Genomic DNA, 144,179 nt, shown 5'->3' with positions numbered 1-144,179 from the left:
CAGAAGCTCTTGCAAAGGCGTCTAGTAATTTCATTGCCTCTTCGATGGATGTTTCCGTCTCTAGGGTTAATGTGATGTCGTCAGCATATGCCAATATTTTTGCTTGGCTCTCCCCGTGAATGTTTGTTCCCTTGATTTCTTTGTTGGAGTTGATCGCTCTGATGACTGGTTCTAGTGCAAGGACGAAGAGGGCCATAGAGAGGGGTCTCCTTGTCTCACTGAGCATTTCATTTTAAAAGATGCGGATAGCTTCCTGTTCACGATTACTTGACTTTCTGCATTCTCCTAGAAAGTTTGCAGCCAGTTCCTAAATTTTGGGCCAAATCCCATTTCCTCTATAACTTTGAATATATATATGAGTAATTGTGTCTGCTATGTTTCTGCCCTTAAATGCACAAGTCTGTGCGGGAGATATTAATTTCTGTAGGTACTTCTGTATTCTATTGGATAGGATTTTTGAGATGATCTTGTAATCGGTGTTTAAAAGAGTTATCCCTCTCCATTACTTTATGTCTTTTAATTTCTCTGTGTCTGAAGTTTTCGGGATAAGTGTGATGTACCCTGTGCTGAATCTGTCTGGTTTTATTTGTGTTTGGTATATTTCTTGCGTCATTCTCATAAATAAATGCTCGAATTTTTGGAAGTAGTGCTTGTAAAATTCGTTTGTAAGACCGTCTTCTCCTGGGGATTTCTTGTCTGGTAAATGCCTTATTGTTTGCCTGAATTCTGCTGCTGTTATCGGGATGTCAATTTCTTCCGCCTCTTGCTGGGTTATCTTAGGTATGAAGGGGAGGAATTTGTTTCTGTCCCGTTCCTCGCTTTATTTTTCCGAAAACAGTGTTCGTGAGTAGCATGCAGTATTTCCGCATCTTCTTGAATAATTTTCCCATCGTAGTGTAAACATTCTATTCTCTTTCTTTCATAATTCTGTTTTTTGAAAATCCAAGCTGTGGATATTTTGCCCTCATCATTTTCTATGGTTCTTAACCGGGAGCGGAGCCATGCTCCTTCTATTTCCTAAAGTTGTTGCGCTTTAATATTTTCTCTAATTAGGTTACTACCGAGGATCACCTACATATCATTCCTTAAAAAAATATAAATGTAATAAGTCGTCATACTAAACATTTAATCAATAAGAAATCCGTTTTTTTTTTTTTGTTTTTCTTTAGAGTAGAATAGTATTGAATAACACTTAATTATGTTAGTTTATCGCGGTATTCTGTACACCCCTTCAGGCTAGATGTAGGAGACTTTTTTTTTGATGATTGGATTTATCTGTTTTTTGATAATGATTATGTTGTTCCCTGTTTAGACTCCACAATCTTTTCTATAACGGAATGACCAACAGAAGTCATCTTCTAAGCTACATCTTCTCTGAGTTACTCAAATAAATGATTACTAATATTGGATTACCTTCATAGTCGACCTACTGGGGGTTAAATATTCACCCAGCTTTGGGTAAGTGCCACGGAAAACTTTGGACAAATTCAAGTTGTTCCTCTTGAGCCAGACTCTGCAGATTACACGACGTCAATGTCCTCATTGCTAACATGCCATAGTCCCGAAATAATTTTTTTCAGCTGCCTCTGCACCCTCTCCTAAGTATCTCCATACCCTCTTAAGTCCCAGTGGCCAGATTTCAGCACAGTAGTGCATATGTGCCTTGATCAGGGCCTTACACAATAGAACCGCTACCATTTTATCTCTGTTGATTAATGTTCGTCTTTCTCTTGCAGTAAATCTTCTGAACTGTCGTTATTATCTTTGCATCATATTCCTTAAATTTCAAATTTCGATCTGCCATAACCTCAAGATCCTGTGCTTCCTCCGGTATACTTCCACATATAGAGTATGCAGTATCCTATCTGCAAATCTCAAAAATAGTGATAAATATAAATTTAATCAACTAACTAAGCTTATTTGTGCACTAGGTAAAGATGTAAAAAATTACTGAATATTACAAATTTCCAGTTGTATGGTGTCTCTGTATGTCACATGCCACTTTGAGTTGTACTGTTGCGTATTGTATAACCCATACTTTACTGTATATGTTGTTCCTGTTACCTTCTCATAGCTTTAAATATAATTTAATTATAAATATCAATATCACCCAATTGGCTTATCCACTTTGACCCTCTTTTTTCATATTCGGATAGACTTATAAATACAATCCCATAATAATAATTTTGATATTTACAATAATCGTGAGTAGCCTCCTGTTGAGTATCACTAATCTAAAGAAATATAAATTAAAGTTATTATTATTATTTATTAATGCCCGTGTTGTGGTGTGCTTCCATGTGTATAACGCTTGATTTCCAGGAAAAAAAAATTATAGCTATGATTCTAGTCGCCGACTAGATCGAATATACTAACTCTGGCCGATTCTCAAATCATCTACCAACTTTAGCTTAGTCTAGAATTAGTGGAAGCTCGGTATAAGAACGTAGGGATTTTACCTCGGAAACTCGTGTTTTTAATTCCATAACTCAGAACAATCGACCGTAGAACTCACGCTATTTCAGACAGTTATAATACTTTAGGAATTAGGAATACGAAATGGCGGCAGTGTTTGCCATACTTTTTTCGCCCGCATTGATAGTCATAAAAGACCTGCTGCCTATCAATTTCTAAGTCAGTTAGGACTGAGCTTAACCTAAACTAACCAAATTCAAAATTATACCGGAATAAGAGTTTATTGAGTGCTGGTAAAACTTTCTAAAGTGAAAGAAAAACCATAAAAACTGCTGAAGATAAAATAAATAGAAACCAAAAAAAAAAACGGACGACAGGTTATATGATATGTATATAACAACAACAAAAAAAAAAAAAAGAAAGAAAGAAAAGAAAGAAAGAAAGAAAGAAAGAAGCACAAAGAAAAGCGTAAAGAACTGAAAATAAAAGACTCAATAATAGATAAAATATGCAACTTGCTGTGCTAATTGGTCGAGTGGTTATTGTAACCACTCTTCTAAAGAACGGGCCCCGGGCTGGTTGGAATCTCGCTTAGCGCTTGGATGTTTGTTGCTTTTTTTATCGTCTTTAGTGGGAGATGAATTTCATCGTCTAGTGTGAGACCACGGCCCCGCTTGAAAAAGTTGCATGTTTGGTCTTTAGAGCAGGTTTGCTTGACTCTGTACCGGATACCTCGCTCCAGAGCACTGTTGAGATAATGAGAAATAAATTACATGAGCACACTTTTTTGCACAAATAGAATATGAACACTCCAGGCAGACTACAATATTAGTAATCAGGACTACTTCTCCGGTTTATGTTCTTTTAGTATCAACTGGTTAGAAGATTATGAATGTATTATGTATATAAATTGAATAAATTGCAAAGCTGGTGTGCCTATTTTTCATTTGTATGAGAACAGCTAATTAATTTGAAACTGAAAAACCATTATAATTCCTGTCCTAGACGGGATTTGACATCATTACAACCGAAGGACAAATGTTGAACAATGAATCAATATACATTGTACGGTCTCCCCATTTCTTTTCTTGCATTATCAAAGTACAGTAGAATCTCTTAACCGGCAACAACGGGACTTCGCCGATTTCGGATAATTGGATATACTGTATATTTCGAGAACTTACCTGTTCATGTTTTGTGATGCCATCTATAGAAATTGCAGCATGCGAAGTTCGTTGGCGTGTTTTTCGATCTGCCGGCCATAAGTAAATAAATAACATCAAAAATCGTGGGGATTTTTTAAAATTTAAAACACATACACATAATTTTATATTTCACAAAATCAAATTTAAACAGCATTTAAAAATTACAGTACGTATTATCACGTGAAAGTTGTTCTGAAGTTCTTAGTGTGACGACATAACTTCGAATGTCTGCCTGTTCGACAAATCTTACAAGATTGTCGCCGGAGCTTTAAAAATTCACTGCGTGTACAATGAAGATTCATAACATCATGTGCTGACATAGATGAACATTCATCTATGAGTCGTCCTCATCTTCATCCTCCTCCTCCTCATCATCATCATGCAAGCCCGTTGCATATTTTTCTTATCTCATAGGCTTAAATTTCGGGGTTTCGAAAGTGCCGTTGTTTTGGTATTGCCGGTTAATTGGGTGCCGGTTACGAGAGATTTTACTATAAATATTTAGAATGATCCAATGCGTTTGTATTGCGTCCATTTATAATAAGGCTTATCATGTTTGTTTTTTGTCAACCAATATTTGTCAACCAAGAAGACAATTTCAATTCGGGTTTTATTATCATTAATGTTTGATATACAATAATGTGCACACCCACCTACCCACACTCACGCACGATGATAATTATTTTTAAAGGATTACACAGTTAACAATTACTAGATCTATTTAACGACTAATGTTGCATTTCCATCCTTCAAAGATATGCCATTAAACTAACTTATTATTAAGGGCAGTTGGTGTTTAACAGGATTAAAAACCCGAGTTGAAATTGTCTTCTTGGTTGACAAATATTCTTGCCTTTTCAATGAAGGGAATCGAATCAAGTTTCCAACTAAGGATGGGGGAGGACCGTTCTTCGAACTGCAACATGGAGATTTTTCTTTGTTTTTATGAGAGAGCATCTTCCGTATCTTTTCGGAGAAATCTTTCTCCAAATGTGAAAGTACAAAATTTCAGCCAATAATGTTGACTAGGCGATAACAACAATCTGCGATTCCTGTTTCCCAGTTGCTTTTTTATGCTTCTCCGACTATCATTTTGGTGAAAACCTAAGGGGAGAAAAGAAATTCCGATTATTCAACCGGATTCCTTGGATGGGATTACCCTTACTGAAAGAACCAGTACAAAGCAGTGAATGCACAGCTTCCTTCTCTTCCTAACAAGCAAATGTTCCACGCACTGGTGTCCCCATCACATATCCTTGGGATCCAGTTGCTCTACCTTATTCCCCCCCCCCAGGCATTTTATTACGCTCATTCTGTCACTACACCGTTGATGAGCTTCTTGTGTGATGAGTGCCAAATTTCAACTTTGCTTTACTTCGAAGATTAGAATCCTAGAACCAGGCTAAGAAAATCCTTACCCTGGATCTAGGGCGCTTTTTTTTAATTTTATTTTTTAATTCATACTTATAACGGTAGGTTACAGTATCAGCATACATTTTGTTCCTTTAGATACGACTTAGAATTATGTCTAAAATCAAAATGCTGTATAATTATAATTGTACAGCTCAATTTATATCACTGGACATAAAAAAAAAAAAAAAATGAAAGCACTTGGCATTCTCTGTTACATGCTAAAAAATGTAATTATAAAATAGAAAAGGCAAAATGTTATATTATTTATGTTTAACTATAAAATGGTAACTGAAAGGTCTGATTATAATAATTATTAAAAATAATACGCTGATTCCACATTACTTAGTAATAGTAATTATAATTTTACTGAACAACTTGTAACAAAATATATTTGCGCGTAAATTTTTTGCTGATACATGACCATTCTTTTAAAGATAATAACTGTTAAAAATAAAATAAAAAAAACAGAATTATCAAATATTATTATTTTATATCTAGTAGTTAAACAAAGTTTGTCATTTAACATACAAACATTTTTAAGGTAATCTTGAGTTAACGGAAGAAAAGACTTTTGGTATGAGTTGCCTTCGTATTGCACTACCTAAAATATTAAAAAATATTTACAATATTTGGCGCTCTTTTATTAATTTGTTATTATATCTGTGCTTTCTTAAAGAGGGCATATGGTCCCTGTATTTTGTAATAAAAATGTCTCATGTGTTGCTAAAGTATCCACATGTAACACAAAACATATTTTATTCTGCTGGTAATATTGGGTATTGTTATTTAAATAAATTATAGATATATATACAGTGGTACCTTGAGATACGAGTGCCTCAACATACGAGTTTTTTGAGATACGAGCCGTCACTAGGTCGATTTTTTGCCTTGAGTTACGAGCCAGAATTTGAGATACGAGACTGCTTCGGTGACGTCACAACCACCACTCTGCTCAGATTCCAAGTCTTGCGCGTCGTTCAGTTCACTCATTCGCTCATTCTGTCGTGTTGAGTTTTAATTTTTTTTTTTTTTTTTTTTTTGTATGTACAGTTATTTAGCTAATTTTTTTCGTATAACCATAAGTCCAAAGAAGGTGAGTGTAAAGAACAGTCGTGAGAAAAGGATAAAGGTGATATCCATGGAATTAAAGCGTGAGATGATAGACAAACAGGAGCAAGGCGTAAGAGTAATGGACTTGGCAACGCAGTACGATCGCACTACTTCTACGATATGTACTATTCTGAAGCAGAAGGACTCGATAAAGGCTATAACTCCAGCTAAGGGCGTTAAAATTATTTCAAAGCTACACAACTCTGTCCATGAAAAGATGGAGAACCTGCTGATTTTTTGGTTGACAGGGAAGCAGCTCGCAGGAGACACTGTGACAGAGACTATAATTTGCGAGAAGGCACGAGCCATTTACGCAGATTTGCTGCAGCAGACCCCGGATACTTTAGAACAGGAGGCTTCACAAGAGCAGGTCAAAGCCAGTCGTGGGTGATTCGAAAATTTCCGAAAAAGGACCGGCATTCACTCCGTTGTCAGGCATGGTGAGGCAGCGAGCTTTGATTCTAAGGCAGCTGGGGAATCTGTACAAACCTTTGCTGAATTGATCGAAGCCAAAGGATACATCCCCCAACAAGTTTTCAACTGTGACGAGACAGGGCTCTTCTGGAAGAAGATGCCAAGCAAAACTTACATAACGGCAGAAGAAAAGAAGATGCCAGGTCACAAGCCCATGAAGGATAAGCTGACCCTCGCACTGTGTGCAAATGCGAGTGTCGACTGCAAGATCAAGCCGCTGCTTATACCACTCAGAAAACCCCAGAGCCTTCAAGACACATAAAGTTTTTAAAGAAAAACAGCAGGTTATGTGGAGGGCAAACCCAAAGGCGTGGGTCACCAGGCAGTTTTTTGTGCAGTGGGTCAACTTGGTCTTTGGTCCTGCCGTTAAGGAATACCTCGAGGTCAATGACTTATCCCTGCAAGCCCTTCTCGTGTCCTTGACAATGCTCCTGCCCACCCACCAAACCTTGAGGACGACATCCTCAAGAATTAAACTGGAAAGAATTAAACTCGTATTTCAAGGTACCACTGTATACTGAAATGCCGTAATAAAGCTTCTTCAATCCCTATCATAATAATAATAATAATAATAATAATAATAATAATAATAATAATAATAATAATAATAATAATAATAATAATAGAGCTATTTATATAGTTCACCCACCGTTTGTAGGTCTCTGCTTCGCGTCTTTCCAAGAATAGTCGATTCATGCTGAAGGGGAGAAAGAAATGAAGGACGTCCGAATTGGTCGCCAACACGCGAAATCACGTGCTTTATAGGTAAAATTTTTCGACTGTTATACAAGCAACATAGTTAACTACAATAATCATAAAAGAGAAGTTAATTTTCCGACCGGTAATAATAAACAACTCATCCCACAATACGGACTGATTACCCTATTATTGGAATGGATTCTCCTTTTTCTGAGATGCGCAGAAGTGTCAAAGGATCTCTAATCGGTGGGCGAACTATACCAGAGCGAAAAATACTGTGGTAATTTACTATTTCTAGTGAAGTAAATTTCCAACTCGCTTCTTTTTTGAAGCCAATCCTCCCTTAACCCACCACAAGGTGGTGGGTTAAGGGTGGTGGGTTTATTTATCATCTTATTATTTTCAGTTAATTATTATTTATAATTAGTCATCATCATCATCATCATGCCTATATAGGATTTAGGCCTAAAGTGGCCTGTTCCGGCTTTAGAAGTCATCGTTGAATCTCTTAAGAGGACGTCCTGGTTTTCCTTTTCCTAATGGTTTGTACTTTAAGGCTTCTTTTGGTAATCTTTCTGTTTTCATTCTTTCAATGTGTTCCATCCATTTATGTTTATATTTTTTAATTTTTTCTATTACCGATTCCTTGTTTAATTCTTTCATAATTTCTTCATTTCTTTTATGATCGAATAGAGCATGCTTTTGCAATTTTTTTTCACAAACTTCGTTTCAGCTGTTATTAATCTTTGTCTGTGGAAGACAAAGATTAATAAAAGCTGAATCCACAGATGACCTCCAGCGGACCCTAGATAGGTTGGTAGCTGTTTGTGCAGACGCCGGAATGAAGATCAGTGTGGCCAAAACTGAAACATTTGTGATCTCAAGACAACCATCCCAGTGCACTCTACATGTAAGCGGAGTCCCAATGAGGCAGGTGGAGAAGTTTAAATACCTTGGATCCATTTTCACGAATGATGGAAAATGCGACGTAGAGCTAGATACTCGAATTGGCTTAGCAAGCTCAATATTGCGGGAGCTTGGCCGTTCGGTAGTATTGAAGCAGGAGTTCAGCCAGAAGGAAAAGCTGGCTGTCTTCAATACAGTCTATGTCCCCATCCTCACCTATGGTCATGAGAGTTGGGTAATGACCGAAAGAATGCGGACACGAATCCAAGCGGCTGAAATGAGGTTCCTTCGAGGGGTTGCGGGGCTGACAAGACTCTACAGAGTCAGAAGCTCTGCAATTCGGGAACCCTCAATACTCACCCGCTGCTTCTCCGTGTTGAGAGATCACAGTTACGTTGGTACGGGCACCTGGTCAGAATACCACAAGAGAGGCTCCCTCAGCAGGCGCTCTTTGCCAAGCCAGTGGGTGGGAGGCCACGTGGAAGGCCAAGGACTCGCTGAATAGATTATATCCAAAACCTTGGGTGGACACGTTTGGGAATCCCACCAGAACACCTGAGCTTAGTGGCAGAGGATCGCGACTATTGGAAGTTCCTCTTGCAGCTGTTGCCTCCACAACCCAATTAGGAAAGGTGGGCCTTGAAAATGTATGTATGCATTAATCTTTGTCTTTTTATAATTAGTTTAAAGTTCATTTTTTTATCGATCATCTTCATAGTTCATTGGCAAGTTATAGATATGAATCGGGAAAAAGTCTAGAGAAATATGGATATAATAACAACTCATGGCGGAAAGTCTATTAAATGAACGTAAACAAGATAGCTTTATTCTGTGGCAAACGGTCTGATTGTGTATAAGTTTCGTCATCGCAAAGAACTTTGCTTGCACAAGGCCTACATTACTTTATGGTTTTTCCTTTATATCAGTTTCCATTTGTGGAGCTGTAAAAATGGGTGATGTTCGTTGTCTCAACTAACACAGATGCCATTTTTGATTTATTTCGTTTAGAAGTCTTTAGCTTTCTTCAGTCTACAGAATATGATCTTGCCTGTATATCCAAATATTGATCGCAAACATGTTTTGCCAAAGCTAATGCTATATTAATTGCAAGTTGAGTAGCAATGCTTGTTATCTGAGAATCACTTAAGTATGAACTGAGCGATGATTTTTTTTTTTTTGCATCGACAAATTTCAGTCGTTTGGTTTTCCAGATATAGTTAGGCTTTTATGAAACTGAAGAGTTCCGTGCTCTTTTGTTCACTGTGTCGGTTCTAAATGAATCGATACTCCGTACAGGTTTCCGAAACTTTCAGTACCGAGTATCGGTTTTGAAATTTTAGTAACACCGCCTTATCCCGCTTATACAAAGGCAATTTGAAAAAAGTTCTTTTATTCAAACGGGTATTTATTAATTAATATTTGCGTCAGTCGTAATATTGCCTGAAATATATCGAGTTATCCAGAGATACTCTTTCCCAAGAGGACAAATCTTAGCCAACTATTCTCGACTTAGGTGATTTGGCAGTATAAACATGTTAAATGGAATGACTATCATAATTTTTATTCTTTCTTTCTTTCTTAACTGTTTTCGATATCGTTTTCTTTATTCTAATCTCAATGGGAATAGTTGTGTTCTGAATGTGTTATCGAAGTTGACCTCGCTGGCATGACTACCTTTATCACTTCCATTTCTAATTCTTGACTTTTATCCAAGCTTTAGTATCCAGGAATGCACACTTCAGAAAAAAAAACAAACGAATTGGACAGGAACTAAAATAAAATCCGAGGTTTCTCATTTGTCTTTACTGAGCATATAGTAGTTCTTGATAGATCAACGGCAAATAATTGTTCTTTGGAAAAGACAAACAGAAATAATAAATAAATAAAAACCGGCTCGTGCGTAGCCTAGCGTTTGATCCCATAGCAAATATCAAATTTCTTCTAACAGCGTGTTTTAATAGAGTGTTTTCTCCATAATGATATTATGTTCCGGTAATTCGCCATTATGGAGAATTACTGGAACTGTCTTTCTCGTCTCCCCTCCCCCTCTTGGCTTAATAGAAGGCATATTATTATCCACCTGGTCCATAACTCTTGTAATATGTTGCGATTAAGTTCGGTGCGGTGTATTATCTGAAGGGCACCTTGAGGAATCGTCTGCATTGCTTCATATTCGCATGTGGATAGTGTCTTTAACAACTCTATCAACATCCACTGTGAATAATAATATGGGACGTGGTAGTAGAACAGGAAACTAAGGGGGAAAAAAGTGGAAAGAAAGTTGGTGTCATGCTAAAGTGTCCAAACACACAGGACAATACTCACCTTCACTAGAGTACCCGTTTTTACAAATAGTCATACCTGCAACAGTAGAATGCTTTGCTGATTAATGACAGGAAGGAAATCTAAATTACATACCACACTGCAGTTTGAAGTGAACAGATGTTTTATCTTTAACTTTCCGTAGTTAGGGAACATCGGCTGTTACTTGGAATATATTTTGGGGAATCGCATATGTAATTTATGACTATAGAATAAGTGCAAGTATAGACTGCAACTACTGAAAGGGATTTTGTATATTTTCTTAGGTTCATGTAGTTTTTATTTGACTTTACAGAGTTTGAATTTTAGCTTTATTTACAGTGCGTACTGATGAGAAGTTCTCCACAACTCGTCTTTGAACAACATGCTCATTTTTAGTATGACGCCATCCAATTATCTTCTAATTCAAAGATCATTTAGATATTTTTTATCGTATCGAACATATATAAAAAATGTTTACTGGGTCATTTATCATAAAGTGCTCGTTAAGAGACTAATCCATACATTACACGCTTTATTATGCAGCATAAAACCGTTACTAATTTTTTGTAAGGTTCATTAAAAGGACGTTTTTGCAACAGCTGGGTTTATGCCATTAGTTCACAGCTCGGTTTTGAAGATCGGTCTATCATAGTATATGATAGATCATATTGATCTATCATATACTATGATAGATCAATTTAAAAACTTTATGCGTCTTATTCATTTTTGACTTGAAATACATTTCATTCCCGATATTTCCCTCAGATATTTACTGTTCTATTGAGCTTCAGGCTCTATAAGTTGTTTCATCTGTACAATTTCAAAAGTGGCATGTTCGCTCGTCGTCTGGTATTTTGCAGTTACGAGGAGAATTGACAGACGGATGTAAACAATTTCTTTTCTCGTTAAAATGGCTTGTAGATATTTTATTTGTGATCCATTAATGGAATTTGTTAAAGGATCTGCACAAGATGGTTATTCGTGCAAAAATGAAAACTTGGGTGTTTGCCTTATAAGTTTAGACAAGCATCGAGTTAAATTATGGATTTAATATGACATTTGCATAAGCCAAGCTCTCCTCTGTTCAATCTTATGAATTTTCATTTCACTTCTTGGACAAACACAATTTTTTTTTTTAAACTCGTGAGATAGTAGACATTTATATTTCCAATCTAATAAATGTAGATATTTTAAACTTTTACATAAAATCCAACTTCAGTGTCCTCTATCGTCCAGCGCTGTATTTTTAACGACTTTGATAGGTGGTTTAGTTCGTTAATATATGCGCTAAAAAGAAATTTAAAATTACGTCTATACAACAATGATATTATGATGTATCCAATTTAGCCTCTCAAAGCAGCGTTTTATTTTTAATTTAAACAAACTACTAGTTAAACACTATCAGTTTAGTTTTTCAATGTTAAACATATGTTGATAAATACACAGTTGTGTATATAAATTGTGTTGATAAATACACAGTTGACAAATAAACATATGTTGATGAGCTACACAAGCCTCTTCAAGGCCTGTGTAGCTCAATGAACGGCGTGGCGCTTGCGTCCTCTGCGCTTGGTCGCTTGAAGTCAGTTCAAGTCTAGTCGCTGACTGGAGGAACTTTTTCTAAGCCTTTCTTCGACTGATTCCCGAGTTAGTCGATCTCTGGCATGGGCAAGCAGGTTTTTTATCCCGTAAACTCAAGAAAATCGACCGGAGTACCCACATTATTTCAGACAGTAACATATCTTGTTAGGGTTAGGTACCAAGAGATGGCAGCACTTGTTTGCCAGCCTCTTCATCGGTGGCTGCTATAATTAGTGATAGACATGGGCCAGCTATTTCTGATTGGCTACCGATGGAGATTGAACTGCCCACTCAGTCTCCAAAAGCTAGATAAGGAATAAAGGCCTCGTCTTTATTCCTTTATCCCTTTATTCCCTATAAGGGAATAAAAGGCGTTAGCTGATTTTTTTTTTTTTGATTTTTGAAAATCACTCTATATTACTATGCACTCAGCTATTGTTGATGGCAAAGAATGGAGACTGACTGTCCATCAATTTCCAAAAGCTTATTAAAACTAAAATAGCTCCATCAACTCCCTTTAAGAAAGAGTGTTAGACATTTATTTATTAATAATTAATTTAATTAAAAGGCCTGTAGAGCTTAGTGGAGGTGGCGTAAGCCGCTGAAAGAAAGACTTTCACTTTGATCCTAGTCGCCGAACAAAGAAACTTTTTATAGCCTTTCTTCGACCAGTTTCCGAGTTAGTCGATCTCTGGCATGGGCAAGCAGGTTTTTTTTTTTTATCTAGGAGACTCAGGTTTTTCATCCAGTAAACTCAAGAAAATCGATCATAGAACCCATACTATTTCAGACAGTAACTTATTGTGCTAGGGTTAGGAATCAAGAGATAGCGACACTTAACAGCCATCTCTTCATTGGATTCCGTTCATAATTAGTGATAGTCTTAGGACCAGCTATCTCTGACTGGCTACCGATAGAGATTGAACTTCTATATATATATATATATATATATAATTGTACACGAAGTGTCACAAAATTTGTAATTAACAACGCATGTGTGGACAAATGGTTAAGGAGAAAGGAATTTGTTGACGTTGTTCTTGAACAACTGGAGGTTATAATCCTTGTGGAAAATGATGTGAAAAAGGCTATTTCAAAGAACAGAAGCAGATGAAATGAAAGGGGATGTATGATGCTCACAGATGCTCATATTTTTGCATATTGGAAGGGAAATGAAGGAATGATAGTAGACAGTTCTGTGTGAACAGAAAAGGCAAGGCAGAAATGATCTACAAGGTGACCGCACTGAATAATCTGTGAGAGAAGGTTGATCTTTCCAATAAGCTGACATATTCTGAATAACATCAAAAATTTTATTGAGGTTTTTGATGGACAACCCCAAATGCGAGAACAGTATTCTAAGGTGGGCAAAATCTGGATTTATAAAGTGTAAAGGTGAGCGGTATTTTGAAAAGAAGAAGAAGATATGTTTCTGGAAGATGAGGAAGCCATGAATGTAATGCGTTTTGTATTAAGAAAGGCTAGAGGTGTAAGTCAGCACAGAAAGAGAAATCTAATCGTGATCATGAATAGAGATCTGGATATTATCCAAGGTAAACGGAAATGAAGTAAGATCCTTTTAAAGAGAAATAAGAAAAATCTACTTCGCATAATCTGATCCGCTTTCTGAACCATTCTTCTCTTTGAGTTCAACGACAATCACGAAACTGCTTATTTCTATTCTCCTCAAAGTGTAATCGACATTCTCTTTTCTTTTCAATTTATTATTTTTTTAAATTTTGGAATGAAGTCAGGAAAAACTTCCGTCCAATTCTTCATGTTTTTTCATGCACTGCTGACTTTTTTCTTGAAATATTTATCACTATTAAAAAAACTACTTCAAGTTGTCTCCTAAGTTTTTGGTAAGTCAATTCTGTGCAGTTCGATATTTATTCCTTCAATGAGAACGCTGCGTACTTGCCTACTTACCAGATCACCCTAATCGATGCAGAAGATTCTCTTTAATTGTAGATACATCCTTATAACCAGATCTAATACACTCCGATCTCATGTTCACGCCATTACATGCTGTCTAAGATTGTCATCTTCCGTAACAATGCAATGTATTTCTTTCTGCTCCTGTGCTATTTCTTCTTCCCAATCTTGATGTTCCCATAATTAAATCACAAAGTGATTACTTTCCCATCATGATAAAACAAATTACATATCCATTGTGACCACAGGTACTTCTCTTCATGGCGACCGTGTTCTCAAATGGCAAAGAGGTGTCCAGCAGGATAATGCAATATGCAACATCACTGGTATCATTTGAGTGATTCGCTGAACATGACAGCGACATCCAAGTGTTATTATATAGTTGACGAATTTGAATCCTATACAACAATGGTTGGCAACCTTTTTCATATGAAGGGCGCAATGCTGCGCCACCATGACTCGCGGGCGCTGTGTTGCCGACGCCTCCTGATTTAAATAATTAAACTTAAAATTACAATTGGCATGAATGGTTTTGAAATGCTTTTCTATATTCCTTTTTTTAGAAATAGCCACACCATTATTGCATAATAAATAAATACATTTGTCATTATGATTGATAAAGCAAGGCGCTCGCATCTGATCTGACAGATACATGCTAATTGTTAGCATGAATATTATTTTTGTATTCATTTTTTATGGTATTTTATATTCATTCATATGTGACAAAAATATGTTGTAAAAGCGAGGTAAATAAAATGTTAAAATTTGAAATCTAATTTTTCTTAAACAACTAATCATAGAATTTCTAAGCCTGAAATTAGAGAAAAAATGCCTATGTCATGAGCCCTCCATAATTTTCAAATTTTATATTGCGCTCTTCATATTAAAAAAAAAAAAAGTAGATATTAAAAAAGAGTTGCTGAGAGGGGACATCCCTGTCGGACCCCTTGGTTTATCTCTCTTGTATATGATAGCTCATGATTTAATCTTATTTGTATTTGATTATATTTTTATTATATTTGGTTAAAAAAAAAATATATATATATATATATATATAAACATAGATGGATGGAACACGTTCAATGAATGAAAACGGAAAGATTACCAAAACAAGCCTTAAAGTACAAGCCATTAGGAAAAAGAAAACCAGGACGTCCTCTTAAACGATGACTTCTAAGGCCGGAACAGGCCATACTAGGCCTAAATCCTTGATACGTATGATGATGATGATATTAAAAAGGTTGCTGACCTCTGCAAGATGTGTTTTACATTTATGGAAAATACTAAGGAAAGAGGTCTGGAGCTTGCTCCACCTTTACTACGTGTTGCCCATAAGGATTATTATGCTTGCATCCGGCGAAACTTTTAGTTTCTATATATTCGGCACGAAACTCTTGTAGTTTCTATATTCGGCTATGAAATAATGTTGGATTCAATATTCTCTTAATTTGTACCATGTATTATATTTGCAGTGTTTTTTCTTTATGTTTTCTTGAATTTTAGCACATATTAGTAATGAATGTATCTTTCAGATATACTGCGATCTACGCTGCAAAATTATCGCTGCGAGCTCCAAAGCAGTTTATAATAATTTCTCTGAGGGCGCACTACAAATTCACTGCGGGCGCTGCGTTGCCAACGTCTGCTATAGAACATATCCGTGACAGTCTTCTTGCCGAAACGAAATACTAGGTATTTGTTCACATTAAATTTTAAACCCTACTTTTGCGTTCATTCTTCCAGTAATTTAAAATCATCCTGTAAAAAAACATAGGAAGATATAAGGAAAGAGGCCTTTTGTTATGAATGGAACTCAGGTTTCTTCTTTTGAAGGTAGGGTGGAAATGTTAAATGAGTATTCAATTAGTAATTCATGTAGGGGTTCAAAGTAGTGTTGAATAACAATAGGAAGGAGGACAAAATACTGAAAACTGAAGGAGAAATGTTTAGAAAATTAAGCGATCTTGATATTAATAAAACTGTGGGATCGGATGGGATATCACCAGGTGTACTACTGGAATGTGCAAAGGACTTCTTGTTCAGCAGGAATATGGCAACAGGAACAGTCTTAGAAGAATGGAAAAATAATGGCAATGCATAAGTGTTCAACTGTGGGCCAGTATGTATATTATGTGAAGTGATGAAGGCATTAATAGAGGCTAGTTAGAGACAGAATACAAACTAGAATTGATGAGAATGGAAATATTTCGAGAGAGAGAGACAGCAACACGGGCTTGTTAAGGGGAGGCATTATTTTAGTAATTTAGTTGCATTTTATAATATTGTGATTAGTGTATCACACAGAGAAAGATGCTTATAGTGATTTATTTGGATTTTGCTAGAATACCACACGATAAACTAGTGTTGAAATTAAGCAGGATAGGAACAAATAGTAAGTTGGCAGCTTAATTACAGGGATGGTTGATTGAGGGAAGCCAATAAGTGTGTATGGAGTTGCAGCACCTGAAAAAGGACAGCGAGGTGAAAAGTAGGTACTACAGAGTTCTTTTAGGATTCCTGGGGTTTAATTTATATATAAGGGATATAACTTCATACTTTGAACTTAAGGTTTGAGAGGAGCTATTCAGTTGTTTGCTGATGATGCTAAATTAGGAAGAACAAGAAAGTCAGGAAGTTCTGATGTGCTGCTGCAAGAGGATTTGAATAAGTTTGATGCTTTAGGCTGAAGAATGGAGTGTGACTTCATTATTGGTAAGTGTAAATTCATGCAGTTTGGCCATAGAAGATGGAATGAGGTTTATCACATTGGAGGAACTTTGCTTTGGGATGTAGAGGAGGCAAGGGATCTGGGTAGATAGGAAACTAAAGTTCAGGGAACACATTGAGAAAGTTATAAGGGTTATTTAGAAAATTACTGCTATTATGTGAAGTATTCTGGAAAGTACAGATGAGGTGATAATTCTCCTGCATTCGATACTAATCAGGCCTTATTTAGATTTCTGAGCACAGATCTGGTCACCTGGCAAACAAAAAAGAGGAGAGAGAGATCTCAGGATTCTATAATGTTAAGAATGAGAACAGATTAAGGGCATATGACCCGCAAAGATTGGTAGATAGGGAGGGAAAGATGTGATATGATTGAGACATAAGATGATAATAGGAGTATATTAAATAGATACAGGGGAATCATTGCATAGTGTAATGGGAGCATGAGTAGTTATAACCAGAAGCTATACAAAAGCTGTGTGAATAAGTGTAAAGCAGATATTTTGCATAGCGAATGAGTAGAATGTGTTGCCTGAGCATGTGAGTGCTCTAATGCAGATTGGTTGACTTCCTGCTATGAATCTTCGGACTTCATGGAGACTTGGTAGTAATACTAAGTTGCCTTTTGAAATGCTACTACTTCTAATGCAAGCTCTATCTGAAGAACCGATAATTTGCCTTTCATCAAAGCTTTTAAGGGTCTCTTCATGCAAATAAGAATGACTGAAGAAAAGATATCAAGTCATTTCATTAGTAATATTATTTTTCTGCACTGCCAATCTTACGTTATTTGTATTTATATCTGTACACATTATGCGGAACATAACTATTTCAGAGTGCTCTATTTCCCTAGATATCGGGGTACGAGAATGAGTGTACATATTTCTTTGCAAACTTAATATATTAATTGCTTTTATTTTAATATATTTTTGTTGACTTCACATTAATTGCATTAGTATCCCATAATACAAAGCAAACTTCCTTTCAGGTGTATATACCGGGGAGTTAGTGACCCTTCCCATAATGCATGTGCAGATGTGATGATGGTAGCTAGGCAACAGCAGCAGACAAAATAGTTGGGTTACTGAATGACCACTTTGCAAGGGTCCATTCAAAGTGAGGACAATGCTGGGACAGATGTGAGAATAGGGGTTGATGAAGTACTTAGAATGTTGCAGAATCTGAATACAAATAAGAACAAGGGATCAAGATGGAATATCAGTTCATGCATTACAATAATATGCAAAGAACTGGAACTTAAGTTTCTTCTGCAGGTGTGTTCCAAAGGAGTGGAAAGAGGAGAAAATATTTCCATTGTATAAAGGAGAATCCAAGAGTGAAATAGCATAGTACAGACCAATCAGAATCTTGGGAGTGATTGTAAAAGTATTGACAAATTTAGTCAAATTCAGAATTCAGGAATGGATGGATAAGAATATGATACTCTATGGTGGTAGCATGGCATTATGAAAGGTAGGTTATGCCTTAGTAACATAGTAACTTTTATTTATTAAACAGCTGAGTCAGACATGGATTCGGTGTGCAAAATGGAGAGGGAAATGAAACTGATGATATGGATGTGAGGGTGGCTGACAGACAGAAACTGAGTAGTGGTATATGGAGAGGCAAAATCAGATGACTAGCAATGTGCTGCAAGGCTCTGTGCTTGAACTACTACTGTTTAATTTTACATAATTGACACAGGAAATGATTTGAAAGAAATGTTCAGTTGTTTGCTGCTGGTGATGATGATGGAAAATTTTGAACTGAAGATAATGTAGAGGGCTTGCAGGATGATTTAAATAGGCTGATGAAATGGGTAATAGATAATGGATGTAAGTTTAATGTGGAAAAATGTTAAGTTATGCATTTTGGTATGAAATGATTGCAAGCTGTGTATTTATAAAGATGGAACTGTACTCCAGGAAACTGATGAAGCTAGGGATTTAGTCAAGTGACTTAGGCCACAGGACAACTTGGTTATTGAAGAACACACTGACAAGAAGAGATAAGTTATCATTCTTCTTTATAAGGACATGATATGACCATATCTGGATTATTATGCTCAGGTCTCATCATCTGAGTTTCTTGGAGATGTGGAAGTAGTGGAGAGGATCCAGAGGAAAATTATCAAGATGACGAGTGGTGTATGGAAGGCCCCTAATGGCAACAGATTTAGGGTTGATAGGTGGAATCATATCAACCAACTTTTCATCTCCCTTATTTCTGATACTTCTAGCATTTGTAAATAAACACAGCAGTTTATTTTTTTTTTGTCTATAACCAGTCCTACCCAAGCTATGTGTTGGTTGCGATTTCCCCACCACAACCATCCTTGACTTTTATCATCGCTTACCACATATATATATATATATATCCACTCAGTCTCAACTTCTCCACCCACATCCCAATATATTTCCTTTTTATGCTGATCATCCCCATACATATTCACTACTACTATTTCCAACATCCACTCTCCCTGTCCACCCCCAGTTCCTCTTGCATTCCCATTCTCTCTCTCTCTCGATCTCTCACACTACTGTTTCCACTGCCAAGCACTTCTGTCTCTTCAATACCACTCTCCTGATTCCTGATCTTTCACTTCATCTCTTCTGATCTTTTGCCTTGCATCACATGCTGCACTTCAACCTAGCAACACTCTCTTCAGTACACTCACTCCAAAGCCATTCAAATGCAAAATCCATCACATCTGTATAATTCCATTCTTCCTTCATGAGATCAATTAATTCGCTTGAGTTAAGAAGTCCTTACGAATGCTCTTGTACTAAGATAGGAACCAACTGAAGTCTTTCCAATTAAAAGATGTCACTGACTGTGCTACAGAGATGCTTGCCATGTATACAGACTATTGCTATAAGAAAACTGACTAAAAGTCTTAAAAATCTAAAAAAATCCAAAATGGAATGAATTAATGGATGCTTTCATTAAACATAAAGTTTATTTTAGTGGAATTACTTTACATATGATCATCTCTGAATATACACATCGAAACAAAGTCATACACAGACACACAAATTTATTAAGTAAATGTTTCAACATAATGGACTAAGAAATAAGTAAATAAACAGCTGACTAATATCATTTTTTATCCTTTAGAATCATTTTCTCTTAAGCACATTAGTATAATGCACTGCATTTTCATACTGGAAGAAATAGTAGAGCGAGTGATAGAAGTACAGTTAACTACTGCAATTCCTAAGTACTGCCCAACCACAGATCCAAGACCCTAGTCTGGCAACTTGCCAAAAAGAGTCAATTCATGTTGAATGGGAAAAATAAATAAGCTGATGTATGAATTGATCACCATCGCACAAAATCACGTAAAATTTTCCAATTGTTATACAAGCAAAATAGTTACCACTTTAAAAACTACAATGTTCATAAAATAAAAGTTAATTTTCCTGACACGTAATAATAAACAACTCATCCCATAAGACGGATTGATTACCCTATTATTGGAATGGATTCTCCTTCTTCTGACATGCGCAGAAGTGTCTTGTATCTGTGGGCATTCAGTACCACAGGAATAGTTTGTTATAGTGGATAGCTATACTAAAATAAAAGCATCCTGAGGGGCTTTGGTCAGAATTTTCCAGTAATTTGTTATACTGAGTTTATTACAGCAGTATCTGCTATAGTGAAATTTTAGTGTGAGTATATGCATACACACTGCTTGGAAAGAAGTCAACAGACACCACAGTATGAAGAACAATCATTACACTAATCTTAATAAGATGCAGGACCTCCTTTTGCTGAGATGATTGCCACAATCCTACAAGACATAGTCAATGCCCACAAGCATACAACAGCGATCAATGGGAATTTTGGACTTCTCTTCCTGTAGGTATGTAATGAGGTTCTGGTCTGTTGTGAGGCAAATGTCCCTTGACCACAGCCAAAGCTTCAGTTCATCCCACATGTGCTCAATAGGGTTGAGATCAGAGCTCTGTGGAGGCCAGTCAACTGTGGTGATGTTCATGTCCACAAATTGCGCAGTTACAACAGCAACCTTATAACATAGTGCATTGTCTTACCGAAAGAGACAATGGTCAGTTCTGTAGAAATGCCACAAAGTAGGAAGCATTGCACTGTTCAGACAGTTCTCAGAGTTCTGTTTGTGTACATCACAAACAGAGGTCAGAGGCCAAACTAGGAAAAACAGGACTATACCATCAACACTGCCACTTGAATTTCATAATTCGGTTTACACACTCTAATAACATAGCTCGCCAAGCTTTCTTGCACCACTATACCACTCCTGAAGATGATGCTACTACATGTTGGTTTGCATGATAATGCAGGACTTAAATATTGCAGTCCTACCATGGAATTCCATGTTGTGAGCCTCAGTGCTGAATGTTTTTTGTGCAGATTTGTGTTCCAGTCAATGCCCAGAACTCGCATTCAATGTCAGTTTTTACATATTATCCTTCGTAGTACCCTATGGTCACATTCGGCGAGTGTGATGGGTCGTCCAATGCAGGTAGCACTTGCAGTTCACTTCATACACTTCCATCTCAGTATGGTATCATTGATTATTGACCTGGAATGGTCCAATTTGCCAAACAGTAGGCCTGAAACATGGCATCCTATTGCAATGTCTCTTTCAAATTCTGTCAGTTCCCTTCTCACAGCCAATTTGTCAACAATTTGCCAAAGAGATAGGCCTGAAACACAGCATCCTATCACAATGCCTCTTTCAAACTCTGTCAGTTCTCTTCTCACAGCCATTTCACCAGGATAGAATTGTACTGATTGGAGGAATATGTTGAGAGCATCATATTCCTCCAATTTATACTGGCTACAAACACAATTTGTTACATGACACAATGCACCTTGCTCATGGGAGTGTTCATTTTCCAAGGAGTATGTGTGTGTGGATGTACTGATTGGAGGAATATGTTGAGAGCATCATATTCCTCCAATTTATACTGGCTACAAACACAATTTGTTACATGACACAATGCACCTTGCTCATGGGAGTGTTCATTTTCCAAGGAGTATGTGTGTGTGGATATATGTATATATATTTTTTGAATAAAAGATGTTTACTCATTCATCTTAGCATAATATAAGGTCAAAAGTTTAACATATAGATATCAAACAGAATTTTAATAAAATATTTCGAAAAACACACCTATAACTATTCATATATGTTCTGTTAAGTAGTAGTAGTCTCTCCAAAACAATATGTACCAATGTGTCTTAAGTGTAAACAAGATTTGAATTTTGATGCAAAATGCACCAACATTCCCATTTATGCAAACAAGGAGATTTTTTCTGTTAGTTATTTTATGTTTTCCAACATGATTTTTTTTTCTTTTCAAATAAAGAACAATTTGTGCACCAGGTACCTATATAAATGGCATTTATTTTCATAGTAATAGGCTGACTGAAGAAAGACCTTTCTAGGTTTGATTCCAGTCACTAACTAGGAACTTTTTCCTAGCCTTTCTTCATCCAGTTCCCAAGTTAGTCAATCTTTGACATAGGCAAGCAGTTTTCCCTTCCAAAAATTTGGGTTTTAAATTCCACATTTCAGAGTCAACCATAGAATTCACACTTCTTCAACCTTTTGGTTCTGTCCACTGCTGGATGAAGGTCTCCCCCATGATTTTCCAGATCACTCAGTTTTCTGCCTCTCCCATCCATCTCACTCCTGCAATTTGTTCCAGTTCATCCCTCCACTTTCTTCTTGGTCTTCCTCTTTGTCTTGCTCCATCCCTTGGTCTGCACTCTGTTGTTTTTCTAGTCCATCTCCCATCACTGCATCTGACAATATGGCCAGCTCATCTCCATTTAGCCTGTTTAATGTATTTTACAATATCCATGACACCTGTTTGAGATCTTATCCAGGTATTTGTCTTCCTATCTCTTAATGTTATTTTTAGCATACTTCTCTTCATACGATGTTGTGTTGTTCTCAGCTTTTGTTTAGGGCTATTGTTCAAGTCCATGTTTCTCCTACATATGTTAGGACGGGCAATATGCACTCGTCGAAAGCTTTCCTTTTTAGACTTATAGGGATGTCACTTCTGAACATGTCTCTCATTTTCCCATAAGCTACTTCATATACATATGAAGTAACTTGTTCTATTTCATGATTTTCAACTTTGACGGTTCTATGGTTTATATATTTATTCATCATTATTTTTGTTTTTTCTCTCTATTATTTTTAATCCAATTACTTTGGAGGCTTCATTTAGCTGATTTAGCCTTTCTTCCAGATCTTCAAGATTATCTGCTATTAGGACAATATCATCTGCAAATTTCAGATGATGCAGCCTTTCTCCATTTATGTTTATTCCTTTTGTTTCTCAATGAAGACTTCTAAAGACTTCCTCTAGTGCAGCTGTAAATAATTTGGGAGATATGGTGTCTATATCTCCCAAATTAGTCGCTGTTTTTATACAATTTAATTACAGAAGTTGCATTATTGTAAATATGTTTTAGTGTTTCAATATATGGTTTTTCAGTTCCCTGGGCTTCAAGTGCTTTTAGTGTTGCAGATGTTTTAACTGAATCAAATGTTTTAAACTCCACATTTCAAAGTCAACCATAGAATTCATACTATGTCTGGCAATATGTGATGCATATTTGCAACTCCCACATTATGGGTAGTGCATAAGGATTTAATAAATCTCACCAAGGTTGGTTACAAATGAGTAACAATGTTTAAATGTGCCATCTATTGTGCATACTACACAACCAACCTTTAGCTTTCATGGGTATGTTTTTTTTTTGAATGATTAATCAATAACTTTTGGAAATTTTCTATTTGTTTCTAATAATTCAAGTTTTTAAAATATGCTTAGTTTTGTAACTCAAAACTGACATATGCTTCTAACTAGAGTGTCCAGCAAAATCTTGCAGCAATACACACAATACAAATTTCTTAAGTTTATTTACACAACAGTCTTCCAACTTATTAAAACAGAACAGGTTTTTTAAATAGTTCCAGAACAAATTAGATTTTTCAAAGAAATTCTAAATTAAATACTCTGAAACGAAGTAACTAACGAATTTTCTATAACCATAATATACAAATAAGGTGTGGAGCTATCATTATCTGACTATCAACTTGCAATATATATTTTACTCCACATGTCATATAAGAGTATTCTCTCAATGAATACCTTCACAAAAGTGGTAAACATACATTTACCAAATGTGAGATATTTGCAAATTAGAAACGTTTGTTTTCATTTGAAATAATATTTCACTTATGAAAAATCTCTGGCCATGATTTCAGAGTGTTGTTTCTTAAGAAGTGAAAAAATTTCACATTCAGTTAATACCTTCTGTATTAACTGAAGATCACTTTTAATACATATTTTAAAGCACTGTTTTCATTCTTTCTTTTTTCCAATAAGTTTTCTATATGTTAAATATTCTACATCATGTAGATTAATGATGATAAGCATGGTATTAACAAAATAATTTTTTATTTTCAGAACCTGTTATATTTATTTGCTCTTAGAAATCACTTCTATATAATACTTGTTTAAAACTGAGGAAACAAAAAATGCAGATTTTTATTATTACTTAAATTCAACAGAGTCATAACTAGCAATAAATTCATTTAATTTCATTGCACGTGAAATGCTGAGATTCTTAACAGATGTTATAAGGAGAAGCAGGCTCTTCTTTCAGCAGAAGTCCACAGCTGTCATTTCGCTTCAGTAAAACAAACTAATAGCCCAAACTGCAGGCAATTGGAATGATATGAAACTTACCTGCATAGTTCGTGCTAAGAATCTCATCTTAGTATCTCATACAGTAATAAAAATTCTGTAGAAAAATTACCAAATATGCCACATGTAATTCTTCAATATATGCAAAGCATATATTGAAGAATACATCAAATAGTGACAACTGTATAAAAGCAAATGAATATCCCAGGATATTTACTACTGAGATCTGGCCTATGAAAGAGTCATTAGATGTTAACAGTTTTGCATTTATCTGAATAATGGGAATGTAATCGGAGAAATTCAAAGAATTAATATAACTAATTTTATTTATTACCTATAAGGGTTATTCAAAGAAGAAGTGAATGACTCATATCTAGGTTAGTGACTGAGTGATGACTGTGTTCTCATCACTCAGTCAGAGAAATAGCCACATACTTGGTCATTAACTAGATATTGACAAGTTCTTTTGCAGTAATAACAGCATTAATGCATGAGGTCAATTCCATTCAGAACTTAATTGCAAAGCATAATACAAAAATATAACAGGTATGGCTAAAAGTACTTGAAACATGCTTCTTACAATATGATGTCTCCCTGGGTGATTTTTACATTTTCACCCTCTAGAAAGTCATGAAAGGAAGACGGCATAATTCTGATGAGGTATGACACAGACTTCCCCATTTAAAAGCAAAAATGTGTTAACAACTTCATGTTGAGACCTTCTCAAACAGGTATAGGAAATCTGTATACAGATGAATAAGATGTTTTATACTTTATTTCCACTTTTCACTTGAATAACCCTCATATTAATAAGCTTCAAAGCTGTTAATTCCAATCATTACACCTCTAGTGTGTTTTACTTTTTTTTCTCCCTTTTTAGCTGTTGTTGTATCTACTTTATAAAATTTACATCAAAGTATGAAAATTCTTTAATACAAAAATAAAACTAAGGCACAAAATTATAAATTTCAGATATTTTCACAGGCAGCTAGACAATTTTGCACCATAACTGATATGCAATCTTATAATATCTAAACTAATGTTCTTATTTATTTACCATCCTTGGTTGTCAAATGTAGTATGATTGTGCACAATAAATTAACTTGTAATTCTGAAAGTAGAAATAAGGATGGACATAACATGTGACTTTCAAACTTATAAGCTCTTCATAATAACATTAGACACATTTGAATAACTTAAGATAGTTGGTTTAATCCTGCACCTGAAAATGTTAACATGTTCATTTGGTTGGGATATATGATATAGTCTGTCTCAGAATTAAAACAGACATTGATATAAAAAATAAATCATAAAAACATCTTACAGATGACTAATATCTGCATTATGAACATGCTAATCCCTAAAAAAGGATGGTACAATGCAAAATAGTTTCTATTTTCAAGTAGGACTGCAGCACTGTTTCAGTTCTTTAGAGCTAAATATACATAATATACATATCTCTATACTTATATCACAAGGAAGGCATTATTTGGACAGCCATAATCTTTTATCATTCTTTCAAGTAATATATTACACTTTACTACAGTAAAACTTTCAATCAAAATTCATGTGTCCCTATGAAACAATATATTGTGTAGAGATCTGCAAAACCTTCCAAATTAAAGGAGAACCTAATTCTGGCAATGCAACTGATATGGATACACTTACAGTACTATTTCATAATCTTGTTAATATATTATTTTATTTTACACATCAAATAATGCTTTATACAGTATTATATACAGAAAAATATACCACAACAATGGTAAATAGAGCATTTTCAAAAAACAAAAACAAGAAATTCAGATTTCACAGTTGGATGTTAGATATGACATTAGAATATCTACAGTTTTGATGGAAATATTTAATGAGATTAAAATTTAAGAAATATTAAATACAAGAGGGGTACCTTTTGAATACAAAGTTTCTCAAAACTGAAAAATACAAACGATGCTCCCTCCCACCTTGAAGGACTGATAACAAAATGTACAAAGTATGCTTGGGAAACAAAATGTTGTATATGTTATAAAAACTGATGAAATAAAATTAACACACCATTGAAACTCGAGAAATATCTATTACTTTTACTTGGAAGAAAGCAAGAACCCTGAAATCACTTGTACACAGTTGGAAAAAATAAAGTTCGGTTCACAGTTCCTAAAAGATATTTATAAGAGTTTATAACCCATTTTCTTTGCTCCCACTTTTTACATCAACAACAATACCATTTTTCTGTTTAAGCTTTCTACTCAGGCTTTCAGTCCATTTAGGCTTCTGTTTTCCATCTATTATGCTGTCTTCAATGCTAGCAGCACTTTCACTTTGTTCTGCATCTTCATCTTCAGGAATTGTAGACACTTTACGAATACCATTAATGACAGGAGAATCTGTGATTATGGTATCCTCTTGGGTATACACTTCTGTCCAGAGAGGACAATTATCACTTACTGTTCCTCCCCATTGCCATCCCTTTGGAATAGCTATGTGACTCAGACCTGCCTTCACTACGCCACATTCCCCTATGGAAAAATAATGTTTAATATTCAATTCATATTTTAAATATTTAGTGGCAAGTATTGATAAACTAATTATATATTTATTGCACTTGGTTTTTTTTTTTAATAGGTGTATATATGTGTGAATATGAAGTGAAAACTAAGCAACAAAATTTTTGAATTCAAAACTAAGATATAACATAATATCTTAATTTTCAATTCAAAATAATAATAAAATAATAGTATAAAGTAAATATACAGAAAAAAATTGAACTTCATTCTTAAAGAAATTCTCTAGTATCATTTTTATTATGACATAACCACAAATAAAAACTTAATCACAACTAAGATCCAATTCTGTCTTCCTTTTTAAGCAATAGATCCCATGATCTATTGCTTATATGATCTTTGTTCAAATACTTTTTTTTAATAAAGAGCTAATTTTAATAATGAAAAGATATAGTCCTGTGTTTCTAGTCTATCTTGCAATGTTTGTGTGTGCACATGCTCTTTGCCTGGGGTTTTCTCCCCTTTCTCAAAATATGAACACTAGCATCTCCATATGAGACTGATTAATCCATCTTTAGTTGAAAAGCCCTAAAATATTTCTAGTTTCCTATGAACCCAGATATTTCCAACCAGTTCCATATATATATCATTTCTGAATTGAAAATTCTACATCATCTGATGCAATCATCAGATCAACACTCCACTCCCAGGTTCCATTATTACATACTTTTAGGTAATTATTATTATTATAAGACCTCCAAGGAGGCAGACACTTGAGGGAGGCACATACTACATGCATCAGCTGTTGTATTTGTTCTGTCATATTAGTGTGAATTCATTCACACTACTTGCACCACACCATCCAACGGCAATCCATTCCAATCACATACCACTCTGAGAAAAAAATCTAGATCTCACCCCTTTCTTGATAGCATTCATTCTCAGCTTCCAAGAATGCTCTCTCGTCCTTTCCCTGCCCTCCATAAAATGAAAAATTTCATGAGATGAAATCCTGTATGACCCGTTTATCCCTCATTCTCCTGTTAGCTAGTGTCTGCAGTCTAAAAATTATCAATCTGTCTTCATAATCAGTGTTCCACAATCCTGAAATCATTTTTAATACTCTCCTTTGCACACACTCTCTCTCTCTCTTTTCACAGTATCAGAATCAACACAGAAACCAGGAGACCAGACCTGCACACAATAATCCAAGGGAGGTCCTGGACTAGGCCTTGTAAAGAGGCAAAATGACATCCTTATCTTTACATGTCAAAGTTTGTTTCAGCATTGAAATTATCCTCCGAGTTGTATTTGCAATCTTTGCTATATGGCCCTTGAACTTCAACTTGCTATCTACTAAAACTCCAAGATCCTTAGCCTGATCAATTTCTTCTAGCATAATCCCACTAATATAATATGGCATTGGATTCAGTGTCGAGGTTTTTGTCATTGTTGAGGAATTTTGTGTTCAAGGCTATCTGGTGAATAGATGTGCTGTTAGAAAGCTCCTGAAAGATGTGATTTTTGTTGATTTATTAAGTGTTTTCTTAGATTTAATTGCGTATTTTTAGTATATTATTGTATTTTTTTAATATAAAATTGTACTATAGCATTGTATAACATAATTGATGACATATTATTAGTTTTTACTACTCTTAAGAATGGTGCAGAAAACTTGTCACAACAAGGCAATATCTAAAGTTCAAGTTGTTACTACTGAGGAGAGCATTCATCCAGATGAACAAAAGTACTACTACAATGATGATGATAATTTATTTTAGGGTAAGCTGACATTAGAAATATCTCAATTAAAAGAAGTTATTAAAAAATCGTCCAGAGAATTAGAAAAACATCTGACTAAACTTAGACAGGATAAGAAAAAGGATCAGAACAAGAACAGGCAGGAAAGTACTAAACTTAGTAATCATAACATTAATAACAAGGTAAGTCAGTTAAAATCTAAGAAAAAAGAGGTGATATAGTATGGTAACTCAATCTTAAAATTTGCACTTGCTGAGGGAGTCACCACTTCTAGTTTCCTGTGGGTGAAAATTAAAAATATGACAAACATAATTGAAAACCAAAAAATAAAAGAGATGGTAGTTCTGGTAGGTGCTAATAATTTATGTAGTGACAAATATAGTATGAGAGAAGATATGAAAGGTTTGTTGGAAGAAGCTAGAAAGAAATGTGAGAGAGTAAAAATTGTAGGATTACTATCCAGATATGACAATACTGAGTTAAGAAGGAGGGCGATGATAGCAAATGATTTCACGTGCAGGCTGTGTAGAAGAAATGGATGCGAGTTTTTAGATGGAGCGTGTTTAATGGCAGAAAAGACTTGTATAAGAGGGATGGCTTGCACTTGAATTCATTTGGCATCAGGAGCCTGGAGAAATTACTTCTTGATATGAGACCTAATGCAGAGAGTCAGAGAAACTTGATCATCAAGGGAGGAATAGGAAAAATGTGTGTGAAAATTCAACTAGGGTATGCAAACATGATAAAGATATGAATGTCATCGAACATGGTTATGTATGTGGTGAAGAGGTGGAAAAATATGCTTTGGGTTCGGACCATTTAAGAATGTCTGGGGAGGGAAAACAGAAAGTTCTAGAACAAGACCAAATAGACTGCATATCTAATTATAAGAATAGCTAAGTGGTAATTTATTATGTCCATGCACAAATGTTAGGAGCATCAGAAACAAAGGGATTGAGTTTGTTGCTTTATTAAATACAATATGGCCTAAGATTGTTGGCATTAGTGAAACCTGGCTATCAGAATCAGATATGGTAAGAGTGACTGTATTGGGTATACTATTTTTAGGAATGATGAGTTGTATTTGCAAGGAGAGGAAGAGGAGTACTATTAATGACATCAGATGACTTAAGTCCAGTTAGGGTAGAGACAATAGCATAGCCAAGTGAAAAAACTTCCATAAACTTATCTCTAATCCAGAGAATTTTAATAATAGGGTGTGACACCATTTGGCAACTCGTATAGGTAAACATGACTTCTCCATTACTTCCACCTTAGTATCACCATCTCTGGGTCTGGCTCCCACTGATGAGACCTCAATAAAGGTTGAAACCAGTCTGGATAGTGGCCCTTTCCTTAATGCATAGCATTATACATGTCCACAAGGAGATGTGCTTTGCATTATGGGAGATACTAAGGCAAGTGATGAGAACTTATACCACCTCTACCACGAGTTGTCCCAGTCCTGAAAGTACTTCAGGCGCAAACTTTGTTTGCTAACACTTGGATAAAGGATAAAACCCAATATATAATTAGTAAAAAGGTAGAAACACAAGAAAGCAATGATGGTAGCAATGTCCCATGTAGCGGTGAGTTTGAGTATATCTGCTATGAAGTGGAGGATAACAGAATGAAATATATGGTGGGGTGTTGCTACAGACCTGGCAGCTCAGTTGCAGGGGATGAATAAATGCGTTGTCAATTTAGCCTTACGAGTACCAAACGAGTGATCATTATGGGTGACTTTAATTTTCCAAACATTGATTGGGTAGAAGAGAAATCTCGTAATAAGAAAGAAGAGGAATTAACTGAATTGTTGCGAGCAGCATGTGAAAGAAGGAACTCAAGGTCAAAGAGTGCTGGATTTGCTCATAGCGTCAGAAGGGGGTCTCTGTTAAGAATATGGCTATTTTACCACCAATTGGTGACAATGATCTTGCTGTGCTTTCTTGGGAAGTATCTAATTGTATTGATGTTCCAATTAAAACAGGTTACATGCTGAACTACAAAGCAGGAAATTACAATCAACTTAGAAGAATACTATCTCTGGTCCCATGTTATCAATTACTGAATGGGAAAAATGTCAGCAATGCATGGAAATCTTTGAAAAAATCTTAAACGAGGCAGTATCTGAATGTATCCCTATTGTTCAAAGAATAAATAGGTTGGGAGTGAAATGGATGTGCAACCTTATTAAGCAAGAGATCCACAAGAAGATGATGATGTGGAAAGAATATCATGAGAATAAGAGTGGGAGGAGTTATGAAATATATAAAGCTCAAGAAAAGTAATTGTAGTGCACAAAGTGCACTACAATTTTGTGCATAATATTGTGCACAAAGCTAAATCAGAGTATGAAAAGAAATTGGCCATGCAAGCTAAAGACAATCCAAAAGAATTTTATCATTATGCTGCAAGCAAAAGAAAGAATGAATGTGAAAGAATAACTTTATTGAATGCAGATGGTACTTGAGTGTTGGAAGCTAATGAGATTGTTCAGTTAATGAGTGCTCACTTTGCTAAGATACAACCATGTATATGTAACATGGTGCACAATGCTACTGTTACACTGGATGAAGAGTTAGAGGTTCGTGAAAATGAGGTTGAAGAGCTGTTGCATAACCTGAATAAAAATTTGTCTATGGGGATAGATGGAATATCAGCTAAAAGGATGTTCAGCTGAAATTGCTAGGCAATTTCACATGTTTGTATAACTTGAGTCTCAGCTCAGGAATAATACCACAGGAATGGAAGGAATGTATGATAGTTCCATTGTACAAGGGTGGTGCAAAAACTGATATGTCTAATTACCAACCTATCAGTATCTCTGGTGTGGTAGTGAAGATTTTAGAGAAGTTGGTAAGAACTCACATATAGAAATTGGTAGACAAACATGCTACACTCTGCAAGGAGCAGCATGGGTTTAATAAAGGAAGGTCATGTTTTAGCAATTTGCTCATATTTTATGACAATGTTGCAGCTGAGTTGGATAAAGGGAATGGATACACTATGATAACGTTGGATTTTTTTAAGACGTTTGATAGGATAGGATAACCACACGAAAGGCTGTTGCATAAACTGGTGAATATGGGATTGGAACATAAACTCTCGACTTGGATCAGGAGGATGGTTGATAGACATATCAAAAAGTGGAATCTGCCAGATTTAAGGTGACCAGTGGTGTACCTCAGGGTTCAGTCCTTGAGCCATTGTTCAATCTATAAATTAATGACATCAGGCAGGGTGTAATGGAAAAAATACCATACATTTGCAGCATTTCCATGTTCTGATGAGTGTGGAAAGTTCGTGTCGCATCAGGATAGGAATAAAGGAACGACTAGAAAAAATACTGTACATTTGCAGCATTTCCGTGTCACATCAGATGTGCAATTGTTTGCCGATGATGCATAGATAAACAGGGCAATCAGGGATGCTACTGATATTCAGCACTTACAAAATGATTTGAATAGGCTGGAAATTTGGGGCAAATGAAAATGGCTATCAGTTTAATGTAAGTGTAAAATTAAACTGACAGCAATTTTCATTTGCCCCAAATTTCCAGCCTATTCAAATCATTTTGTAAGTGCTAAATATCAGTAGCATCCCTGATTGCCCTGTTTATCTATGCATCATCAGCAAACAATTGCACATCTGATGTGACACGGGAATGCTGCAAATGTACAGTATTTTTTCCAGTCGTTCCTTTATTCCTATCCTGATGCGACACGAACTTTCCACACTCATCAGAACATGGAAATGCTGCAAATGTATGGTATTTTTCCCATTACACCCTGCCTGATGTCATTAATTTATAGATTGAACAATGGCTCAAGGACTAAACCCTGAGGTACACCACTGGTCACCTTAAATCTGGCAGATTCCACTTTTTGATATGTCTATCAACCATCCTCCTGATCCAAGTCAAGAGTTTATGTTCCAATCCCATATTCACCAGTTTATGCAACAACCTTTCAAGTGGTGTCCTATCCTATCAAACGTCTTAGAAAAATCCAACGTTATCATAGTGTATCCATTCCCTTTATCCAACTCAGCTGCAACATTGTCATAAAATATGAGCAAATTGCTAAAACATGACTGTCCTTTATTAAACCCATGCTGCTCCTTGCAGAGTGTAGCATGTTCGTCTACCAATTTCTGTATGTGAGTTCTTACCAACTTCTCTAAAATCTTCATTACCACACCAGAGATACTGATAGGTTGGTAATTAGACATATCAGTTTTTTTGACTTGGGCATGATTAGAGTTCCAGCAGCATATTATATTATGGGATTATGCTACAAGAAACCGAGGAGGCAAGGGATCTTGGTATAATGGTGGATATGAACTTGAAGTTCAAAGGTCACTTAGCAAAAGTTACAAATACAATTCAGAGGATAATTGTGATGTTGAAGCAAACCTTTACATGTAAGGATAGGGAAGTCATTTTGCCTCTTTATAAGGCTTTGATAAGACCACACCTGAATTATTGTGTGCAGATTTGGCCTTCCGGGTTCCAAGGGGATAAAGAAGCTGTGGAAAGGGTACAAAGAAGAGTTACACAGATTATATTTGGATTATGGGATTTAAATTATGAGGACAGATTGCAAATATGTGGATTGCAGACTCTGGTTAACAGGAGAAAGAGGGTTGATATCATAGAGGTCTATTTTTGAATGGGTGTTATAGAATATCATCTGATGAAATTTTTCGTTATATGGAAGGTGGGAAGAGAACACAGGGGCATCCATGGAATAAGTTTGTTCACAGTCAATAAAGTGGTAAGAGCTTGGTTTTTTCTCCCAGAGAGAGCAGTGAGTGAGTGAGTGGAATAATTTGCTTTTAGGAGTAGTAAGTGTATCTAGTGTGAATGAATTTAAGAGAAGGTATGACAGCGGGTTTGGGTGATTTATAGCCTCCCTTGATGAGTCCTCGACTCCCTGGAGGTCTCAGATGATAATAATAATAATAATTTCTACTCCGACAATTCTAGTCTATTCAAATCATTCTGCAAGCACTTATATCAACCGCATTCCTCATTACCCTGCCTCTCTTTGCATCATCAGCAAATAGTTGTATGTCATCTGTCAAATCCTTCCCAATGTTATTAATACAGGCTGAATAACATAATATATATTAATACAGACTGAATAACCAGTCTCTCAGTAGCTGCATAAATTTCATTTCTTCTCATCCACTATATCCTTTCTGCTTTTCAATCTATGTGTCCATATTTGAAATCCCACATAACATTTTACTTTCTCCTGTGTTCATTTAGTTAATTTGCCGATGCATACTACCTGACTCTTTGCTTTGCATCTCATGGCTTACAGCAGAAAGACACTGTTAGTGTTTATGCAAGAGGACGGAAGTTGTTATGTGATTATTTTTAGTGCTGAAAATCAAGTTCTTTTTTTGAAAGTGTTTAGCAATAATTCTATATAGTAAAGGTTCTATTTTTATTTTATTGTATGCTGTATCGTGTATGATGGCACCAATGTGCAAAACAATAATGGGTGATGTTAAGGTGTGATTTCGTTCATTGCAGCATATGCAAAATGTGTGCACTTTAGAACGAGAGATGTATGGAATGAGAACAAAACTGGAGAATGTGTAAGTGTCACAAGCTGTATACTATAACTGATGGAACCAAATTACAGGAAACTGATGAAGCCAGGCACCTGGAGGTGGTTGTGGATAAGGAGTTGAAGTTTAGAGGACATATTGTGAAGGTAACCAAAAATGGTACATCAAATTAAGTGGTCGTTGAAGAACATGCTAACAAGCAGAGATAGAGAAGTTATTATTCCACTATATAAAGCTTTAATAAGCCCACGTCTGGAGTACTCTAATTAGATCTGGACATGGGGATTCTGTGTGTGATGAGGAAGTGTGGAGGCGGATTCAGAGACAAGTGACAAATATCTGTGGAATAACTATGGATTGCTCCCTATGAGAATAGACTGATGGTCTGTAGGCTTCAAAAATTAGCTGATAGATGAAAAGAGGTATGATAGAAGCATTTAAGGTATTAAAGGGCTTTTATAGGATTAACACTGAAGGGCTTCATACATGTACTATGTACTACATACTATGTATATCGCAGGGAGAAAATGAGAGGTCACCCATGGAAGAAGAGAACTGTAATAGCATGGTTAGCAAGGGTGCTAAGACATGCTTTTTTGGTTGGAGAGTGGTAAATGGGTGGAACGGATTGCCAAATGTGGTTGTGAGTGCTTTGTCAGTGAATGACTAAGGAGAAGTATGAGTACAGGATGGCCCATAACTCATGAAGGGGTTTAAACATTTAATAACTTGTTTATTATTTTTATCCCTTTTTTTTGTTATAATGATATACAGAACGTGCAAATTTTTAGCATTAATTTTGAGTTTTCATATTTTAAACTCTTTCATGATATGGGCCATGCTGTATTGTGTGAATAATGGATCTTCTGTGATGAGTCTTCTAAGTGCATGGAGATACCTGTCTAATAGTAATATATTTTTAATCCGTCAACCTTTCTCATAGTAGATGGCTTCAAATGTATTGATTTCTACTGAACCTCTACTGCTGTTGACCAATTTTGCTATCATTAGCAATATTCCCCCCCCCCCTTCTCTTGAATCCTGCCCTTAACTATATCCTCAACCAAGTGTCACTAATGTAATAATTTTTTGCCAAGATGAACTAACCAATGCCCAAAATTCCTCCTCTTGATGCTTCTGCATTATTGTACAACGATATAAATATCCCTTTTGGCCAACAGGCAGACTTGCATCTTTTAATGATTGCCCATTCATATTTGAGACCTGAAAAACCATGTTCAGCAATCGATCTTCCTCACACTCTACTGAAGAATGACTGCATACATGCTCACTTGCACCCCCCCCCCCCAACAGCACTAGTTTTTCTTTCCCCAATCCAAGTGCAAGTCATCAATTATGTATATGTTCTCTCTCTCATGAAATGGGGGAAGGAGTGGGAAAGAGAAGATATAGCTGATGTCTTCAACACAGCCATGAACTGACTCATATTTATCAGTCACTCAAGCTCATCTTTGCCCTATGAAACACTCTGCATGAGCATGCTATTTCTTTCATCACTGCCACCTCACAATTCTCCTCTCCACTATCTTCTTCAAACTCATTCTCTAACAATTACATTTTTGCATCCTTTGCCACTATCATTTGCAACCACACTGCTAACTCATTTTTGACACAACTCAGATGTTTGGTACTTTTACAGAACAATTTTTGAACAATTTTGGGACACACTCTCTCTCTCTCTCTCTCTCTCTCTCATTCATTCATCCATCCATCCATCCATCATTCTTCCTTTCAACCAGAAATTTCTCACCCTCACTAATAAATATATCGCGCACGCGCACGCACGCACGCACACACCCACAATTATATTAATCTTTGAATGTCAGAACAAACAGTGGAATCTGGATAAACACAAAACATGTAAAAATAAAACTTATAGACCTATATAATTTTTAATCTTATAAACACAATAATCAGATTAAAAATTACAATAGCAAAAGTGAAATGGTAATAAGAAAAAAATGAAATTTTAATCTCCACAGAAAAACCAAAGTTTCAGGCAAACATAGAAAGAATCACTAACAATTCTATCAAGTGAAAAGAAGATAACGGTTTTTATAAGGATTGTTAAAAAATCTGGATATTTGTCATCATTTTTACATAATGAAATGAAGCCTGATTTATTACCTATCATTGCAGGAGCACCATCAGTAGTAATAGACACAAGTTTAAAAAGCGGAAGTTTGTGTTGTTTCACAAATTCATCAAATGCTGAAAAAATGTCTTCTCCCCTAGTCCTTCCCAATAATGGTATAATTTTCAAAAGTTTTTCTTTACTTGAATAATCTTGAAATACCATGCGAATAAATACCATTAACTGAGCAATATCACCTGGCCTGGAAACTTTTCTCTGGCAATTGCAACTCTTCCTTTCGGCAATTTAAAACCTTGTCTGCGGCCTAGAAGTAGTCTCTCTCAAGCAACATGGATCCGGGCAATCTCTCTGACGGTGACTCTGGACCGGGTGGCCTCCTCTCTGACAGCAATTCTGGAACCGGGACCCCTTCTGCTTGCTTCAGTCCCTTTTTATTAGGCATCCTCTGAGACCTCGCATGAAGTTTGGCAACCCCCAAAGAATCGGTATGAGTCTTTCATCTTAAGTTCCAAGTTCGGCATACCATTTGTTCTCCTCCGCTTTCTTTTGATTGTAAGTTGCCGGCCATCGGAAAGTTGTTTGAACTCTTTCTGACTGACTTCGGAGATGTTTACACTTAGAGCCTGCAAGCCTTTCTCATACATACAAGTTTCAATAACAATCTTTCTAATGCCGCTATGTACAGCTTCGGCGACAAAAACATTGCCTTTGTTTTTAAACACTCTAACATATTCTTATTAAAGCAGTACATACAGTTAGCTTCAAAAGAGTTATTTACAAAAACATCTAATACAAACTATACTGAGACAAACAAAGTTTATTTTTTTACAATATTCACATGGGACTTAACCTAAGTAAAAAATTGATGTAATGTGCTTTGGAATATTTAAGCTACAACCAAGTTTTTACACTTTGCTTATAATCGCATTCACTTCACTCGCTGTTTGACTTAGACTGATCCAAATTAATTCATTTACCCGGACTTATAAGAAAATTACCGATTTGACAATTTTAACAAAAAATAAATAAACAATAGCAATACACTTAAAGTGAATTAAAAATAATACAAAATAATGATAAATAAAATATTATGTTTTCAGTTTTAATTAAATTTGTAAGTAAGGAGGAATACACAAGAGATCGACCAAAAATCGCTCTGCGTTCGACCGGTCAATGGGTTGAACACCCTGACATAGTCAATGAGACTTTTCTTATTCCTTGTCTCTTCTCTCCATGTGAATTTGTGCACATTTTTATGTTGGAACATGGTGTTAGTAATAACTAGCCCATGTCCTGAGCAGAAATCCAACAGGTATTTGCCATGATTATTAGCTTTGCTCTTTTCTCCAAATTTTCCCAAAATATCTTTGTATGTCTGACAATCATTTCCTACTCTGCTACCCCAACAATGACCAACTTTTCCTTTTTCATTGTGTCAGTTGCTTTCTCTAAAGCCTCAAAAAATTCCTCCACTTCTACCTTAGTAAAACCTTCTGTGGGACCATAGGCACAAATAAGTCTCATTGTCCAGTTCCCCATTCTGATATTTACCAACATCACTCTACTTGAGACTGCCATTCAAGAAGATTAGCCTCGTATTTAGTGTTGAATACTATGGCTACTCCTTCTTTTCCTTGAATGTTATTGCCTAAATATAACATTTTGTATTTATTGATCAGAAAGATCTCACTAGTTTGTCTTTTTTGTTTCAGTCACCCCTATTATGTCGATCTGGTACTCATCTAATTCCTCAGCTAGCTCCATTTCTTTGCCATTCAGGCTTCTTATGTTGATAGTACTGATCTTTAACTCTGGTGATGTTGAGTTGGGGTGCGTTTTCAGATTTGTTCCAGTAGCTGACTTTTCGCTGTTTTCTCTGGTTCCCTGGCGAAAATAATGGGGGCCTTGTTTAACCGGGCGACGCCCCAGCTGTCATGAAATTCTGTCATGTTGTACCATCATTTTGTATTTTGGTTTAAGCCAATAAGAATACAATTTGGTCAGCTAAATCCCAAATTTCCAGCCCATCCTCATTTGTTCTGGGTTGATACCTAACAGGGTGCACCACAAGAAGGTGAGGATTGGACATTAGGTCAGAAGCCCTAGTCAGTTCTCCACATTCCTTTAAAGGCTATGTGGAGATCCCCTCTCAGTTATACAGCTTTGACCCTTAAGCACCTCTAAAAGGTTAAACCAAGAATAAAATTCCTTGGCATCTTTAATTAATAGATATCAAAAGAGGAGTTAGACAATAGTGTATAATATTGTATAATATCCCCTATACTTTTCAATATATACAGTGAAATGATAACAAAAGAATATGAAGAAATTGAAATGAGAATAAAAATAAATAGCAATAGAATTAACATTAGATTTGCTCATGATTTGGTGTTCATAGCAAAATCAAAAACAGAGTTACAAAACATGTCTGAAATACTAATCAAAAAGAGTCAGAATTATAGCTTAGTATTAAATACAGCTAAAACCAAGCATATGGTAATAAGCAAAAAACAGGCAACAAAACACAAATTTAAGAGTATCAACGGGATTTTCAAAATGTAAAGGCTTATAATTACTTAGGAATCATGACTACAGAAAGTGGAACACAGTTACGGAAATAAAATCAAGAATAGCTAAGGCAAAAGAAGCATTTTAGAATAATAAATTACTAATAACCTTTGGAATAAATTAACAGATTATGGACATATACAAAATCCATAATCAGAAAATTGCAGGTCTTTGAGATATAGTGCTATATGAGAACAATGAAGATTTCTTAGGAGGAGGGAAAAAAAAAAATTAATGAAGAGGTACTGAAGTTAATGTGAACCAAAGGAGCACTCATGGAAGACCTTAAAGTGCAAGCTGGCAGGACACATTAAGAGGATCAGCAAATTACAGAAGCTACTTAAGAAGTAGAAGAAGAAGAAACAAAGTTCCATATTCTAGAGCAATATTTTTATATTATTTAATCCTTGGTCCACCCACATTTCAAATATTAATGTTCACAACCTTTTGTAAATAGGGTTCAAATAATAATAAAAAAACACAGCAAGTCAAATAAGGTGAACCATGCTTTGCAAATCCTTCACACTGTTAAAAATAAAATTCACCTCACTACACAAAAAATAGATTGAGTCAGAAGCTATTCATTCAATCAGCCACAGTACTCATGAATACATTTAATCTGCAAAAATATTGTTGCTAAAAGCTGTCAAAAATCTAGGAGAGACTAACTGCTCCAGCATAGCATTCAACCAACCCAACAAACAAGACGGCACAGAGTGGAGTTAGGACACTAATTTTCTCAACTACCTTATTTCAACACTTAGAAGTCATAATCGTATAAAATGGAGAGATAGTAACTATGAATGATTATAATCATTTGTTTTCAATAATGACATTCCTCTGAACCCTGAAGATGTTTATGTAACCTCATGAAATATTGGATATAATTAAAAATAATTTATCATGATCCTATCAGTATTGTCTTTCATTAAATCAACAATTCAGCAAAACTTATTTTGAAATTAATAATAAGATTTTGCAGGTAAATTTCTGGTCATCTCATCGCCTCATATGCAAGAACAATACTCTAAGGTAGGTAAAATGTGAGATTTTATATAGCTAAAAGTCATACAAACAAGAAGTAATGTCCAATTGTGGAAAAAAAAAGTTTTCTTGGAGGCAGAGGCAGCTATGCATGTGGGGTGTGCTTATGAAATGTTAGAAGCATAAGTCAGCCCAGGAAGAGACTGGAATTACATGGAGTATTATTTCAGTATTATCAAATACTGAAATAATAGTGAAAAGATGGGAAGAAGTGAAGTGTGATCCTTCTCATGTGAAATAAGAAAGTGTTGATTATGGCAGCTTGAGATATTTCCAGCCATTTGACTTTTATTGAGGTATCACTGATGAGACCTCAATAAAGGTCAAAACTAGTCTGGGTATCCCTTTCCATAATACATGGCAATATATATGTCGAAAAGGAAGTGTGCTGTGAATTATGGGATACTAGGACAATTTGATTTGAGGTCGTCTGCCTCTATATTAAGTAGCCTCACACAGGGATAAAAGTAAGAATTTCTTGTTAAGTATAATTTACTTTGTAACCAAGAAAAAAAAAATTCTAGAACTGCTTTTTGATGGCAGTATGTTTTGAATGTATTTCTTTATAGGGTCAGGAGAAATCTGCATAAATTTGGGAGCTCACGACAGAGGTCTTTTCTGAGTAAAATCATTTCACATGTGTCTGATACTACATTTACAGAGTATGGCAATTAATTTAAAAAAATGACTACGAACTTTTCGAGGATAAAAAATAAGAATATACAGACTATTCAAGAATTTATTTATTTTTAAATGTGAATCCATCCATGGAAGATTGTATAGCCTATTTAATACTGTGGGAGGGTTATAATGGGTTCTCAAAAATACCACCTTTACCTTAACACACAATATAAGTCATTTGTGTATGACATATAGCTTGTATTAGTTCATTAGGACCATCCTGTCCATGCGGTTAGCCTAGTGGCTTTGCGCTTCGCAACCATATGCCTGGGGAAGGAGTGTCCTGGGTTCGATTCCTGTCACCGACGTGAGGAGCTTAAGGATCTTCCTCAGCCATAACCAAGTTAGTCGGTCTTGGGCGTGGAGAGCAGGGTTTTCCCCACAGTTTATCTGGGGGTTTTTCATCCCGCAAGTAGGCAAACCGGCCCTGTGAACACACATGGATCTACAGCCATAAATACTTAACCCCCCATGAGGGGGCTCAACTCGCCAATAGGGATGGCGGAGAAAAGGGAGGAATCTCCATATGAATAAAAAAAAAAAAAATTAGGACCATCCTGTATAATGGAAACAATATCCAAAATGCAACTGAGCAATTCATGTCAAGCTAATGCTTTTGTCTGGAGACTTGGGTGACCAATTTTGTGGACTACCATAACTAATCTACCAGCTAGGAATTATAATAGCTATGTTTTCTCACTGCAAAGGAGCAATGTGGAAGAACACAATCATGTTGGAAATACATAGAAGTGTTGCGCAATCAAAAGGTATATCACCCAACATACTTTTTACTGCACAATTCATCATGTAGATCATAAAGAAATATTACCTTGATAGCCTTCAAAAATAAATGTGAAAGGAAATTATTGTGAAGGATACTATACCATACACAAACAGTGAAGAAATGTGAAAAATACCTTTCAGTAACACGGGGAGTCATTTCTGACTATATATGTGAACTGCAAACTTACCACTGTTGCTGGTTAAATGAGCTTTGTTACAAAACAAGACATAGCATGATGCTACTGGACATGAACCCTCCAAATCTGGTTAAACATGCTATATATGGTATGGATAGAAACCTTCACAGAATAGTAGTCATACTTTCATTTGTGGAACACTATGATATGTCAAAATCCTTAACATACTCAAATAAGAACACTGCTGTATTAATGTTATCTCAATCAGCCTTATCCGATTCAATTTGCTCAGATAAATTAGAGGAAATGTTCCGACTCCTTCATAATTTCTGGAAAGCTTTGCTGAAAAACCACATTGACTTGAATTTCTAAAATTAAATAATTTAAAGAATATTCCTGGTGTTTAGTGACAGTCTCTAATAAAATCATAATGATACACTATAATGACATCAGAAAACATGGAGAACATACCGAATTTGGCATAAAACACATGCATGCAGTGAAACAACAACATATGCAATGGGAAAAAAAAAAGCAACTTTTAGCTTGTTTCAAGATTATGTATGAGCAATGCATGCAGTACAAGAACATGCTGTGTTCTGTATTTGCAATGAAGAAGAAGACAATTTTTGAGACCCTACTGTAAATATGAATAAACAGTTTACAGGTGTGGCTGTTTATTCTTATTTTTACCTCTGAAGACAGTCACATTTAATAGTTCATGTGAAGCTTCTTTTTTATTTATTATTTTTTTAAATTAAAAATAAAGACCTCTGCTATAAGTCCTCAAAATATAAAATTTTTTTTCTGATTCATTCTGTATATTATACACTGAAATAATTTGTTTGACAGTACTTCTTTTGCTATTATTTATTCACTCTCTCTCTCCTATGACAACTTCCAATCTGTCAGTAGAGTCTATAACTATAAGATTACTTCTTCTACTCTCTTCCATGGTCTATGTGGATGATGATGAGCCCGAATGAACTCTTTCCACTTCTGTCTGTCCCTGGACAGTCTGAACAATTCTGTCCAATTTGGTGTCTCTTGTGATTTGGTTTTCAGGTCCTCTTTTATTCTGTCTATTCCATCTAATTCTGGGCTGCCCTTTGAATCTTTTACTTTCCATCGTTGTATTCAGGGCTTTAGTTGATAATCTTTCTGTTCCCATTCTGGTCACATGGCCAAACCATCGTAGTCTTCTTTTTTGAATTTTGTCTATTATTGTTATTTCTTGTTTTAGTCGTTTCCTTATGTCTTCGTTTCTTAGTCTATCCAGCAGAGATACTTCTTTGCTGGATTAATTAATAATTTTTTCTCTTCAGCCTTTTTGAGATTCCAGCATTCACTTCCATAGAGGAGTATTGGGAGGACCATTGTCTCATAGATTCTTACTTTTGTTACTTGCTTGATGTCTCTTGACTTCCATATTTTATTAAGTCGTCCAAAATCCCTGTCTTACTCCACTCTCTGTGTGGAACCAGTTGATTAAGGTATCCTCCACTCGTACTGCACTTTCAGATTTCTTGTATAGATTCTTTATTATCCTTGATTACTAATGGTATCTTATCTTGATTACATAAAATTACTAACGGTATCATAATTGCCGGCCTGGTTGGCTGAGACAATCACATACGTCCATGCCCACAGCAGGTTCAAATCCCACTGTGGGCATGGACATCTGTGATTGTCTGTGAAAATACTAGTGGTGGTGGCAGGTGGTAGCTGGCATTGGTGTAATTGCGGTTAGTTGTAGTTGGTGGAGACAGAGAGATGTAGGGTAGGTGTTCTCCCTCAATGAGTCTTTGGACTACCTGGAGGTGTCACGTAATAATCATAATTTAAAAATAACTGATGCATGTTATGAAAAGTTAAAAAACAATGATTACCTTCAGTGGCATGAAGCACTGCCTCGCATGGTTGGCTGAGTAGTTAGAATACTTGCTCTCCAAACCAATAGGCTGAGCTTGAATCCTATCACAAACCTCAACGTTTTGTAATTGTTGTTAAATTTTTATTGAAAAAGTTTCAAATTTGGTCTCCAGAGCTGGGTTTCTGGATTATCTAACTTTTAGCACTCACAGTACTAATGTACTATAAGCCAACAACCTTTTGTGGGTGGAATAAAAAATATTCACATAAATAGTTTTTATCCCACCCAAATAAAAACTAGGCTGGGCTGGTTGGATAGCATACATGCTCTTTAATCAATAGGCTGTGGGTTCGAATCCCACAGTGAGCATGATGTTTGAGAATATCTATAGGGATTGATATATATTTCACTATCTGGTGTGAAACCACCACCACCTTGCTTATTTAACAGTCTGAAAAGGCACAACAGCCATGTTTGGTCACTACAGCAAGGCTCCTAGTTTGTCCCCCCCCCCATCCTTCCCACATGCAGTGAGTGATACCCTCAATGACATGCTCATACTGTAGGAGGCCCAGACCCTCCCCATTCTAGGGTACAGCAGTAAAATGGTTCCACAGGCTGGCTGCTGGTTAGGCATAATGAATTTTGAGGCTTCCTGATCAGCTAGCATCAAATCCTGTAGCTATTTATTTTGCCAGTTCATGATTTGATGAGATCAAGCACAGTGAGTTGCAGGGGAGGGAAACTGTTGAGGCCACATATGGACAGGTGATTGGGTTCCTTCTGTGTGGATGGTATGTTTGCAAGTGTCACCTGCAAACTACGTGATGACTACATATCCCACTTCCTTTTTTATTTCTTTCTCACTACGTATAATGGATCACAGCTCAAAGATATATTACTTTACTGCAAATCCCAAAAATTCTCCCACAAAAATCAAAAAGCCATAAAAAACAACACAAATGAAACTAAAAACCCCACCAACGTTAATTATTAATTATAAGAATTACTGAGGCATAACTAGGTAATTCTGATTAGGAAGCATATAAAGGAATTCATGCTGTAAATGATGAATTCGATGATAACTTCTAATAGCTCTATTAATGTGGTTACCATGTCTCCAGCTGGTGAGAGATCATGCAGTTCTGACTTGTGGATGTGGATAAGCATGTGGAAGTTTAGTTAAAAAAAGATACACATCGAACTAAAAAAAAGTAATTTTTTTAGTTCGATATTTTTGTTTATTATAATAAACTAAAACAGCAAGCATATATTTCTGGCATGAGAAATCACAAGGCAAAAGTGTCAGTCAGCACACAAGAAGAAACCAGGGAGTGTCTGAAGGAAGCTATACCAGACATTCCCAGAGTTAGAAAGATATAGTGTAGGGAAGGTAAGTGGATGAGAAAAATTATGAAGCAAGAAAAGTATAAAAAATTAGTATAAAAAACAGTCAAGAGGTAGAAATCATAAGTTAGGAGACTAATAAGCCATGATAAGAAAGACAATATCAGATAATTAAAAAAATTAGCTAAATACATCAAAGGATCCTAGAGTTCCTTTGAGAGAAATAGAAAGTGATGGATACAACAGTAATGGTGAAATTATTGACCTTACCAGGTATACTCAGTGAAAATGGTGCTCTGGATGTTTTGCAAAACTAGAAAAGAACTACATGGAGTATCAGCACAGATGCTAAAACAATGTGCAAGATAATTAGCACACTTAATATAATTATTTAACTTTTACTCCACACACACACACACGCCCACACAAATTCCAAATGACTAGAAGGAGGGTAAGACCTTTCTATTATACAAGAGTAGTGTTTAGGAGGGTGGGAGCTTTATAGACCAAAAGGTTTATAAAAAAGATAATATTCTCTACCTTGCTTGGGATAGGGACATATGGTTTAGAGAACTGGAACAAGAACACATCATAATATTAAACAATCTCTACACTTCTCATTAATGATCTGTGTTATGTTTCTCTCCTTGTTTACAAACATGTTCAGCGGGTATTATTTCTAGTAGAAAAGAAACTCACTCCAAGAATGGAGCGAGTTTCAAACCAGCCAAGAATATGAATAGCTTTGCTATTCACATTCTTGGCTGGTTTGAGTAAATTTATTCAGGCATGCCTTCCTGTGCTTTAGCCATTTGCATGTCAACTAGATAAATTTGTTGTAACCGAGTTAAAGTGAATTGGTCAAGGTCACAATGTTAGGTAAGTGTGTAGGCTTTTATGGAAATAAGTGTAAAATAGATCTCTTTCCATACTCAGTAACTGTTTCATGTCATAAGGACAGAAAAAGAGAATAGTATTTTAATCCAATAATACAAAGTAAAATATATTTCATTTTCTATTATTATATCTTATCTTATCTTCCTTTTCCTCTTTTACCTTGCGGTGTCGAGGGTTTATTAATCATCGGACCTCAAACCGTTCACAGGATAAGGTGGTCAAGCCCTATGCCCCGGTGCATCCTATGTCTGTAGTGTTGAGTTCTCAAGGCTGGTTTGCCTGCTTTGTGGGATGAAAAATCTCAGGATAAACTGGGGAAAAAATCCTACTGTCCATGCCTAAGGCCGGCTAACTTGGCTATAGCTGAGGAAGATCCTTCAGCTCCTCACATCATCGACGCGAATCGAACCTAGGACATTCCTTCCCCAGGCATATGGTTGCGAAGCGCACAGCCCCTAGACTAACTGTGCAGACTATTATTATGTGATACAATATTTATTTATGCTTAAATAAAAATACAATAATACAAAGATTATTTATTCTTTCAAACCATTACACAATAGTATTAATTATAATGAATTTAGTATACAATCAAGGAACTAACCTGTAAAAACTTTTTGAATATTTTTACTTCCCCACATATGGCAATCTTCTTGCTGACTAACCATATTAGTGACAGTGCCAGCAGGAATTAAGTGGCTGTAGCCTTGAATAGTTAGCATTTCAAACACTGCAGAAAGCCAGGATAAAGATTAGATGAATAACATCTATATTTTATTGTAAAAGTTTGACAAATTTTATGTACAATATACATACAACACAAAATTAAAGTCATGAGGATTGAGCTGACGACATAGAACATTAATGTATCAAATCAGAAGCATGTAGGATTTTCAACTACTACAGCCTGAAAGCAAATTATGCATATTATAATGTTGAACAATTTTACCCAGAAAATATTATCATCATACTGTGTGGTGCTAATGCTACAAATGAACAAGTTGAGGATTATGAGATATTATAATAGATCATTAAACACTTTCAAACCACAAGATCATCTTCTTCAGCTTCATTCCCACTCAAACAGGGTCACTGAACATATCAACCATCTCCATTCAGTGCTAAGGCCATTCTCTACTCCAGTCTGAGGTCTTGGAGGTCCTCTCTCAAGCTGTCCAGCCATTATTTAGGCCTCTCCTTACTTGTTTTGCTGATAGCCTCATCTCCAGCACTTTCCTTGAGTTCTGAATCCAGGTATCCATCATATTGGACACATGATCCTGGGTATGTGAACCTAAACACTTGTGGCATGTTTATGGCCTTGTAATGTTATGCTCTCTGCTCCTTCACTACAAGACATGTACTTTGTCTTATTTTATTAATCCTCAAGCCACTATTTTCCAAAGCTTTCCTATGCTGTTCAAGTCTTCCTCCTTCTTCCTGCTCAGACTTTGTGCAAATCATCACATCATTGTCCTGGGTTCAGTTCTTACCATCTTCTCTGTCAACACATCCTAGAGCATGAAAAATAAAGAGCTCAAAGACCTTTGATTCCCACTTGGAGGTCCCCTCTCAAGCTGTCCAGTCATTGTTTAGGCCTCTCTTTACTTGTTTTGCCTGGTGGTGGTGGCTTCATCCCAGCACTTTTCTTCATACATAGCTGTTGTCTTTAATGATGCATTGTGTAAGCAAGAGTTATAAGAGCAGGAATACACTGATTTTTCTTGAAAAGATGAAGATGTAGTTGTTTGGAGTATAATTTGCGAGAAGTATTCTCCAAACAAAATAAGAAGTACTCTGTGAGTGGGCATCTGCTACTCATGTTTCAATAAGCTAAGTGGAAAGGAGAGGAATGATAGATGGCAGTTTAGTGAAGCACTACTTGTAGAAGAAACAAAGCTGAAATTAACAGTCTGTGAGACGGTAGGTGAAATGAGTGGAAGAGGATCACAGATCAGCTGGACCACCCTCTTCTACACACCATCAAGAAATGTTAAGTCCTTGATGCATTACCCAAACATGAGAATAATATTCTAAGGTAAGGTTGGGCAGATTTGTATAGAGTGAGTAAATGGGTGGGTGGAAAAGTGGCATTTGGAGCAGAAAAAGATATAGTTTTTTAGAAGGTGAGGAAGCAAATAATGTGATGCATTTGTGTCAGGAAAAACTAGAGAAAGGTTGTTAGAGTCCAAGAGCAGAGATCTTGTCTGGCAATTTGTGTATTAAAGAATAAGGGAAGATGAACTGAAATCCTTCTTTTGCATGATAAAAAGAAAGGACTGTATTTTGGTAGTGCTGAAGGTGACTAGATTATTCCATCAAGGAATAGCATAAAGGTGGGCCTATGGTTCAAATAAAACAGTATTGATTGTGGAAGATCTTGAAACCCGGGATGTTTAAGCATTGCGACATTAGTAAAATGAATAGATAGAATAGAATGTACTATCATCAGCAAAACTATGACATGGTTATTAGTGCAAGGTCATTCATGGATTTTATTTGTAAGAGAAAGAGGGCAGATTATAGAACAGAGCAAAATGGCATTATTTTCTTGGGTATTTTGATGGAGTCAAAGACTCATCATGAGAGGCCCATACTAACAATTATTCACACAATACCTTTCATAATTTCCTTAAATTTATTCACTGATGAAACACTCTCAACCAGCTAGCAATCCATTCCACTCATTCACCACCCTCCAATCTGGTCCTATCAAATTTGTTAACAACATTCTTAACACAATTTCCCAGATATGTTTTGCAGTCAATATGCTGTAAAGGAGAAGTATCATTTACTTGCTTAATCAATCAGGTGTTAATGGAATGCCTTGGAAGGCCACATAATAGATATACATTTTCTCATCATTGATTTTCTCATCACAACTGGTGACTTCATCTAAGAACTTGTTCAGCCTATTAATAACTGGACTTTAAGTAGGATTTTAGGTAAGTGGATAATATGTGGAGTATTCCCTGAGCATTAAGGTAAGCCACCTCCTGTAATATGTTTTCTTATCCTTAAGAACTATTGTTTTACCCTTTATTTGCTAATTACCATATTACAATTTCTTTTTTTTAGAGTGCTTAAAGCTTTAAACTTTGAATAGCTTTATTTGCTTTATTAGCTTTATTTGCTAATTACCATATTACAATTTCTTTTTTTTTTTTAGAGTGCTTAAAGCTTTAAACTTTGAATAGGTGAGATTAGGGGTGCCATCTTACAGACAATCTGAGCTGCTTCAAACTGAACTTTATTAGTTTTATCCAGAATATTAAACAGGTCTCTATCAAATGAAACTGATATTTTATTGAGAGTGACCATAATTAACCTTTAGCTAAAACATACAACTCTTCCTGATCATGAGGGCCAGCCAGAAACATTTACAAATTTGGTGATGTTAACATCATCAAATTCCTGCCATGTACCCTCAAGGGGTGTACAGGATATGACAGTACTACATGAAAAAATTACATCATTACTAACTTCCTATCTACAATTTTCCTCCAAATCAGTCTGTTACTTGTCAAGACTCCAACATTATCAGATCTTATATTTCTATTGTCTAAGGCACTTTGTACCGTATCAATCCAGCTATATCTTAGTCTTCCTCTGGGTCGTTTTGCTGCCAACCTGGCAGAGAACACTTGTTTTGCAAATCTTTCTTCACCCATTCTGTTTAAGTGACCATACCACCTGAGATTAGCTCTGCTAATGGATTCCTGGATGTTGGCAATGTCAAGTTCTTTCCTAATATCCTCGTTTTTAATTAACTAATGTAGATAATGATGCTGTCCTGAATCACTGGACTAGCCACCCTCATTCTCCTAGATTCCACTCCACCAACTACTTCCTGCTGTCTGCCATTCCCCCCCCCCCCACCACCACCACCATATCCACATCATCAGCTTCATATCCATTCCCATTTGCCTTATCCTGAACAACTGTTGCTTTATCTTTATTGGCTAATTACCATATTACCATTCCTGGAGCAATTTACCATGTTTGAGAAATCTGATTCTGTTTATACTTTGCCATTTAAACCAACTATATCTCACAGTGAATTATATTCTTGTTTAATTCTTTATTCAAGTGTAAGCAAACAAAGTATCTTCACAACTAGGCTAACTGTATATATATTGTTGGCTTCACATCAACTGTCTTAACTTTATTTGCTTACACTTTGATAAAGGATTAAACATGAATAGTAAGTATAATTTACTTTGTAACAAAAAAAAACTTTCTATATATATATATATATATATATATATATATATATATATATATATGTGTGTGTGTGTGTGTGTGTGTGTCTCACACATATAGTATCACATATAGTATTACTTTTTACAGGATCTTCATAAAACTGATAGTTAAGTTAGTTAATTTTTTTAAAAAAAATTAACCACTGATATTTTTAAGTGTTTATGTATGAGCTATTGTAGAAGTTTTGTCCTTGTAAGTATTTTATTGTGTGCATGTGCTTGTTTGTTTCAGTTTTCTTCCATACTGTTTAAAAAGGTACAGCAATGTATACTGATAGGCATAAAAAAATAACGAAAGGAGAGCATGTGCAAAGTGATACTTGAATCCACAGATGGGAAAATGTGATGAGAGTAGCAAGAATGGATGCTTACCTGATAGTGAAGAAAGATAATGTGAAAGAACAGCAAGTGAGCCTACTAAAAAGTTACAAAAAAAGTAGGTAACCGATGTAAACAGATATGAGTTTAGCAAACTTGGAGCAGAGCGAATGTGGTATAATGGCAGTGAATGCCATAGTAAAGAGGTAGTAAGACAGAAAGAAGTGAAAGATAGAATTGTAATCAAATGATGGTAGAATGGTAAAGAAACTATATGAAAGATATGAACATGAAGATGTTATAAAAGGATCAGTGAGGATGAGAAACAGATTGAGGTAATGCAGAGCATACTTCCAACAAACAGTCTGTTCTCTAAATATCCTCTTTAAAGAACAGACTGGTTGTTAGAAGTATAAGATAAAAGGTACCAGTCGTAGAGGAGTCAAAGAAATGATGGCAATGGAATATACAGTAGTGAACGAATTAATTTGAACAAGCCAAATTTTTGTCAAGTTCTTGGTTTAGTTTTTGTTTCAGTTCACAATAATTGCAGTTTATTATTTTTGGTTTTGGTTCTAGTTCACTATTCTGGTTGAGTGCTGTGTGTTTTAACTGTCTCTACAATGTTTATTTATAGTGTTGTACCTTTTTAATAGTGTAAAAAAAATTGACAGTTGTAGTGTTTTATTCATTTTATGTATGTATAAAATGGATACATCTCCAAGAAAGCATTCAAAAATATGTATTTTCTCAGTACACATCCATGCCTCAAAGACAAATTGCCAATGAGTATGGTTTTCGTTTGGTACTGGTAATGTGATTTTAAAGAGGTTTATTGAGATATGTACCTTTTTTCTCCTGACAGAAAGGGCAAAAAAGGAAACTACACTTACTCAAGATCATTTATTAGTTAGGAAAAGCAAAATGAAACCAAGATTGTCTGCTGTAGACTAAAATAGACTTGGCAGATAGTAGGATTAATGTTTCTACATGACAGTCTGTCGAAGATTGTTCGAAGCAGGGAGGACTGCCCACAGATAAAAAAGAAACAATTGTTCACAAAGGCTATGAAGAAAAAAAGGCTCTAGTGGACAAAAGTACAAATATTGGACTGTTGAGAAGTGGAAGAAGGTCATATTCTCAGACCAGAGCTATTTCTTTGTCCAAGGAGAGTGTGTACTCTTATGCTCACAAATCAGGAGCTGAGACTTCTCCTGCCCATCTTCAACAAGCTCCTAAACACTCATCTAAAAAGATGTTCTGAGGTTGTTTTACACATGACAGTCCAGGATCACTTGGAGCAATATATAAAAATATTGGAGAAAAGAGTCCCACAGAACCAGAAAGACAAAGAATTCATCTCTTCCAAAAGGATCTCATGCCATGCCACACTTCAAAAAAAGTGAAAGAGTTCCTCAAAACAATCACAACATCCAATTGCTTCAGTGGCCAGATAACTCTCCTGACATTAACCCAATAAAAATGCGTGGGCTATAGTGAAAAAGAGACTTGGAAAATTAAATTGTGATACAAAGGATAACTTAATACAATTCATTATAAAAGTATGGTTTCGAGATGCAGAAATAAGAAAAACGTGTTCTACAGTGGTAGAGTCCATGCCCAAGCGAATTAATAAACTTGTTAGGAATAGAGGAGCACATATAAATTATTATATAATTAATTTTTGCACTTATTTTCTTTCAAGATTAAAATTTTTCTTTAAAATGTGAGTGTTCGGATTAATTTGTTCGCTGCCGTAAGTAGTGCTGCATGGAGAGTCTATGGTGAAAGTAGAGTGACGTGAAAATGAAGCAAGTGGAGAAGGTATGTTTGAAGGAAGTTATCATTTGTTTCGATAACTTCCTTCAAACATACCTTCTTTAGTGTGAATGAGGCAACACAGGATTTTTGAGCATTGCTAAAAACAGTAAAGCAGAAGTGTGTGAGGGGGAGAATTGTCATGTTTTCAAGGTATAATAATATCAGAAAGCTGAGGAGGAGCAGATTATGAATGGCATAATAGCTAGAATAGGCAGGAAGAGAGGACTTGAGTATGTGGATGTATGGAATAAATTTGAAGGTATGAGAGAGAGAGAGAGAGCACAGAGGTAGGTAACAGACTGTTTCAGGATTCTAGAATGTTGAGTAGAATTAAGAGAATGCAGTATGCAACGCTTGATAGATGAGAAGAGGTGGTGAGAGAAGATTATCAAATCGATAATGGGGAATTGTTGCACAAAGTAACAGATGATGGGAAAAAGAGAAGTCATCCCTGGAAACTATAAAGGTCATGTGATAAATAAAAAGGAGTTTATTTGCACTGTTAGTGAGTGGTGAAAGGGTGGAATGCATTGCTGGAGTGGATTGTGGATGCTGCAATGAGTGATTTCATTGAGTCTTGGAAATAATACTACATGCTATTCTTAATCCTTCAGTCATATGTTTGCAGTTTAGTTAGCTCCTTCATACTGAAGATGCTTGGACAAAAATTTTATGAATAAACAGTTTTTACATAAGTAATCCATTATTGTTATTTAATTGATATGACAATTTATATTTCAATTAAGAAACAAAATAGGAAAGTTTTTTTTTTCATCATTCTAGTGATGTTTAACTTAATCATTAGCAGTAGCAATATTATTCACCAGCTGACTGGGAAAACTGCCAGACATGTTACCGTTGGATTTAGTCCCATCTTTTACATAAAGTGCTGGCTCCCTAATTTATTAATAACAGTGTGTTCAGCATATCCTATAAAGCCATCACTTGCACTACATATGAGAAAGGGAAATAAAAACAAACCAGAAATAAAAACCCTACTATGGAGATGAAATATGGTAGTAGCCATTTCATGCATCACAATCCTGTTGGTTTAACATTAATGGGATGGTGGTGTTACATCGAATAATGAAGGTCATCTATCACCCAGAGGTCTAGTTGGCATTTCCTTCAACTAAGGAAGGTATGCTTATAAGGCAGCAATGCTGATCTTGCCAGAGCCCTATTTGTGGAAACAAGCTATGAACAAGAAGGCAAATTCACTTGATTTGGAGAGGCTATATATTGTACATCACCAGCCCCTTAATGGCCACAACCCTTGTAGTGCATTTAATAATGCTTGAAAAAAAAAAGTTTAACACATGTAAGGAAATTTGAATTTATTAAAATCTATATATTTTGCTCACTATAACGTGAGCATCATTCAGGGAGAAAGCAAAAGAACTGGTTAAAGAAATTCAAATTTCTCTTACATGTGTTAAACCATTTTTTCAAGAATTACTGTCTGGCACATATTTCCATAAAATGTCTAGTTGTATTTAATATCACTAAACGATAAGACGAGTAGCAGGCAACATACTATGTCTGAATTTAAAAAAAGTCCGACAAGCATAATGACAGCTAGTGAACCTTTTATAATGGTTATTGACAACTCATTTCGAAACATTTTATTAAATATTTGAAACAGTGATGAGGAAATTAGCAAATACACTAATGCATAAAGCTTTCAACAGTAAGTAACTGTAAATCACTGGTTTTAAAAACTAAGAATTTTTTTCAGCATATCAAAAAAATTACATGTTGCTATTACCTGTATGCCCCGGAGGTAAAACAAAATCTCCAACCACAAAAATATTCTGTTCTCCTAATAAAAAGAAAAATATTCAGTAGTCTATTATTTTTGCATAAATTGTAGTTAATTTAATTTTATTTTTTACACATGATACAGTGAAACTTTGAGTTATTAATTTGACAATGTAAGTCTTAATTCAGACATTGTATTCACGAAGCATAACATCATTCGTCCAGCATTTATCTGAAACAGGAATATAATCATTAGTTATTAACTGAATTAAGCAGTCTATTCATCACATCCATGTAATGCTATCTTAATCTTTGTTTTCAATTAGTTCTTGTCACTTTGCTAAAATCCATTTTAAGAGCTGTAATTTTCCATCTTGGTTTTCCTTTGAGAAAATTGTTAGTCTTTTTTCCACTAATAAAAGGCAAACACAGAGTTCATGTTCTTTGAGTAATACAATGCAAAGTTGCACTACTTCCAATGCAGAAGGCTATATTTTCATAAGCTGTCTGGGTCATTTTTCAAACAGTTAAGTTTCAAATTTGGTTATAAAAAAATAATGGATTTTTAATATTCTATCAATCAACAGTTTTGCATTGCCAATTGATGCCTTCTAGACTTCCACCAACAATTATATTATCATCAGTTTCTGGACATACCAAATATACTATTTGATGTGCCATTCTGATAATATTTCCCAGCTAGTTTCATATTCAGGTAATTGCCCCACACATCCAGAATATTCTGGTAATTTTACCATTTCTAAGCTTTCATTTTCAATTCCATCTTCTATATTATTTTCAAAATATTTTCCTTTATTTTGTTTAGCTATTTTAACACCTGACTTAGCTTTTCCACATTTTTCTCTATATTTTCCAGGAGTATATACTTACTTACTAGCTAAGAAATTTTTACGCACTTTCTTCTTTTCATGGTCTTCTTTAACTTATGTTCCCTGTTGCCACTTCAGTTCAGACTAACACCATAATCAAAACTTGACTTTTTCAAAACTGAGCAATTTATCATCCTTTTCCCTTTTCTTTAATTTAAATTATTAAACATTTTAAAAAGAATAATCTGCCTAAAGCTATGCATTTTTTGTACCATGAAAGTTTCAAAATTTATTTTTATCCTGCAAAAGTTCCACTTTTGTCTTTACAGTTGAAAACTGAGTAAGCTTGAGAGTGAAATAAGAAAAAAGAAAAGAAATATTAAATTTATAAATACCGTGTAACCTTTTATGGTTACACGGTGGTCACATTCACAGTGAAGAATTTATGGAGACAAAAACACATTGGAATAATTACTTTACTTTACTTATAATTAAGAAAATAATATTTGACTTTTCGACCTCTGTATTGAGATCATCATCAAGAAAACAAGATACAGAAGATCCTCTTCCATTTCTTGCCCACCGATGGGTTTACAAATTTAATGCACCTGCAAACCTACCTTACATAGGAGCAACAGGGTGCCATCCCAATAAGAAAAGATAAACATAAATGCTACATTAAATTCCTCCGCTAAAACAGGCTTGTCAGACCACGCACTTCAAACATGCCGCAGAATTAACTGGAAAGGCACCAAGTCCCAACACCGCACAATAACCTGGTTTGCAAGAAAGTTCAAAGAAGCCTGTGAAATGCTGAAATATCATCCAAATTTAAACAAGAATGATGGATTAATAATTCCAAGAATCTGGAAGAACCTGTCTTCAAGCCATATAGCATTCAGAACAAACTCCAAACAGAAGAAAACCTTAATATGAGGACTTTGGAAATTGTTAATGTAGTTCCATTATGAAACCAGTTTTTTTTTAATATTTATTTATCATCTGTGCATTATTATACTGATATGTATAAAAAGTTTGTTTTATTTTGTGAATTAATTCTTAATCTTGTATATATATATTTTTAGTAATATTTTTATTATTATTATTATTTTTTTTTTTTTTATCAGAGGTCAGTTTTTAGGGGCAAATGATTAAAAAAAGCATTTAATTTCTTCTTACTTTTGTGTAGTGTCATGTAGCTTGTGTCCTGTACATATGTATTCTGATTTTTAGTGGAACCTGTGGCATAGTAATTAAATAATAAAGTAACACGTAAAGACCACAGTGAAATCTTTAATTAGTAAAAAGACAGATATTTCGTACTAAAAATAATAGTACATCTTCAGTGTCTGTAACAGTAATAGGAATGGAATACAGGCAAGTGTTTGGTGGATCACCTATTAAAATACAATTGTTACTGCGTGCTAGGAAATAATAGAAATAACAAATTTAATCTATTAAGATAAATGGTTTTTTTACATAAGATAAAAGTCTCCCAGATCTTTGAGAGAGACATACAGTCATTTCTATTTAAATTCGGTCGGTGTAAGATAGTTTCACAACTTTCTTTGAATAAGCATTCATATTTGAATCTGCATCTATGGAGGAGAACTGCTTTATCCCACTGGACACTATGAATAGAGTCAATATTGTGCTGCGCCAGACCAGACTTCAGAGGTTTGTTATAATCAATATAATATTGATGTTCTTTTATTCTTTTTTTCCAAAGAACGGCCAGTTTGTCCAAAATAAGAGGCATCGCATTCGCAAGGTATTTGGTAAATGCCAGCCAAAGATAGAGAAGACAGTTTATTGTAGAAGGTAATAAAAAAGGAATTTTGTTGATAGGAATATATTTGGAATCAGTTGATACTTTTTCAGAATTCTACCTATAGGTTCTGAGATTCCTGGAATGTACGGAATAAGAACTCTGCAGACTGTTGAAGAAACTGTAGGTGTTGGAACATAAGAGTCAAGTATCTGTTGGATTTGATTGGAGTTGTAATCATTTGATTCCATTAACTTTTTAATGATGGAAAGTTCTTGTTGAAAACAGCAGATAGGAAGGCTCTGAAGGAGCCAACATCAAGAAACTGATCAAAATCTACTTGTCAGGGTCAGTAAAAAAACTCTCACAAAGTAATAAGTGAGAGCACAGATGAGGAAAGAGGACAAACCTCGGCTCACAACCAAATCATCATCATAAGTTCTTAAAATGGCTAATTCTTCTAAAATGTTTAATTAATTGAGAGAAGCATTAAGTTTGATAATCATCAGGGGTTGCTACCGAATCCCACAGGAAAATTAATCAAAGTGAAAATCACTTTTTCCCCCTTCAAGAAAACCAAATTTTTTCAGTAAGACTAGGTGTATGTTCATTTAATGATTGGCTTTCTTATGTTTATGCTTTAAACACCACATTTCTCAGAAAATGCACTTATATCAAAGTTTGCCCATGAAATAACTTCACAACCCGACTACTCATAGAGAGGACAGTTGATCTCACATCAAACTGCCCATTATATATAGAAATATGATATCTGAAATGGAGTTAGCTCAAAGGCAGTATCTTCAGAGGTCTAGTAACAACTATCACTATAATGCATAACATCTACCAGAGAAGGGTGCACTGCATGCCAATATGGGATATGATCGAGTAACAAAATGAAATCTAACTATGCTATATATATATATGGGGTGTTGATTGTTAAACAATCAACACCCCAGTTCAGTTTACCTTGGAAAAAGAAAACAACAGTCTCCTTTTTCTAGACAATCTGATTACACACCAGCCTGATGGGTCCCTGGCTTTCTCTGTTTACAGAAAACCAACCCATACAGGTAGATATATTCACCAGCAATTCTCCCCCCCCCCTCACAACAATATGGGATTATAAAAACCCTATAAAACAGGGCTAAATTAATCTGTTTAGACAACAATGCTCTAACTACTGAACTTAACCACATCCTTAACACCTTCTTAGCCAATGGCTACAACCCCCAAAAAATATTAAACCACTCCCCCCCCCCCCTTCTTAACAGAGATTACACTAAATCTGTCACTATTCTGCATTTAAGGCACATCTGAAAAGCTCACAAAATCCTAAAAAAATATTGACCTGACTACCAGTTACAAACCACATAAGAAATTGGCATCCCTTATCTGCTCCACCAAAGACCAGCCACTTCCACTAGACCTACCTGGAGTATACCAGGTTCCTTGCAGCTGTAAACTGTTCTACTACTGCCAAACAGGCAGGACAGCTAATATCAGGATATCCGAACACAAAGACTACATACGGTTTCACCAATACAACCACTCAGGACCTGCAGACCATGCACTAGATACCCACCACAAAATACACTGGCAGAAAGCCACTTTACTACACCATAGCAAATATAAATATGAAAGATTGTTTCTAGAATCAGCCTCAGCTCTAAAAAACTTCCCAAATCTCAACAAATTTGGATGCATGAGACTGCCCAAAAATTTGGAAAGCTTGCATCCTTAGAACATCACCCCAACAGCCAAGACAACCCAATTTGGCCTGCTGGGGGGGGGGCACCTTTAGGACCAATGCCAATTGCCTTCTTCAGCTTCATTTGTGCGTTGTTAGTGCCTGCGTGCACATATCATACATTTATTCCCAGAAGATGGCAATGTAACACTGCCAAAATATTGGAAGGTATTGATTAAAGTTTTTTAATTAATATTTTAGTATACGTTGTCATTTCTTGAAAAATTTAAAGTCATGTGTAAGCAACACATAAGTTTATCTACAAGAATTGAGTCTCAGAATGAGAGAGTAAATGCTGCTTCCAACTTCTTCCCATCACAAGAGATTGAAAAAACTATAACAGTGCTATGTGTAGACAATTTATTATTATTATTATTATTATTATTAGGTGACACCTCCAGGGAGTCCAATGACTCATCGAGGGAGAGCACCTACTCTAAAACTCTGTCTCCACCACTCAATCCACCAACTACAACGAATTGCAACTATACCAATGCCATCTACTGCCCACCACTACCACTAGTATTTTCACAGACAATAACAAACATTCGTGTCCATGGCGGGATTCAAACCTGCAGCCATTTGGATGGAAAGTGGATACGCTAACCACTTTGCCAACCAGGCAGGCATTTAATTGAAATAAGCTTAAAAGTTCAAGCAAGCTGATGAATTGATGAACCCCACCCCCACTAGAAAGTTTATGAACTTCAGAAGAAAACTAATCAAGGTAAAAAAATCCTTTGTGTTTCAAGGAAACTGAATTTTCTCAAATATGCATGCTTCATTCCACAATAGGCTTTATTTCTTATATAGTGCTGTATACACATTACTCAGAAAAAAGCATACTCAGGTGAGAAAGGAGGACTTCCATGGAGTCAAGAAACTCACAATGAAAGGTTTGTTCTGGGTGCTATAAAATCTATCATATTATTTCTTAAATTCATTCATGCAAAAAAGTAGCCCATTTCTCACTTTCCTATGAGCAGCTTCCAGGTATAGTAACTCCTTGTCTCTTTCCTTGTTTTATCTTTTGATGAAAACATTTGTAAAGCTCCTCTCTATTTATATGTCTCAATCTTATTAACACTCCTCCTAGCTGCCAAATTCTGCATATTAGACACAATATTCTTCATATTTCAATTAGTCTTAATGCTGATATTCCACATCCAAATAGCATCTTTATAACCTCAAAAATAAATAATGCAGAGTAAGGCTCACAGATTTATTAAAAAAATTAGATAAACTTCAACGTGTTTTGCCATCAATTAGCTGATAGCAGTGTCATGAAAAGTATTAGAGAACATATATACAAAAAAGATCTGAACAGTTTACAACCGTTTTTTATTTTTTTTATTTTTTTTTAAAAGAAAAGAAAATGATAACATAATAAACCCTGTTCCTGCTATACATCAACGACCTACTGCAATTGACCTCCAACCCAATACACAGTTTTGCAGATGACAGCACACTACACTCCTCACTTGCATTTGATAAGCCTTACTCTACACAACTCACCTCATCCTACAGAATATCAACCACCACCACCACCACCACCACCACCACCACCCTCAACTCCGATTTCCAAGCCATCCTACAATGGGGTTCAGATAATCTCATAAATTTCAATGCCAACAAGAACAACTTTTTCCCAGTATCCTTTTCGACGATACCCAAATTTCCAGACAGCCTGAGATCTCTCTCCTCAGAATCACCTCACTTCAAACCTCTCCTGGCACAAACATTGCATCCTCAGCCTCAAAAAAACTAGGATTTCTCTTCCGCTCAAGATGTTACTTCACCCCTGAACAGCTATTAACATTATACAAGTCACAAATCCGCCCAACTATTGAATACTGCTTTCACATATGGGGTGAGGCCCCTAAAAGCTCTCTCAAAATGCTCGACTCAATACAGAGGAAGGCAATTAGACTTATCAACGATCCATCCCTTACCAACTCTCTCCTCCCACTTTCACACAGAACAGACGTTTGGTCTCTGCAGTAAGTATATTCTACAAATATTTCCATGGGAAATGCTCATCTGAAATAACATCAATAATTCCCTCGCTCAGTACTAAGCTTATTGGAACACGTGCAGCTGCTGCACAACATCCCTTCACAGTACGCCTAGAAACAAACTTCTTTTCCTCTTCCTTCATCCCTGCAACTGCTGCACTGTGGAACAGTCTCCCACCTGCTGTGTTTCCCAAGGAATACAATTTAAAGTCATTTAAATCAAATGTAAACAAATTCCTCCTTTCCCAACCCACCACCCATACACAGTACCAATGTACTATAGGTTGACCAATCAACCTCCTGTGTATGGGCCCCAACATAAAAAAAAAAACAGTGATACATGTTATTAGGTGCATCATGTGTGGTCAGTATATTGCAGCATAAAGTATGTTATGGAAGTAGTTACTGCCATAAGAAAGGTCTTGTATGTTACAAAAATGAATAAGACTTCTATATGTCATTAATCATGGTTTCTGTTAAATGTGCTGTGTAACCAAATCACTTCAGAAAACTCCTTAAACATCCTGGCAAAAAAAGTTGGCCATTCTCTTCCATGTCATATTTGGAAGACAATGGCTAATCCATGTCATGAGGCACAGTGAGACCACTTTTTCCTTTCCTTTTATGTTCTTCATCACCTAAGTGCTCTTTCTTATGGATTTCAAAATGCCTCCCAGCCTGACAGATCCGTAAAGCTTGCCACACGAACATGGAATTCTATACACCTCAGTGTATTTTACAAATACAATACTGTCTTTAGGTGAACATAGAAAGTTTTGTAAGATGTGAATTGTTCAGAAAGCTATTCAAATTTGCATTAACATTTTTAAAAGATGTGCTGTCCTGACATTCCCCCTCCATGTAGGATAAAGAAATGGTGCCCTTGTAGGTTATTTCTGGAGACACACAAGTTGGTTTATCAAAGAATAATAATTTGTTTAATAACCTTCTTGAATAGCCATTATGAAGAAATTGATTGAGCAAGAGTAAGTTCATCTTTCTTTTTTGTTTCAATTTTCCTCTTAAAGCATGGTTTAAGGTAGTGATGATACTTAACTTTTGATGAAGATGGTGAAATGAGTTGGCATGTAGATATTGCAATATCTACATGACATATTTGCATCTTATGCAATATCCACATCAGATGGTTTGCTGTAGATATCTAACTATATCTCCACCTTTTTTTTTTAAATTTATTTTTAATAAGAACATCCAAAAATGGTAACTTGTCATCTTTACCTTGCATTATTCTTGTAACTCTAGTCCTTGTGGTTATCACATCATGTTCTCTATAATCCACTTTTACATCCTTCTAAAATTTCCTAATCTCCTTGAAATCTAAGTTGAAGGCCTTATGCAAGTAGAGATATGGATGCAATCGAACCATTACACCCATTTGGGGTGAAAAGATTAGCAGCGGTATACCACATTGGTGGAACTGTACTCCAGGAGATTGATGAGGCCAGGGACTTGAGAGTGTTGGTGGATAGGGCGATGAAGTTTAGGGGACACATTGCAATAATGGCTAAATCAGCTCATCAAATCACTTGGTTTCTGAAAAATACTTTGATGAGCAGAGACAAGCAAGTTATTGTTCCTCTGTACTGAGCCTTGATAAGACCTCATCTCGACTACTGTGCCCAGATTTGGTCACCTAGGTTTCTTCTTGATGGGGAGGAGGTGGAGAGGATCCAGACGCGAGTGACCAAGATGATAGCAGGTCTATGGAATAAACCTTATGAGAACAGGTTGAAGATTTGTGGGTTGCAGAAATTGGTTGATAGGTGGAAAAGGGGAGATATGATTGAGCCATTCAAATTGCTGAAGGGTTTCTATAGGATTAATTCAGAGGATATTTTTGAGATCAGGACTGGTGGTGGGAGAACTAGGGGACATCTATGGAAGCTGGGAAAGAGTGTGGCTAGCAAGGGTGTTAGAGCTGGGTTCTTTACTTTTAGAGTGGTAAATGAGTGGAATAAGCTGCTAGAGTCTGTTGTGGGTGCTATGACAGTGAATAAGTTCAAGGCAAGGTATGATAGATACTGAGAATGTCGAATAGTTGTGTGGACATGATGTTTAGGGCCTCCCTCGATGAGTCTAAGGACTCCCTGGAGTCGCCAGTAATAATAATAATCCATATCTTGCCTATAAGGCCTTATATTCTGACACATTAAACAGTTATTGCACTCATCTGTCTACCTTTCCAGCCTGGTCTTCTTAAAATCCATTTAACATATTACTATCATAAAGATTACACAGTAAAAGTTCTAGTACTGAGTACTGTGAAATCTAATTTGCTCCCAAACATAGCTTTATTATGCAGCACTGGATCAGTAGAATATAAACTTATGTGGCACCATCTGAAATTCTTGTACAGAATCCTGAAAAATAATAGTAGATTCAGAAGCCACTCTTGCTGCTTTATGCATTATTATAAAATTTGACCAGATTACTGCTTCAGTAATCTGGTCAAATGCTGAACTATCTCATTTGACTACTTATGAAAGTCTTAATTCTTCAATCTATATATTTCCACACATGGACGGTTGCAGAACAAAACTACATTATTATTACATGGGCAGGTATAAAAGATAGATAAAGAACAAGAGAATCTAACTTTTTTTTTTTTTTTTTTTTTTTGAACAGCTGAGATTGTATTTTTTGAGGCAATACTTTGTTACAGAGAATAAAGGTATACAGGATGAAAGAGAAATAGAAGATTTAGTGGATTAGAAGAAATGCATTGTAAATGGATTAGAGAAGTGTTATTAGAGACTTAAAAATGGGTGGAATGATGGATGGTAGTTTAGTAGAGCAGCTATAGGAAATACACAAGGCAGAAACAGTTGGTGAATCTGGAAGGTGCCCAACTTCCAGACTCCCCAGTTGTTCTCCTCCTATTAGCTACATAATGAAGTAACTGGAGAATATTCTTATTGTACTACTAGTCTCCTCAGAGACAGCTTGGAGATATATCATTGCATGAAACAACACCAGATGAAAAAAGTGACTTTCAAATGGTCTTGAACTATGTCACACTAAATTTTTAGGTTAGGAAAATAAATAGAAAAGCAGTTGCTGAACATGAAGTGTTTGAAATATTAAGCTTGAGCTTAATAAGCCTGTGGGACTGAAAATGGGATATTATCATATGTGTGATGGAAATAACAGTATCCTTGATTTCTCAACAAAAATCCCATAACAGGGAGTCTGGAAGAGAGTGCTGATGAATGGGGAAGGAAACCAAATCACCAATACCAAACTGTTAGGGAAATTGTGTTCCCAAGTGGCAAAGATATTGAGGAGGTTGATTAAAATTCCAAATAGAAGATTAAACTGATGACAACAGGAATCTCCATGGAGGACAGCATGCATTTATTATAGGATAGCCTTATTTCAACAATTGGTTGCATTTTTAACAGAGGATATAAGATGCAGTATAGTAATTTTTTACGGATTTTCTGCAAAAGTGTTGTTTGACAGAATACTAAATGGGACATAGGTATTGAAGCTGAAAAGAATACATAGTTAACAGAAAATGAATACTGTAATTTGGTTTTCTAATCTTATCTTTCCAAGTAATTTCTCTACTTATGTCAAGTATAATCTATTGTCTTATTTCTTCTGCCATTCACTGGATGCAAATGAGATATTACAGTAAAACAAATTAATAAAACAGTGATAAGTTTTATATCTTATTTCCTCAAAGATAACAATACATAAAACAGTGATATAGTAAAAACATACCAGGAATTCTCTCTTTTAAGGCATCTATAAGAAGTGGGAGAAGGGTTGCAACTGAACCTTCACTGTGAAGATTAATAACAACCACAAAGAAGTCTATTTGGCCTACCTAAAACAAGAGTTTTAATATAAAAGAGTGCTATGTAAGTGCTAAGTTTTTTCTTTTTTGCAACAAGATCATTATTTTGTTAAGCTTTTATTGTACTTCTAAGTCTGAAACATCAACTGTTCAGTTTTATATTTAAAACTGCTAAATTTTAATTTAATAATTAATGTGGAAATTGCAGAAATGTCTTTTATGCAAAATATTCTCCAAGAGTTAATCTATTCAATTTTAATACCAATAGTACTTTTTAATTCACAAACTGCATAAATTAATGTTATTTAATATTAAAGTAAGTTTCATGGCTACACATGTAACAAAAATTATATAGAATTTAGTCAAAAACTACAATATATTTCATCCAATGTTATGCAGACATCATCAGGGAGATAAACCATTAACTACATTCAAAAGTAGATGAATCAAAATAGAAAATTTTGATTCATCTTTTGTTGGATTTTCATTGGGTGAAATATATTGGAGTTTTTGAATAAATTCTATATAATTTTTGTTGCATGTGTAAGGCATGAAACTTACTTTAATATGTCTGGTGCACATGTTCCATTAAAGTTGGTACTTAGTGTATTTAACTGAATCCAACCGTTATTGGATGTAGAAATTTATGAAATGTTTTGAATTGCATGTTGGACATGATATCCACAGCCACACTGATACTGAATGAAGGGATGCAAAACAAATGAATGCATGAACATAATTCATTCTAATCACTTTTTTCAACCACAATCACAATATATCCCTATATAGCAAAGAGCATCTCATCTCTAACAGACACCAAGATGAAAGAAAAACTTTAGTTTTATTGTATCACTACAGTATACAGACAGTACAGAGATAGTCTTCATACTATATTTAGCACCAATTAATTCATGTAATTAGAGAAAACTGCAATGAAAACAACCCTACATAATAAAAAACCCTCCCCTCCCACACCTATAATGCTGCATACATGCAAGCAAAGTAGTTTTATTGTAGTACAAAACAGAGTATTTAACTAAAAATAGACTGTCCAGACATCCTGTTTCAAATTTTCAGCTATAGAAAACATAGCACCTGTTTATAATGAAGTCATTGAGTGCATAAAGCAACAATTTATGTAATGCAAATTTTCAAAAGCAAATAAAGATGCAACTGCATATGAACTTGAAATCAGTTCGAATTACATGTGAAATTTTCAAAATCAATCAGACAATTTGCAAATATTAAGTTATGTAAATATTAAATATTTACATAATGAAGTGGTGGAGAGGATTCAGACGAGTGACTAAGCTAGTGACAGGTCTGTGGATAAGCTAGTGACAGGTCTGTGGAATGCTCCCTATGAGGGAGCATTCCACAGACTAAAGGCATGTGGAACTAAAACTAAAGGCATTCCAGAGATTAAAGGCATGTGGAACTAGTCAGCCTAGGAAGTGAAGTAAGAGTGTGGTTAGTGAGGGTGTGTGAACTAGATTTTTTTGCTAGGAGAGTGGCGAATGACTGGAATAAATGGCTGGAGGTAATTGCAAGTGCTCTGAAAGTGAATGAGTTTAAGGAGATGCACGAGAGGTATTGCATGAATAATGGTTCATTTAGGTCTCCCACAATGAATCTTCTGACTTCGTGGAGATGAGATACCCATATAACAAGAATAATGTCTCCCTCGAATTACATGCTGATTTACCTGTCTAGAACTTTCAATAAGCTTTCTCCCTTTCAATGACTGCCTTTTTAACTTCCTGAGTCTATCCTTGCTAACAACTTCACCCCATGCCTCTCTATCAATGAGTCTCTAGGATTTGGTTATTGTTTTTAATATCTTTCATATTTTTCCTGAATAATATTTGTGTATTTGAGCTTACAGTTCACTTGTGAGAAATACTCAATTTTGCTTCTTTTCAATCTGATATTCAACTTCAACTGCTCAAAACTAAATAGTGATTACTTCCCATTTCAAATGCTCTATATTCTTCTGTGCCCTGAAGATATAATCATCAATAAAATAACCAATGAGGCTTTTGTTATTCCTTGTGTCCTCTCTCTCCATTTGAATTTATGCACATCTTTATGCTGGAACATGGTATTAGCAATGACTAGTCCATGTTCTGACCAGAAATCCAGCAGGTACTTACCATTATTATTATTTGCTTTGTGATTTTCTCTTAAGCCAATATAGAATACAATTTGGTTAGTTAAATCCCAAATTGTCAGTTCATCCTCATTTTTTTTAGCATCAAGCTAGATACTTAATAATAGGCACACCACGAGAGGAGGGGGAGGTAGGTTTAGACATTAGATCAAGAGCCCTGGTCAGTTCTCTGCTTTTGTTAAAAGGATATGTACAGGTCTCCTCCCAATTATCTAGCTTTGATCCTTAAGTAATCCTGACATGCACCTTTTGGTTGGGAAAAGACAGATTTTCAATTCTTATTGCTGATGAAACATTTCTTCAGAATAAAAGAAAAGAACTTTTTTTTCCAACCAAAAGCAAGTTAAGTGATCTCATATGGAAATTAGAGTATTTGTTCCAGTATAACTTGGGTATTTCAAACCTTAGGATATCAGAAGGTCTGAATGTGCCCACAACAGGCTTGGAATACAAAAGTCTGGTTTGGAGTAGTCTATGGGTCTACTTCAAACTAGAAAGTTCTTGATCTGTTTCCTGGAAATTATCCAGGTAGCATCTGAATTAGCATTAGAATATCAAAAGTGTGATATGTGGAAAAAAATAATTTTGGAAGCTAAAGTAAAGACTGCAAACAGAACCCTAGAATGGTAAAGAGTATAACTACCTAGATTAGGGGAATGACATGACAACTACCTTATTGCATAATAACCAAAGAAGGGAGGAGAGGATCACTACCCATCCTCCCATATGTTTGTGCCATATGCTGGATAGTGAGTGGGGCTCACAGCACCTGATGATAAGGATTAATTTATATCCCTCATGACTTCTTTGGAAATTATCAAAATTATCGTAAATTTCTATGAATAAGAGTCCATCTGTTAACATGGCTTGGAAGCAAAGCAAGATTAATTACAAAATAATTTTAATAAAAATTGAGCAAAAAAATTTTTTTTTTTACATAATAAAAAATTACAAAGCTTAATAGGAAATAGAGCTATGCCACTTGTTCAACCAAAGGCTAAGTTAAATTACTAATATAAAAGTTTAATTTATATTAAAAGAGCAAATAAAAAGACATACCTGGCAGTATATTTTACAAGGTAGAGATGACCAAATATTTGGAGCCAAAAACATATAGTAAGAGAAAGGTGTTAAAATGAAGTTCGATTATGTGGAATAAAATATGTATCTCTCCAACAGTCAAAAATGAAACAAATAAAAACAGAAAACAAGGAAAATGATGAATCAAATAGACTAGATTTTGAAAACTAAAAATTTAAAGACCAAAAAGGAACAAAAACTAGTGAAGTATATACAGGACCATTCATATGATGTTTTCCAATAATTCCTATGAAACGCTGGCCGTTTCATAGGAATTATTGTCTTAAAATCAGGAGGGACATGAAACCTAGTTTCAGAAAATTTATATGCTAATTTTTTTATTAAAACACTATCATTTAATCAATAAAACATGACATACAGAAAAAAAAGAGAGTGATAAACAGTGATTTTCCAGCCTGGTTGGCCAAGTGGTTAGCATATCCACTCTCCAGCCAAAAGGCTGCAGGTTTGAATCTCGCCGTGGGCATGGATGTTTGTGATTGTCTGTGAAAATACTAGTAATATATGTATATAGTAGACAACACAAATAATAGGACTCTAGCGTTGATGTAAACATTTTTTATTTTTAATTTGTATTTTTCACCAGAGGTCAGGCCAACAATTGTGGTAGCAGTTGGTCAGTGTCTTTAACGAACCAATATGATTGTAGTATAGCTTGTTTCTTGTGTATATTTGTACGTTCCAGAAGATGACCTTGACATAAAGGTCGAAACGTCGAATTGTAGATTTTAGTTATATTAAACTAAAGTTTTTATTCAAACACGGTAGTTGTCTCCATAATTTTCAAAAATGCATTCGTATCACCGTGCAAGCCTAAAAGAAAGGACTCAATCACTTATGTTTTGCAGATGACATTGTTCTTTTAGAAGAAAATAAACAAGCTCAGGCAATGCTAAATGACCTTGATAGAGAAAGTAGGAAAAAAGGTTTAAAGATTAATCGAACTAAAACCAAACCGATGACAAATTCACATCAAATCGAATTAAAATTAACAGTAATCATATTGAAATTGTGGAGGACTATATTTACTTTGGATAATTAGTTAGTTTTAAGGAAAAGCAAGATAAAAAAAATAGGTAGAAGAATCACATAAGGAAACAAAACATTTTTGCAATATAAAGATTATCTGTTAGGAGATTTACCTATATGCTTAAAAAGAAAGCACTTTAATATATGCATTCTTCCAGTGTTTATATATGGAAGTGAGACATGGGCAATAACTAAAAACAGGAAAACAGGTTGCATGTGGCTCAAAGAGCCTTGGAAAGAAGAATGCTCCACATAATGAAAAAGAAAGAGAATAAGAAACAATAAAATTAGAGAGAGAGAGAGAGAGAGAGATGACTGGAGTAGAAGATATTGTGAAGTGTTATGAAGTATGTAAATAGAGATGGGTTTGCCATATTAATAGACTACCAGACAAAAGGTGAACAAAATTAAGCATTAAGTAGATACCAAGAGAAGAAAAGGTTGCCAAAGAGCAAGATGGAGGAATGATCTACAAAGGTTTGGCATGAGATGGTGGAAATTGGCTGCAGACAGACAGAACTGGGAAGTTAAGGGGAGGCCCATATCCAGCAATGGATGGAAAGAGGCTGAAGTAGAAGAAGAAATTCGTTTGAGGGCTATCTGGTAGATATAGGCCAGCATCACAAATACATTGTTGGTTTCTGCAACAGATTAGGGGAAGGATGCACAAAAAGATAAGCATCGGTAGATCAGCACAATGAATGCAGGATGAGAAATTATTACTGGGAAGAAGAGCTTCAGTCATGGGGATGTAGGTTGAAGGAAAGAAAGGATGCATGGCAAGATGGAAATAGAATTTATATTGTTACTAAGAGATAATTATCCAAAACAGTATGTAATGGAAGGGACCTAGGGTTTGAAAGTACCAGATCTGATAAAAGCATTAGAAAATATATTCATAACCAAGGCAGCTGCTCTGCCTCAGATGGGTGACCATGCAAACTTGTCATAAGTCATAATTACTAGTTTTGTAATTATCAGTTAAGATGGAGTATATATATGGAACTACAAAGTCAGCAATTATGATAAAGTCAGGAGTAAGCTTAAAGCTATGCCATGGCTTAAGAAGCTACAAAGGAAGAATGTCAATAGTGCATGGGAAATGGTGAGGGACTGCTTGAGAGAAACTGTATCAGAGAAGCTACAAACTTAGAGTGAAGAGGATAAACCAAGTGGATTATTCTCCTGATCAGAAGGAAAATCAATTGGTTAATTAAAGTGATTAGTATATCCAGGAGCAATACAAAAAATTTGTTAAGTAAAATTTAGGATAAAGGAAATCCTAAAGAATTTTTATATTATGTAGCAAGTAAGAGAAATAATGATTATGGAAGTATAACTTTAATTAGCAATGACCATAAGAAAGTGACAAATGTAGAAGGAATAGCTGAGATACTAGATGATCATCTTGCAAAGTGTATCATTCACGAGGAGATACTGCAGTTGCCATTGCAAAAGAGGCTGATACAACAATTGAGGTAGATGAACTGGAAGCGATTAGCATAATGAAACATCAGTGTAAATGTAACAGGATTGGATGGCATGTCAACCTGTGTGTTAAGAGAATGTGCAAGTGAATCGGAAATGTTTCTGACAGTTAAGTCTTAGCTCTGAGAGGGCTCCTAGGGAATGGAAAGATTTAAAATAATTCAGTTATATAAAGGAGGATCCAAGAGAGAAGTGGTAAATTACAGACTAATTAGTATCTCAGAAGTAGTGGTTAAAGTTAAGGGAATGGTTACACCATGATACTGATGAAATTGGCAAAGCCAATTGACAGAAAACTATTACCTAAGTTTGAGCAAATTTGAAATGGCTGATAGATACCTGAAAGTATATGGTGGATGAGGGCAGGTCAAAGTGTCTCAGGACTCTGTATTAAGAAACTGCTATTTAATTTGTATCTTAATGATATAAAGAATGATTTAAAAGGAGTCTTCAGTTGGCTGCAGATGATGCAAAACTGGGGAAGACTATAGTTGATTACAGTGATGTAGACATCCTGTAGGATGATTTAAATAAATTGGCAGTGTGGGTAAGAGATAATGGTTATCTGTTTAATGTTGCAAAATGTAAGGTTATGCACCTTGGGACGAAAAGATTACCCAGTGCATATTATTACGCTGATGCTACTAGACTGCAGGAAATTGATAAGGCCAAGAATCTGGGAATTATGGTGGACAAAGAGTTGAAGTTCAGAGGACATAGTGCAAAAGTTGGCCGAATAGTTCAAAGGATTATTTGGACGTTGAACATATTGACTAGTAGAGATAAGGAAGTTATTATCCTTCTTTAAGGTCATAATACAGCCATATCTTGACTACTATGCATAGATTTGGTCACCTGGGTTTCTCAGGGATGGGAGAGGGTCAGTGGATAAGATCTAGAGACAAATGACCAAGATGATGGCTGATCTCTGGAATGCAATAAGAATAGACTGAAGGTGTGTGGGTTGCAAAGTGTATTTGAGACAGAAAAGAGGGAGACATGATAGAAACCCATAAGGTTGCTGAAGGGTTCTATAAGATTGATAGAAAGAAAATTTTCAATACATGAGTAGGGAGAGAACTAGGAGCTACACTGGATGCTGTATGAGAGTTGTTAATATGGGTTTCAGAACTACAAACTGCCAGAGGTGAATGCGAGTGCTGACAGTGAAGAAGTTTAAGGAGAGGTGACAGGTATTGTATGAGTAATGGTTAGTGTGCAATGATTCTCTGACACCATGGAGATGTCAATAATAATAATAAAATTCACTACCTTTTATGATTTTCTAACATCTAAAACCATTAAAGAGGATGGTTACTAATAATTACTTACCCTAAACCATCCAAGAAGTGGCTGGGAAGTTATATTTAACTCCTTTGTTTTATTCACAGGTAAAGGCACAATTGTTGAATCTTGTAACTTTATTCCATGGCTGCTATCATAAAGAAAACCATTCTGTAGAGGTTTCTGTAATGAGAGCAGAATTTATGACATTCCATTACAACTTGAAACCAGTACTGGAAAAAATTCTCAAAATTATATTGGATGGAATTATGACCAAAGCATTAAGAGTTTTTCTTTTTTTGATATTTAATTGATAATTAATAATAATATTTTGCTCTGATTTCTAGAAGAAGAGCCATCCCCAAAGAACTAGTTTCATTTAGTCATCTCCTAGATGAACATTTCTATTATTATGATTGAACCATATGTAGTATTTAATATAACCGATTTCTACACTGAGGAACAGAATGTACAGAATATTATATTTGCAGGAAAGAGAATAACGGGAGTTAGGGAGCAGCATATTTTATGATATCTGTTGCAAAAGACAGAGAGAGAGAAAAAAGAACATATGTCTGGTTCTGCTAAGCCTTGAAGGGGATGAAGTAACCTTGGAGGGTGCAGAGATGGATAACAAGAATATTAGGACTGTACAATGTTGATTATGAGAATAGACTGAGGGCATGTAGGCTGCACAGTTTGGTGGATAGAAGGCAAAAAGGGGAGGGGATATGATCAAGATATTTAAGCTGTCAAAGGGTTATTATTGTATTAATACTGAGAAGATTAAGTTGCAAAAGGAGGTGGTGAGTAAAAGGGTAGGTTTTTTGCATGGAGTGGTAGGAGCATGGAATGCATTGCCTGAGAGGGTGGTGGATGTGCAGACTGTAGATGATTTTACGGAATGATATGATAGACTGTGTTCACTAGTGTTGATTTCCTGCGATGAGTCTTATGACTCCATGGGGATCAGGAAAATAATAATAATTAGCAAATTAACTGAATGAGTACAGAGAAGGGAAAGAAATTACTATGGAGAACTCTAGTTATGCAAATATAACACTGAAAAAAGAGAGTACAGGGGATGAAATAAAATTTATGCAGCTACTGAGAGCTAATTACCTAAAACAGTGCATCACTGAAGATGCTGAATCTGGTGATAAGATAGCATCCTATCAATGACATTGGGCCTGGAAGGTGGTTAAATGGTAAAATTTTCAGTTAAGAAGGGTTATATATGTGGAACTACAGACCATGAGTAATTATAAACTCAGGAAGTGGTTTTGATCAGAGCTACAGCATAATATTATTATTATTCCTGATACCTCCAAGGAGTCCGAAGACTCATCGCGGGAGGACATCTTCAACTGTCTCTACATCTTACCTCTACTACGAATCAACGCCATCTACCGCCCACCTCCAACACTACCACAACTAGTAATTTTTGTCTGTAAATTGCGTGTGTTCTGAAGGGCCGATTTGTATGTATGCGGGATGAAAAACCCGAGTTTCCGGGAGAAAAAACCCTGCTACCTCCGTATGAGATTGGCTAACTCACCATCGATTGAAATCGACCAGATAAAGATTCCTCCCGTCGCGACGAGAATCGAACTTAGGCCTATTCCAATCGAAGGGCGCAATGTACCGTCGTTCTTCCAATTGCGCTACGGAGGCGCTCCGTAGCGCAATTGGAAGAACGGCAAGTTCGACCATTTTCCAATGTTATTGGAAAATGGTCGAAGTGTGTGCAACGGAAGCAGTATACGCAGGGTCAGCAAGATAAATCAGGCAGGAATTGGAATGAAATGTTAAAATGCCATCATGATCAGCTTTCTTCAGTCCATTGCTGGATGAATGTCTCTCTGTGCTTCTTCCATTTTGGCCAGTCTTGTGCATCTCATCACCATATCCATAACATCTTATATCATCATCTCTTCTTACCACTAATCTGCCTGGTTTCCAATAACCAATTCTTGGTGTCCATTCTGTTGTTCTCTTTGCCCATCTATTGACAGACATTCTCATCACATCCTGCCAAGCACCATTTGTTGCCTTATATTACTAATTCAATGTCCATTTTTTCCTTTGTTGCTTCCTTATCCAAGTATTATTTTTTACATTTATCTAACCAGGTTATTTCCAAAATGGCCCTTTCAATGTATCTTTGTGTTTTTTTAGTTTCTGTAGGTGTTTTTTAGTCATATTCCAGGTTTCACTACCATAGGTCATTGGTGGGAGTACACACTGGTTATAGATCTTTCTTTTTAGGCAATTAGGTAAACTGCTTTTAAATATTTCTCTATAATGGTTAAAAACTTTCCATCTTACTGTTATTCTAGTGGAAATTTCATTATCAAGTTTATGGTTGTTTGTAATGATTTGTCCTAGATATTTGTAAGAATTTACTATTTCAATCTGTCTCTGATTTATTTCAAATTGTTTTTGTTCTGGAGTATTTCCACCTATATTTTTGATTTATCTATATTTCTTTATAAAGTCATGTGTTCTAGTTCTTTTGGTGATGTTGCTATTAGAATGATATCATCATTCCTATTTTCTCCCAGTTCAATGTTTTCATAGCATACTCAAGGGCTGTAGAAAATAATTTTGGTGAGATAGAGTCTCCCTGTCTGACTCCTCTTTCTTTTCCATTTAAATTTATTACCGATGAACTTCTCTCATATATATGAATTAATATGTTAATATAAATATTGTCTATTCCTATATATTTTAAGTTCAAGCATTTTACATAGGTCTATTGAGTCAAAGACTTTTTTTCATAATCTATGTTTAGCTAGCCAAAGAACTTGGTATATTATATTATTTTTCCATTACTTGATTTAAGACTTGTAAATGATCTAAAGTTGAGAAGGATGTTCTAAAACCTGTCTGTTCTTTTGGTTGATGAAAATTTAATACATTGTTTATTCTACCACCTATAATTTTTGTAAACTTATGAAAGACTGGTAGAAGGGTTAAAGATCTATAATTTCTTTTGACAGTTTTATCACCTTTCTTATACAGGATGATTTTTCCAGTATTCCAACTTTTGGGGATTCTTCCTGTTTTTAAACACTGTATACAATTCTAATTTTATATGCAAGAGATCTCCATTTTTAACATTTCTATTGATATTTCATCAAGTAAAAGTGCCTTTCATTTTTTGTAAGTGCATGTTTTACTTCATCTTTGACTGTATATTCATTATAGTTTTCAGTATCCTTTTCTCTATTGTTGTTCTTTATTACTTTACCTTTATTTGTATATAATTCATGATAAAATTTAGCTTTAACCTCTGACATGTTTGTAATCAATATTCCATTTTCATCTTTTACACTTGTCATAAAGATTACCTGCATTATCAAAAGTTTTCTTGCTTTCTTTATACTGTTATTTTCTATTGCTGTTCTTATCATTTTTGTATTGATATGTCTTATATTCTCTATTATCTTTTACCTGATTGTTTTGCAAAGTTCAGTATATTCTATGTTTCTTACACAATGTGGAACTTGTTTCATGTTTTTTCTATTTTTGCTCTTTTTGAATTCCCAGATAAGTTTCAACATTTTTTTATTATATGTTTTGTTAGGATACTGTTTAATTTTTCAATATTCAAAATTGGTGCCTTTTTTTTAAATGTCTTTTTCTAAATTTATCTGGAATTCTTTTTTTTTTTTTTTTTTTCATTTTCAATATTTCTAAGACGTTTCTGTTTTTTTTTTATTTTTTAATCAGATTTTGTCTTTCCATTCTTAGATTTATCACTATTTTGCTTTGGACTAATCAATAATCAAGTCTTTGCTTAATTTTTATAATATTTATGTCTTATACCACATACGGTTTATCTGTTAATATATAATCAATTTCATTCTTGTTAGTTCTACTGGGGTGTCGTCGCCGGGTCTATAATATCTTGATTGCCTACAAACCATTATGGACTATTCAGATCTTCTGAGAAAGCAAACATGATGTTTTTCGATTAACAATAAAATAAAAAAATAACTTAGATGTAAAATTTATATCAGAAAGAATCTGCAAAATCACAATAAGACTAAATAAAACCCTAAGAATAGTGCAAGTTTATCTACCTACACGAATGAAGAACTAGAACTTTTTTTTATAACCAAATACATTCTAGAAAATGGTAAACATTATTTTAATAGTTTGTTGGGAGAAAAGGAAAATCTAAATGAAGTACCTGTGAGAATTAATGGTATTGGCACCAGAAATGAAAGGGGAGAAGTGTTATAGAAGAATTTGCAGAAGAAATCTAAAAATAATGAGCACTCTTTAAAAAGAAACCTCCAAACAAATGGAATAACAGCAGTATTCTCTGGCAATAAAGCAATTTCATTGTCTTCCAATATATAGAGCAATAGGATTTGATGCCATATCACCATGCATCTTAAGTGAATGTTCCAGGGAATTGGCAGTAGCATTGGCATCTCTGTTTAATAAGTCTTAAAACAGCACAGGTTCCAAGGAAGTGGAAGGATGGTAAAATTGTTCCACTGCTTAAAGGTGGTGATGAGGCAGTAGCTTCAAATTATTATTATTATTATTATTAAACACCTCCAGGGAGTCCAAGACTCATCGAGGGAGAGCACCTACTCTACAACTCTGTCTCCACCACTCAACCTCATCCACCAATCGCATCTTCTACATCAACACTATCTACTGTCCACCACCAGAACTTTCACAGACAATCACAAACAACCATGGCCACGGTGGGATTCGAACCACAGCCTTTTGGCTGGACAGCAGATATGCTAACCACTCGGCCAACCAGGCAGGCCAAATTATAGGCCAATCTGTATATCTGGAGTTTTGGTGAAGGTACTAGAGAGAGAGATTGGTAAGAAGTAGAAGAATGTCATTATCAGCATGGATCTGTTAAAGGGAGATCATGTTTTACTAACTTATGTACTATAACAAGGTACAAATACCTTGGACAGGGGAGATGCATATACAGTGGTGTACTTGGATTTTTCAAAAACTTTTGATAGACTGCCACAAAACAAGCTGTTAAATAAATTGAAACAAATGGGATTGGATAACAGACTTTTCAGTGACTGGCTGTCACATTTGTATCAGAAAGTTGTATATGGGGGATGCAGTATCCTGAAAGAGGAAAGTCACTAGTGGTGTGCTGCAGGTGTCAGTTTTGCAAACATTGTTGTTCAATTTGTATGTTAATGATATCGGGATGGGTTTAACTAGTGATAAGCAGTGTTTGCAGATAATAAAATTGGGGAGAGCAATGCAGAGTCAAGTAGATGTTGTGGCCTTACAGGAGGACGTGAATAGATTGCATGAATGGGCAGGTGAGTGGAACTATCAGTTCAATGTTACAAAGTGTAAGGTTTCGATATTTGGTAAGCAAAGATGGGATGCAAATTATACACTTGATGGGGAAACTTTAAAATGCATTAAAAGAGATGAGAGATCTATGAGTGATGGTGGACAAAGACCTGAAATTCAGGAGCCACATTGCACAAGTTGTGAAGACATCACATTGGACAACGGCAATGATGCAGAGGTGATGAAGATATGTTGGGAAGGGTTCAGAGAAGATTCACAAAAGTGGTTAGTGGTGTTTGGGATGTGGAGTACAAGGACAGATTGAGAGAATATAAGTTGCAAAGTCTCTTGCATAGGAGGAAGAGGGGCAAGTCAGGTTGTTAGGTGTTATCAGGTTGACATGGACGAGACTCTTCATAGAATGGGAGAGGGGGTAGAACATGAGGCCATCACTGAAAACTGTATAAGGAGTGTATGAGCAAAGGAGTGAGGAGAAGGCTCTTTGCATGGAGTAGTTGGTGAGTGGAATGCATTGCCTGAGAGTGTTGTGAATGCAGATTCATTGAATCATTTTAGACACAGTTGGATGAGCATTGTGCACAATAGTGTGTACCTCCCACGATGAGTCTCCGACTCCATGGGGGTCAGATAATAATAATAATAAATGGAATAGGCACAGAGTCTCTATATTGGATGTTATGAGTAGTAGTTTGGTGAAGTGGTGTTTCTGCAAATAGTAGTTTTTGAATTTTTTTTTAAAGCCATTCAAAATGAACTTGCAAAGTAAAAACTAGAATTCTTATCATTTATTCTCATCTTTAATGATGAAAATGCTCTCTTTTAAGGATTTGAATGATGCCACACTTCTGAGATGGATGGATGGTGGAGAGATCTAGCATTAAGATAACTTTCTGTATGGCATAGGTTTCCAATAGATGTTTTAGAAAATATAACCATTTGGCAATTAAGATATCAAGAAGTAGCTTCCCATCATTTTGTAAAGATAAGTACTTGGATTTTGCAAGTACTTATCAAACTTACGTTTGATAGATTGCCACACAACAAGCTATTGTGTGGCAATCTATCAAATACCTGATTCTTATTAGAAAAGATTTTTCACTAGATGTAATAGAATTATTTAAATATTATTTATATATTTTTTTCTTTCAAAAATAAAAAAAACATGCTCCAACACAAGCTGCATGTTTGAATTTTACCATGGGCATGTCTTTGCGATTGTCTTTATGTGAGAGATGACCTTCATTACTTGGTGCAGAACCATCATCAAACTTAGCGGAGGCCTGAAGTAGCTTGAAAAAGTTCCATGTTAGGTGTTTAGAGTAGGATTCCCAGATCATGTAAAAAATAACTGAAAATACAAAAAGTTTTTTAAAAATTGAATAACCAAATCTACAATTAGGCATCTGGCTTGGTCATGAGGAGTCCATTATCCCTTTCTGCAACTAATTCATCTATGGAAAATTTTGAAGAAAAATTTCTATTTCTAACTGGCCATAAAACAGTTATTTCGTGAACATCAATATTTTTGAATATCAATGTCCACAAAATAAACAAATTATTTGCTAAACTGTATTAATCAAAAATCAAATTCACCTAATCTTTATAAAAATGATGGGAAAATACCATTTCTTGACATCTTAATCATCAAAAATTCAGAAGATGCCATAATTTCCTTAGACTTTTACTAGAAACCTACTAATCAAAACATGTGGAATAAAAACACATCCTATTTTACAGTAAAACTTATCACAACAAATAAAAGAATCCACTGAAGTAATCTACCTCACATGGTTCCCTCAAGAGGAACAAGGATTGATTTTGAATGATGTCTGGAAGTTTTAAATAAGATTTTTCACAACTCCCAACTTTTCAATCATCTACAAACCTCAAAGAACAAATGACACATCATGTATGTCTTGTGCCTCATTTTTTCACATATGGATTGTTAACGGTTTATCTTTGTCTTTATTTACATATGTTGGCTTTGTAGATATATACCCTGATATATATTTGGGAAGGATTTGACAAGCAGCATACAGCTATTTGCTGCTGATGATGATGCAAAGATAGGAAGGGTAATCAGGAATGTTGCTGATATGCAATATTTGCAGAATAATTTGAATAGGCCGGAATTGTGGGCATGGGAAAATGGATGTCCGTTCAATGACAGTAAATGTAAAGTCATTCACTTCAGCATGATTAGATATCCAACAGCATATTATATTGGCAGGATTATACTAGAAGAAACTGATGGGGATAGGGATCTTGGAGTGTTAGCAGATAGGAAGTTGAAGTTCAGGGTCCATGTAGCAAAGATTGCAAATACAACTCAAAAAATAATTGCAATGCTGAAACAAACATTCACATGTAAAGATGTCATTTTGCCTCTTTACAAGGCCTTGATAAGACCTCACTTGGACTACTGTGCAGAGGTCTGGTCTCCTGGTTTCTGTTGCAATTCAGATATATTGGAGAGAGTGTTGAAAATGATATCAGGATTGTGGAATACAGATTAAAAATTTGTAGGCTGCAGGCACTAGCAAACAGGAGAAAGATATGATCGAGACTAACAAATTTCTAAAAGGGTTGTAGAGAATTTCAGTAGATGAAAATTTTCATTTTATGGAGGGTGGGGAAAGAACATGGAAGTTGAGAATCAATGCTGTCAAGAAGGGGATTAGGGCTAGATTTTTCTCTCAAAGGGGTAGTGTGTGATTGAAATGGATTGCCATTGGATGTTGTGAGTGCAAGCAATGTGAATGAATTCAAGTATGATAGCTGGTGCGTAGAGTATGTGGCCTCCCTCGATGAGTCTAATTATATAATGTATATAATATATACATTGTATACATCAGGGTATATATGATGTATACACATGTCATTTGACATGTAAAGATAAAGAAGTTATTTTGCCTCTTTACAAGGCCTTGATAAGACCTCACTTGGGTTATTGCATGTAGGTCTGGTCTCTGTGGCAATTCTGATATAGTGGAGAGAGAGAGAGAGAGTGCAAAAACAAAACAATATCAGGATTGTGGAATACAGATTATGAAGACAGATTAAGAATTTGTAGGCTGCAGATACTAGCAAACAGAAGAAGGAGGGGTGATATGATTGAGACTAACAAATTTCTCAAAGAGATGTAGAGAATTTCAGTAGATGAAATTTTTCATTTTATGGAGGGTGGGGAAGGGATATGAGGACATTCACGGAAGTCGAGAATGAATGCTGTCAAGAAGGCGGTCAGGGCTAGATTTTTCTGTCAGAGTAGCATGTGATCGGAATGGATTGCCATTGCATATTGTGTGCAAGTAGTGTGAACAAATCAAGAACAGGTATGACAGCTGCGAACAGTATGGCGCCCCTCGATCAATTCCTACTCACTGGAGGTCTCTCTTAATATCATTAATAATATACTGTGAACCAGTTTTTTCAAACTAGTCAGGTTAATCTATACTACTATAACAATATGCCAGCCTAGATGGCTGATTGGTTAGTACATCTGCTCTCCAACCAATAGGCTGTGGATTTGAATTCCACTGTGGGCATAGATATTTGCACTGGCATTTAGGTGTTAAATGAATTTCACAGCCAGGTGTGAGACCAATGCTCTATTTATTGAAGGCTTGAAGTGGTTTGAAACAAGTTCCATGCTTGGTTTCTAGAGCAGGGTTTCTGGATTGCATAAATAAGTAAAAAATCAAAAAAATATATAAAAGTTATTAAAAAATGTAAATAGGGTGAGAGTCACATATAAAAATATACAACTAATTAAAATCAGTTTCTTTTTTAAATCAAAATACTTTTCACATTTGTAAAAATCATCTACAAAGATTTCTAAGATTGCACAATGATATCTGCACTGAAAATGGCATAAAATGTAACTTACCACAAGATTGGAAGCCTCTAAGTTTGGCGAACATGGGGAAGAAACACTGTGCCATTTCCCACTGTAATCCCAGTTTCTCACTGAGAATAACTGAGGATCATTGAGCTCAGATGTTATCTAATAAGATTGATTGATAATTGTAATCCGCACATAAAATTCAGAGAGTATATATAAAAATCTGATTCACAATCATCTTACTCTTGCAATTGAGTGTTTTATATATCACACACACACACTGTATTAATTAAAATGCACAGAGGTAAGCGACTCAAGAATAACAGCAATAGTTATGAAACTTATGTTTATATGTTGAACAAATGAATTTGACTAATTCAATTTTTGAGCAATCTTAATTTTCAAGACTATCTTTGTAACTGTGAAAAGGATAGTAAAATGTTAAGCATTAAATGAAAATGTTACATTAAAAATAATTAGAGAATTCTATTAACATCCACTTATGAGTTCTTTGCAATTAATTATTTTCAAATTAATTTTTTATCTGATAAAAATAGAACATATCACAAATTTTAAATAAAGTGATATGAATAGACAATGCATTATTGAATGCATGCAATGAATGCTATGACTTTACAAGAGGACTTGAATGCACTGGCTGAATAGACAATTAAGTAGGGAGTTATCAGTTCACTGTTGCAAAGTGTATGTTTTTGAAATTTGAGAAGCAAAGATGGAGTCTAGAATGCACAATTGCTAGAAACGTCTTGGAAGAGGTAGAGAAGATGAGAGATCTGGGAGACATTGTGGAGAAAGACCTAAAATTTCGGGAATATACTGCTGAAATAGAACAAGAACAGCAGATAATGGGAATAATGCAGAGGGCACTGACTTCTACAGTTAAGGATGTTATGGTTCCATTGTAAGGCTTTGATCAGGCCACATATGGATTACTGTGCACAGATTTGGTCACCTGGCTTTCAAAAAGATGAAGATGCACTGGAAAGGGTCTAGAGACAATTGACTAAGGTAGTCTGGTCTCAGGAATGTTGAGTATGAAGACAGATTGAGAAAATGAATTTGCAGAAACTGGTAGATAGGCAGAGGAGGGGGGGGGGATATGATTGAGACATGTAAGCTGTTAAGGGGTAATTATCCAATTAATGCAGGGGAGGTTTTGCATAGAAACAGTGAAGATGGGGGGGGGAGATCAAGAAGTCATCCCTGGAAGCTGTATATAAGTGTGAACAAGGAACAGGTTTTTTGCATATAGAGTGGTGAGTGATTGGAATGTATCGTCTGAGAGTGTGGCAAGTGCAGAGACAGTGAGCACATCTAAGGCACTATTTGATAAACTGTGCAAAGATAGACTAACTATGTAGAAAAGCCTCTATAGCACTAGAATGACCATTATAAGCTCAATTCTAGTCAAACCATAACTTTTTCTGTGCCTTTTGTATAGTTGGTTCCCAAGTTAGTCTATCTTTGCAACATGAAAGTAGAGTATTCTTCCTCTCATAAAATCTGGTGTAAAAACTACTGAAGAAGTCACACCATTTCAGACAATAATATATACCTCTTATGGTTTAGGACTGTGGAACAACAGCTTCCTGCTTAAACCCCCCACACACACACTAATGTTAATTAAATCATAATAAATTTAGTTTAATCCTTTATCCAAGCGTGTGCAAACAAAGTTTGTGCCTGAAAGTATCTTCAGGACTGGGGTAAAGTGGTACAATGACCTTGATGACCTTGCTAATGCTTCTGCCTGGGTATCTCCACTTGGGCCTGGCTCCCACTGAAGAGACCTCAATAAAGGTCGAAACTAGTCTGGGTAGTGGCCCTTCCCTTAATGCATAACATTATACATATCTGCAAGGAGATGTGTTTTGCATTATGGGAGATACTGAGATAGGAATATTGGTAGCTTGCTCCACCTTTGCAAGGAGTCACCCAGTGTTGTACCACTTTACCCCAGTCCTGAAGATACTTTCAGGCACAAACTTTGTTTGCACACACTTGGATCAAGGGTTAAACTAAATTTATTATAGTCTGACCAAGTGAAAAATAAACTTTCAACGTTAATTAAATCATTGATAGGTTGCCAGTAGCTGAGCTAAAGGCTAATTGCAGCCATGGTTTTCAGGTGATAAGTTTCATTATCAGCTACTTCATAGCAAGATTCTGGATAATCTAATCCCATCCATGGTATTAATACCAATGTACTATAGCTTTACAACTTCTTGTGAATGGAATTCAAAAGGAGGTTGATACAGCATGGGAACATTTAGGCATATCTCCCATGGCAGTGTAATCAGGAAATAAGTAAGACAGAAATGAATGACTGAACAATAAAAATTAGGCAAGCAGAGAGGGAAAAGATGTAAGATAGAAGACAATTATCAGATGCACAAGGAGAATAAAATGCAGGCACACATAGTGACAAGCATAGTAAGAAAACATAAAACACAATGAGAAGAGAGGAGATTGGACAATCAGGAAAAAAAAAATCAATGGGTTATTGTTGGTTGTGAATATCGCTGAAGCAGTCAAGGATTGTGGTGTGTGATGTGTGTGTGTGTGTGGGTCAGTCTGCTGTTTTGTGGACTGAAAACATTTCTAGGAGGAAAACTCTTCTACCTCTTCCTCCTCTTCCACACAAGAGTGGCTAACTCATCTTCAGTTGGAAAGTCGTTATAAAGTATCCTCATAATTTAGATAAGATTCAAATCCCAGGACTTTTCAACCAAAGGGTAAATATCACAATATCTCATAACTATGTGATGGAGTGCATGAAATTCAAGGAAATGCACTCACTGTGGCAAGCAGGAGGAGGAATCACAGAAAAGTTACACTGGCTGATGGTGACAATGCAACCACTGCAGAAAATGCAGTAGAATTATTTAATGAGCATTTTGTCAAATGTCATTCACACCTTGGTGTGAAGGACACTATGCAACATCCAGCAGGAAGGCAAATACTATAAGAAATAGATGTGAATGAATCAAAAGAATAGAAGTAAATGAACTGAGTAAGCTGGATATTAAATACGCCTATAGGATTAAATAATACAATACAAGGGTCATTTCAGAATTTCTGTACACTATACTTCTGTTGTTAACCCACATATTATTTAACAAAATGCATTTATAGGCTTAGACTATAATCTAAATGCTGTACAACATTCTGGTTTGTATTCCTGTACTCCATTTTTGTCTGTGTTTCATTATTTGGGTCACTTCAAGAGAGAGAGAGAGAAAGAGATTAATGGTCATGAAGTATTTTCCATAGTGGATCTTTCAATGTTGATAGGAAGTTAGGAACGATCTAACCTTTTCAGGTGGCATAATACTATTGTAATATCATGTATCTTCCCCCCTCCCAAGGGTACATATCAGGAATTTGACCATGATGATAATTAACATCATGGTCAAATTCAAGAACTGTTCACCTTCAGTCTTATAAAGATGTAGCAGCTTATGCAATCCTTCTGCAAGATGCTTGCTAGTCTTTTTTTGTCAGGTGGTGTGAGAATGAATTGAAACTTTCTCTTCTTCAAATTCAATCAGCATTCGGTAAATAGATACCGTTGAAAGTTTTTCTACTTGGTTATAAATTAAAGATGTGTAATGAAGCATTTTGTGTATGAAGTATTTTCACAACTAAGCTACTCCAGAGGCTAATGAGTTCACAATAACTGCCTTCGTATCCCACAATGAAAAGCATGAGCTTTGCATTATGGGATATCTCATCACATCTTTTTGGGTGCATATAATGCTAAGCATTATGAGAAAGTCCACTACCAAGACTAGTTTTGACCTTTATGGCTGAGTGTTTGCTTCTGCAATTTTATCAAATCTCATACCAATCTACTTTAATAAGGATGTCAAGAAGAGGGAGGCAGGAGAACCATGGGCTCCCTCTTCTAGACAATTTCTATATGGAACATTTTGAAAAAAACATGCCCTTGATACTGCTATTCTCAAATTGGCTATCTATCTTGGCTAGTATACATTGGTGATATGTTCTCTATTTGGCCACATGGTTCTGACACATTAGATTCCTTTTCTTCTTTCTTAATGTACATTAAAACTCACCCACACAGGTAAATACAAACTTTCTCATCATCCTGTCTCTCAACAATTTGGTGTTATCAAACCCTTCTCAAACAGAACTTCCAACCTCTGTTCCACCCAATCTTCCTTTACAGCTGAACTCTCCTTTATTCACCAGACTTTCTTGTCCAATGGTTACAATATCAAAAAGATCATTTGGTGTTGTAACCATTTAGTTGTTCCATCTCATCACGTCCCTCTCAACATAAAAGACTACAGTAATACTATGACCATTCCCAATATATGGTGACAAAGTAACCACTGCAGAAAAGCATATGTTCTTGATGAACATCCTTAGCATCATATAAATTAAGGATGTCAAGAAATTATATTCTTGGTTTAATCCTTTATCCAAGTATAAGCAAACAAAGTTTGCACGTGAAGTAACTTCACGACTGGGCAACTCAGCATTGGCTTACACTAGGATAAAAGATTAATCCAAGAATATAATTTCTTGACATCGTTAATTTATAGTATAACCAAGTAGAAAAACTATGAACATCTATCTCTAATCAATGAATATTTTAGTAATAAGGTGCAACACCTTTTGGTACTTATATATGGAAATATAACTTCTGCATTACTTCAACCTTGGTATCACTTCTGGGTCTGGCTCCAACTGATGAGACCTCAAAGGTCAAAAACAGTCTGGGTAGTGACTCTTCCCATAATGCATAGCATTTTACATGTCTGTAAGGATATGTGCTTTGCATTATGGGATACTAAGGCAAGCAATGTGAAGTCATTAGCCTCTATATACAAGTTGCCCAGTCATGAAGTTACTTCACGTGAAAACTTTGCTTAAACTTGGATAAAGGATTGAACCAAGAATATAATTTCTTGGCATCTTTAACGTATAAGTGAGATCAGAAATGAGTGAAGTTATAATTTTAATATTAAGTGCAATGTGTTGCATTTTGGCATACAGAGATATATTGATACAACTACATTGATGGAATTGTGCTACAGGAAGTGGATGAGATTCACAATCTGGATTTTGCAGGTGATAGTTGACAGTAGACTGAAGTTTAGTGGACAAATTGCAAATTAGTCTTAGGAATGTTGGCAATAGAGAGATTAAAAAATGTAAATTAGAACGGTTAGTGGATAGGAGGAAAAGAAGTGATATGATAGAGATGTTTAAATTAGGTGATGGGATTTTATCAGACTAATACATAGGGGATTAAAAACAGTGAGAGGGAAAAAAACTAGAGGCCATCCCTGGAGGCTGTCGCATATGAGACAAAAATCACTCGGCCATGAAATCATTTCATCCAACTATGTTTCTATTCTTTTATATACAAGGGGGTGATGTTGTGGTGAGCAAAAGCAACAGAGGAGACAGAATTGACTTATACATTGAGTTTTGAAAAGTTGGCTGGTGTTTTTCAAAGTGGTATAGAAAAGTATTTTTTTCATTTCTACAAACTTCCACTTTAGCTGAATGCAAAAAAGAATATCAATGAATCATATATAAAAAAGCTGGCTTACCAGGGATAGTGCATCTTTAGAGGCATCCTGAACTGCAAGAAGACTAAAGCTGAAAAAAAAAAAAAAAATTGAATGGTATAAATTATGCAAAAAAAATGAACAAAAATTCTTCATAATACTATTTCTACATTTAAAGTTATACTACATTATATACATTCCAGTAGTACTACATTACATACAGTACTTAACACTGTTAAGTACTGTATGCAATTATGGAAAAATCATCATATTACAAGTGGCTTAAACAAATCCAGCTTTTTAAGTTTGCAAAAATCCAACTTGTAAGCACAAACTCCTTTTGTGCAAACATTTAAATAATCCTGGCTCATCTCCAGTTCAGGATTCCAAATTCCAATCATATATCCAAACTGTGGTTTTCCAATAAGTGTGGTGGTGGTGGGGGGTTACAGCATATCATAAGCTGGAGAAATTCCAGCTTCACTGATGGTAAGTTTAAGCACACAGCTGCAAAGTAATCATTAACAAAGCTAATGTCTGATTTTGAAAGAACAAACACTTCTCATGTATAAATGACAGTTGTGCATTCTAGCCCCTTGCAAAGGCTATTGGTGCAATTTTTATCACTGGTGCCACTCCTCTCTCTCTCTCACCTAGATGGCACTCTACATCATCACCTAAACATAAAGCTGACTTTTTAGTCATTCTTCTCATACAACTCCTACCAAAGATGACAAAGGCAAATCACCTTCAATTATACCTGAAACACTGTATGCCACCTAGAGCTTTCTGCCATAAAGACAGAACAATCTGGAACAACCTGGATATCAAAAACACTTTTAGTCCTGATGGTATTCATCCTACTGTACTTGAAAGACATACTCTTGAACCAACACCTGTTCTTTATCATTGCTGTTTCATATTATGCTGAGATGGCATCACTGCAAGTCCGTATTTAACTGATTCCACAAAAGGAAATAAGTGTTTGCTATCCAACTACCTATTGCTATTACCTCAGTACTGTCTAAAGCAGTGTTTCTCAAAGTGGGCATATGCCCAATAGGGGAAATTTGAATATTTTGGGGGCAATTAGAAAATGTACATGTACATATTTATATTATACTTTTTCAGAATTTGGCTGACTATTATGCTAGCAGGGGGCATCAAAATCTTTGAGATGTTGAGGTGGGGCATGATCCAAAAAACATTGAGAAACACTGGTCTAAAGGAATGGAGCAAGGTCAGGTAATTTTCATGTTCAAATATCTGTAGATGATGCATTGATTCATGTTGAAATTTCTGGGGAAAATAACTATATGAAACTGAAATGAAAATAAATAAATAATAGATAAATATTTAAATAAATAAAAAATAATTTAGATAAATTATTTTCATTCCAATTTCATGTAGTTTTCATTTCAAACACTTCAACATAAATCAGCTAACTTCTTCAACACTGGAGAACTATCAACTAATTAGTGACTGCCAACATGGATTTCATCAGTCCAGATTCACAGTAAATATTCTTCTTGCTTCTATAATCCACTTCTGGACACATGACATGGTAAGATTTCGAGAAACCTGTGCAGTTACATTCGACATTTCCATGGCATCTGATAGGGTCTAGTATTAAGGGCTTCTGAGCAAACTGAGATCTTATGGCCTACCTTCCACTCTTGGTAAGAATAATAATAAATTTAGTTTAATCCTTTATCTAAGTGTAAGCAAACAAAGTTTGCTTACACTTAGATAGTGTAAGCAAACTTTGGACTGAGGCAACTCAATGTAAAGGTGGACCAAGCTCTCATCACTCCTTGTCTTAGTATCTCCCATCATGCAAAGCACATTTCCTTGCAGAGATGTATAATGCTATGAAGGGAAGGGCCACTACCCAGACCGGTTTTTACCTTTATTGAGGTCTCGTCAGTGGTCTTCCACCTTAGTATCACCACCCAGAGGTGGTGATACTAAGGTGGAAGCAATGGAGAGTCATATTTACCTATACGAGTTGCCAAAGGGAGATACTAAGACAGGGAGTGATGAGAGCTTGGTCCACCTTTATCACGAGTTGCCTCAGTCCCAAAGATACTTCAGGTGCAAACTTTGTTTGCTTACACTTGGATAAAGGATTAAACTAAATTTATTATAGTCTAACCAAGTGGGAAAAAACTTCCAACATTTTGGTAAGAATCACTAGTTTCTCTTAGGTCATGCTGCGTAATGGTGAAGGAGGAGTAAGTTCTTTGCATGGAGGGTGGTTGGTGAGTGGAATGCATTGCTTGAGTGTGTTGTGAATGTAGACACATTGAATCAGTTTAAGGCATGGTTGGATGAGCATTGTGTGCAATAGCATATGTACCTCCCATGATGAGTCTCTGACTCCATGGAGGTCAGATATTAATAATGTTTCTTTCTCCTCAGATTTTCCTACTAATGCACATGTTCTTCAAGATTTATTAATCACCCATCTCCTCCTCATATACAAATAACCCTCTTTCACTAACCTCAAACCCTAGGTTAGCTGATGATAGCACTCTCCATTCTTCCTACTCATATGACAAACCCCACAATGCTCAAACATCCAAAGCTTCAAGATCCTAAACAACCAGTGTCCTAACTTTCAGTTCCATATCTCATTCTTCAATGGACTGATGACAACCTAGTCACTTTCAATGTTTCCAAAATGCAATCCCCCCCACACACACACAAAAAAAAGATCTTAGTTCTTCTCCACTTAATTTTGATAATGCTCAGCTTGTCAAGACAATCTCTCTTTTCTAAGATTGACACCACTAGGCCTTTCCTGGCACAAGCACATTACTTCTATAAGTATTCTTGGCTTTCCAAAAACATTCTTTTTTAATTCAATACTTTCACAGTTTTTTTTTTCAGCTGAAAAAAAAAAAAAAAAAACTTCTTGATACTGTCCAGAATGGGATCATTATTTAAACAAATGATGACTTCTCTCAGACTCACTCTCTTTTTCTCTCTCTAGCAACTATTCTCCAGAAGAACATTTTTTTTTTTTAAATTTTATATGGAGATAATGCAAAAAGTTTCTATTTCCATAGGTACTGCTCATCAGAAATGGCATCTAACATTCTCCCTTTCCCCCATTTCTATCAAACCTACAATAACACTTGTTAAGGAATCCTGCAGACTTGTACTGGATTTATTTAGGTATAACATCATCTCCATAAAGCAAACAGCCAAGATTAACATCACTAATACCACTTTCCTTCATAATGTGATCCATATAGATGAATGACAGTGGACAAGCAACAGCTATCACCATCCATTTAGTTGAACTGCCAAACCTGCTACACTATCCTCATCTTTCATCCCATCTTGGTTTTGCAGAACAACAGCCTTTGTGGAGTATTGCCTAAGGACTAACTCCTCTAACTCTTAAGAAAAATAAATAAAATCAACAGATTACTTCTCTTTTGACACCTGCCTACAGATAAGACTAACTTTCTATAGGTTTTACAGGTTCTTGTGAGTGAGAGATATTTAAAAAAGTCATCATGCATCCTGGTCCAAGACCAAGAAAGGCTACTGGGTGAAATTCCGGTCTTTCCACCTCTCTTATAAAAAAAAACACAACAGGTTCTTATTTTCTCTTTAACATTTTAAATACACATAGCACTAATGTTCTGTAGATTTTGCAATCTTTCATAGGTGTTAAAAAATTTATATAAACAATAAATGAATAATAACAATCATAGAACTAATGTATAACAGGTAAAACAAATAAGGATAAGAATGTAAGAATGATGTATAGTTTGGGATACTCTGCACAAATTTTGTCTTCAAACAGAGGCAAGATCTATGACTGTATTATGGAATATTATTACAGACTGAAGAAGTATTTGCAGACTAAGTAGATAAAAGACTGGAGAATCTATTAAATGGATAATAAAAGAACAAGAGGTCATTCTTATACATTTTCAAGCAAGAAAGAATACATTCTTTGTATGGAAAGTGGCAGATGAGTGGAATGCACTGTCAGAGTGGGTAGTGAGTGTGCCAGCATGAGAAAATAAGGTGAGATAATGGATTATGTGCAGAACAGGACTTTTCTATGAAGTATTTAGGCTTATGTGCTGGTTTACATTCATGTTGCACTTTTATTATTATTATTACAGACGACTCCAAAGAGTCCTTAGACTTATCGAGGGAGGTGCTAAACATCATGTCATCCAACATTTGGGCAGTATCTATCATATTGCAAGCAATATATTCCACTCATTCACTACTCTCCAAGCAAAAAACCTAGTTCTAACAACCTTGCTAACTACACTCTTACTCAGTTTCCATGAATGGTCCATAGTTCTCCCAACAGCACACCTGTTCTGAAAAATTTCCTCTGAATTAATCTTGTAAAAATCTTTCAGTAATTTGTCTCAATCATATCATCCCTTTTTTTGCCAATCAACCAGTTTCTGTAACCTACAAATCTTCAACTTGTTCTTGTAAGGTTCATTCCATAGACCTGCTACCTTCTCGGTCACTTGCATCTGGATCCTCTCCACCTTCTCCGCATCCTCAAGAAACCCTGGAACCCAGATCTGTGCACAGTAGTCAAGATAGGGGTCTTATCAAGGCTTGATAAAGAGGAACAATAACCTGCTTGTCTCTGATTGTCAACGTATTCTTCAGTAACCAAGTGATCTGATGAGCTGTTTTAGCCACTTTTGCTATGTGCCTCCTAAACTTTAACTACCTATCCACTAACACTCCCAAGTCTCTGGCTTCATCAATTTCCTGGAGTGCAGTTCCAGGAATGTGGTATACAGCTGGTAATCTTTTCACCCTAAAATGCATAACCTTACACTTTGTCACATTAAATTGACATCCATTTTCCTTTGCCCAGTCTGCCAATCTATCCAAATCATCCTGCAAAATTTTGACATCATCTGTATTAACTATTGCTCTACCCAACTTTGCATCATCGACAAATAACTGAATAGTTCCTCCCAGATCCTTTCCTATATTGTTAATGAACAAATTAAACAGTAGCAGTCCAATAACAGAACCCTGTGGTACACCACTAGTCACAGGCCTTCTTTTGGACTCTCCTCCTGAATAAACTACTCTCTCATATATCTCCATCAACCACCTTCCTATGCATCTCACAACCTTATATCCATCCTCATGTGTTGCAGTATACTGATTAGAATTCCATGTGGTATCTCAAAGACCTTTGCAAAGTCCAGCAGTATCACTGTAAACCCATTTCCTTTATCCAATTCAGCCGTCACTTGTATTATAAAATGTGAACAAGTTACTGAGGTATAACCTACCCTTCACAAAACCATGCTGCCCCCTATACAGTATCCCATTTACATCTATCCATTCCTGTATTTTGCTCTTGACCAACTTTCTCAATAAAAGGCCTAAGTTCGATTCTCGTCATGATGGGAGAAATCTTTATATGGACGTTTTCAATCAAAGGTGAGCTAGCCAATCTTATACGGAGGTAGCAGGGTTTTTTCTCCCGGAAACTCGGTTTTTTATCCTGCATACAGACAAATCGGCCCTTCAGAATACACGCAAATTACAAAATACTAGTTGTGGTGGTGGTGGTGGTGGCCAGTGGATGGCGATGATTGGTGGTAGAAGTTCGATGTAGCGGTGGAGACGGAGAGATGTACAATAGGTGTCACGAATAATAATAATAATAACTCCTGATATGCTGATCAGTTGGTAATTTGCTACAACAGTCTTGGAGCCCCCTTTAACAGAATAATTTACAGCACAAGGAGACATCTGAAATACAATGCTAAAATTGTAATAACACACACAAAACAATAAGTGGAAGAAATAACGTAGAATATATAAAGACTGAAGTCCTACGAGGGCACACTCTACAGGTGCTACTGGTTAGCCTTAGATGTTAGGCAGAAAGCATAAGAATTAAAGTTTCCAAAATTTTAGGAAGTTTAATGCAATCATATTTATTAAGTCTACTGCAGATTCTAAAAAGTGTCTTTTAAGTTTGTATTTGCTGACATGGTGGCTTTCTTCCATCTGATTCTGTGTAAGGTATCCAAGGCATCGTCTGCCAGAACTGATTGACCACAGTAATGGTGACCATATTTTCTGGAAGAGCACCTTATATAAACAGACAGAAGATACTTCCACGGGCTCTCCCCTCTGACCAATTTCTACATGGAACATTTTGAAGAAAAAAAAAATGCTCCTGATACTACCAGTCTCAAACCTTCTATTTGGTTAAGATATATTAATGATGTGTTCCCTGTTTGGCATCATGGCTCAGATACATTACTCTTTCCTACTCCACCTCAAACGTCAACACCCAGAATCCAGTTCACTACTGAAAAAACAGCTTCCCTTTTTAGATACTAATCAAATGTTTGCCCAATGGTACCTTTCTTTCTTTCTTTCTGTTTACAAAAAACCTATCCACACAAATAGGTACATAAACTTTTCCACCATCCCCCTTTTAAACAATATGGTATCATCAAACCCTTGTCAACAGAGCCTCCAACCCAAGCTTCCCTTGCAGTGGAATGTGCCATTATTTGTGCAACCTTCCTATGCAACAGTTCCTATGCAAAAAAAAAAATTACAAATTATCTGTCCCCTCCAATCCTTCTCAACATAAAGACTACAGTAATGCTATTCCCTATATCTGGGGCACTTCAGAAAAAATAGTCAGAACTTAGAAGAAATATAATCTCTGCACTGCTTTCAAACCTCATTTGAAGCTGGCTTCCCTTCTCTGCTCTCCTAAAAATCCACTTCCTCTCCTCTCTATTCCAGGTGTTTCCAAGATTCCTTGTTCTTGCAAAGTATCACATTATGGCCAGACTGGGAGATGTGCTAACATCTGCCTAGAAGAACATAAAAAAATACATATGACACCACAACTTGCCATGCCATGGATGGCATGGCAAGTTGTGGTGTCATAAGGCATCCATGGCCATGCCATGGATGCCTTATACAGGATCAGATGGAAGGAAACCACCATTCTCCATTGCAGCAAATACAAAATTGAAAGACTCTTTTTAGAATCTGCAACAGACTTAAAAAAAAAAAAAAAACAGTCTAATCTTAATATGGTTGCATTAAACTTCCCAAAATTTGGTAAACTTTAATTCTTAGGCCTTCCACCCCAACACCTAAGGTTAGCCAACAGCACCCATAGAGGGATCCCTCATAGGACTTTAGTCTTTATTTATTCTACTTCATTTCTTCCACTTATTCCTTCTTGTGTGTTATTGCAATTTTAACATTGTATTCCTGATGTCTCTTTGAATGAGACAAAATACTGAAATCAATTAAACTTATTGTTTAATTATTTCTCTTTGTGCTCTAAATTCTTCCATTAAAGTGCAACATGAATGAAGGACTTTTCTACACTCCTACAGAACAGAAACTTCCTACAATCAGCACCAAGACATTTCTTGTATCACACAAGGTATTCAAAGCAAGTGAAACTCCAGAATGGCTGTCATTTTTTTTTTCATGCAGAATTTTTTTCTGAACTAAATAAATATGCATATTTACTTAGTACAGATTTATATAGATATAAATTACGCATACATTAGAGGTTCATAAAAAATGCAAATGATATGAAATATAATTTACATTTTTCAATTTTTTATTTTATTTATTATTTTACTTATACAGGTTTTTGAAGTTGCTAAGTCATGTGACACATTAATGGAATAATTACAGCACAAAGAGAAATAATTCAACAACAGGCTTAATTGTTTCAATATTTTATCTTAGTCACAGAGATATCTTCAAGAATACAATGTTAAAATTGTAATAACACACACAAAACACACACAAGAAACAATAAGTGGAAGAAATGAGAAACAAAAAATACATCTGCCACCACAACTATGGTCAGTCATAGTTGTGGTGGCAGATGTATGAACATGTCTTGGATATCTTACACAGAATCAGTTAGAAGAAAACCACCATACTCAATTGCAGCAAATATCAACATGAAAGACTTTTCAGAATCAGTAGCAGACTCAAGTCTGCTTGTGATCAAACTTCTCAAAATTTGGGAAAGTAATTCTTAGGCCTTCCACCCAACATCTCAAGCTAGCCAACAATACCCATACAGGGTGCCCCCCCCCCTCATAAGACTTTAGTCTACATTTATTTTAATCTCATTTCTTCCACTTGTTTGTGTGTTATTAATTTTAACATTGTATTCCTGAAGATGTCTCTGTAACAGACGAAATATTGAAACGATGATTATGATGTTAAGAAGAGTGACTCAGTAAGAACAACAAAAGTGCAGTATGAGCAAAAATTAGCAAATCAGGCAAAGAAAAACCATAAAGAGTTTTTTTTTTTTTTTTTTAGATATGCAGCAAGAAAGAAGAATGATTATGGTAAGATGATGTTAATGGATGAAAATGATAGAATGGAAACTGCTGCAGATATTGAGGTATTCAGTTATCAATTATGGGTTTTTCATCCTCATCAAGGTGAAATCATGAGAAAAGCAAGTGTAGAGGACATAGGAGAGCATGGCTTAATTGTGGGTGAAAAGGAGATTTTTGAGGAAATAAACTTGATGTCAATAAGGTGATAGGATTTGACGACATATCACCAAATGCTTTAAGGGAATGCTCCAGGGAATTGGTAATAGTATTGGCATTCCAGTTTAATAAGTCTTACAACAGCACAAGTTCCAAGAGAGTGGAAAGAAGGTAAAATTGTTCCACTGCATAAAGGTGATGATAAGGCTGTAGCTTCATATTATAGGCCAATCTGTATATCTGGAGTTGTGGTGAAGGTACTAGAGTGATTGGTGAGAAGTAGGATACAGAAATGGGTTCATAACAGCAGTATTCTCTGTGGTTATCAGCATGTTAAAGGGAGATGCATATACAGTGTATACCTCGATTTTGCAAAAGCTTTTGATAGACTGCCACATGACAAGCTGTTAAATAAATTGAAATGAATGGGATTGGATAACAGACTAATAAATTAGATCAGTGACTGACTATCAGATAGGTATCAGTAAGTTGTATATGGGGGATGCAGTGTCCCAAAGGAGGAGGGTCACTAGTGGTGTGCTGCAGGGGACTGTATTGGGACCATTGCTGTTCAATTTGCATGTTAATGATATTAGGATGGGTTTAACAATTCTGCATCACTGTTTGTGATGCAGAATTGGGGAGAACAATGCAGTCAAGCAGGTGTGATGGCCTTACAGGAGGACTTGAATAGATTGTATGAATGGGCAGGTAAGTGGAACTACCAGTTCAATGTTGTGAAGTATAAAAGTTTTGAAATTTGGTAAGCAATGATGGAATGCAAAGTATACACGGTGGGGAAACTTTAAAGGAGGTAGAGAAGATGAGAGATCTGGGAGTGGTAGTGGACAAGAACCTGAAATTCAGGGGCCACATTGCGCAAGTTGTGAAGATGTCACATCAGATAATGGCAATGATGTGGAGGACCCTGACATGCAGAAATAAAGAGGTTATGTATCCATTCTTTAAGTCTCATATGGTTGATTGAGTGCAAATTTGGTCACCTGATTTTCATGTTAGAAAGAGTCCAGAGAAGATTTACAAAGGTGGTCAGTGCACTCTTTGTAATGTGGAGTATGAAGACAGATCGAGAGAACATAAATTACAAAAACCTCGTGATTAGGAGGAGGAGGGGATATGATTGAAACATAAGTTAGGGGTTATCAGGTTGACATGGAAGATATGTTTCACAGAATAGGAGAGGTAGAACAAGACAACATACCTGGAAACTTACAAGGAAGGTATAATAAGAGGAGTGAGAAGGTAGCTTTTTTAATTTTTTATGACACAAAGACATCAAAGTGATACTGTGCTAGAACACAGGTTACAGTAGTACATATGATAAATGGTTAGTAGGACAATCACAAACATCCATGTCCCCTGGTGCCTGAGTGTGTTGTGAATGTAAACACACTGAATCAGTTTAAGGCATGGTTGGATGAACTTTTGCGTGTGATAGTGTGTACGATCCATGATGAGTCTGACTCCATGGAGGTTAGATGTTAATAATATTATATGGCTCAATATACAGTTTACTCTTGAGTTTTGAGTCAGCTTCAGTTTAGAACTGAAGGACATAAAGAAAGATAGTCCAATGCAGAATTAGGAGCAAGGCAAACATGCACACTATCTCTATTATAATTAAGCATCTCTGTAGTGCAATTGGAAGAACAATGGTGCACTGCACCCTTCAAATGGAAAACACATAGTTCGATTTTTAGGAGAGGTATCTTTATATGGTTTTTTTCATTTGAAGGTGAGTCAGCCAATTTCATACGGAGGTAGTAGACTTTTTTCTCCCAGAAACTGTTTTTTTTTTTCAGGCAAATTGGCCTACAGAACACACACAATTTACAGACCAAAAATACTAGTGGTGGTGGTGGGCAGTAGATGATGATGGTAGTAGCAGATGGTGAAGATGGAGAGTTGTAGAGTAGGTGAGTCTTTGGACTCCTTGGAGGTGTCATGAAATAATAATAATAATAATATTCATTTATATGGATCATACTATGAAGGAAACTAGCATTAACCTGAATTCCCAGGTAAAAAAAAATCAAAGATGTTGAAGCTGTTAGAATGCAGAAAGTTGATTGTTTTGGTAGCTAGAATTAATTTGAAAGGTGAGAAATATGCAATGAGATGTGAAAGTTTCGCCAGAAGAAGTAAAAAACAAAAAAGCGAGAGAGTTAAGATTATAAGTCTGCTATAACGGTCTGCTAAAGGAATGAAATGAGAAGAGTCATGACTGCAAATGAGTCAAAGAGAAGACTGTGCAGGAGGAATGGTGTGCAGTTTATAGATGTTTAAAGAATGAATTTGATGGAAGAAAGAAAGAAAGAATCTGTACATGCCCAATGTAAATATTTGAATGGTTTGGGAATTAGATGTTTGGTGAGAATGCTATTCGGTCAGAGGTCAGAAATACAAAATCAGGAAAACTAGGGAGGTTAATTATTATTAATATGTGACACCTCCAGGGAGTCCAAAGACTCATCGAGGGAGGACACCTACTCTACAATTCTCTGTCTCTACCACTCAGTCCACCAACCATAATGAACTGCAACTACGATCATCATCTACGGCAATGGTTCTCAAACTTTTTGAAGTCGGGGCGCATTTAAAATCCTACAAATAATTGTAGGAGCACTATATACAAATTTCTGAGAAATATGTTATAATAATTAAGTCAACTATTACAGAAAAAAAATAATGCAATAAAAAAAAAAATTAAATGAAACATACCTTACGTTTATTCATTCTTGTGTTTATGAGAAACATGAGCCTGATGTGTCCTACGATTGCTTGAATGTTTGGGCACATATTTGAAAGGCAAACTCTCATTTCCTTGTCAATACATTGAAGAGTTCCTCTCTTTTTACACTTAATCGTGGTGAGGGTAGAAAATCCTAATTCACATAAATATGATGTTGAAAATTGTAGTAAAATGTTCAAAGCCTTTTTAGATATTGACATATATTCTTCTTTTATAGAAATCCAAAAGGCTTCAAGAGACAATTCCTTATGTTTAATCATCAATCCACGACCAGTGGATATAGCTGCCAGTTCTTCTTCTTCTGTTAATGTTAAACCAAAATCACTTGAAGTTTCCATAAATGGGTTTCTAATCCAATCATATTGTTCAGTGTTAAGTGATGGAAAATAAGAACTCAATTTTTCTTCTAAACTTGTTAAATGTTCAACTATTATTGGAAGTGTTTCATTTATGCAAGTGTTACTTACCAATGGAAACATTTCCAAATTACCTTCAACAGCTTTTCTTTTCCAAATGTGTAGTTTTCTCTGAAACACTTTCATTTTGTCAGTGGATGTGAGAATATTTTCTTCTTTTCCTTGCATGCTAGTATTCAAAATATTGGGCTGCTGAAATATATCGGCCAAATACTGTAACCTGGCAATCCAAAATTTGCACCGAAGGAGGCTACAAAAATGTAATTGTTTCATCTCTTCAAAAAATGCAAGAAGTTCTTGTCGTAGCTCGTGTACACAGGTAAGTACTTTCCCCCTTGACAGCCACCTCACCTCAGTGTGTAAAAGCAGCCGTCTGTGTTGTGAATCCATATCGATACAAAGCTTTTCGAATAAACGCGATTTGACAGGTCTTGTTTTAATAAAGTTTACCATCTGAACTTGATCTAAAACTTCTCTTAATTTGTCTCCCAATGTTTTTGCCATCAAGGCCTCCCTATGAAGAAAGCAGCGAGTTACAATAACATTCTCATTTTGTTTTTTTACAAAAGCTGTAAGGCCCTTAACACAGCCTACCATGGAAGGGGCTCCATCTGTACAAATGCCTACACACGACTTCCATGTTAACTGCCATTTATCAAGATAGCTATTCAAAATGTTAAAAACATCCTCACCTTTTGTAGACACACTTAATTCATTGCAAAAAAGAAACTGATTTACTATTTGATCTTCATTAATAAAACCGGACGAATGCTAAGAGTTGTAATTTGTTGGTAATGTCTGTTGACTCATCAACTTGCAATGCAAAATTTGAATACTGAAGTTTATTACTGCATACATTTTTCTCGACATCAAAAGACATTTCTATAATACGCCTGTGAACTGTATTGTTGGACAGAAGAATCTTGCTTATTTTCATTGCTGCTTCATTTCCTAGCATTGTCCTGACCATTTTTTTGCATGCAGGCAGGCAAAATAAGTGACTCACCTAAAGTATGATCTTTCATATTTTTTGCTATCAGTTCTGAGACTTGATAAGTATGATCAAGTCTCAGATCATACTTATTTGAGCTTTATCAGAAACAGTCATTATACTTTTAAAAGAATTTGCTGCTTTTGTTTGCTGTTCAGACAATCTCTTGAAAAAACTTACAGATTTATCTTGTAAATTAGAGTGTATAGTTTTAAAATGTTTACTCAATTTACTAGGAAGCAATGATTCATTTGCCATTTTACATCCACATACTAAACATAGCGGCAAAGGATGATCTTCACTTCCGGTCCAAGTGAAACCAAAGCTTAAATAACTTTCATTATATTTGCGAGTAGGCTGCGATTTTGCTTTCTTACTTGCACTTAACTTTTGCTCACTTCCAGAATCTGATTCTTCAATATCATGCTTCTTTTTGAGAAATCTATCCATTTTATTTGGGTGTATTTATCTGAAAATAAGTAATATGCACATAACATCCACTTCCAACACTTTTAAAATAAATAATATAAACAACAAGAATAAACCATATTCTTGTTCTCTTTGCAAGAAAAACTGCTGTTAATCAACATAATAATGATGTGTTGACAAAAAGAGCGGTATATCCATAATGAAAAGGTATAATAGAGTAATTATATTTATTTTTATATCCGGACACATATTTCTCTGGAATACCACAGGGCGCACCCGGAAATCTTCTAGGGTGCACCAGTGCGCCCTGGCACACCCTTTGAGAACCACTGATCTACACCAATGCCATCTACTGCCCACCACTATTTTTTCACAGACAATCACAAACATCCATGCCCATGGTGGGATTTCAATCTGCAGCCTTTTGGCTAGACAGAAGATATGCTAAACACTCAACCAACCAGGTTGGCAAGAGAGATGTTATTATGTGTGTTTGGCTACCAATGTGTCAAATGAGTGAGTGCGTACAGAAATTATTACTCAAAGCTGATTGCAGTCTCCCAAGTTTTAATCTGAATGGGAATTATAATTACATTAAAAAAAAATAAAAAAAAGGTAACTGTAGGTCTATAGCTATGTTAAAATGCACATATACAAATGTCAGAAGCATCAGAAATAAAGGATAAGAGTTTTTATCATTGGTCAGCTTGCTTGGCCAAAAATTTTCAGCATCAGTGTAATTGACAGAAGATGATGCAATTATAATATAGAATGTAAAGAATATAGTATTTTCAGAGAGGACAGAAGGAACTGGATAGGAGGAAGGATAGCTGAAGAACAGCAACTAGTAAAAGAATTTTAAGACTGAGAGTGTTCAACAGAGACCAAGAACACAAAATACATTGTTGGTTGCTTCTATAGGCTTAGAGAAGGGGAGGTTCAGAAAGATGTGGATGCCATGCATCAGTAGATTTGTACAATAAGTGCAGGTTGAGCAATTATTATGGGAGCTTTAAACTCCCTAAGTCACAGATAAGAGGGAAGAAAGAGGTACATGATAAAACAGAGATGGAATAATTTATACATCTCTATTGTATACTATCCCTTGGTATACATTTATATTAAGGGGTAATTACCTGAAACAGCATATAATGGAGTGGACAAGATTTGAAAGTGCTGGATCTGGTAATAGCATTGATAGATATATCCATAGCTAAGGTATCCACTCCGCTTCCAATTGGGAAAAGTGACCATACTGTCTTGTTGTGGGAAGTTGCTAAACACATGGAGTTCTCAGTTAAGAAAGCGTATAAGTGGAACTACAAAGTCAAAGATTATGACAAACATAGGAGGCATCTCAGAGCTGTGCATTGGCATAAAAAACTAGAAAGGAAGAATGTCAATAGTGCAAGAGAAATGTTCAGGGATTGTTTGAAGGAAGCAGTATCCAATTACATATCCAGTGTCAGGATGATAAACCAAGTGGGAATTAAATGAATGAGTGCAATCATAAAATAGGTGGTGAAAAAAAAAGGAAAGGAAAAAAAAAACTTACTGCGTCCATGAGCCATACAAAGTGCCAGGCAAGAAGGGTAACTAGTATGGTAAGAAGAGTGAAATCAAATTATTAGAGGAAATTAGATAAGCAGCCAAACTAGAAAGTTATTTTACTATATAGCAAGTAAGAGAAAGAATGATTATGGAAGTATAACTATAATTAGCATGACCATGTAAAGTGACAGAAGCAGAGAAAAAAGTTCAGATACTATTACATGATAATTTTGCAAAAGGCATATCACCCAGGTGAAGACACTGCAGTTGACAATGTGACAGAGGCTGATGTGAGAAATGAGACAAAGTGGATGTGCTCAGCATACTGAGAAACATCAATGTGAAAACAGCAGTAGAAGTGAATGGCATGTTAAACCATTATGAGAATGTGCAAGAAAATTAACAGGGCTTCTGAACAAACTGTTTAATCAAAGTCTCAGCTCTGGGAAGATTCCAGGGGAGTGCAAAGAGCAAGATTGTTTTTATTACATAAAGGAAGCTCAAAGACAGGAGTATCATATTGGAAAAGTTAGTTAATTCAGGAATGAGTGGATAGAAATATGAAAAACTAATGGGGAAAGCATGGCTTTGTGAAAGATAGGTCCTACCTTAGTAATTTACTCACGTTTTATAGCAGAGTGACAGCTAATTTGGATAGAGAATGGTGTAGCCATTCTCCATCCAAAATAGAGAATGACTTGTCTTAGTATCTCTGGGAGATACTAAGACAAGTGATAAGAGCTTGGTCCACTTTTATCACAAGTTACCTCAGTCCTGAAGATACTTCAGGCACAAACTTTGTTTGCTTACACTTGGATAAAGGATTACTGTATAAGGTATACAGTATTCTGTCAAAAGTATTTGACAGAATACTGTATCAGGCTATAATAAATTTAGTTTAATCCTTTATCCAAGTATAAGCAAACAAAGTTTGCACCTGAAGTATCTTCAGGACTGAGGCAACTCATGGTAAAGGTGGACCAAGCTCTCATCACTTGTCTCAGTATTTCCCATAATGCAAAGCACATCTCCATGCGGACATGTATAATGCTATGCATTAAGGGAAGGGCCACTACCCAAACCAGTTTCAACCTTTATTGAGGTCTCGTCAGTGAGAGCCAGACCCAGAAGTGGCGACACTAAGGTGGAAGTAATGGAAGTCATATTTACCTATACGAGTTGCCAAAAGGTCCTGAAGATACTTCAGGTGCAAACTTTGTTTGTTTACTCTTGGCAGTTGGATAAAGGATTAAACTAAATTTATTATAGTCTAACCATGGGAGGGGGGGGACTTCCAAAAAAAAAAAAAAGCCTAGATAGCCTTTTGAAGAAAGCCACAGCTTTTTTTATTATATTGCATCTTTCAGTATATTTAGTGCAACCCCCCCCCCCCCCCCCCCATTAAACCAATTGTTTAAGGATCATGAGTATTCTTCCATGCGACAATAGTAAAAATAAAAGAATGAATGCCTAAATAGAAAAAAAAAAAAAGCCATTTTTTTTTCAATTCACTCCATTTCATTTTCAAGAGAGAGTAACAGTTTGTTAAGCAAGGTGATAAAATAATATGGTCATCCAATGTTATATGGCTCATCTGGTTTTAACATTAGATAATGTAATAATTTAAATCAAATATGTATGCCCTGTTTATATTTAAGATATGAACAGGACATATATACAACTAAAATAATAAAAGGCTATTTCACCACACTTGAATGATTGTCTACTGTTTTTAGAATGTTAACTAGTGAAATTAACTTACTACAGAATTGCTATTAAAATTGACAAGATCACATATATTTCATAAACAAATTAATTTAAGTGGTGGGTGCTGGTTATTTTTATTACCTACATAAGTAATGGTTAAAACAAAACAAATTTTACGAGTACTTGAACTACTACAAGTGCACCTATTTAGTGATATGAAATTAAATTGCCCACATAGAGAAGGTACTAGTATAAAAGCAAAATAGAATAAAACATTAAAATTATTCTTTTATTTTACTTTAATTCTGGTAACACGTAAAATGGCTTACTTCATATTCAGGAGGTCCTAAAAATTGTCTTGATAAGTGGATGTACTTGATATGTATCCATACACTGTGTGCTCCATACTATGTATGTATGGAATATGTATCCATAAACGGATGTCCTCCTGTGATGAGTCTTCAGACTCCTTAAAGGTGTCACGAATAATAATAATAATAAATGAAAGATGCAACAAGCAAATTCTTGTTTTCTTCATTTTCAAAAACTGTCTAGGGTGAAAATAACAGAAAGGGACCAATTTTGTTTTTAAGCCTGTCAAGAGTATCACTCATTAAAACTGATTTAATTTGGTTTCACACATAATTTGTTTTTGGTTTGGCTTCAGATCCAATGTTTTTAATTTTTTTGCAACATTTGAAGCAAAAAAAAAAACCACCTAAAGTAGATGCCCACCCTCCTCAAAAACGTTTGTCTGAAAACAGAAATAAGAAATCAGAAACAAACACCTTGAGTATTAAAATGGAAAGAAAAAAAATATTGGTAATTAGATAATAGAGCCACCTATCAATCATAAAAATAGATTTTTATTTGGTTGTTCTTCCCCAAATAATTTTTTGTTTGGGCATCACAATCAGCATTTTTATATTTTACAAACTTTGGGACAAGTTTTTTTTTTTTACCCATAGAAGAAAGGCTTTGATTGAAGTCAATTTTGGACATACATATTCCACTATATACCTATTCCATATGCATACCAAAGCAACTGATGTGAAATCATTAGTGTCTTTATACAAGTGGTCTACTCATGAAAATGCTTCACGTGCAAACTTTATTTGTTTACACTTGGAAAAAGGATTAAACAAGAATATAATTTCTTGGCAGGTTTAATTTAATACATATTCCACTACACATATACATAAAACAAAACAAAAAAAATAATCAGACGTATTCAACCTAGGTAGGGCCTACAGGGTAGAAATATGGGGAAAGGAGCACTCAGAACGTCAAGCAGGTGGCTGATGCGATTTAAAAAAAAAAATTGTCTGAAAACCGAAATACAAAACTGAAGAGTGTATTTCAGACAAATTCACCATTAAAAAAAAAAAAAAAATTGGACAATCTAGAAATAAACTGATTTAAAATCTAAAATTATCAACATTCTGTGAATCCACAAAACAGAAATGACTGTCACAATTAATGGGATGTTGAGAAAAATCTAAACAAAAATAGTTACTTCCATCTCAAGGCTAGTGTGACAAAACAATTTTTTAAAATTAAAAATTATGTACCTTCACAGTTCTCTGATGATTTCACATGGAATGGCACCCCCCTTCAGAAGCCTCAAGAATGCAAACTCAGAACAACTATTATTCAAACCACGTTGTATGTAATATCTTATGTGCTTTAATGTGGCATTCAATTAAATTACTTAAGATATATGAACTTGATATAATAGATAAAATTAATTTCATGTGCTATCACTAAGAGAAACAATTCTTACCCATTTTCCAATACAGTTCTACATATAACTTCTTGAACACCAAGATTTTTGGCTTTCTCTAAAGTTAACTTTTGAAGATTCCATGATGCCACCCTTAGAGCTGGACGACCATTTCTAGAATAATTAAAAGTTCTTTCCACAACAGGTCTTGAGCACTGTTTTGATAGAAGTTCATAGAAGTCTTGGTTGTTCACACCATTAGTTCGAACTTTACCATTGCAGTGAGAAGATGGGGCAGATTTTGTTCTCCGATGATTTGATTTTTTTAAGGAGTTGGACCTTATCCTAGTGTTTGGTGTGGTATCATTATCTAAACTGCATGGGTCTAATGTAAGATACAGTTGCACTGGGGCTAATTTTTGTGGAGTTAGACCTTTAACTTTGAACAACTCATCGACTGATTTAAAAGGTCCTTTCTTTTCACGATAGTGAACTATGTTTGCTGCCATTTCCTGTTTCATTCCTCTTATACTCATTAAATCAAAAACATTTGCAGTGTTTATGTTCACTAGTTTTAAAGGAGATAAGCGTGGCTGACGAGGGCCATTTTCAATATTTGATAATGATTCCATAGACTGACTAAGTGAAGATGAGTAACTACCACCACGTTTTTTATTATTAACACAGATTTCTGACCGAAACTGTTCAAGTTTAGAAGCCCCAACTCCAGACACTAATGCTAAGTCTTCCACTTTTCGGAAGCCACCTATAGCTTGACGATATTCTACAATGTTATGAGCAATGATACGATTCACTCCACGAAGAGTCATTAGTTCCTCCTCGGTTGCACTGTTTACATTGAGTAGATCCCATCGCAAAGCAGAATCTAAGATATGAAATGTGGCACTTAAATTACCATTTTTTGATTTGTAGAAGCGTCTTCCTGATTCTTCTCGAAATGAAGATGGCCGACGGTGTGGAACACTAATACACTGGCCCATTATGATGAATAATAATCATAAATTTATGAGAACTGGAACTTCCAGATCAATCCATAGATCGACTTCCAAATAACAGCACATAACTGAAGAATACTGTAAATTAAATAAATAAAAAATTATATATATATATATATATATATATATATGTTAAGATGAGCTACATGAAAAACAGAATTTGATATTTCAGGCAAACCATACTTTTTTCTAAGCAAGAAAACTAATGATTTAATAAAAAAAAAATTAATTCTACTTTAAACAGCATATAAAAAATAAAAAAAATTGAAAAAACTTTGAATCTTATCTGGGATACAGGAAATATTTTCAACTGAAGGTAATGTCAGCTGCTCATATGGATTCTGAAAAGCTAATCTTCAAAATCCATATGCGATTCTGAAGAGCTCCTCTCCACTCTTCAGAATCTCAGGTTTACTGACGAAAAATAACCATCTGCTCAAATGCTGGACTGATGGGCTATAGATTCTTCAACCTCGTGCAGGTGTGTGTGAGATTAATATATCTGTATATATAAAACAGTGGTTAATTCTATATTAAGGTCAGAGTTAATTCTATATCCAAGTCTGAGATAAAATACTAAGTTATTTAGCTGCAGCAGGATCTAATTATGTAAAGGTTGGGATTGGATATATGAAAAACAGAATTTGATCAAACAGATTACATACTGCAATGGGAGAAAATTGATCATTTTTATGACGACATGTTAAAGTGTTCAAGCACACAGCTTGAACAAATGATAAATTAATCTTTTATTGAAATTAAAATCCACTGATGGTGTGTCCAGAGGAGGATAATTCAGCTGAAACCTCTCTCTCATTGACTTTGATCCCAATCTCAGATTATCAGTTTTAGCTATTCTTTTCTAAAAGCAATTCCATGTTTGCATCCATTTCTCCACTTTTCACTAAGCCTATTAAAATATGATCAGCAGCTGCCAAATTATCTTTTTACAGTCAAACTTAAATGAACTTCTCATCCTCTTATTTCATCTGCATCTGTTCTCCAAAAAGTCCTTCCTCACAAAGTATTCCCAACAACTTTGACTTCCAGCTTTTCAGGTTTCTGAAAGATGGGAACCTGGCTCCTATCTTCACAATATTTGTACAATTCACTAATATGCTATAAGCTCTGTCACCTGCTGTGTGCGAGTTTAATTCACACTGTTAAAAATAAACATTTTAAAATTGTCTATTTACAATTATGCTTGATGTTTCTTCAAAATATTTTGTAATTTAGTATTATTCTCAAGCCTCCATGGAGTCAGACTTATTGTGGGAGACCAAACACTTGCAGATCACAATGATTATTGTAACTTGCCTTGAAAACATTCAGTATTTGATAATTCACCAGCCACTCTGGTCCAACACATCCATCCTTTCATCATGCACTATGCAAAATCTCCTTTTCACTTCTTTACTAAAATGGACACCTTTATACAGTTTTTAGGAATGACCTCTCATTCTCCCATCACCTGTTACCCTATGCAACAATTTCCTTGTTTTCTATTTGATAAGCTTCTCACCATCATATGTCTAAATCAAAAAACATCTTCTGTTTCATCTACCAAGCTTTGTATCCCACATTCCCTTAATCTGTTCTCATACTCAACATTCCAGTCCTAAGACAGTCTTAGTTGCACTCTTATATTTTCTTGCTGACCATATGTGTGGGTGCAGAAATTCAAATGTGGCTTCATTAGTGCCTTATACAGTAACTATCACTTCCTTATCCCAATTTGGCAGGCTTCTGTGAATTTATTTAAGAAGAAAATTTTTACAACTTTTGTGTTGTGGCTCCTGAACTTCAGTTTTCTATTCACCAAGACTCCCCCCCCCACACACACACACCTTATTGGAGGAACATATTGGAGCAAAACTCCTCCAATATAATAAATCTGATTTCACCTTCTCTTGCCAAAATGCATGACTTTATGCTTAGCAACATCCCCATTCTCTAGTCCAAAGCACCAACTTATTCAAATCCTCTTGTAACCACATTAAATCAGAACTCACTGATATTGCTCTTCCTAATTTAGCACCAACTGGAAACAATTGAATATCCCTCTTAAACTATACCATATATTACAATATTACTATTATGTGATAACTCCAATAGCTCATTATGGGAGGGTGCTTACTACACACAATGTCATCTACTGCCCATCACCACCAATAGTATTTTTGTCTGTAAGTTACATGTGCTTACTTGAGAAATTTGCCGATATGCAGGTTGAAAAACCATTGACATATAAATCGAACAACAGTCCCAGAACAGAACCCTTTTAGAACGTAACTTGCTAGCTCCTATTAAGTCAACATTCCCTGAAACAAGCTGACTTACTATCTGCATAGGTGCCATCATCATAGTTAATGTTCCAAGGTTCCTATATATTATCTATATATGCCTTAGACTTACCAGTAGGATTTTCTCATCTGCAAAAATGGGCAGTAGGAAGTATATAGTCTGATCAAGGCCCCCAATGAAGTGGTAGGTATGTTTGCCAGCATTCTTCTCACCAATGAAGCATTTTGCCTCTTTTTCATTTCACCACCTCTATAATATGTCCACTAAACTTTCAATTCTCTATCAACCTATCCCGTCACCTTTCTTATTTCCTATAGCAATAGTTGTAAGAATATTCATCCCTGAAGCTTTGAATTTCAGTATGTGAGGCAGATAACATTTCATCTGTCTGCTCCTCTCACTAGCTTATTCAAATTTCCTTAAAGGCACTTTGCATCAATTATGGAATCAATTAACAACTCTTCCTAACTTTGCTTCAAACCTTCCTGTCTTCAAACAACTGAAAAAATCTCCAAAATCGTTAAAAATATCATTAATGCACAGAGTGAACCACAGTGCCCCAAAAACAGAGCCCTGAAGTATTTCACTCATCATCTTCTTCTCAGATACCACTCTTTGACAATTCTGACACACAAGTCCCCAATCCATTCTACTACCAATTGTCCAAACTTTTTTTTAAAAAAAATGTAATATCACTACCACACATAAGGGCTGCAAGGCCTTTAAACAAATAAATGTATATGGACTGGGTTCAAGTGCAAAGTAATCCGTTGATTTTTTTTTTTTTTTTTTTTAGTGCCAGAGATTGTAGTCTTTAGAAAACTCTTCATGAGGAAGGCTGTTCCACAGGACTGAAGCAGACAGAATGAAGGATGAATGGGGGAAGTAGGAAGTGTTTTCGTTTAGTCAGCTGTTTATGTTATTGTAGATTTATCAGAAATGGGGACATGATGAATGTCAGTTCTGCTGAACTTTCAGCAGAATTGACATTACAGGTTCACCATCAATGGAGAACCTACAAAAGAGACAATGCAGAAATTGACCATCTATGGCAGTGGCTGAAAAGAGGCAGTGAAAAGGATTGTCAGTCAACCAAACTGTTGTCTTCTAAACAGCATCAAGATTTTTTGCAAGAGATTTTAGGTGAACCATCCCCAATATTAGATCTGTATTCCAAGGTTGAGTAGATTTGTATAGCATAAATGGATGAAAAAGTCTTGAGCAAAAAAAAAAAAAGTAAGTTTTTTTGCAGGAAAAAGCACAGGAGTAAGTCAGTCAGTCAGTCTGAGAATAGAAACCGTGTTTCAAGTATTAAGTTTACTAGCATTATTAGAGGCACAGTGATAAGGTCTTTTCTTGCAATGACAAGCATTTTTAGGCTTCCCCTATGTTGAATTTTGCAATTTTACTTCAAAATTTTAAAAAAATGAAAAGAGCAACTTGTATTTCATGAAATAAACTTTTCTATTAATGTCATTTTAATATAATCACAATTACAATACTGAAGATTAAAAAAAAAGTTTTTGTATATTGATGGAATGTCACTATTGTAAATATGTAGTCCCAACACATGCACTTACTTTGTTGGTGCCATATAAACCAGTTCTAGTTATATTAATATGATAGCTTCAATGCTATGTGAAGTAACAAATATGTAAATCACTTAATGATATAGTATTACTGTATTTGCATATTCTTCTTTATTAATAGTTTCTATAGGATACTGTGAGAATTATTTTTAAGATATGCATAAAATATATACAGGGTGTTCGGGATAAATTTGACAGTTTCGTAAGGAAAAAGAAAATCTTCTTTGTATCTATTAAATTTAATGAATTGACAAAAAAACATTACAGGCAGAGTTAATTACAATACTATCAACAAGATTTACTCAAAATAACCACCATTAGCATCGATCACAGCTTCAATTCTGCTTCGGAACCTCGAACAAGCTGATGCTACAGTCTCCCTGGGAAGGGCCGCAAAAACTGTTTTAATTTTATCCATTAACTGGGCTTTTGTATTACTGGAAGTGCGATTGGTGTCTTTTTCAACTGCGCCCCATACAAAATAATCCATGGGGTTAAGGTCTGGGGAGTTTGGAGGCCAAACATTTGGACTGGTGAAGTCGTAGAAATTTTCAGACAACCATTTTTGACTTTTCCCAGAGGTGTGGCAAGGGGCCGAATCCTGCTGCCATACATACGGCCTACCATTGGCTACCCTTGTTATCCAGGGCTTGACTACAGTTAGCAACTCCACGAACAAAGCCCGAATTCCAATGCCAGGGTTCTTCAACACCTGTTCCTGCAGATTTGCGAGGAATTCTGCTGTAAGAACGCAATCAGATCGTCTGCTAGGGATCTTTCTTCTTGCTACATCCTCGTAGTCACCATTGCAAGTCTCTAGTTCATGCCTGATTGTTTTTACTGTATTCAGGGAGCATTGGGCAGCAGTCGTAATATCCTTATTTTGATGGCGGGCACGAATCATCATGATACAAGTTATTCTCTTCCATGATTCAGGTGGGTTCCAGCTATCCATCCTTTCTGACATCTTGTATATGAATGAAGAAGGGTCCAAACTTTTAAATGAAGAGAAGTGTGTGTTAATACATGTAACTTACGGAAAAATATAATTAATTATAAATATGTCAAATTTATCCCGAACACCCTGTATATATATACATATATATAATTTTTATATGCATGATGAAGAATATAAACATTTATATAATATTTTTAAAATATTAATGTTAACAACTAATGCATCTCATATGCTGGCTCGTAAATGTAACTTTAATTTAAATACAAGTTACAGGTACACATTTATAGATAAAAGAAGTAAATATCCAATTTATTTTTCCATATTTCTAATTATATTTATATATATTTTACTATACCATGAATCATATAATACATATCGAATGCTGAAGCAAATAATTTTAAGTGATTTCATTAGCCAATTTTAAATAATAACTAAATCCTCTATACTGCTGTGTTTTTCATTAAACCAGTTCATAACTCTGCCATTTATAACATCACTGACCTTGGGTGGCATACACATCAACACTTCACAACATGTTCTTCCCACACAAATGAAATTCCTGTTTTTTGTCTAAGTGCACAGAATGTGCAGAATACATGGCTATCTACCAACACAGTATATTAAGGGAGAAAATAATATTGCTTTCAAAAATAAAATTACGTTATCCAGGAACATGAAATATATTCAAATTATTCGAGTTAATTGAGTTTATCATCATCATTAAAGATTTCTAAAATCTACCTTAAATATAACATTATTTATATTACAAAGTAATGAATAATACAAAAACAAGTCAAATGTTCATGATCAAGCATAGCATTAAATTTAAAAATATGCAAGTATGATAATTCTCCCCCACCCCACACACACAGATTACTTAAAATATATTTTATAAACCATACAAATTCTCTGAAAAAGCCAGTTACAAAGTCAACGAAACATAGAAATTTATTTAATTTTCCTTGGAGATATATGCAAAAATGGATTAGTAAACACACACTGAATCAGAACTTAGGGAAATAATCACCTAAGTTCTAATTCAGTATTATTATTATGTAGGAAATTCCATAGATTCCAACCACTCATCATGAGATGTCCCACTCTAACCATTATTAACTATTGCTTTACCCAGTTTTGCATCATAATCAGTGAACAACTGAATATTTCTCCTCAGACCATTTCCTATATCATCAATGAACAAATTAAACAACAGTGACCAATGTACAGAACCCTGTAGCACATAACTAGTCACACACACATCTCCTGGATTCTAATCCTCCATAAACGACTCTGATATCTCCACCAACCATCATATTATCTACAACACCAGCTTCATATCAATACTCATTCACTCCAATTTATGTAACAGTTTCATACAGTATCTTGTTAAATGCTTTTGCCAGTAGTATCATCATGTAACCATTCTTTTTATCCAATTCAGCTGTTACAAGCATAAAAAAAGTGAGTAAATCACTGATGCATGACCTAACATTCAAAAAACGATAGTATCCTATCCACACATTAATGAATTTTGCCCTTAACTTTCCAATATCTTGACCACCACTCCTGAAATGCTGACTGAAAAAATCTGGTTAAAAGGCACTGACAATTCAGTAGCACACTCATTATATACAAGCTGATATCCTGTAATAACACAGTAGTATTCACATCAAGGTTCTGCAATATCCCATACACCTCTACATCTATTTCCAACATCAGCCCTTCTCACATCTGTTACCGCAACAATTCATCCACCTGGATGATATACCTTTGCAAAGTGATTACTCAGTAATTCAGATATTTTCCTGGCTTCAATCACTTCCCTACCATTATCATCTAAAATTACTCTATCATAGTCATACTTCCTTTTATTTGTCACATATAAAAAAAAATTAATGAGCTTACCACTTGCTCACTCAGCCAATTTCTTCTAACGCTTTGATTTTGCCTTCCTTGTGGCTATCCTTAAGAAGGATAGCCACAAGGAAGGCACGAGCTGTGCTGCTCGTAAACTTCCTTATCACCTTTCTTTTAAAACTCCATCCACTATTTTTGCAGCTAGCAATGATGCCATTTATCCATTTAATTCCCACATTTATCCTTTTGACTAGGTATACATTTGTAAATCCATTATTAAACATGTTAAGTTTGAATTTGAAAGGGCTAAATGTAGAAAACTCAATAAAACTGTGTTAATGAGAGTCATGTGTTCTGGTCCCTCACAAGAGCTGCTGAGTAACTTGTATCCATCTGTGTTCCCACCTGTCATTCAGGTGGTAGGACTGCAACATCTTAAGATGAATGCACTTGCTTACTTTCTAGTCAGCAAAAAAAGCTGACTAGGAAGTCAGCTTTTTTTCATCTAATTCCTGCATATGTGGTCAAGGGAAACACTTTTTTTTTTTTTTTTTTTTTACCTGAAGCATTGCACTGCATGCCACCTATGGTTTTAAAGCCAGAATGACATCAGAATAATTTTGAACAAACTGAATAACAAACAGGCTTCTGGTCCTTATGGTATCCTACCAGCTGTGTTCAAGAGATGTGTTCCTGAAATAAAATCTGGAGACAAGCTCATACAGAACTCAAAAAAAAAAGTGATAAGTGTTTGCCATCAAATTATTGCCTTATTTCTCTTGCAAACACAGCATCTTATTTCTCAAGTAAACACAGATCATCAACAGTCAACTTCTTCAACACAATGGAGAACTGTTAACTAACCAGTGACTATCAATATTGCTTTTGCCAATCATGATCCATTGTCAATCTCTTCACCTACATCATCCAAAATCATCCATCCTTTTATGCTTAGCATTTCAATGGTATTTGATAAGATTTGGCATCAACAGCTTCTCAGCAAATTGCGATCTTATGATCTGCTTTCCTCTCTTTATAACTGGATCTCCAGTTTTCTCTTGGGTTGTTCACTGCATGTGTAATGCAGTGGACAACCCAAGATGTTAATGCAGGTGTTCTGCAAGGCTCTTATTTCTCTCACCTTCTCTCTCTCTCTCTCATACATATATAAATGACTCACTTCAAACCCCATCCACAGTTTTGCAGATGATAGCACTCTCTACTCATTCTACTAATACAGCAAACCTTTCAGTGTTCAAATCATCTCAATCTTCAAGATTATTTAAAATAAGTGTCTCCTAAATACTAATCTCTACACTATCCTTCTATGAGGCAATAACAACCTAATCATCTTCGATATTTCCAAAATAAAGTTTTGTCTTTTTCTCACCAAAAAGCACCTTAGCTCTTTTGAACCTTAGCCCTTACCTTTGAACTTAACACTCAAGACTAGATTTACTCCTAGCCCCCCCCCTTTTTTTTTTGAATAATCACATCACTTTTACAGCATCCTTGGTTTCCAAAAATACTGCTTTTTTTTTTTTTTTTTTTTTTAATACTCAAGATTACTGTCCAGATACTTTGTACAAATCCCAAATCCACCCAACCATGGAATATTGCTCTCTCACATTTGAGGTGGTGTACCTAACACCTCTCTAAGAATATTATTATAATTTATTACATTCATTGGAGGCTGTCCATGATCAAATAACTTGATAGTGAATGAAATGATGTTTTAAAATGAATAAAAAAGTGTAAATTATGAATGAGAACAAAATAAGACCATACATTTTGAATGCATTTAGAATGTCAAATATTCACTCACCAATTGTTTCTGATAACTCGCTCTCTCGTGTATACACACTAGTGGCATCGTGTGCCCATTTTTGTTCATTGTGCTGTCGTGTGGCTTATGCAACTCACACTACAAACTTCACATCAATTTAACAATATGATTGCATTTTTATCGATGAATGAAAGTTAAGAGTACATAGCACATAGCACATCCCTGATGTGCTATGTGCTGAGAGTACATAGCACATCAGGGATCATCTTAATTGGCCCGCAATCAACTATAAGGCAACTTTGAATACTTTAATTTATCAATTAATTGTAACCAAATCTGCATAGAGTGGGAGACAATATGTTTGTTTTAAGGTATACTGGAAAACAATAATGAAGGAGAATGTTATATTTATACAGCATTCTCCTTCATTGGTATATTTGAATTACTCAAAAGGTGTAAATATAATAGTAAATTTGGAAAAAGAGGAAGACAAGGCTTACTTCCTTTGGCTACAATCTGCAAAAGCTTTAGCAGAAAACAGAATATTCAGCAGATCAGCAACACTGTTTCCCCATTATAAATATGGGCAAAAAAGTTATTTATAGAAAATTATATTAAAAACTTGTCTATATCATTGTCCTAAACACACCAGTTCACACTTCATGCTCACAAAATAGATGAAACTCAGAAAAACAAAAACAGCAACTCATGACAAATGACAACGTTCAATTGGATTGGGTGACACAATAACCAATCAATAATGGTCACTGATTTCTGGGTATTATTGTCAAAGATGGTGCAGCGGGTCAAATTCTTAGCATTGCAGTGGAAGGTGAGGCAAGGAATGCTAAGAATTTGACCTGCTGCACCATCTGTAGTCTGTTCAAAGGGCTCAAAGATGTCCATATTTGTGACTGCACACCCTGGCTATTGGCACAAATGTTATGCAATGTTTACACATCGAAAAGTGTCCTCTTCATGAAGCATTAGTATATTGTGTTTAATTTTAGGAATCACGTGAAGGCAGAAAACAACTTGTCCTTAGTCCTTAACAGGAATAAATGCAAAAATATGAGTGATATTGCTATTCCGTTGGTGTGCACTGCACACCTAGCAACACCCTAAATATATGTCCCTGATAAACACGTGCACACACCGGTTATAGTACAATTCAAACAGTACAAAAGTATTACTAATTTGATCAAATGTTACACAACTAGTGTGGCCTCTGTTATTTAAAAAAAAAAAAAACTAAATGCCACAGCATTAGTAGTGGGCTAATTAATATATAAAATAAGGGCTGAGGTTTGTTATTGTCAAATTAATGTACGAAGGGATTAGCAACTAATCCTAGAGTGATTACTGTAGAGATATAGTCCTAATTATTATGACCTATTTATTAGAAGCAAAAATTATGTAAGTCAAATGTGTGTCCATATTTTTGAGATTTTTAGGCCATTATTATTGTTGAGATTATGTAGTCGATTAGAACTTCACAAAATTCTTTAAATTTGCATTCATATGAAGTTTCAGTATATTATTATATTATTATTATTATTATCCAAGACCTCATGGAGTCAAAGACTCATCTGGGAGGTCCTTTTATCACACACACAGCTCATCATACCGTGCTTTGAACACATTCAAACTCCCTGCAGATACCACACTCTCAGGCAAGGCATTCCAATCATTTACAACTCTGCAAGAAAAAAACCTGCCTCTCACTCCCCTACTCACACCTTCTTTATACAGTTTCCAGGGATGACCTCTGGTTCTCCCCCCTATCTCCCATCTCCTGGGGGAGATGTATGAAAAAATATGGTTAAAATACCTTATGGTAACTTGTTCTGGTAAAATACTTATAAGCTCTGTATTACTAAAATCTTGATATTGCTAGCCTGGCTCCCACTGATGAGACCTCAATAAAGGTCGAAACTGGTCTGGGTAGTGGCCCCTTGCCTTTAATACAAAGCATCATACATCTCCTCCAGGAGATGTGCTTTGCATTAAGGGTAAATATTAAGATTAGTGATCAGAGCTTATTCTACTTTTACCATGAGTTGCCTTGGTCTTGCACTACGTGCAGGGTCAGCTAGACTTGCAACACTTGCAAGCATGCAAACTTGACTTGTTTGTCTGTTTGCTTACTTGGGAAATGGAGTAAAACCAGGTTTAAAATAGCTTGGTATCTTTAACATTTATTATACCCAAGGTAAAATACTTTTTACACACACACACACACACACACGTGTGTGTGTGTGAGAGAGAGAGAGAGAATATATGTGAAAATAATAGTTGAATATGTGATGAAATGTCTTTTCATCATTTAGTGGATATTTATAATTTGAATATCTACTTGGATAATATAGCATTTTCTGAATAATCAAAGATTAAAGGAAAAAGAGAAAAGTAACTCAATGATAAAATAAAGGTCATGGATAATAATTGGCCTTATGTAATCCTAGCAAATATACAACCTTACATATATTTTACTGATACAAAACAATTATTAAAATAAACAAAAAAAGGTCTTTTTATTTTTAAAAAAAGTATACATGCTCACACCCCCTACATAAATCTAAAACTGATGCATAACAGTTTGAGAGAGAACAACTCCACCTGGATGGTTGAAGTATTACATGGTCAAAAGCCTAGTATAAAGGTCAGGTAAAGTAAGTGCAGGTGTACTTAGTACAGCTGTACTGAACTAAACAGATAACCCCATGGCAAGGTTTCTGTTTTGAGTTATCAGACTGCAAAATATATTTTTCCCATCAGCTAAAGCTAAAAATATGCATCTGAAGTTATCAAAACACTAAAACCTCAATATGACAAAAAAAAAAACACAAATAATCTGCAGCTTAAAATGTTTTCTTTTATTATAACACTTTGGACTACAGAACAGTTTCTAATCTATATCCTGAAGCACTGTTAAACTATCTTGGGGGCAATGCAGTATTAGGTCATTTCTAAAAATGTCAAAGTAATTAAAAAAACATTTAAAACTGATAGTAAATATTATAACTTTATGCAAGTATTATCAACATGTAAATATAAACCATGTATCAAATACAGTTTAAAGTGAATTGGAGAATGGAAAGATTCAATTAAAATTGCCATTTCAAATTGATTTACAGACACTTGCAATTCATGAGTTAGTTATTAAGTAATGAAATAAACAAGTGGTAAAAAGTTGTCCCAGTCATATAAAAGTCAAAATACAAACAAAGTTCCTAAAATGATAAATAATGTTATTTCATAAAAGTGGTTTCAAGATAGCATTTGTGAAATGCAACATTTCCAGAAAAGGAAATAGTCAAGGTTATAAAGAAATCAATCAGCCAAAACAAAATTAACAGATAGAGAGAAATATTTTGTTGTTGAAATATTTTTTATTCTGTTATAAGTTAATTTCACATCTGAGTTACATTTATGATATGTTGATATGATAAGAGTTAGCCTAATTGGTTGAATGGACTATATAACTACTATCCATCCAACCAGGCAGGTTCAAATTCCATCATGGGCATGGATGTTTGCAAATTCTTTTGGTGGTAGGTGATTTTCATTGCCTGGTGTGAGACTACTACCTTGCTTACTGAGCTAATATTTATAATAAGCCTTTTCATGGGTGGTAATTCACATTAACACCAGAATTATGATATTCAAGATCAGAGTTTCAGATATGCCTTAATCATTAACTGATTTATATATTATTTATCTATATACTATATTTGCCCTTTTTTTTTTTTTTTTTTGATATTGTCTCTGATAATCCCACATTCATGAAAGTTTGAAAACTTATAGTACGTTAGTTCCATATGATGTAGGCTAAGGATTAGATAAGCCAAGCCCTGATTAGTCAGAAATCCAATTATCTTACTTTTACTGTCATAGCAACTTGTAGTTGAAGTCATAATTTTGCCATCACTCCTATATAAGTACCTGTTTTAGAAATTATTAGCAGCATTGAACATGGGATCTAGCTCCTACAGTGGCTAGTGTTTTGATAAAATCCAAACTTCCCAAAAGCAATACTCCACCAAAAGAAATAGCAGCCTTAAAAAAAATATAACCAAAGCAGATAAGGTAATGCAATCACAAATGAATCACAGTATAACAAAAAAATGAGCAATCTTCTAATAGACTCCAATAAGAATCCCATGCAATTTCAAGTGAAAAGTGTATAAATTATTTTAAAAATATACATCTCAGGCTAAAAAAAAAAAATTACCAAAAAACTAGAACTTTATCCTGTTAAAATTGTAATGTTAAAATTTTTAACATTACAATTGTTATATTAGATTTAGGATTCTACATTATCTACAGTCCTTTTATAGTTAACTCTTAGGAAGAAAGGTTCCTAGGTAGAATATGTGGCTTCCGTATGCATGGGATTTTTAGACCATCATTATTGTTCAGATTGGGGTTGATAAGAATCTCACAGGCTTCCTTAAATATGCATTCAAACCATGTTTTAGTGTGATGTAAATAACTGGTGCTTTTCCAGTCAATTCTATGTAAAGTGTTCAGGGCATGATCAGAAAGGCCAGCTTCACCATAGTTATTATATTTAATGTGTTGTTTATGTTCCTTTTGTCTGATAAGAATTGTACGTTCTGTTTCCCCTATATATGGTAAATTACAGGTGCAATAATTACAGTATACTCCAAGGTGGACCAGCAGAAGGAGTGGGTCTTTGGATGAGTTGAATAAGCTTTTTAATTTTGTAGAAGGTTTAAATTTGGCTTTGGGGTTGTATTTATGTAGTATTCTGTTTATTTTATCTGATGTCCCTTTAATGTAAGGAATGGTTATAGTTTTATTGTAGTCTGGTTTATCTTTGTTTTTTGTTGAGGATATAGGAGAATTTTGTTAACCACCTTACAGGCCATTACAGATCAAATACGCATCCTCATACACTTTATATCCATCATATATTTCAATGTAATTTCAATAGTATTACAATTTTAATATGCACTTTGCATCCATGATAACTTTGACGTCAATAGAAGTCTTGGCTGGTAGTGTGGTAAATAGTGTTTTGGCTGTAACCATTTTTTAGAAAAGTATTGCTGCTGATAACTTTAAATTTGTCTTTCAGCACTTGTTCATTGGAGCAGTGCCGGCAAAGGTTGGTCGATTGGTAGAGCCTCTGCTACTAATGGCTCAGTTAAGTAAGTTTGAGCACGGTTAGTAGTTGGAAGGGGACCAATCGTTCGATGCTGTTGGCACACTCTCTCTCGATGAGTCTTTGGACTCCCTGGAGGTGTCTAATAATAATAATCTTCAAAGCCCTGTTTTTTAGAGTATTAACGACACCTAGTTTTTGTGTTGGGTGGTGGTAGGAGTTTATGTGTATATATTGTCAGTTTCCAGTAAACAGTGAAGGAAAGACTGCCAGAAGGAAGATGTGTGACAAGTGTATCTAAAAATGGAAATATGTTCTGTTTTTCAATCTCAATTGTGAACTATATGCATTTCTGTTGTTTGTTTAGGTGGCTAAGGAAAGTGTCTAGTGTCTGGCAGCCATGGAGCCAGATCACGAAAGCGTCAACAGTGTGCCCATGGCTCTGCCTTCTTTTTGTAGAACACTTCATATAGAATTGACTGAATAAGCACCAGTTGTTTACATCACACCAAAACATGGCATGAACACAAATTTAAGGAAGCTTGTGAGATTCTTATCAACCATCCCAATCTGAAAAATAATGATGGTCTAAAAATCCCAAGCATATGGAAGTCACATATTCCACCCACAAACCCTTTCTCCCTAAGAGTTAACTATAAACAGGACTGTAGATAATCCAGAATCCTAAATCTAATATAACAATTGTCATGTTAAAAATAGGACATTATTGTTACTGTAAGAAAACTATCTATATGAAAGAATGTTTCTCTTATGTTATCTTAAACAGAATTTAGCTTGGATGTAGTTTCTAAATAATTAATTAATTTTTAATTTTATCTGGTTTTTTTTTTTTTTTTCACTAGAGGTCATGCCAGTAGAATAACCAGTGATCAGATCATTGTTTCTTTAGCTTATTGTGTAAAATGTAACTCAGCTTGTCCTTGTGCACTTGTATATACTCCAGATGATGACCTTAATATGAAGGTCAAAACGTCTGGAAATTAAAATAGTTATGACACGGTTGTAATGAATGCTGATCACCGTGCAACACTAAAAGAAAAGATACAAGATATTGCACTTTGGAGTGCAGAGATGGAGTTGTATATTAAACTGATGGAACTATACACCAGAAGATTAATAAGATCCAATATCTGAAAATGGAGAGATGTTTGAGAGATTTGAAGTTCAAAAGGAACATGAAAATAACTACAACAGCATGTTGCAGACAGTGACAGAGATAAGGAGATAGTTATATCCATGTTCAAGGCAGTGATAAGACCACATGTTATTATCATGTGCAAATCTGGTTACCTGGTTTCCACTATGAAAACTCTGGAGAAGGTTCCAAAAGGTGTGTACATGTGTCACTAAGGCAATATCAGGACTGAAATGTCGATGTTGGTTATGAGAAGAAGACAATGAAATGTAAATCCTAGAGTTTGGTCAATAGGCAGAAAGGAGTCAAAGGCAAGGGGGATTTATAGGAATTACATGAGGGGGTTTCAGAAAAGTAAGGTAACACTTTTTTTTTTTTTTAAATCGAGGATGTTTAATAACAGGAAGTTAAAATTATACATCAAGAAATAAGTGAACGTGCCTGATCCTGAAGATACTTGAGGAGCAAACTTTGTTTACTTACACTTGGATAAACGATTAAACCAAGAATATTTCTTGGCATCTTTAATTTATAGTATAACCAAGTGGAAAAACTTCCACTATCTATCTCTAATCCAGAGTATTTTAGTAACAAGGTGTGACATCTTGTGGTTTCTTGTATATGGAAGTATGACTTGTGCATTATTCCAACCTTGGTATCACCTCTGAGTCTGGCTCTCACTGATGAGACCTCAATAAAGGTCGAAACCTGTCAGGGTCATAATGCATAGCATGATACATGTTCATAATGTGCTTTGCATTATGGGATACTAAGGCAAGTGATGTGAAGTCATTAGCTTCTATATACGAGTTGTCCAGTCCAGAAGATACTTCAGGTGCAACTTGGCATCTTTAATTTATACTTCTCAACAAAGTCTCCAAATTTATTGATGCACTTGTCTCAACTAAACATCAGTTTATCAATATTAGTACTGAAAAAGTACCAATACTGCATAGATTGATGAACCTTCTCATGCATAGTGAAATGCCTTCCAGAAAGGTGTTTCTTGAGGGGGGTGGGGCTGAACAAGGGCTTCTAGTTGTTTGTGTCGAATGTCGACTTTCAGTTTGTCCAACGTTGCACAGTAAAGCTCTGCATTGATTACACAGTCCAACACAATTTTTGCTGACTTTTATATGAGACTTGTTTTTTACTAATTTGGGTGCACTGATTTCAAATATCAAACCCATCTTTCTCTATCATGTCAGGTTTTTCTTCTATGGCATTTTCTTTTTGCTAATTTGCAAGTTTTTGATATTTTTAAGGAGGCAGTACTATTTAGAGGATCAAAAAAATCGATTTTTTAATATTATTTTCTGAAAGTATGTACTTTTAAAAATCTGTTCCTAACTTTTTATCAAGAAATTCGAAAAATTCCCGAAGATATAGCCTATTATTCAAAGTGGTGCGCAGATCCGGAGCGCTCACCGCTCTCGCTTGTTAGTAAACGAATAAATGCGTAAGAACCTGCAACGGCACGTACTGGCGCTTTGAATGCGAGAGAGGCCGATAATTAGATATAACTACTTAACAATATTCATTAAAAATTACAAGAATATTTATAAAAAAATAACAATTTTACTTACACATGAGTTTCAGGGAATAAATTTTTGTTTGTAGCAATTTCTGCTGTGTGTTCTGTTTTGGCAATCCCTTTGAATACTCCAACAGTAGTCAGCCATCATGTGAGAATCCGATCTTCCATAGTTTTTAAGTCTTGACAAGCAAGAGCGGTGAGCGCTCCGATTCTGATCTGTGCACCACTTTGAATAATAGGCTATATCTTCGGGAATTTTTCGAATGTCTTGATAAAAAGTTAGGAACAGATTTTTAAAAGTACATACTTTTAGAAAATAATATTAAAAAATCGATTTTTTTTGATCCTCTAAATAGTACTGCCTCCTAAAAACTATCAAAAACTTACAAATTAGCAAAAAGAAAATGCCATAGAGGAAAAACCTGACGTGATAGAGAAAAATGGGTTTGATATTTGAAATCAGCGTACCCAAATTAGTAAAAAACAAGTGTCAGATCATAATCAGCAGAAAAAAATTTTTTTTTTTGTTGGCCAGTGTTATTGCTCCCTTCTGCAAGAAATCAACAGAATGTTGATTTCTTGCTGAAGTAATCCCAGAACACGGTGGCCATGACTTTAGTGCGAATAGTTTTGAATTTTTTGTACACAGGAGATTGCAGATGTTTCCAGGTCATGAACTCTTGTTTGCTCTCCGGGGTAAAGTGATGAACCCACATTTTGTCTCCTGTAACTAGGTGAGCAAGAAAATCATCTTTGTTGCTATATTGTAACAGATACATCCCCATGCATGTTGTCAGGACACTCAAAGGAGCACACCTTTCAAAAACCAAGGACATTGTAAACAATTTTGTAAAACAGAGGACTTACTCAAGTTCACTGCTTATGCAATTTCACTTATGGGCTTCGAGAATGATGCCCTTAATGAGCGAAATGTTGTCTTGCTCACTGAAGGCCTGCCCAGCTGTTGTCAATCTTCAATGTCACTACAGCCTGCTTTAAATTCATTGCACTAAAAATAAAGACACCTGCTTCTTTGACGTCACCTTTTCAGCATACACTACAACCAGGTCATGGTGAATATCACTTGATGAAGCCCCTTTACTTGCAAAAAGTGAATACCTTCATGGACACCTGTTTTGGATCACACTTGCACGGTAGCTGCCACCTTACAAGAAAAAAGTTTTTTCTTATAAGGTGACAACATTATTAAGAAAAAAAATGCTACCTTACTTTTTGGAAACCCCTCATATATAGTGTATGTGAGAGGAGAAAATGAGACCATTCCTAAAATAGCATAACAGTGTAGTGAAAAAAGGAAGTGAGGAGTTTCTTTAATACTGAGAGTGGCAACTAAGTAGAATGTGCAAAGAAGTGTGTTATAAATGACCTACAATATGGCATATGTGGCTGGATGAATGACTTTCATGATGAATCTGTTGACTCAGAAGGTTTCTTATTTAAAATAATATTTTGTTCTGCACATAATTAAAAAGTTAATATTGGATAACTAATGGCACTTCAGTCACTCTAAATGTTTAATATGAATATTGAAAAAATGCAAAATGATTATACAGGGTGTTCGGGATAAATTTGACAGTTTCGTAAGGAAAAAGAAAATCTTCTTTGTATCTATTAAATTTAATGAATTGACAAAAAAACATTACAGGCAGAGTTAATTACAATACTATCAACAAGATTTACTCAAAATAACCACCATTAGCATCGATCACAGCTTCAATTCTGCTTCGGAACCTCGAACAAGCTGATGCTACAGTCTCCCTGGGAAGGGCCGCAAAAACTGTTTTAATTTTATCCATTAACTGGGCTTTTGTATTACTGGAAGTGCGATTGGTGTCTTTTTCAACTGTGCCCCATACAAAATAATCCATGGGGTTAAGGTCTGGGGAGTTTGGAGGCCAAACATTTGGACTGGTGAAGTCGTAGAAATTTTCAGACAACCATTTTTGACTTTTCCCAGAGGTGTGGCAAGGGGCCGAATCCTGCTGCCATACATACGGCCTACCATTGGCTACCCTTGTTATCCAGGGCTTGACTACAGTTAGCAACTCCACGAACAAAGCCCGAATTCCAATGCCAGGGTTCTTCAACACCTGTTCCTGCAGATTTGCGAGGAATTCTGCTGTACGAACGCAATCAGATCGTCTGCTAGGGATCTTTCTTCTTGCTACATCCTCGTAGTCACCATTGCAAGTCTCTAGTTCATGCCTGATTGTTTTTACTGTATTCAGGGAGCATTGGGCAGCAGTCGTAATATCCTTATTTTGATGGCGGGCACGAATCATCATGATACAAGTTATTCTCTTCCATGATTCAGGTGGGTTCCAGCTATCCATCCTTTCTGACATCTTGTATATGAATGAAGAAGGGTCCAAACTTTTAAATGAAGAGAAGTGTGTGTTAATACATGTAACTTACGGAAAAATATAATTAATTATAAATATGTCAAATTTATCCCGAACACCCTATATACACACACACACACACACACACACACACACACACACACACACACACACACACACACGGATGAAAACCAAATCTAAAACACTGCAAGAATCAAAGAAGGATGACAGAATGACTTACGATAACCATTAAAAAGCAATACATTAACAATCTAAAGCAAAAATAAAGTTTCTTTACTGTATTTTGTCATTTTTAAAGTGTTAATCTATTTTTTATTTCATTTATTTATTTTTTACATGAATAGAAACTTGCATTTAAACAGAATCCCATCTAGGATGCAAAGAACTTTATCAGGGCTTTTCAGCCCTGATAAAGTTCTGGGGATAAAGTAGGCTGAGGATTAGATAATCCAGAAAGTTTATTGAGGAGACCAAACATGGTATTTTTTTCAGAACACTTCAGGCCTCATATAAAAGGTGAGTTAGCTGGTCTCACATGGAAGTAGCAGGGGTTCCCCTCCAAGAGAGACTTTTTTTTTTTTTTAAATCCCATAACAAGGCAAACAACGCAGGAAATACAATTTGCACACAAAAAATATACATTTAGATACATTACTAAGGTATCTAAAATTAGTAATGAAAGCAAGGATAACTTGGCAGGTCAAGGCCTGTAAGTACAATGGATTATAATTATATGAATTTAATCTCCATATCTATAATCTGGAAATAATATCCATCAAAGTTTTATATAAAAATAGATAATACTTAGCATTTCTGTGATAGTAAGTAGAACAATATGTAAACATGAGAAGGGGAGAGGAATTGCTAAATAATCTAATTGCTCTCTCTCTCACACCCCCAAAAATGAATCTTAGAATATTTAAGGAGATATTAGGGACATCATTGCTGATGTGCCAATACAGAATTAATACTTTAATATTAGCAAAACACTGTAATTATATAACAGTGAGAAATATCAAAGATCAGAATTAACTGTAGTTAATTTTAAGTAAAATAGCTTTAAAATTATATATCAGAATAAAGAAATAATATCAATGGACACAAATAATGAGAAGCCTTTTCTCAAATATATACATTGTGGATAAAGTGGTTTAGATGGTGAGTTATGTGGTGTAGAGTGGCCTCACATGAATCCTTGGAGGTGCCATGTAATAATAATAATATCAGTGATAAAGAAAATTAGGGAACCCATCATCACTAAAGGCATAAAGAATACAAACTATTAACTAAATGCACAGTAAAATCAAGAAAGTAATAATCCATAGCATTTACAGGCCCTTAACCACCCACATGAATGAAATATTGAATAATTTATACTTCATATCCATGTTATTTCTAATGATAAAAATCTCTGCCACCTCATTGTGAGACTGGCTAACTCATCTTCAGTTGAAAAGCTGTGACAAAAGGTTCTTCAAATCCTAGATGGGATTTTAATCCAGGACTTTACAACTAAAGGGCTTTGCCAAAACTGAGTTAGGGAGCTCGAACTTTTCATATAATAAAGCAAAATTTAATAACCATTCTTGCTCACACATGAGCAGAACACTTTATATAATAAATAGAAAAAAATCTAGCCACAACAACAACAAAAAAATTAAAATACAGGGGGGGGGGCCAAGAAAGCTTCTACTTGACATTGAAAATTATAAAAGGAAGGGTAATAAATATCTTGTTATTTTATAATCAAACAGAACAGGCAAACAAGAATTCCCTTCTTACACTTCAAAAATTTTGAAGATGATCAAGAGTTTGAGAATACACCCTCAGCCTTGATCACAGATAAGAAACCCAGAGTATCAAGTTACCTTGCTTGTCTTTATGAATATAAAATAACAATGGATATTTATCATCCATTCTTTTTACTAACACGATCTTCCTTTTTAATGTTAATTCCACTCACAAATGGCTGTAAACTTACTGGACATTAAATAGCAGTAGGCTGAGGATTAGATAATCCAGAAAGTTTATTGAGGAGACCAAACATGGTATTTTTTTCAGAACACTTCAGGCCTCATATAAATGAGTCATCTCACACTGGGCGATGAAACCCATTTACAACTTATAATCATTCAACTATACATGTGGTAGTGGGATTTAATTCACAGCCAGAGATTTGGATAATGTATTATCCACCCATCAACCTGAATTTAAAATTTCTGGCTTACAAACTGAGTCCTCAGATGAACACATGTAAACAACATTACAGCTAGATAGATATTTTCAGTACATTATTTTATCCATTTTTTTTGTCAAATACATATGTAGAACTCCAGTATTTCTATTTACTTAAGACCAGGCATCCATCATATAATGTGATTATCTTTAAGTTGTAATGCTGAATCGACTAAATTACATTTGCATTTTAGTAATTAAAAATATAATTAAAAAAATTGAAATTACAAAATCTTAGAGGGCCTACAGTGGTTAGCTGGCTGATATTCAATTTGATTCTCAAGGCCAAGGGTTCCTTACCTACTGTTCAGATATATTTATAGAAACATTTGTGCACAACTATGTTGGCATGACTACTGGTTCCCATTATGTCTCTTTGTTTCAATTAAAACAAACATTATGACTAATTTATGAGAGTATTAGATAAGAATTAATATTACATAAGACAACAGAATATCAAAATCATTCCTTTTCTAGCTTGTTAGTAATAACGTACGTACTACATTATATTTATTACTGTACTTAAAATCAATTAATTCAGTGTTATTGTTTATAAGAGGTGTATGTTTTCACTCGACAAATCTTACACCTATTCTCTTCAGAATACAGGATGCAAATTTCAATTAACACACTTAAAGAATTTAATTATATATAAAACATTCAACATGTCAAATGTAATCATTATATGTACTAAATTTATTCAAATTGGCATAACAGTAGCTGAGAATGAATAACAGGTGCGCGTCTTTTCCTTATTTGCATGGTCGGATAAATTACATCGATATGCATTTACGATAAAATGCTACTAAATTCCTTTTTTTTTTTTTTTTTTAATGCCAAAGTTAGAACTTCAGGTTTTTTGTCTCCGTATGCAAAGTAATCCACACATTTGCAAAGCGCAGTCGTTACTTTAGTAGTTGAAGATCGCACACGCTCCCGGTATATATTTTTTTTTTTCTGAGGATAGGAGAGTTATCAACTTATATGACTGAAACTTATGCATATCTATAGTCTAAAATCGAAATCACTTATATTTTTTTTTCTGACGATAGGAGAGTTATCAACTTATATGACTGAAACTTATGCATATCTATAGTCTAAAATCGAAATCACTTATACTTATTATTACTGAAAGTCAGTAAGGTTGCATTTACTTTTTGCAAATGTGCGGTATATTCATTTCACAATTATTCAACTTTTAAAAACGTGTGGAGAAAACATCAACAAAAATGAATGAAAAATACTTGTTCTTTAAATCTAAAATGCAATGATATTTTTTCCAATGAAGTATTAGGAATATGAATATTTTGAAACAGATATTTAATATCTTAAAATACACAATCGGAGGACTACACTATTCCTATTTGTAGCATATTCATGTCAGGCGCATAGATCTTTTTTAATGCAGCGAAAATTCAACAGTATCGTTATGATTAAACAGCTAAGTAAAATTTCCGAGCAAAGTGTTTTTAAGGAAAACTAGAATTCAATTGTGTGGGGACATAGAATACGTACATGCATACACTATGACAACACGGAAGGCGCTCACACCCAATGCCTTCCTTATTATACACTGCTATAGAAAAGTTTTATACTTACGTTTCCAAAATGCATAGCTCCCGTAAGCAGAATACACATTTCTCCAGTTAAGAAAACAATGCCGGTTTTATCGAGTTAAGGAAATGCGTAGTTAACATCCATATGATTGAATATAAATACACACACTTTGGCACAGAATAAACGCACAACTCTCCATCTTCCACACTGAACCATCTCTGCGATTTTCAGCAGCTGACATACAAGCGCGCCCCCTATTAAACAAGTAAAACACGTGATTTCCTTCTGTAAAGGTAAAGTCAATTACGTCCTCCTAGTGCTATAGCGATGTTTGACAATCCTGTCAATCGATTGATGTTTTGAATGGTCACCATTCCTTTTTACCTCCACAAGAATTTTTCGAATCGTGTTCTTTATGGGTAAGAAAACCGTATATTATTTTAAATAAAAAAAAGTCTTATCCTCAGTTTAAACTGTGCTGATTAATTTTTTCTAATTACAGTAGCCCACTTGCTAAATTTAGCGATTTAGCAGAAGAAAACAAATAATTACATTTTAATTACATACACAAAAACATCACAGACATATAGAACTGAAAAAAAAAATAGGCATGTGTTAGTAAATATCACAATAACTGTAACTAAAAATATATTTACACTTTTATAAAATTTAACACTATAAGAGAACTTTGTTTTCAAAAAAAAAAATAATAATAATCATTTCTCTTATTTAGCCAAGAATTGGTTAGTGCGAAAACAATGACAAAAATCTAAGTTGCGCTGTGCCGGATAGTTGGGCCTAATAAAACGCCAGAAAAGTATAAAAGGACCAACCTGTATGTATCTTCAGGAGTCCGCTAAAAGTTGGCATCTGGTGGGGAGGTAGTAAAAATGACTACCATGAATAGAAACATCAAATAAATGAATAAATATACCTTCCCAATTTTTACGCTGTGTAACAACTAGAAATACCTTCATGTGGCACGAGTGTCACTTTCGCCACTACTGTTCTAAACCAACAGTTTTTTTGTTTGTTTTTTTTCTTCCTGTTTATGAAAACCTGAATTACTACATAATTTCGGCACACATTTGAGAGAGCTCAATGATCTATTGCGGCCAAATAACTTGGCTTTTATAAATATTAATAATGTTAAGCAGATTAACCGTATTTACACGAACAGCTATACCTATCAACTGTGTGTACTCTCCTGCCGATTTCTGTTTCTTTTTTTTTTTTTTTTTTTTTTTTTGCTGGTAGAAAACCCGAGTTCTCGATAACAAAAGCCGTGCGCCTTATTCGTATAAGACTAGATACAGACTTTAAATTGATTTAGACAGAGATATTTCCAACCAAACGGTGACGATGCAGTTATTCTTTAAACCTCACCATTCATTATTAGATTACAAATAAATGAATAAATATACCTTATATATTTATTTATATATATATATATATATATATATATATATATATATATATATATATATATATATTTATTTATTTATTATAACAATAATTTAAAATTTTAAATAAATTAGTAGTGAAAATTATATTAATGCACAAAACTGCTCAAAAACTTAGCGAACATTTCTCAATCGCCTGTTTTTAAAACTGAAATCTGGATCTGCCGCGGTAGAAGTTATATATATATTTACTTTAATTTCTACTATTATATACTTTACATAAAATACGTTTTCTATATGAAATGCATCGTTAATGTTAATTGTATTGAGTTATTAACCACTCATAATATTATTCGTCTGTCAAATTATCCATTTTATCAAATGTTAGTGAATTATAAGTAAAATAATATATAAATCTTTCATTTTATTATCAGTATCACTTAACTGAGAATTAATTAATAAGTGTTAATTAATAGGGTGCTCGTACAATAGACTGCCCATAATTGGGGGGGGGGGGGGGACGAGACATCAAACGGAGTGTGACACATGTACATGTATGACAAAAGTTGCACCAAAGCAGAAATTTGCGTTGATCTAAAAGCAGAACGTCATTATATTCAGTAAGTGGTAAATGCTTCGATTCTTAAGATTATTATTATCTAACTGTACTACAATGATTTCGATATTGGCTTGCGCAAATGCACTGTTATATCTTGGCTTGATCTAGAGATCACTATTATTAGAAGATACTCTAAGTGGCTAAGATCCTTAACGATGGGTTGACACCGTCAAGTAACATTGTCATCGCTACATATTACGGACCCAATGATAATTAATTGACAACGCATCCCTAAACAGCAGTAATTGCCATATCGCAATACGACTTAATGCCGATCTTCGAGACCTTAGGTAGGTCTAATAAAGGCTGAGGGGTGGGGATCAACAAAAATTCTCATAATCTGTTTGATCTCATCGAAACCTTGTTGGGAAGTCCCGTAGTTAAGCCAGACTCCTGAATATCACAAGTGTTCATTATCAGATACTGAAATACTGCAAAACATGCGAAGAACTCGATTATTATAAAATGCAACTAAAGCTCGCTGCAGTAAAGAAATTTCTGAATGGCCTTCAGGGATTCTCAAGATGGAAATCTCATGCAGTGATGAAAATTAAAACAAAGTACCTTTATGCTCCCATATAAGATGTCAGCGACTGGACTGGAATTGGGACAAATAGCAAAGGGTTACTTCGGGTTCACTCTCTAACAGACTTAAACTATGGCGTCTAACTTGTAATTCTTCTCGAGTTTCAGCATGCCATCTTGAATTCCCGCAAACTCTCTGGCAGTGGCGAATTCTCCATGCTTCAACTTTGCTATGCTTCCTGCGCAAGCTCATTAATTGAGAAAGAAGTAATATTTAAGTTAAGGGGATAATAAATCCCTCATTATTTTAAAGCCGGATACGAAACTCGGAGATCGAAATCTAAGAGTTTCATGCCGAAGAACTATCGGTGAGTCGAAGCGTAAGTCAACACCTGGGTAGTACAACATTAGGGCAACTCGGAGCAAAGGTGGAGCAAGCTCCATCACTATCCTTAATATTTTCTCATAATGTAAAACGTAGCTCCTTGGAGATGCATTACTGTTTTACATTATGAGAAGATTCACTACCCAGACCGGTTTCGACCTTTATTGAGGTCTCATCAGTGAGTAGGTAGTCCTGGATAATACCAAGGTTTAAGTGAACCGAACTTACAAATACCCCCCCCCCCACTAACGAATTGCCAGACCGGTGTACCCATATATTATTATTATTACGATAAAGAACCTTTTATTTTTGTAGACAGAAGATGTTTTAAGCTTGCGCGGCAATAATTGAGCTTTGCGTTGTGTATCGAAAGCCGACGCTAGTCAAACTACCTTGGCTTGCTTGGTTGTGGGAACATCCAGGTCTCCTCGCTTCAGCACTGTGATTTCATGCGCGCGCATAGCCATTTCCGCTCCCTCCACGTCATCTCACCCTGTTGCTTAAATACGGGCCATACGCAGTCAAAGTAGCTCTAGCCAGTGAGCTTCAGCCAGCGAGCTTCAGCCAGCCTTTACAAGTGTGCGTGTTGCTTCGAAAAATTAAGTTACAACCAACTTTTTATGACGATGTTATTGACCAGTTCATGAAGAAGAACTGTAGAGTAGAATTTGTATTCAAGTAGCTAAATTGTAAAAGATAGAATATCATTTGTAAAATAAATGTTGTATTTGTATGATTAAATGTACATAAATTTCTAAATACAGGTAACCCTCGTATAACGCGGTACTTATACAACGCAGTCTAAAATTGTAGTAACCCTTGTTGAACGCGGTACTTATACAACACGGTTCCGATAAAAACACGGTATACAATTTGTAGTAACTAGTAACCCTTTATTTTTTCATGTTTTTCACCGCGCGACTTAAAAATCAAATTTTATCTTCGTTAAATTTGTGTCTGCCTGTATCCCGCATGTAATTATAAGTAGCGAATTTATATTAGGTGAAATACCCTTTAGCACGCATGTACCTCAATTGTTTACTGTATAAAACGTTTATTGTTGAAAATTGTCCTCGTTTCTGCCAGGAAAGTGCATTAAAAATCATAAGTGTGTTCATCTCAAGCTGAGCACTTTATTTTCTGGTGAATTACATACAATATGTAATGCTTGCTTTTATGTGTAAAAAAAATATTTTTATAGTAATGGCCACAAACTGCAACGAAAGGGAAAAACCAACATTGAAAACAAAATTAATTTCTCTCGAAGAAAAATATTCAAAATCTTGGATCGGTTGAAAAATGGAGAAAAACCAGGAGTTTTTGCAGGGACTTTGAATTTAAATGAATCAACAATTCGAACAATCAAACAAAATGAGCATAAAATCCGAGAAAGTGTTTATTGCTGGGTCAAAGATAAGTTCAAAGCGCGTTGCTCGTGTACGCGATATTCTAATGGAAAAATGGAGAAATCTCTAATGATTTCGATAGAAGATTGCACCTCAAAAGAAAATTCCCATGGAAGGAAATCTTATTAAACAAAAAACTCTCAAAGTTTATAAACATTTATGGTGCAGACCAGGTGTTCAATGCGGATGAATCCGGGTTACATTGGAAAAAAGTGCAAAAACGCACATATATTTCGAAAAATGAAGGATCAGCTCCTGGATTCAAAGTTTCCAAAGATAGAATTACTCTACTGTTTTGTAATAATGCATCAGGTGATTACATGACAAAACCAGTGTTTATTAACCAATCCTCAAATCCTCGTGCTATAAAAGATTAAAATATGCACTATTTTATTTTGCCTAAAACATTTATGCATTATGTGCAATGAAGTTTAAGTACAATTTGTAATTTTTATACTTTTATGCTATGTATTTGTTTCATAGTTTAGGTTTTCTTAACTTACATGAATTACCTGAATTAAATAAAAAAAAATTTGTTGGATACGTCATTGTTGTTTATATAATTTAAAAAAAAAACGATTTCGGAACATAACCCTAATTTTTCTATGTGATCTGAGACTCGCATAACGCGATTTATATAACCCGGCATTTCTGCGGTACCTAACATCCGCGTTATACGAGGGTTACCTGCACATAGTTTTAAATGGCCAGTAATTCATTATTCCGATAATCAGACTTCAGTCACACCTCTCATTCTCTGAATGATAACAAGAGCAAGTGTGAATTTCAAGACCAGCATTCTCCCCTGTTCTCTGGCCTTTCCTAGTCAGTGAGGACTATAAACTTTAACCTTGATCTTCTGCAAATATTTTAAAAAGTTCATTGAATTTATCACCATTTATAGGATCGGAAACTATAACGGTTGGCAATAGTTACATTTCCAACCTGTCTTATGTTTATGCATAAAAATGAAAAATATTTATGGAGAATATTTAAAAATTCCTTTCTGGCATCACGAATTCTAGTTCGCCTTGACTTAATGTATCCCTGTTGAAACGAATTGCAATTTACAATAGATGGAAGGATGATCTCACTGACATCTCTACACCAGTTAACACCGGTCATTACCAGTTATCTGTTAAATACATTCGTCGTAAAAGACACGAAAGGGATTTTGTAGGTTACATCGTGGTTCAAGATTGTTAAGGTCTCTGATGATTAGTATCATCATATTACGTAATCCTAATATTATTCAATTTGCAAGAGAGAGAGAGAGAGAGAGAGACACCATTCACCAGGACACCATTCATGAAATATGGATGCATTGCGTTATCAAATGGTGGCGAACCATTTGATAACTCAATGTTGGATATGTTAGTGATTTGATCAAAATTTCTTTTGATCAAATCACTAACAGGGCTTTTCATATTTGAATTTCTGGTGATGGAGCCATCGATCGTGCTGTCGATTACGAAAGTCAAAGTTTATAATGCTCGTTCTACAGAAAGTATGTTACTGCTCTCTAATTCATCTCTTGTTACTTAATATATCTTCCAGTTTGGATATTGCTGGAGAAAATGATTAAATAAGCGTTAGCAAATAAGATAAAAGTCACGCTTTTTTATTTACTGGGAGGCCAAAGATAGGTCATTGCTGAGTGTCGGAAAATCATAGTTAGGTCACTGCATATAGTACTAAAACCCAAACTTCCTTGCATAAGATTTTATGTAATACTAAAAATTAACTTTTAGTTATAGTAATTTCACACATCTTGTTCTAATGATATTTCTTGAGGAGTAATAATCTTGATGATGATGTACATTTCGTTTTCGGATAGGAAAGCAGTTATTGCATCTCGTCATATTGTACCACATGACTTAGTTTCTTAGGTAATTTAAAAGGAAACCGAATGTAATCTTGTACACGGTGGATGAAAACTACCACACCACAAAATTTCGCAATGCTTGGTAGTCCATAGAGTTCAAACGCAGCACGTATGAATATCTTACGAAACACTGTAAAAGGACCATCTTAAACTCTCATGTGACCCATAAAAGCTTGTTGCAGAGTGTTGAAAAATCGTAGTAAGGTTATTGCATATGTAGTACCAGAATGAGTTTAAGCTTGGCAAATGAGTCGAGTTTCGTTGTACGTGTTTTTTTTTTTTTTTTCTCGTAGCTAAAGTCAAACAAAAGTTCAGATATATTTTGAACAAAAAAAAAATTACTTAATATCTAAACTGTGTAAGGTAGTTGAAAATGCTAAGAGTATTAGAGCTTGAAGCTTGATGAATATAGCATGTACAAAATTCACCAAGTGGAGGCCTGAAGTTGTGAGAGATAGACCATGTCTCCAGAACAGGTTACCAGATTAACCTTTATCGCACCCATACCGTGTTTTATGTCTCCAATCTTTCGCGAGAGGATTATAATTAAATAAAAAAAATTTCTGTTTGTGGGCACAGCTTAGCCTGACTACAGTTTCTCTATCAAATTCTTCAGCTTTTCCTTGCAACTCTGAAAATTAGACTAAAAAATCGTTTTTATATGTGAATTCTACTCATGACAAAAGGTTGTCGTGTTTAGGACCTTGAGTGGGCCAAACACCATGTGTGAAACAAGGATGGCGGTAGTCTCACACTTAACAATGAAAATCATCTCACACCTCGTATATAGCATCAGTGGCGCGTAGCTGGGGAGGGGGAAGGTCCTCCCCGGGCGGCACTTTGCGTTTAAGAAATCTTCCCATACTGTCTATAGAACAGCAACTGAGTGATGAAATAGACTTCGACAATGTCATCGACGATTTTGCTAACGGAAAAGCAAGAAAAATAACATTTTAGAATGTTGGAATTAAAGTTTTACTTCAAAAATAAACGTAGTGTCACACACACACAGAGTACATATACGAATACATACTCTCGTGTCTTCTACGGTCGCTTAGAATTAAGCTTAGGACTAATTAGAATTAGGAATACCACTTCTTATCTACCACGTCGTGGGAATCTAGTCAACTTCAGCGACTTAAAAGGTGGAGACATTTGGTAATAATTTGCAGTTTTCCTATTCCCGTAATTGACCAACAGCTCTCTCTCTCTCTCTCTCTCTCTCTCTCTCTCTCTCTCTCTCTCTCTCTCTCTCTCTTTCGTGATAATAAAATCATATTAGCTGGAAGAATTTTTCAATGCTTTATTAAGAGACAGAACTGTTAATCTTTAATTGCCGGCCCGGTTGGCTGAGTGGTTAGCGTATCCGCTCTCCAGCCAAGAGGCTGCAGGTTCGAATCACGCTGTGGTCGGATCTGTGACCCTACCACTTATTCTAGCAGGAGACAGCATTGCCAAAACCGTGTGACGCCGTATATGGCAGTGACCATACGCCGTTTACGGACGAGAAATGTGAAAAAAAAAAAAACAAATTTTAATTTCCTTCGTGTCATTTATCCTCTAAAAGTGTCTTCTTTTTATTCCCCTTCGATAGTTTTGTGATCCGTTATGTTGAACTGTTAATAGATCAAGTTTAAATCCAGATAAAAAGCGACATTATTCTGAGCAAATCCTGACCTTGCTGGTATCCAGGAAAAAAAAAAAAAAAAGAGGAAAACTTAAAAAAAAAAAAAAACAGCAGAAGAAAGGTATGACTGCTGTAAAATATATAACTAAAAACGAAAGAAAAAAAAACTTACCCGGTGACATTCTGATTTCCCATTTGGCTAAAATATTTATTCAGTCCTACTCATAGGGATAACTATTAACCTTTCGTCTTTTCAGTACTGTTACGGGAGTTAATCGGCATCATTTCATAAAGCAAACACTTTACGAAAGAAATCTCCAGTTTGTAGCAACAGCCGCACAGTCTCGCTTTCACTATCCTAATAAACAGTGTTTTCCACTAAATTATGTCACTCAGCTATTCCTCAGTTTTCAGATAATGTAAAACTCTTGGATCATAGCTATTACATGAAGTAGAAGGGCGTTTCATAGAAGTTGTAAGTGTCAAAGTGCAATACAAGTCATCGAACTAAAGACGTCAAATCCACGAATAGATTATCTTATCCAGATGAGTATTGGCCACAGTAAAAAGGTCAAACGAAGAGCTATCACAGTGCATGTGTGAATCACGGTTGGCCTAATTAGTATTATCAACACTGATACCAATTTCACTCTTAACTGCAATTACTTATGCCAGATTTGCTTTCAAGTTTACGTAACCACCAATTGGCATTTTTTATTGACATGAAATAGGTTTAAAAAAAAAGAAGCAGAATACGCGATAACTTTATCGTTCAAATTGGTCTATTATCAGTCATGGTTAAGGTAATAAAGTTTTCTGGCTCTATGTAGCAAAGTGTGTTTTGGGGGAGGGCGAGTGCGTGCTAATCTACACCAATTCAAAAATAAAATCGATCATTATCTTCATAGAGTAACTCGGTACTTCAATGTCCAAACATAAGAGTCAACAAAGTGCACTGTTAGAAAACAGTTCAGATTACAAATGGACCGCTTTGATCTGGTTAAAGCTCAATTGCTGAATGCACCGAATTTATTTATTTACTTTTCGATAACAAGTACGAGAATAGTTTTAAGCTCCAACCATCTTCAGGTATATTTTTTTTCTCTTTTACTAATATCAAAAGTCTAATGGCTTTGTTTTTTAGCTGTTTTTTTTAGGACTAAGTGTTTAAAAGGCACGATTAGTACCTTAAACTATTTCACTTATCAGCCAGTATTTCCAAGGATTTAAAAGAGAGAGAGAGGAAAACTTTTTATGAGATGTTTTAATTTTAACATTAAATAATACAAAAGACAATCTTTGAAAATCTAGTAGGGAAAAAAAAGTGTATATATAGTTTTGCTTGTAATTTTTTTGACAAGCAAACATAACACATACGCTTATCTTCACATTCACTTTCCATTGAGTAAAAACACTGAGGTTTTTACTCAATGGCCTGCAAGAAATGTGGCTTTCATAGGGTTAAACTTCACTGAAACCTCATTACGGTTATGACAGAAGGGCTAATTCCTTCTAATATGCTACATAAGTCAAAGCGTGTTATCCAGCCAGTATATCTGTTATGCTGGAAAAAAGTTTTGTTCCCGACAGAAATAGTTAGAGAATTCCTGTGGCCGAAATAGCTAAGGCTATGAGGCCAGTGTAATATGCCTGTAAACTGTGTGTGTGTTCTAGCAGGTTTCTTTGTTTTGCGTAACGAAAAACCCAAGTTTATGGGGGGATTTAGACGAAATTCGAACGCCGATCTTTTCAGCCAAAGGCAACCAGAAGGTATCGCGCGCGCGCGCGATACCTTCTGGTTGCCTTTGGCTGAAAAGTGTGTGTGTGTGTGTGTGTGTGTGTGTGTGTGTGTGTGTGTGTGTGTGTGTGTGTGTGTGTGTGTGTGTGTGTGTGTGTGTGTGAAGGGATGGATGGGAATAGAGATGCGTCGAACATAGCCTCACCTATCCAACTGCCAGTCTTACCACTGGCAGTTGGATATCTCATGGTGCGCTACCGGCCCCAGTCCCAGCAGCACAACTGTTTCGCCATACTGGAAGCAATGCCATATAATATATGTCAGTTCAGGAGCCGTAAAATATCACTGAACTTATTACAAGTCGGCTTTGCAATCGATTGGTAGGACATTTCAATTACTTTCCAATCTCAAAAGGAGAAACCGGCTAGATTTAAAGGTTGACGGCAATAATATATGAATAAGAACACGAAACGAAAACAGAGAACCTACTTAATATTGGTATTTTTTAATGTCTACATCACTAATGGCTTACATCACTAAAATGAACATTAGATGAACTTTTAAGTAAGAAGAATATAAAAACTGCAGTAATATTAGAAACCAAGAAAAAGTTACTAGGCTCAAAACGACCTAATTATATATACTTTTACGATGGTGTAAGCAGTTATGCGAGAACAAAAGAGGTAACATTGATGGCACACAATCCTGGGAAGGAAAGTAGTTAATTATATTTATTGGAATGTACGATTCTTTCATAATAATTCGTTCTTATCTTTTAAACAAGATAATGAAAACAGTTTGAAAAATAATCTATAAATCAAGGTGTAAGAGAGAAATACCATCTGTCTCCAACACTTTTTCATATTTAAATTAATGAAATATACTAATACAGTGGAGCACTTTAATTAAAATGAGGAATAGAAATTTCTGTCAATAATAAACTATTATATTCCTGAAAAATTCTTTATTTGTAGATGGTCAGGTAATATCATCAGATAAAGTAGACAATTTACAAAGAACAATATACAATTTAAACATTATAGTAGAGCAGTTTGGAATGAAAATATCGATAGATAAAACTAAAATAATGGCATTTTGTGAAGAAACTCCGGTTAGAAGTAAAACAGTTATTAATAATAAAATAATAGAACTTTTACTTATCTTGGCTATGAACTTTTACTTATCATATGAAGGAGAAAAAGACATCAAATTAAAAACTTCAAATGTTTTACAGATTATAGGCCTCGTAATAGAATCGTTAATTCGAATCTTGTACCAAAATAAAACCGCTTAAAAATATACAATACTTTAGCAGTGCATACTTTATTGTATGGCATCGAAATTTTGGCAATAAATAAACAAGATAAACAAAAGAATAAAAACAAGTGAAATGAGATTCCTGAGAAGTACCGCAGAATGCACATTATATGAAAAATTATGTATTAAGAAAACTAAAGAGTCGTTAGAGTGATAAGATATGCAAGGAACAAATGAATTCCACAAGGACAAATTCTGCAAGATGGTTACTATTCTTTCAAATTACTAACTGAAAAACACAGAACTGAAAAGAACAAAAATCAAATTTTAGAAGCACTCGTTGATGATGCTCTATGCCAGTGGTTCTCAAACTTTTTGAAGTCGGGGTGCATTTAAAATCCTACAAATAATTGTAGGCACACTATATACAAATTTCTGAGAAATATGTTATAATAATTAAGTAAAATATTACAGGAAAAAATTAATGCGATTAAAAAAATAAAATGAAACATACCTTACGTTTATTCATTCTTGTGTTTATGAGAAACATGAGCCTGATGTGTTCTAGGGATTGCGTCAATGTTTGGGCATATATTTGAAAGGCAAACTCTCATTTCCTCATCAATACATTGAAGAGTTCCTCTCTTTTTACACTTAATTGTGGTGAGGGTAGAAAATCCTAATTCACATAAATACGATGTTGAAAATTGTAGTAAAATAATCAAAGCTTTTTTAGATATTGACACATATTCTTCTTTTATAGAAATCCAAAAGGCTTCAAGAGACAATTCCTTATGTTTAATCATCAATCCACGATCAGTGGATATAGCTGCCAGTTCTTCTTCTGTTAATGTTAAACCAAAATCACTTGAGTTTCCATAAATGGGTTTCAAATCCAATCGTATTGTTCAGTATTAATTGATGGAAAATAAGAACTCAATTTTTCTTCTAAACTTGTTAAATGTTCAACTATTATTGGAAGTGTTTCATTTATGCAAGTGTTACTTACCAATGGAAACATTTACAAATTACCTTCAACAGCTTTTCTTTTCCAAATGTGTAGTTTTCTCTGAAACGCTTTCATTTTGTCAGTGGATGTGAGAATATTTTCTTCTTTCCCTTGCATGCTAGTATTCAAAATATTGAGCTGCTGAAATATATCAGCCAAATACTGTAACCTGGCAATCCAAAATTCACACCGAAGGAGGTTACAAAAATGTAATTGTTTCATCTCTTCAAAAAACGCAAAAAGTTCTTGTCGTAGCTCGTGTACACGGGTAAGTACTTTCCCCCTTGACAGCCACCTCACCTCAGTGTGTAAAAGCAGCCGTCTGTGTTGTGAATCCATATCGATACACAGCTTTTCGAATAAACACGATTTGACAGGTCTTGTTTTAATAAAGTTTACCATCTGAACAACTTGATCTAAAACTTCTCTTAATTTTTTTCCCGATGTTTTTGCCATCAAGGCCTCCCTATGAAGAAAGCAGTGAGTTACAATAACATTCTAATTTTGTTTTTTTACAAAAGATGTAAGGCCCTTAACACAGCCTACCATGGAAGGGGCTCCATCTGTACAAATGCCTACACACGACTTCCATGTTAACTGCCATTTATCAAGATAGCTATTCAAAATATTAAAAGCGTCCTCACCTTTTGTAGACACACTTAATTCTTTGCAAAAAAGAAATTGATTTACTATTTGATCTTCATTAATAAACCAGACGAATGCTAAGAGTTGCGCCTTGCTGATAATGTCTGTTGACTCATCAACTTGCAATGCAAAATTTGAATATTGAAGTTTATTACTGCATACATTTTTCTCGATATCAGAAGACATTTCTATAATACGCCTGTGAACTGTATCGTTGGACAGAGGAATCTTGCTTATTTTCATTGCCGCTTCATTTCCTAGCATTGTCCTGACCATTTTTTTGCATGCAGGCAGGCAAAATAAGTGACTCACCTAAAGTATGATCTTTCATATTTTTTGCTATCAGTTCTGAGACTTGATAAGAAGCGATTTGAGCTTTATCAGAAACAGTCATTATACTTTTAAAAGAATTTGCCGCTTTTGTTTGCTGTTCAGACAATCTCTTGAAAAAACTTACAGATTTATCTTGTAAATTAGAGTGTATAGTTTTAAAATGTTTACTCAATTTACTAGGAAGCAATGATTCATTTGCCATTTTACATCCACATACTAAACATAACGGCAAAGGATGATCTTCACTTCCGATCCAAGTGAAACCAAAGCTTAAATAACTTTCATTATTAAAGGGATAAAAATGAAAAGCCGTTTGGCTTTTCATTTTAATTACAAAATAATAATTTTCATTATATTTGCCCGTAGGCTGCGATTTTGCTTTCTTACTTGCACTTAACTTTTGCTCACTTCCAGAATATGATTCTTCAATATCACGCTTCTTTTTGAGAAATCTATCCATTTTATTTGTGTGTATTTATATGAAAATAAGTAATATGCACATAACATCCACTTCCAACACTTTTAAAATAAGTAATATACACAACAAGAATAAATCATATTCTTGTTCTCTTTGAAAAATCGCTGTTAATTAACATAATGATGATGTGTTGACAAAAAGAGCGGTATATCCGTAATGAAAAGATATAATAGTGTAACTATGTTTATTTTTATATCTAGACACATATTTCTCTGGAATACCACAGGGCGCACCCGGAAATCTTCTAGGGCGCACCAGTGCGCCCTGGTGCACCCTTTGAGAACCACTGCTCTAAGCTAAATTATAGTAGAGACTGTAGAACCAGGGATTTCGCAAAGGGGTCGATATCGATCCCCTGGGAGTCGATCGACTTGAAAGAGGAATAGATATATCTTTCGGGGTTAAATTAGGTTGACTAGCAAACCGATATTATAATATAATAATAAATATAAAACAATATGGGACTTAAAATACAATCGTGAACATTGATTGGTCTTATAAATTTTCGCTTTTCACAGTTTACTATAAGAACTCATGGACTTAAGGATAAAACTGAGTAATCTGAGGCTAGATATGGCACAGCTTATAGTGAAATATTAGGCACAACTATCCCATTAAAACAGACATGTATCGCCATACAATTTTTACGAGACTCACATAGAAGTTACCTATAAACTAAATAAGAATTATATTAAACAAAGGTAATGTTATTACTAACTCGTTACTTACTTGTTTGTTATAATTAGTTTATATTTTTAATATATAAATATTAAGAACTGTTTCTTATAATCAGTCCATTAAACTTAAAATGCGTGTATTCTTGAACAGGGGTTAAGTGAGGGAGAATTGCTTTTATGAAGTGATCGATAGTTTAATTTAAAAAAAAAAAATGTTAAGAATCACTTCTACAGCGCAACAGTTCGCGGAAATTTCTCATTACGAAATAACAAGTTTTTAAGTGATACGACAACTATTGGGAACACCAACCAAGAGATAGCTTGAGACAGAAACAGGCCCACTGGATTGGATATGACAGACACCGGAATGAGGTAAACAAACAGGAAAAAATTAGCATAGCGACAACAAATCGGGATTATGTAGGATTCCAATAATTCAAATTAGTTTGAAAGATCAGAATTCAAATTTGTTTGAATTGGCAGAGTCCTACATGATACCTTATTTCTTGTCAAATGCTAATCTTTTATTTGCTCTATACGGTATATATAAGAACAAATATTTTTAAAATAGCACATGCAAAAAGATACCATATTTATTTCTTACTGCAACGGCAAATTGCATTTCTTCTCAGTTTTTGATGTTTTGCGCACTTCAAATCTTCATTGGTAAGAGGATAATTGTCATTTTTTTATTTTGCATAAAAAGATCAGACACTTTTTACTTGCGTCTCTGTTTTTACTATACAGACTCTCCTTATTGTTAACGTACACATGACAACACAAGAAAACACACTAGGCTCTCGATTATCCGGGAGAGATGAGAAATAAAGGCCCTCAGATAATCGAAACCACAGAATATTAGCCCAGTAATGGACAAGTTAAGATAAAATGAATAACTTAAGTATTATGGTTCTAAATCCATACACTTTTACAACTGTTATCATACTTAAAAGTGGAAGGATCTTAAAATAGAAGCAAATCAAATATACGAAAGGATAATACTACGAACAGTAATATGGCTTCCACAATGCGATTTATCGGCTTCCTTGTAAAGGCTTTCACTTAGCTCCTTTAGAGCGATAGCATGACTTGACAGTCTTCAGTGAAACTGCTGAGTTCTTGTAGTATTTCGTGGTGTGATTATCAAACTACTGGAATTCAACAATTTTCGTTTTTTTTTTTTTATATATAAAATTTATTTCGAGAGAACTCTACTAATACTACGAATATCAAGAATTCTTATTGAAATTGCTTTTATTATCGATTCTGCACTAGAGCGACAACAGTGAACTATACGAATTACTTATACTCTGGGAGGAACCAGAATATCCGGAAGAAAATTAATTCAACAGGAACAGTCAGAACTCCCCCCCCCCACACACACAAATTCAATATTTTAATAAAGTATAATCGTTTATACCAGAGTACTATTTACATCATTCAAGAAAAAAAAAAAGATACGAAATGGCGTGCTACCAATCTTTTAAGACATCCAGTATACAAATGAAACCATGCTATTGCTATACTAAACTACCAGCAGGTTATAAATAGGTTGGCAAGAAGAATTTGTAAGCTACGAGACATCTGCGTATTATATCCATCAGCTGTATCTTTCAAAGACATCGTCGAGTGAAGAGAACAGGATTAATGTTTGAAACGAAACACGATTTTTTTTTAAATATTTTATTTTAATTTTTATGATTCTGTTCATTTTCCCTCTAATCGAGTGTTAGAGTTTATATTATGCAACAGTTCCCATTCGTATTCTGTTAATACTTTCGAATGTATTAAATATTTTTAATAACATTAAACAAATCAAATAAATACCCACCTACCAACCTATAATAATTTCAAATTTAATGTAATTTCATTTTAACGGAATATAATTATTTATAAAAATTGCATTCCTGATTAAAAACCCAGTTGTTTTGGCTGGACAAACACATATTTGTTGGTTTGGTTGTTTAGCTTATTTAGAGTTCACTGCCCCTTCCAATCTGTGCATTATTATATTGCTGGTAAAATGCTCATTGCATTGCGTAGGCGCTCAATTCCAGTTTTTCTGTAATCATCTCCCCTTGAATACAAAATATTAGCTTTATGAGGTCATGTAATAGTAGTGACGCAACTTACTATCCACGACAATCAGCAATGCTGGTAACCAGAGAGGTTTTCATTGGGACTGATTACCAAAACCTTAAAGCCGGAGTTTTTTCAGTGACATTTTAAAATAAATCCCTAGGTTTCATTCCTAAATTAAATTAAACTAAAAATAGAATAATACTAAAATTAAAAATAAATTAATATTTTAAAAATAATAAATAAAATGTATCAGTAATAACAAAATAATAAGTAAATTGATAATGTAAAATAAGATAAATCAAGCAATAAATTATTATTATTATTATTATTATTATTATTATTATTATTACATCTCAATATTTTGTGTCTTTTTTTTTTTTTAATTTTATTTTCTGTTCTTGAGCGCACTCGATGGTGACGTATTACGAGAACGTCAACGCTTCCGGTGACGTAATCACTTCTCCCACTGCCTGTCAGAGGGCAATCCCGTTTTGGAATTTTTAAAGCAGTCAGTGGAGTTATGCTGCAATGTTTTTAAATATTATATT

General features: G+C 35.1%; 1 protein-coding gene and 1 long non-coding RNA gene across 3 annotated transcripts; one reads left to right on the top strand and one right to left on the bottom strand.

The window, feature by feature from the left end:
• Positions 1 to 23,675: 23,675 nt before the first annotated feature.
• Positions 23,676 to 135,828, bottom strand: LOC150103287 (endonuclease/exonuclease/phosphatase family domain-containing protein 1-like). 2 transcript variants are annotated; one of them, XM_090398039.1, is made up of 9 exons: positions 135,585 to 135,828; positions 104,113 to 105,146; positions 85,974 to 86,022; positions 80,410 to 80,526; positions 71,247 to 71,381; positions 64,051 to 64,156; positions 53,948 to 54,001; positions 46,383 to 46,508; positions 23,676 to 27,003 (listed from the first exon to the last, which is right to left on the bottom strand). In XM_090398039.1, the coding sequence occupies exons 2-9, from the start codon at positions 105,051 to 105,053 to the stop codon at positions 26,663 to 26,665; spliced, it is 1,869 nt and encodes a 622-aa protein (XP_090254165.1). In that variant the 5' UTR covers positions 105,054 to 105,146; positions 135,585 to 135,828; the 3' UTR covers positions 23,676 to 26,662. The 2 variants fall into 2 exon arrangements, with proteins under 2 accessions (XP_090254165.1, XP_090254164.1); XM_090398038.1 differs by lacking the exon at positions 135,585 to 135,828 and adding an exon at positions 127,605 to 127,760.
• On the top strand, positions 64,097 to 97,843 carry LOC150103288 (uncharacterized). The gene is made up of 3 exons (XR_016548828.1): positions 64,097 to 64,190; positions 87,063 to 87,171; positions 97,453 to 97,843. It is a non-coding gene; the product is annotated as an uncharacterized LOC150103288 (long non-coding RNA).
• Positions 135,829 to 144,179: the final 8,351 nt, after the last annotated feature.

This window comes from Typopeltis vanoorti, chromosome 9, assembly GCF_054136105.1.
Source record: "Typopeltis vanoorti isolate ZY-2024b chromosome 9, IOZ_Tvanoo_1.0, whole genome shotgun sequence".
Taxonomy (NCBI): domain Eukaryota; kingdom Metazoa; phylum Arthropoda; class Arachnida; order Uropygi; family Thelyphonidae; genus Typopeltis; species Typopeltis vanoorti.
The sequence above is the reverse complement of the archived record's forward strand: the minus strand, read 5'-3'. Positions and strand labels throughout refer to the sequence as shown.

Coding starts and splice junctions, on each gene's coding strand:
- LOC150103287 (XM_090398039.1), bottom strand. CDS start 105,053: ATGGGCCAGTGTATTAGTGTTCCACACCGTCGGCCATCTTCATTTCGA. Junction 80,527..85,973: donor CTAAAGATGCACTATCCCTG/GTAAGCCAGCTT, acceptor CAATCTTATTAG/ATAACATCTGAGCTCAATGA. Junction 27,004..46,382: donor TATTCAAAAAGTTTTTACAG/GTTAGTTCCTTG, acceptor ATTTTTCCATAG/GGGAATGTGGCGTAGTGAAG.